At 40.4% G+C, this 144,179-nt stretch overlaps 6 protein-coding genes across 15 annotated transcripts in view; 2 read left to right on the top strand and 4 right to left on the bottom strand.

Annotated features, from left to right (window-relative positions):
• The first annotated feature begins 25,518 nt into the window (after positions 1–25,518).
• On the top strand, positions 25,519–42,994 carry LOC128624434 (midnolin-like). The gene is made up of 7 exons (XM_053652086.1): positions 25,519–26,486; positions 28,335–28,422; positions 28,540–28,602; positions 36,823–37,215; positions 37,513–37,633; positions 37,994–38,299; positions 40,716–42,994. Exons 1-7 carry the CDS (start codon positions 26,263–26,265, stop codon positions 40,976–40,978), a joined length of 1,458 nt encoding a protein of 485 aa, XP_053508061.1. The 5' UTR covers positions 25,519–26,262; the 3' UTR covers positions 40,979–42,994.
• Positions 42,995–84,401: 41,407 nt separating this feature from the next.
• cirbpa (cold inducible RNA binding protein a) lies at positions 84,402–89,722 on the top strand. 3 transcript variants are annotated; one of them, XR_008388769.1, is made up of 8 exons: positions 84,402–84,469; positions 85,076–85,185; positions 85,303–85,409; positions 85,911–86,043; positions 86,143–86,245; positions 86,372–86,427; positions 89,115–89,206; positions 89,396–89,722. XR_008388769.1 is itself a non-coding variant. In XM_053652107.1 (7 exons), the coding sequence occupies exons 2-7, from the start codon at positions 85,086–85,088 to the stop codon at positions 86,994–86,996; spliced, it is 513 nt and encodes a 170-aa protein (XP_053508082.1). In that variant the 5' UTR covers positions 84,402–84,469; positions 85,076–85,085; the 3' UTR covers positions 86,997–87,858. The 3 variants fall into 3 exon arrangements, 2 of the variants coding, with proteins under 2 accessions (XP_053508082.1, XP_053508084.1); XM_053652107.1 differs by lacking the exons at positions 89,115–89,206; positions 89,396–89,722 and adding an exon at positions 86,983–87,858; XM_053652109.1 differs by lacking the exons at positions 89,115–89,206; positions 89,396–89,722 and adding an exon at positions 86,983–87,060 and having other exon boundaries at positions 85,911–86,031.
• A 48-nt stretch (positions 89,723–89,770) lies between these two features.
• On the bottom strand, positions 89,771–97,307 carry LOC128624443 (yjeF N-terminal domain-containing 3-like). 5 transcript variants are annotated; one of them, XM_053652100.1, is made up of 7 exons: positions 97,232–97,307; positions 96,437–96,673; positions 94,402–94,510; positions 93,875–93,985; positions 91,906–92,019; positions 90,953–91,103; positions 89,771–90,046 (listed from the first exon to the last, which is right to left on the bottom strand). In XM_053652100.1, the coding sequence occupies exons 2-7, from the start codon at positions 96,493–96,495 to the stop codon at positions 89,847–89,849; spliced, it is 744 nt and encodes a 247-aa protein (XP_053508075.1). In that variant the 5' UTR covers positions 96,496–96,673; positions 97,232–97,307; the 3' UTR covers positions 89,771–89,846. The 5 variants fall into 5 exon arrangements, with proteins under 5 accessions (XP_053508075.1, XP_053508079.1, XP_053508077.1 ...); XM_053652104.1 differs by having other exon boundaries at positions 96,437–96,528; positions 97,232–97,283; XM_053652102.1 differs by having other exon boundaries at positions 96,437–96,598; positions 97,232–97,281.
• A 1,641-nt stretch (positions 97,308–98,948) lies between these two features.
• ndufa13 (NADH:ubiquinone oxidoreductase subunit A13) lies at positions 98,949–102,645 on the bottom strand. Its single transcript, XM_053652110.1, has 5 exons — positions 102,490–102,645; positions 102,003–102,081; positions 100,341–100,412; positions 99,430–99,499; positions 98,949–99,238 (listed from the first exon to the last, which is right to left on the bottom strand). The coding sequence occupies exons 1-5, from the start codon at positions 102,581–102,583 to the stop codon at positions 99,119–99,121; spliced, it is 435 nt and encodes a 144-aa protein (XP_053508085.1). The 5' UTR covers positions 102,584–102,645; the 3' UTR covers positions 98,949–99,118.
• A 531-nt stretch (positions 102,646–103,176) lies between these two features.
• Positions 103,177–133,039, bottom strand: LOC128624432 (transcriptional repressor p66-alpha). 4 transcript variants are annotated; one of them, XM_053652084.1, is made up of 11 exons: positions 132,640–133,039; positions 115,838–116,096; positions 110,844–110,970; positions 110,535–110,666; positions 110,183–110,257; positions 109,874–109,999; positions 108,714–108,908; positions 108,186–108,441; positions 107,495–107,910; positions 106,182–106,308; positions 103,177–105,136 (listed from the first exon to the last, which is right to left on the bottom strand). In XM_053652084.1, the coding sequence occupies exons 2-11, from the start codon at positions 116,086–116,088 to the stop codon at positions 105,000–105,002; spliced, it is 1,842 nt and encodes a 613-aa protein (XP_053508059.1). In that variant the 5' UTR covers positions 116,089–116,096; positions 132,640–133,039; the 3' UTR covers positions 103,177–104,999. The 4 variants fall into 4 exon arrangements, with proteins under 4 accessions (XP_053508059.1, XP_053508058.1, XP_053508055.1 ...); XM_053652083.1 differs by having other exon boundaries at positions 106,071–106,308; positions 109,874–109,996; XM_053652080.1 differs by having other exon boundaries at positions 106,071–106,308; positions 132,640–133,038.
• Positions 133,040–138,240: 5,201 nt separating this feature from the next.
• mau2 (MAU2 sister chromatid cohesion factor) overlaps positions 138,241–144,179 on the bottom strand; it is a 14,557-nt gene continuing 8,618 nt past the window's right edge. The window contains exons 12-19 of the mRNA XM_053651042.1: positions 144,025–144,090; positions 143,044–143,127; positions 142,906–142,955; positions 142,570–142,647; positions 142,272–142,383; positions 141,568–141,658; positions 141,035–141,162; positions 138,241–140,147 (exon numbers count right to left, since the gene is read on the bottom strand). Coding sequence (XP_053507017.1) covers positions 140,073–140,147; positions 141,035–141,162; positions 141,568–141,658; positions 142,272–142,383; positions 142,570–142,647; positions 142,906–142,955; positions 143,044–143,127; positions 144,025–144,090 — 684 coding nt within the window. The 3' untranslated portion in view covers positions 138,241–140,072. The remainder of the gene's footprint in view (positions 140,148–141,034; positions 141,163–141,567; positions 141,659–142,271; positions 142,384–142,569; positions 142,648–142,905; positions 142,956–143,043; positions 143,128–144,024; positions 144,091–144,179) is intronic.

Here is a 144,179-nt window from a genome sequence, read left to right as displayed (position 1 = left end):
AAAATGAATTGCAATTAGTTAAAACTAACCATGAGCTGCAGTTATTTTATGGGGGAAAACTACAGAGCTGGGCAGTTGTTGTTTTTTTTGTTTGCTTGTTGTTTTTTTGTTGTTGTTGTTGTTGTTTGTTTTTGGGTTGTTGTTTTTTTTTACAGCTGACGGCTGGGCTTTTTTCAGGGCCATAAAAATGTAATCGGGGATCTGAAATGAAGAAACTAGTCATAGCTCTTGCATGTCAACATTAGGAATTTTTAAGGTGTCTTTGAAATGAGATTTTTACAGGTGTAGAAACACTTCTACACCTATGCAAAAATATTTCAGACTGCACCTTTAAGGTAAAGTTTTTTCAGTTAAATTTCAGTAACTAGTTTATCCTGGTCAGGATCACAGCGGATATCATGGGGACAGTGTGTGAGGGAGGATGGGACAGCAGGAAACCACACACACACATATACACACACACACACTCATACCTAGAGTCACTAATCTACCTATCAGCAGATGGTGGAAGGTGGGAGGAACCCAGAGAACCCAAAGGGAGGACATGCGAAATTCCACACAAACAGTAACCTGAGCTACCTAGTCTGCTACATTATGAAGTCTTCACAGGCAAATCTTAGATTGTTTAAATGTCCAGCATATGCTGAACTGCAAAGTACACTATAAAAGATGTGTATGTGTGGAGTCATTGTTTAAGGACACACTCTCTGGCCTGTGACCCTGACATAAGCGACAGCATCTGTGACAATCCTACATAGCACAGTGCTCACCATGTTATACTGCAGTGCAGACACTAACTACGGCGGTGTACACACACAGTGAAATCATCTGCTGAGTTCATTCTGTGTAGGAGTTCGTTTAATGTGTCTGATTTTGCCACATACTCACACACACACACACACACACACACACACACACACAGAGCAAATGGAAAACAACAAAGCTCTGTACAACAAGAGCACTTCAAAGCCCACCTGTCCTGATTGCCCTCATCCTCATTTTCTCATCTATAGCAAAAACACAAATGCACTCTCTCCCCTCTCCTCTTTCTCTCTCTCTCTCTCTTTCAATCTCCTATTCTCTCCCTTCTCTCTTTCCATCCCTCCCTCTTACCATGGAGATGCTAGGCATGCTGCAGTGCTCTGAGATTTCTAATGATAAGTCTGTTGCTGGTTGGCTGGTTTCAACCATTTCTGCTAAACCAGTCATTGAGAAAATCCTGAAAGGAGAAAAGTAGCCGCGTTTTCTCAGCTGTAAACCTTTAATGGTTTTCTAGAACCTTTTTTTTAGATCTACGTACATTGAAGCTTTTCTGCTTGTGCACACCTTTGTGCTTTGCATCTCAGTCAAGGAGATCTGTCATTCAATAGAAACTATATCATGAAATATTAGGCCATAAACCCTAATTGCCAGAGCCAAAACAATTCAAAAATGTTTGCACATGATTTTTACATCACCAACAAATATGACAGATTAAAAGGGATGTATACAGTATACAAGACAATGGAAAGAAAAATGCACCAGGACAGACTTTCTTCTATCACAGCATATTTCCTACACATCATATTGTTAAGCATGATCTTAAATTGTGTAGGAATCAAACACTACTTATAAGCAGTGAAGCTCTTTTCATCTGTCATTTTTAACACAGGATTTTACAGCCGTCGTTATTCCCTGTACGCACTGTTATAGCCAACTGATTCAGCATTAGGTGCAGCAAAGTATTTCCAAAACATACAGTGGTAACATTGTAATTGTGTGCTTTTTAAGTAGCGTCTTCAAATGTCATCTCAGACATCTTTCTTTCATTCTGACTTTGTTATCAAGAAACGTAATATCACAATCTCCTCTCACACGCGAAGAGCTTTTAAGATAACGGCTGAAAAGAACGAGAGATTAACGTCTTCAGATACACAACTTAACCCACAGATGATACACAACTAAATGATAAACAAATCCCTCGGGCACAGCTTGACTCTTAAACTAAACACACATCTGACTGTTTGGCTGTGGGAACCTTATACGCATGTTACACTTCGGCCATAAAACCACTCCACCTGAATGTACCGCACACATCCAATTCATTTTCAGGCAAGACCATTAACAGGCATTAACATGTCCCCGTCCTGGCCCCCACGCATACAATCTCCATTAAGCCGGGCCGTAATGGCTCCTGAACATGAGCAATGTACGGCAGCTCCGGACTTAGAGTGGCCTGTTTCTGGCCAATGTGTATTCATGAGGAAAGGAAATCTCTACGGTGCAGTAAAGCACCTCCAGGGTCACTTTCCTCTCTCTTATACACAAACACACACATGTACACACTTCCTCGCTAATGCTCAATAAGGCCTGAGCTCATTGTTTTAGGCTCTCCAAAAGCTTGTGTGTATATATGTGTGTGTGTGTGTGTGTGTGTGTGTGTGTGTGTGTGTGTGTGTGTATGGAAGAGAGTCACCAAGGTCAGAGATTCTCAGTTCATCCCTCACAACCAACCATAGAGGTGGTGTGTTAGAAGCAGAGAAGGAGCCTTGAGTAGAACAGGGGTCCAAGCACTAGACAGTTCCCCTGAAATATTTGAGTTAAAGGAATACTCTATTGTTTTTCAACCTAATCTCTATCAACTGCATCTGTAGTGTACATGCAATACCAATAATCTTGACTTGATTCACTGTAAACAACTTGTGTTTAATGTAAAGCTGAGGGCAGCTGGTGAAGTCGTCAATAAACATTGATGCAAAACACATGAACTCAAGTAGTAACTTTTAGAACTCATTCATATATTTTTTTTGTTTGTCAATTCAGCTCGATTTCATATTTTGAGTGACGAGCCTCCTTTTTTTGTGGTTGTGTGATACCATTGTAGTTGCGTGGATCAAATTATTCAACACTGCCACAAAAACCTTTGGGAAAATCGTAAGTCACCAGAAATATTCATTTTATACTTTATTGCTCAAGGGCTTGGAAATGAATAGAACGAAAACACCTTTGGGAAGACTTTTTCCTCATGTCTGTCTCATAATACGTCTAGACGTAACAGTTGTAGTTTTGAACTTTCTTAATATAATAAGTTCATTCATTCATCTTCAGTTTATTCTGGTCAGGGTCATGGTGGATTCTGAGTCTATCCTGGGAACACTGGGCATGAAGCAGGAATACACCCTGAACGGGTGCACCATGCACACACACTCACACATAGGGGAGATTTATTGTAATCGATCCACCAACGTTTGGGAAGTGAGGAAACTGGAGAACCCAGAGGAAACCCGTGCAGACACGGGGAGAACGTGCGTAACTCCTCATAGAAACTAATCCGAGCTCAGGATTAAGCAGGGACCCTGAAGCTGTGAAGTAGCAATGCACCACCATGTCAACAATTTCCTTATATAACTGTATAAATAATAAATACGGATTGATTATAATGCTGGAATATTCCTTTAAGGTAGAGCCTGTTGGAGTTGGAGTGGGGTGGGTGGGGAGCAGCCCAGGATTTCACCCCTGGTTGGGAACTCCTCACATAAATCACACATTCTGAGCAAAACAGCATTCCCATGTACCTTTTATAGATGTTTGTTTGTTGTTTTATTTTAAAATAGAGACATATAGAGTCCTCAGGACTGGAAAAGGAAAATTTCTTAAATCCTAAACTTAGGTCTTACACACACACACACACACACACACATGCACAATAATCTTCACTTGGATGGGTCACATCACGCTCTAGCAGTGAGCTCGGACCAGCAACATGCAGAAATGTTCTTTTTGAAACATACATTGAAATGTCAGTCTGCATCGTCAATCGCGCGCGTGCGTGCGCGTGCGTGCGCGCGTGCTCCGCATTTTGGCTGCGTTAGGGGAGGATGAGGATCCCCATTCCTCACGGAGAGAAGCACTTGTGCGTCCCCAATAACAACGCAGAGGGTGAGAGACGGATTTAGAAAGCCGATATGCGATGATCTGAACCTCGAAACAGCTCCAACCTCTCACCGCCACATTCAGTCCCAGCATCATCCCGCCCCTGTTATTACAGTTTACATTACAGTGCTTGCGTTTTCCCCAACATCAGCACCGATGCAGAAATCACGCCTCGTGTAAGCAAGCGGGCCTCAGCAGCAGCAGCAGCAACAGCAGCATCACTGAAACACAGCTGCATTTGCAAACCACCTTCCAGCATCACACATCTGTCTCGCATCTCGCCACATGCGGGACTTATCCGCTATTTTCGCCGTCCATGCAGCCTATAGTAAACACTTCAAACCGTTTTTACCAGCTTTTAAACACAGCCAGGAAACGGCGAGTGAAATGTCTGACTCCAACACAGTCTGGTCTGAGAGAGAAGGAGGGAATCACTCACCTAGTTGGGATTCATGCGTCTCTTCACTGGGTGCCTTTAATTTTCCTCCTAAAGCTGAGCGTAGTTATGAATGAACCTCGGGTTCGTTAGGACACGCCCACCAGCCGGTTGTGGATGGACACCACGTGACCTGGGGAGGTGGCGCGAACAGCGGGATTCCTCCGCGCCACAGGACATGGGCTGCGTCCCAAACCGCATATCATTGTAGTTTCCTTAAATGTTCTGTTAACATGGGCTTCCTTTTAATGCAAAATCTCTTAAACGTCCAAAGGATGAACCTAATACCTGCTACAAAGGTAGTGCTGCAATAAGGATTAGATTAATCCGCAAATTAATCCGCAAAGTTTCTGATTAATCATTTGGGATTAGCTGTTATTGTCTAGCATGGTGGATTAAGGTCTAAAATAAATAATAATAAAATAACAGCAATATCGTTATTCTAGAGATTCGTGATATTGCTACATTGTTCCGAACAGCTTTTTTTTTAAATTATTACTTAAACAAAACAAACAAAACAAACAAACAAACAAACAAAAACTTAATTCTTTTTTTTCCAGTTCGTCTAATAGACCATTTCAGAAAATTAAACAACCGTAGCTTTGAGATTATTCCTTATCTGAAAAGAACTAAAAAAAAATGCAAATTAAAAAATAGTGTAGTATAAATCTAAAACCAGGTTTAAAAAATGTATAAATGCAATGCTGGTTATTTATTTATTTGTTTGTTTTTGTTGTTGTTGTTGCTGTTTTGGTGGTGCTGGTGGTTTAAAGTTTGCTGCGTCTGGATTAAATAACCTTTGTTAAATAATCTTTGATTTAATCCACGTTAAATATCATTCTTTTTGCTGCTGTTTTTAAAAGATGACTTAAAGGAAAGTACTTTTCTGCAGAGCCAGATTATACTTTAAATGAAAACTTTTATCAGTTGAATGATACAGAAAATGAACAAAGAAAACGAATGACGTAGGCTACTATTTGGAAGTAGCAGGAATTTTTTTTTTCTTTCTGTTCAACCCTTATATAATATTGCTTAAAAACCTACTGCTAGACTGTATGACCTAAAGTTGGGTTGTAACATGATTAAATTATAACTCAATAACGACCCTTAATTTGCTTCAGCTGTGATGTGTTTATATATATATATATATATATATATATATATATATATATATATATATATATATATATATATATATATAAAACACCGAGGGATGTGTTGCAGGCATGGTGGAGACTACGGAGTTAAGACTAAGGACCTGTCACAAAAGCTGAGAGAGGAGATCATTTCATTGCACTAAAAGGGCAATGGGTATAAGAAGATTCCTAGAGACACCAGTGGGAGCACTGTACGGAAGTTCAAAACTTATGGCATGGCAGCAAACCTGCCTGGCCGTGAAATTTCATCAAGTGGCCTTAGCCGTCTCTCCAAGACAATGAAGAAAAATCCCTGTATTTCTGCAAAATACGTACAGGATGACGTGATGAAGGCTGGAACTAATTTTTCAATGCCAACCATAAGAAGATCACTTAACAACCAAGGACTTCATGGCCAGACTCCACGACACACGCCACTCTTGACCAAGAAAAACAAGAATGGTCGACTGGAATATGCCAGAAGGAATTCGGATAGGCCTGCAGAGTTCTGGGACACAGTCATATGGAGTGGCGAAACAAAACTGGAACTGTTTGGCTGTATGGATCAGCAGTTTGTCTGCCACAGGAAAGATGAGGCTTATGACCAAAAGAATACTATCCCCATGGTCAAGCATGGAGGTGGGTGAGTGATGATGTGGGGATGTTTTTCTGCTGCAGGAACTGGCAATCTTGACCGTGTGACCGGCATCATGGATTCACAGAAATATCAAGCCATTTTAAGGAGGAATGTTATGCCTTCTGTAGTGAACTGTGGTGAATCTCAGGCAAGACAATGAACCCAAGCACACTTCCAAGTCAACCAAAGCTTGGTTAAGGAATCAGTCCTGAAATGTCCTGGAGTGGCCTTCTCAGTCTCCAGATTTAAATCCCATACAAAATCTTTGGTGGGATTTAAAGAAAGCAGTTGCAGCACGGAAGCCATCAAACCTCAATGAGCTGGAAGCTTTTGCACAAGAAGAATGGGTGAAGATTCCACGAGACAGCTGTCAGAAGCTTGTCAGCACTTACCGAAATCACTTATTAGACAGTCCGTCTAGGATTTTGCAAAGTTTTTTTGTGATTGTTGCGGCCAAAAATGCTTGGCACATGGCACGTCTTGGCCCAAATCTGGCCCAAATCTGCAGAAAATCTGCAGTAATTTAGAAAAATTGCAAGCTCCTCTGAATATTGTGGAGTTTGCTTGATTTTGCATTAATTTCTGTGATCGCAAAATCGCTAAATCCTGGAGGGACTAATTAGCGGTTTAGAGACAAAAGGATGCTCCACCAAGTACTGAGGTTGGGGTTGAATAATAGTGCACATGGACATTTGTCAAGAGAACAGACAATTTATATTATCAAAATTGTTTGTATGCATCAATAAATATTCTTTAATTGTTTACTGAAACGGGCGTGCGGTGGATTAATAGCTAGCATGTTCCCCTCCAGTTTTGGGGGTTCGATTACCGCCGCTGCCCCGCGTGTGTGGAGTTTGCATGTTCTCCCCGGGTTCCTCCGGGTACTCCGGTTTCCTCCCCCAGTCCAAAGACATGCATGGTAGGCTGATTGGCGTGTCCAAATTGTCTGTAGTGTATGAATGGCTGTATGAATGTGTGTGTGATTGTGCCCTGCGATGGATTGGCACCCCATCCAGGGTTGTTGTCCATTATGTCTAAATTGCCTTGGAGTAACAGACTTCTCATGATTGGCACCCTGTCCACCTTGTGCCCGAAACTTCCTGGGATAGGCTCCAGGTTCCCCGCGACCCTGAAGGATAAGCGGTATAGAAGATGGATGGATGGATGTTTACTGAGATTTATTGTTATATATTCTATAATATATTCTAATATTATATATTCTAGAATTCTATACACATCACCATAATACCTTTTAAGGTGAATTTTTTCGATTGCAAGTGTGTGTGTGTGTGTGTGTGTGTGTGTGTGTGTGTGTGTTTATATCATGCATGTTGCATGATATACATGATGCAGTTCCGAGGTCTCAGTGGTTTTAGTCGATTGATGGCTCCGGAACAACCAGGTAGGCTGCTATTTGGACAAGGTCTGCTATGTAGAACTCTAGTGTGTGGTTTGGGACACAGCCTCGATGCACGATGTGCGTCAGAGAGTGAAAGCAGAACCGCACTCGTCAAATGATGACACACACCGTCGCCTCTTTGTTCAGGCTGATTCAAAAAGGCGAATTGGACTGAATGAGAATTGCTTCCATGTAATCTAAATATAGGCTAGATTCATGAATTGCAGCGTTTTGAAGGTGATCTACTGCTATTAATCTAATATCCCCAAGAATGTAAACAGCATGATTTTCACATCCACTACACAGAACAGTGTTTACGTAAATCACGCAAATGAACATTTATAATGTGATTTGTTGCTGTAGTGAATTCGTTCCTGTGCTCCTGGATATATTTAGCCACAGTCAGTTTGAGGAATGCAGCCTGAGGATGACTCATAGTTTGGTTATTTTGAGAAGTTTTTATAGTTCTAGCCTAAGAATGTGATGCTCGTGGAATAATAATAATAATAATAATAATAATAATAATAGTAGTAGTAGTAGTAGTATAGAGCTGTGATTTGTATGCATCGTGCAGAGAGAAAACTTTACCGGAGATCTGCGGCGCTTTGCGGAGTGCGTCACCTTTTACGCACGAGGCGCGTGCGCGTGCAAAAATAAATAAATAAATAAATAATAAAAAAAAAATACACCGGACAGAAATGAGCAGTGCACTTACTTCTTCATCAGGAAGATCAAATGGAAGCGTGCACACGAAGTGTGAAAAGAGTCTAGGAAATATATTTCATCAGGATCAATTAAATAATAGATGGCAACCTGTTCATTGTTTGTTTCCGTTCTGGATTTTTTTTTTTTCCAGTCATGAAAAAAATGCAGGCTATGCACATTACGTAAGAGAAGGCACCACAAATTTAGGTAAAGGTTGCTTTGCGCCATCTTCTGGTGAAATTTTTAAAAAGCATTAGTTGGGTGTTTTTAGAGGAATCCAGGTATAAAGTTATATTGTTTTAACGTTACAAAACTTTTTTTTTGTACTTCTCAGAAATTTTCCCCCTAACCTATACTAATAAAAAGACTACTAAGACTACACAACAACAACAACAACAACAACAACAATAATAATAATAATAGTAATAATAACTATTATTATTATCCACCCACCCATCCATCCATCCATCCATCTTCTATACCGCTTATCCTTTTCAGGGTCGCGGGGAACCTGGAGCCTTTCCCAGGAAGCATCGGGTACAAGGCGGGGTACACCCTGGACAGGGTGCCAATCCATCACAGGGCACAATCACATACACATTCATGCACTCATTCATACACCATGGACAATTTGGACATGCCAATCAGTCTACCATGCATGTCTTTGGATTGGGGGAGGAAACTGGAGTACCCGGAGGAAACCCCTGCAGCATGAGGAGAACATGCAAATTCTGCACACACAGGGCGGCAGTGGGAATCAAAGACCCAACCCTGGAGGTGTGAGGCGAATGTATTAACCACTAAGCCACTGTGCGCCCTATTATTATTATTATTATTATTATTATTATTATTATTATTGTTGTTGTTGTTGTTGTAGGTTTGTATCTTTATACATCTGATTTTTTTTAGAGCTGTTCATACGAGCTACAAGAGATCTAAACGATTTTAACATGTATTTGAATCATACATACTAATAAACATTCTGTCAGAGCTATAATAAAGCCTGTAATAGAGCTCACCTTTTTCCTTTTTCCTATGTCCTTACGTACATATACGACCTATGATCCCCGCTGTAATACCTGTTATGACCAGATGGGGTCAGTGTTGTATTCGTTTTTATAATATCCACTCATTTCCCTTAAACGCGCCCGCTTGCTAGCTAACTAATTTATTAGCCAATTCGGAAATGTGGGTGGTATCTCCAAAACCACGATTATTCACGCTATTAATTTACCATGAATTAACTTCACGAAGTAAGAAGAGAAAGATGAATTCCTGAAGCGTGTATTAAGTGAAATGAATCAAGTTAATGTTAAATAAATAAATCAGCTATTGTCTTCCCAGCCTGTCTTGTTAATCAGACTTGCTCTGAAGGTCATTCCATTTCAAATGGTCCAATGCAGGTTGCTCGACCATTTTGAATTTTACAAATTTTGTGTGTGTGTGTGTGTGTGTGTGTGTGTGTGTGTGTGTGTGTGATTACCTCTATGTATTGTCATTGTAAAACCACCATTTAAAAAAAAGAAAAGAAACTTGGTTTAACTACAACAGACAAATTTTGGTTATACAGCTATTTATGGAACCCTCGATATCTCGGCCCGGGATGGTCTGAGCTCCTTGGAACAAAAACTGGTCTCTAGATCACATAAAAATTTTGAGTTTAGTATGGTATTGTTTCTCCTGTGATAAAAGCAGTAAGTAACTTCTGAACTGTAATCACTTACTGCTTTTATCACAGGGGAAGCAACACCACAGCTCTGTTTATGAGACTGTTCATTTGTAAAACACCCAACCGAATACTGTACTTCCATATTTGGCTAAAATCTATTCATGCATACCAATTGTACACCTGTACCAATATGATAGATCAAGCTGGTTCTTCAAATCTGGCCCGTGAGGTCCACTGTCCTGCAGAGTTTACCTCCAATCTTAAACTCAAAAAAAAAAATTTTCAGCAGAATGCCACTATAGAGGACTTATTCCTGTCAAAATTTCAGGTTTGTATCTTGTCCCCCACTAGAGATATTCAACCTGAAAGTGAGGGAATTTTGATCCAATTGAACTTTCACGCCCCCATAAAAAACCGAGAAGTCTTAACCCTGAAATGTTCTGCATGCACACTATACTTACCTAGGTACCCCCTAAAAAAATTAAGACTGATTGTCAAACCCTTCCCATTATGAATTGATCCTAAAAGTGGAACTATGGAGCTATGAGAATCTTGAGCATTACATTTGGACTTGTAGATCGTTGGAGATTTGTGGTGCCTCTGGGAGTAGGATGAATTTTTTTCCACTTTGAGGTTTAATATTTTGCTACACCGCTTTTTTTAGCCAGTAGACATTCAATAGAGTCCACATAGTGTCACCATTTTGTTGATGACAGATGCTAATCAGTGTGTGTTCTGTTAATCAGTCAGCCATATGATGAGTCCAGGAAATTGTCCTATCTGTTAGATTAGGCTGTTTCCTGTGAACTTCCTGTGCCAAGCAAAAAGACAGAGCACAACACACATTTTTCAAACAGGTTCCTGTGTAGCCAGTGACGTGTACAGGATTTTAGACATTAGGTGGCAAAGGGGAGGGGCAGGATGTAATTATGGACATGTAAAGGACAAGGTTGCATAATAGCTGATTTGTTTGTTGGTGCAAAAATGATGGGCCTCATAATTACTTGAAATGATTCATTATGTCTAAATTGCCTCGGAGTAACAGACTTCTCAGATAAGTGATTTTGGATGCCAGTTAATGCCACCCTGTGCCACCCATGTGTCCCTTCCCCTGACTCTAGTTCTTGTCTAATATGGGATGTTATGTCTGAGAACACAGACAGGCTTGTAATTCTTCCTATGTCTCTTTCACACATCACCCACAGACATACACATATACACGCACACACTGTACAATGAACAGATGGTTGGGTCAGAAACAAAAAAAAAAAAAACAGTACTGCAGACATCCAAGAACGTTTTGTTGTGCTCTCTCTCTCTCTCTCTCTCTCTCTCTGTCTCTCTCTCTCTCTGTTTGTTTATTTGCTTTCCTTTTTCAGCAGGATGCTAATCGGTTTCTGTGGTGCTCTGAAATCTGCCGGACTTTTACTGTCATTTCATGCAAAATTCAAGCAGGAACTGAGAAAGGTTTGCCGTTTTCATAGGTGAGAAAAAGGTCGTGAAAGTTGCTTTCTCACTGTTTGAAAAAGAAAAACCAGGTGGGCCGATGCAAAGCAAACAGACATTACAGGAATCTCAAAGGTTTCACAATATAAGCTTTATCACACATTTACTGTATTACTGGGAAAGCCATAAATACACACTGAAAACCCTACACTAATCCTTTTTTAAATCGTTACTTTAAATGCCTGGAACATAAATCGAAACACACATGGAAAGCAAATACACCTCTGTGGATGTTTCAAACAAAAAACTCCCCTGCCTTTCCCCGCCACTGCAATCAATTTGAATAACCGTTCCCTCGATTGATTTGAGTCGGTTTTAAACCTTTTTAATCTCGTCTTATTATTCAGTTATTAAAATTACAGGTTATACCACAGTGCTTTTAAATTCTCAAGTCTGATTTGTCAGAAGGTGCTGATTTATTTTCTATTACAGCAGCTCTGACTGTAGTACAGCTATAAATCACAGGTTTATATTAATATTAACTAAGCTTGTTCTAACAATGTATTTTTTTCTAAAGTAACAGTTTACACTGGGACTTGAATTGCAGATGCTCCCCATAATCAACAGCTATTAATAAACAGATTAAAAACATGTTGTTATTTAATAAAGAAAAACTTCTCATTATTATAGTATATCATAGTATATGGTGAAGCTCTCTGAAAGGAGATGTTTATTTAATATTTATGGAAGGAGTCTCCAGTTTTCCAGCACAGGAAAGTCTTGGTGAGGGAATGACTGTTTATAACTGCTGTAAGAAAAAAGATAACAAGAACTAAAATGGTTGACAGACATTACTCAACGCAGGTCCTAATGATGTCTTGATGATGTCTTAATGGTTAGCACGTTTGCCTCACCCCTCCAGGGTTGGGTGTTTGATTCCTGCCTCCGCCCTGTGTGTGCAGAGTTTGCATGTTCTCCCCATGCTTTGGGAGTTTCCTCTGGGTACACAGCAAAATCCCCACTGTTGAATTAACACCTAGAGTGTTGAATTAACTTTTACAGTGTTCATTTGTGTCCAACTGGACATGAATAAGCACTGTAGGTATTTAGTCAACACTGTGGATTTTACTGTGTATTCTGGTTTCCTTCGATAGTCCAGAGACATGTGCTGTAGGCTGAATGGCATCTCTAAAATTGGGCAGTGGTGGCTTGATGGTTAAGGCTCTGAGTTACTGATCGGAAGGTCAGGGGTTCAAGGCAGATGTTACACTGCCAAGCTGCTACTGTTGGGCCCGTGAGCAGGGCCCTTAACTCTCTCTGCTCTAGGGGCGCTGTATCATGGCTGACCCTGCATTCTGACCCCAACTTCCTAACATGCTGGGGTATGCGAAGAAAATAATTTCACTGTGCTGTAATGTCTATGTGACCAATAAAGACTCATTATTATTAAATTGTCCATAGGGTGTGTGCAATGACATGCAAAGGGTTGGCACCGCAACCAGGATGTCGTCTGCCTTGTGCCCTGGGACAACAACCTGTTAGAGTCAACTGGGATAGGCTCCAGGCTTCCCATGAACCTGTGTAGGATAAGCATTACAGAAAATGGCTGGATGGACATTCCACAACATTAAATGTAACTATAACCTACTAAAACTGACATGTCATTCTTTAATTAATAAAAAATATATATTATTGTCAAACTGCTGTGGTATAAGAGGAATAAAACACTTCAGGATGTGTTGAGGGTGAGAAAAGTAACTCCACTTGGTGTCAAACCACAATATACCATTGATATGCTGTTGATTATTTTCCTGAACACACTCCATTATGTTTGCTTAATATGCAGTAACTGCAGTGCAACTAATAATAAGAAATATACACTACCGGTCAAAAGTTTTGAGAGACTTGACTGAAATGCTTCTCATGATCTTAAAAGCCTTTTGATCTGAAGGTGATTAAATGATCAAATGATTAAATGTTTACAATCAGTTTGGTAGACAAAAAATATAATTGTGCCAATATATTAATTTCTTACCATATATACATATATATATATATATATATATATATATATATATATATATATATATACACACACACACACACACATACATCGAATATATATATATATATATATATATATATATATATATATATATATATATATATATTCGAAAAAAGTATTTGATCCCCTGCTGATTTTGTACGTTTGCCCACTGACAAAGAAATGATCATTCTATTATTTTAATGGTAGATTTATTTGAACAGTGAGAGACAGAATAACAACAAAAAAAATCCAGAAAAACGCATGTCAAAAATGTTATAAATTGATTTGCATTTTGATGAGGGAAATATGTATTTGACCCCTCTGCAAAACATGACTTAGTACTTGGTGGCAAAACCCTTGCTGGCAATCACAGAGGTCAGACATTTCTTGTAGTTGGCCACCAGGTTTGCACACATCTCAGGAGGGATTTTGTCCCACTCCTCTTTGCAGATCTTCTCCAAGTCATTAAGGTTTCAAGGCTGACGTTTGGCAACTCGAACCTTCAGCTCCCTCCACAGATTTTCTATGGGATTAAGGTCTGGAGACTGGCTAGGCCACTCCAGGACCTTAATGTGCTTCTTCTTGAGCCACTCCTTTGTTGCCTTGGCCGTGTGTTATGGGTCATTGTCGTGCTGGAATACCCATCCACGACCCATTTTCAGTGCCCTGGCTGAGGGAAGGAGGTTCTCACACAAGATTTGACGGTACATGGCCCCGTCCATCGTCCCTTTGATGCGTTGACGTTGTCCTGTCCCCTTAGCAGAAAAACACCCCCAAAGCATAATGTTTCCACCTCCATGTTTGACGGTGGGGATGGTGTTCCAGGGGTCATAGGCAGCATTCCTCCTCCTCCAAACACGGCGAGTTGAGTTGATGCCAAAGAGCTCCATTTTGGTCTCATCTGACCACAACACTTTCACCCAGTTGTCCTCTGAATCATTCAGATGTTCACTGGCAAACTTCAGACGGGCATGTATATGTGCTTTCTTGAGCAGGGGGACCTTGCGGGCGCTGCAGGATTTCAGTCCTTCACGGCGTAGTGTGTTACCAATTGTTTTCTTGGTGACTATGGTCCCAGCTGCCTTGAGATCATTGACAAGATCCTCCCGTGTAGTTCTGGGCCGATTCCTCACTGTTCTCATGATCATTGCAACTCCACGAGGTGAGATCTTGCATGGAGCCCCAGGCCGAGGGAGATTGACAGTTCTTTTGTGTTTCTTCCATTTGCGAATAATCGCACCAACTGTTGTCACCTTCTCACCAAGCTGCTTGGCAATGGTCTTGTAGCCCATTCCAGACTTGTATAGGTCTACAATCTTGTCCCTGACATCCTTGGAGAGCTCTTTGGTCTTGGCCATGGTGGAGAGTTTGGAATCTGATTGATTGATTGCTTCTGTGGACAGGTGTCTTTTATACAGGTAACAAGCTGAGATTAGGAGCACTCCCTTTAAGAGTGTGCTCCTAATCTCAGCTCGTTACCTGTATAAAAGACACCTGGGAGCCAGAAATCTTTCTGATTGAGAGGGGGTCAAATACTTATTTCCCTCATTAAAATGCAAATCAATTTATAACATTTTTGACATGCGTTTTTCTGGATTTTCTTGTTGTTATTCTGTCTCTCACTGTTCAAATAAATCTACCATTAAAGTTATAGACTGATCATTTCTTTGTCAGTGGGCAAACGTACAAAATCAGCAGGGGATCAAATACTTTTTTCCCTCACTGTATTAGTATATTAGTTTTATTTCCAAAAAAAGCATTTTTAATGGATGACTTGGAGCGAAATATTCAGAAAATCATCCGATAAGTGTCCAGTGTAGGTGTGAACTCCTTTAATATTGTTTAAAAAGGGATCTCAGGGCGATTCCTCAAGAAATCGGTTGAGAAAATGCCAAGAATACATTTCTGGAAATTCTAGGCAAAAGGGCGTCTACTGTGAAGATGCTAAAATACAAAATAATTTTGATTTATGTTGGATTTTTTTATCACAGCATAATTCCCATAGTTCCATTTGTGTTACTCCAGAGTTTTGATGGCTTTATTATTATTCTAAAATGTGTGTGAAAAAAAATATATAGAATGAGTGTGTCTAAGGGTTTTTGAATGGTTAATCATTTCAGCTTTCTACAGGCGCTCTTTTTGGAACAATTTCTCAAAGGTGCCAGATGGAACTCTTTATTTCCAAGAGTGTGTTTACGAGAGAGAAGAAAGTATGTCTGGACCAGTCATCGCTTTTTGTAAGACCAGATGTGGTAGATGTTCTTCTTGCTCCTTGTATTTGCAGAGTTTTTATATCAAGTTACACAACTCCATGAAGTGTCAATTACAGTTTGTCACATAGGCAAATGTTTTACTCTGAGTCAGAAAATTGTTCAAATCCATTGGAAGGAATCACATTGGGAACATCTTTGCATACCCCATACATACAGACACAAAGCTCAATGCATAGTTTCCATTTCAGAAAGGACCGAAACATGTGTGTGCACTGTGTCTGGACACACTATCAGCTTTGACCCTGTGCGTCATTAGTGAAACTCAGGTGTCAGACACGTCCTGGAGGTGAAATACAGCTCAGATTGGTACACAGCCCAGGCAGTGTGTGTTTTGTCAGGTGGAAGAATAACTGGTCTTTCTTTCTTTCCACACGTAGTCAGTACATAGTTTCCTGGAAACATAACAGAGATTAGGACTAATATACGGGCAGGTTTTTTTGTTTGTTTGTTCATTTTATATAGCGAGCTCTCAAAGAAGAACGTCCTACTAGATGTTCCTTCCAGATTTGTTTAAATGTTCTCTCCTAATCTAATTATACATCCTAAATGTTCTCCCCTCTTGTGTGGCTGAGAACAGGGAGTCCAAGCACGCATTTGACCCCAACTCTGCAACTGTTCATGTTAATATCCTTGACTTCCTGCCAGCTGGTCCTGTACAGTCCTCTTGAAATCCAGTGTGTGAGAATGTGTGTGTGTGTGTGTGTGTGTGTGTGTTTATCTCTTGTGCTGTTTGTCTTGGCCTGTGTTATGGTCATTTTTTGGATAGCCTGATGGTGTGTCAGACACTCCAGACTGTGTGATTCTTCTCACTCTCACTTGATGAAATTTCGAGTTTTAAGAGTACAGGCGATGGGGGGTTAGGTTCGGCGATTCACGAAGTCCGGGTGTGCGTGAGACACTCTACTAGTGAACTCATATTAAAATTATACACAAGGTCTGTCGTATCTGATTTGCCGTTCTTTTTTTCATAACCTCTTCAGCAAGACAAAGTTCCCCAGACCTCTTTATAGTAAGGCTCTCAGATTTATTCCTGGATTTATAACAAAAAATTGTTAATTTTTTAATGTCATTATCATCAGGACTACACTTTAAACAAGACTTTGGTCTCAGTAAAGCTTTCAAGTCCAATTATCTAGTAGATAATAATGTTTATACCACAGCGTTGTTGAATGTTCAAATATGATGTTGATTAATTTTCTAGAACAACAACCCTGAAAGATATTGAGCAAAGAAAATATATAATCATTGCTATGGTGAAAGTATACAGTATATTGTACTTTTGGAATGAGTCTCAGTCAGAGGTAAGGCTTTTCATTTTCACTCCACTTGTGTCTTAATTTTATCTTTCTCCCATGTCTCATGGGATGGTCTCCATAAACACTATGACAAATTTTTATTCCATTCTCTGGCACTTTAAAAGGTCAGTATTGTCTGTTTAAGGTCTTGTGATAGCTCTTTCTTGACTCTTCCCACTGACTCTTAACTTGGCAGCTTACAGCAAATTGCTTGAGAGTTTGAGCCTGTTTGAGACTTTCGTGCCTTAAATAAGACTTATAAAATAAACATCAACTGGTTAAAGTCTTTAGACTCCTTAAGGAGGAAAATTCTAATTAATTAAGTAGACCATGTCAATGGGGAGTTCATTTAATAAACATTAAATGCTAAATGATAATGGCATATCAGATATAAAGATCACACACCTAAGCAACGTTTGTTTATCATGTAGCAAACTGCTAAAAATCATAGCTAACATAACATTAGGCTAAATCTTATGAATTACACTAGGGTTACAAATTTAATATTATTCTAATGGGAGTTAATAACAAACTGAAGAAATCCAATGTTACGAATCTAATTTAATGAATATACAAGTGAACAAATATTGGTATGTACAGTGCCCTCCACTCATATTGAGAACATGCAAACTTCATGACCCATGAAACACTGTTTTACATAGTATTGGGTACTTGGAATGGTTGGTGTGTCTGAAATTGGGTTATTCATTACACAGTCCATAAAAAGCACCTACATTTTTAACATTAAATAAGTCTAGGTTTTGACTTGTGAGGCAAGAAATCTCTTTTGGTGGATGATGGATGCAAGTGAACAAAAAAAAAACCAATAAAAAAGGAATCTGCTTAGTTTATGTGATTATCTTGTCAGAAATGTATCCAAAATATTTATTTTTGGCTGACGTGATTATTGAAGTTTGTCAGTGGAAGGTTTAGAGGTTTCCTGTGCCACTGTAGCCTAGCAGGCTATTCCAGACTAAAAACAAGTCCAAAACAAGGCAGGATGTCAGTATTTTCTTGTTGTGTAATTATGTTTAATATTCCATTTAGGTCTGACTGACAGCTGGTGATTTGAAGTGTGGCAGTTCGAGCTCCTGAACATTCCCCACTGGTGAGGCACGCGGAGAGCTTAGCGGCACAGGAAGCGGGGGAGGGACAAGAAGCAGGAATGCGAGCACGTGGGGATCTAGGCGCAGAATCCGACTCGTTCTGGTTATTCTGACGTCAAAATCTGCCGAGATTCGGTTTGAGCCAGAAAGGCTGAGCTCGCGCTGGTCGAGTGCCAAGATTTTACGTGCCTCTGACATCAAAGTAGACGCATGCAGTTTTAGCAATGTGCATTAACATTTTCTGGAGGGCAAAATAGGGTCACGGCTGCAATGGAGAAATATAGGCTAATCCTGTCAGCAAAATAATGCTGGAAAAAATCTGCTGTAAGATGGAAAAGAAAAAAAAATAGAACTTGAGTCATATTTTAAGAGCTGCTTATCTCAAGAGAGGCGAGATAATTATAATACAGGACTGATTTCAAATACGTAGATAAATGTAGACTCAGTTCTTTTTGTACAGCTGTGCCCAAAAGTTTCCATACCCCTTGCAGAATCTGAATACTGTTAACAAAATAAGAGGGATCATAAAAATCCCATATTAAACTTTTGAACAGGATAATCGGTGTAAATAGTCAGTATTTTGTCTTCTGGGACACATGTAACTATCTTATTTAGGGCAGTACTAAATGATCTTTAAACAAAATAATAACAATTTACACTGATCATCCTGTTCAAAAGTTTACACCCCCCGGCTCTTAATGTATCGTGTTGCCTTCTTGAGCATCATTGAACTTTTGCACCGTTTGTAATAGTCACTTACGAGTCCCTCAGTCGTCCTCAGTGTGAAAAGATGGATCTCAACATCATATTGAGTTATATCATAACTCATATTGTGAGTTATATCAACATTGTGTATGTTATATCAACATCATATTGTGTTGGAAAGGGCTCGAATATACAGAAGATGCTGGAAAAGTAAAGAATGTGCAGAACCTAGAGGATTTTTTCTGAAGAACAGTGGGCAGTTTAACTGCTCAGGACAAACAAGGGACTCATGAACAAAACATAAAAACAGTCGTTGATCATAAAGGTAACGACACACAGTACTAAGAATCGAGGGTATGTAAACTTTAGAACGAGGTAATTTTTATACATTCAGCTATGATCTTGTCTTGTGGACTATATGTAAACATTTGTTATGTGAAATAGCATATTCAGGACAGAACTAAATAAACAACTACATGGGATTTTTATAATCAGTCTAATTTTCTTAACAGTATTAAGATTTAGCAGATTCTGCAAGGGGTATGCAAACTTTTGGGCACAACTGTATATTTTGGCTACTTAAGGCTAGATTCTCTTGAATGTACAACATTGCACACCTTTAGAAAAGAACTCAGTTAATTTCTTTACATTTTTATTTATACCAAGAAGACAATGTATAGCAATGTTCCAACTGTGAGAGTAAAACACAATATCAGTTCAAAACTTTGTCCTTCATGGCATGATATAAATTGTCTAAATCAGTGGTTTTCAAAGTGGGGGCCGTGGCCCCTTTGGGGGCCACCAGGGGGCGCCTGGGGGGCCTCAACAATTTGGTGTGCCCATCCCTCCCACTAGTATATTTTCCCTTTCTCACTCTCAGACAACCACACACACACACACACACACACACACACACACACACACACACACAATCAATTCCTAATGTAATGTAATGTAAAGATGTAAGATGTAATTATTAATAATAAAAAAGGGGGATATATTCAGAAGTCTGTATTTTTTTAATGTGTTTTAACGATATCTTGCAAAAGGGGGGCCTCGGTCAAATGTTAGCGCCATTTGGGGGGACTTGCCCTGGAAAAGTTTGGGAACCTCTGGTCTAAATAACTTGAAAAATGTCCATGTTTTCCTTTATAACTGCCTTTGTATCTTCTTTTCACTTTTGTAAAAATCTTTTTTTTTTATGTTTTCCCATGACAAAATCTCTTTCCGAACCATTTTTTTCTGTTAATTTTACTTCATATTTCGCACTGTTGTCTTGCTGCAGGGTACACTCATTTCTTGAAATTCTGTTGTTGTTGTTTTTTTTGTAGAAAAAAATTATTGTATTTTCCTTTTACACCCAATAATTCTTAAAGTACAAATTTTGTCAGTAAGGATGCAGGAAAATGTACTCTAGTGCACTACCATAGTAGAACCATAACTTTGCTCCCGAGTGGCACAACAGAACCATCTGTTGTTGGGAACCAAAGGAGCAAAACTGGCTCTGCTTACTTTGAGTGAGGACGGGATGGCATACCAATCATGCCAATCATGTGCATCTATAAGCTCATGTATGCAGAAGATGGTGGATAGCACTTTATTCCGAGTGTGAGCATCGGTTTGAAAGACATGGTTAACTGGCTTCATGTGTCTCTGTGGTAGCTGTCATACGATACGGGAGAGCTGGATGATAACAAGAACCATTTGGTGGATGATACTTTAACTAATTTTGTATAGTTTTATTAAAGAATGATTTCTCACCATAATTCAAACATATGGTAAATGATTCCTTGGTGGTTAATGGCATCACAAATAAATTATCCATCAAACATGACTATTCTTTATAGCGTTGCTCTAGAGAACCTTTTCTGTCACTTTTGCTCTTGAAAGTCTCGAGTCTGTAGTTTTCTCAGCACATTCAGCAATGTGGATTTGTCTGTGTGTGAATTAAATTCCTCTGTAAATGACTGTCTTATTCTTATGATTAAAATAAGCTCACATACTAAAATAGCCCTGCCTTAGATCACACCTCAGGCAAGGCTATTTCTGGTATTTCGCAAAATTATGATGCAGAGAGAAACGCCGAGATAAAACCTGAGAAAATGAGAGAGCACCGAGGGAGAGAGAGTAACAGTAAAATCAGTGTTAAAGATACTCCTACACAGTTAGAGTTACTCGATTTAACTCTGCAGCTCATCGTAGGAGGTAATTAGTACTGTGGGAAAAGAGAGAGAGTAGATATATGCACACACACACACACACACACACATACACAGAATGAGAGAAAAACATAGGAATAGAGAAAGCAAGAAAGAGAAAGGATGAAGATGTGGGCAGTGATGCACTGACGCAGCCTTTGGAAGGAAGAGAGGTGGAGGGGGGTTAGAGGAGGCTATTTTAAGCCTGCGACAGGGAGTAGTGGATTGCTGCTGCTATGTGTCTGCTGCTGAGTACGTCATTGCTTTGGCTAACCCCACTGAACATACAGGACATACACACAAGCACAGAGACACAAACACACACACACAACACAAGACCAATCATGACTGTCTTAATCAATATTAATATAATATTAACATATTATATATGGAGCCAAAGCAAACAGAACATTGTGCCTATATCACATAGCTATAGAATTTTGATTTAGATTTTTTTTTTTTTTACTTTTTCTCCTCAATTTGGTCACCTGCCAATTCCCACCCACCACACGCTTTTCTCGGGAACCTTTGATTCATCTTTTTGATTTTAGCAGACGAAATTGTTCTCACTGATAAAAGCTCACACTGGGCCACCACCCACCGAAAACCCAACATTCTCTGCCTTAAAGGAACACACCAGTATTTTTTAACCTGACACTCGATGATGACATTTTGGAGTCTTTTCAGCCTCTCATATAAGTCATTTGCATTAAACGATTAATTCAGATTTATTTACCAGTTTATGCAGTGTTATGCTTTGCTCGAATGTGTAGCCTGATCATTCCACTGTCTATGCTTGAGCAGTGTAAAATAGCTAATAGTCATTGCTTATTGTATTAGTATATACAGTAATATATAATAATATATAGTAGAAATATATATATATATATATATATATATATATATATATATATATATATATATATATATATATATATATACTGTATATTGGGGGGCACGGTGGCTTAGTGGTTAGAACGTTCGCCTCGCACCAGAGATTGTATGTTCTCCCTGTGCTTCGGGGTTACCTCCATACCTCCAGATACTCCGGTTTCCTCCGCCAGTTCGAAGACATGCATTGTAGGCTGATTGGCATGTCCAAAAGTGTCCGTAATGTATGAATGGGAGTGTGAATGTATGTGTGATTGCGCCCTGCAATAGACTGGCACCCCATCCAGGATGTCCCCCGCCTTGTGCCCCATTCCCCCTGGGATAGGCTCCAGGTTCCCTGTGACCCTGGATAAGTGGTACAGAAAATGGATGGATGGATATACTGTACATTAGTATATACAGAAGAATCTCAGTCTGAACCCAACCCAAACGTGCACACACTGAAATGCTGGAAATCTCCAAGCCCAAACCATGACTCGCTGAACTCACTGACTTATGTGAATCAGAAAGGACTGAATCTCATGCGTGACTGAAAGATCTGCTGATTCAAACACTGACACACTGCATAAAAGAGAAGCGATTCACTGACTTTGCACGGATCAGGTTTATGATGCACGCAGTTGTTATCACGGCTTACACAATCCATGAACAAAGTCAGTTAATTTAAATGTAGTTATTTGGCATCTACATAACATTTTTTTAAAGATTTTATCAGCAGCTGAGCTAAAAGAATGACTCACCACATGGCAGTGATGGATGCTGATTCGTTCATCTTAACTATTTGTTCAAAAATCCCAAATTGTTTGTGAACAAAACATCTGTCCTGAGAGCAATTGTAGACTTTCATTAATAAACATTTATACAAAATTAATTTTTTTTACAATGTAAAAAAGGAAGAATTTTTTGTGCGAATGATTAGCACGAAACCTGTGTATAAGTGCAAATGTCAGTGCAATTTCTTTTTCCTGTATTGGTCCAATGTTTTAAAGTCGGATAAACCTCCATACGAACATTTTTTTTTAAGTCTCTCTAATGTCATTCTCATCCTACAACTGATCTGAACAGTTGTCGTAATGATGTCTTGTTATTTTAACTGATTATTGTTAGAATTTATTGTTAGTGCCCTTGGACTGTATAAGTGACTTTTTAGCTCCATTACAAGTGAATAAACAGATTTTTCATTCTTTTCTCAGCAGGATCTTAAAATGATTGTCTATGATAATTTCACATATGATACATATAATGCTTATAGATTTTGGTTGAAAAACACTGGAGTTCTCCTTTAATACAAATGCTCCAGCTCTGGCACACTGAATCATTCAGGGCGTTTTCTAACCGCATAGTGCCCCTGTTGGCACTTGACCAGTTTTGTTCTTGAGATACTGTAAAAGGCTTAGTCATAGTTTTGATAGATGATGAGACACTTCTGATTCTATGACCTAATTTAAGATAGTGATATATACTTGTTATGCTTTAATAAATGCAATATAATGGTGCTAAATTATTACAGCTTGATAAATTCATTTCTGCTTTCATGATAGAATTGAATATCTTGGCTGTTATGGGGGTTTTTTTTGTTCTTGGGGGTTTTTTTTTTGCTCTCTTGTACCTTTCTGGTTTCAAGAATGTTTGTACCAATGTTAATCAAAGTTCTCTTTTCCCAAATCCTACCTATAAACAAGGATTATACACTGCAGACATACTCCAAAGATCAGCACTTGGCTTGTAAACAACTAATTCAAGCATTATGATGCCTATAAAGAAACCAGTCCTGTGTATGCCTAGTGAAGGGTGTGGCGGAACATATCAGCACTATAATCTATGGTATGGCGACAAAATGCAGACCTATTTCCTTGTCCCCATACCAGGGTAGATCAGACAATGTACAAAGTGAGTCAATTTACTGTAACCTGGTGATTGTTACGCCCAGTCTGAACGACAAACACGAGAAGAATGCCGTTTCATAAGGCCAGAATGTCCTGGTTGAAAGCCCCACGGGTCAGGCTGTTTTGATTACACACACATACACACAAATTCCTGCCTGGCTCACTTGGCTCCATGAGCAAGATTTTTGAAGTCCGCCTACTCTCTCCCCCCTCTCCGCCCCCCTCTCTCTCTCTCACAAACACACACAAACACAAACACACACATACACAGAGCTGGACGAGAACTGAAATGTAAATCGGACTTGGCAGGATGAGGGTGAATAACAGCTTTACAAGACAATTACAAACCAGCAGACAACGTGTGGCACTTTGTCACAAGGAAGTTGAGTCAACCAAATGGACACACCCAGTTTGGCATCACTCAGACACCATCAAAAAAATACATTAGCTAGGAGCTACAAGGTGAGTAAACAATAGGTCTCCTGGGTTCAGGACATATGACTCATTGCTCTTGATTGTATTTAAACTTCATGCTACTGCAGACAGGCCGTGCTTTGTGACTCTACTGATATGACTTTCCTGTCAACCTGTCAACACCTGTATGCATTACTCGACTGTAAACAGTGGCCTGACAGCCAGCTCGACGTCACTATTGTTAAGAAACACATAAATAATGTGTTCCCTAACAAACCTTTATGTCCACAGAACCAAAAACAGCATAGAAAAGATTGTAACCATCCCCCTCTCAACCTGTACTCTTCTTTCAGTGGTGAGATACCAGACTAGAAAAACAAAAACTTAGACATGGAGACAGTTTCTTCCCCTGAGCCATAACCCTGCTCAATAACAGACTCCCTAACTGCTGAAATACTGCACCGTGTCTTTACAGATGACGCGTCAAATTTATTGAAATTTTACTTGGCCAATAAAATTCTTCCTGATTCTCAAGTCTTTAAAATGGCTGACTGTGGGGTTTTGAGCTCCTCTTCTTGCACCTTAGATTAAAGTTTAGAACTACTTAAGGATTCATCGATTTACACCGTATATTAAATTAACATTTTTATTTTTAACATGTGCACCACTTTGCACCACTTTTAAACATGGTTTAACTCATCAGTGTTAAAACATCAACCCATATTATAGCAGAGTGCACTCTGGAAATCCTGGAATGCACAGCGTAGGGTTAGTGTCCAAAGAATAGCAACATGTTCATTCGTCTTCAGTGACTGCTTTATTGTGGTCAGGGTCACTGTGGATCCAGAGCCTATCCTGGAACACTGGGTGTGAGATGAGAATACTGCCTGGATGAGACACCATGCACACACACTTACACACTCATTCACCAGTCCACCGACTGGCATGTTTTTGGGAGGTGGGAAGAAACCAGCGAACCCAGAGGAAATCCACATGAAACCCACATGAGAACATGGAAGACTCCAAACAGACAGTAATCTGAGCTCAGGGCTGAACCTAGGACCCAGGAGCTGTGAGGAACTATAGGTATATAAAGTCCATGGATGTAGAAAGTATGATATTTTCCCTCCATCTGAAGGGAATATGAAGTTGAAGAGAGTAAGGGGTCTATTTGTTATATATATATATATATATATATATATATATATATATATATATATATATATATATATATATATATATATATATCTGCTTTCAGAATTAACCCACCTCAAACTTAACCTTAATCCCTAACTGATTATTTTAAAAAGGGTTAAAGTAATTTATATACTATAACTATATATATAACTATACTATATAACTAAAAACAATCTTTAGTTGTTTTTAACCAGCTTTTATAGTCAGGTGCAACTGGATAAACATTTAGATTTGGTTTCCAGTGTTCGCGTTTTCAGGAATGGTTGCCAGGTTACAGTCTCGAGCAAAACTGTTATGAATGATTAGAGTAGGAAGTTGAACGGACGCCGCTGATTGGCTGTAACCGTACCACCGTGGGCGGGAGAGGGGCGGGGAAAGGGCGTGACGCCCCCTACATGTGGGTGTTACGCAAACCCAGACGATTGGACAAGTTCTGACTGGAGAAGCGATAGGAACGCTGCTATTGGGCGATGGGCGGGGTTTAAGGATCGGGTATAGGAACAAATCGAGCTGGCCACGCGCGTGCGGCTCGACATTGGCTCGAACAAGGGACGGTGAAGAAAATCTTTAACGCAGTGTGTTTTTGTCTTAACGTTCGTGTTGGTTTCCTTTGAGTGCAGAGTTGTTCTGGCATTCTTTTACGCAATGTATTTTTGTATTTTCTGAAGAAAAAAAAACAACTAAATCATATCTAGGCTACATACGCTTTTAGTATATTTGAATAGATACGACGTTAATATCGACATTGCATTTAAATAGAATTGAAGTTGTACCGATTGTCGGAAATCGCATCGTCCGGACTGTTCGGATCTCACAGTTTAAAAAAACAAAAACATCTTATTTTAGGAGATTACGCGAGAGGAATATTCACGTGGACCAGACACTTTTTTTTGTGTGTGCGCGAGCTCGAATGGAGCAGCACGCAGAGGCGCGAGGCTGTACCGGTCACGGATCGCGATCCCGGTGTTCCGAGCTCCTGCACAACAACTGCATGCATTTATCCATCCAGTCGACGACGGGAACCCGCTTCGAGCTGTCTCTCCCCGCGGAGGAGACGGTGGAGGGGCTGAAGAGGAGGCTTTCACAAAAGCTCCGAGTGTCCAAAGACAGGCTCGCGCTTCTGCACAAAGACACGTGAGTCCGGCCCGGCGCTGCCCCGGAGCTTAACACTACAGTACAAACACATCCAGTGTATATTAATATTAATCCCTACATGCACGAAGCTAATGCAACACAGTGGTGGTTTCACCTTGCATTAAACTAAGCGTTTATTGCACGCAAATACTGCATGCATCAGCAATGCAATGCCACGTCCACATGCTGTAAACGACATGGTCTGAAAGGAGGTTATTATATGAAACGAGTAGTCCAACTTGAAAACAGTAAATGCATGCATGTGCATGAAAAGTCGTCTGCTAAATGGTGGCTGTATGCATTCATTCAGAATAAGCAATATTGAACTGTTTATTCGTTTAGACATGGTTAAAGTTTCTGGTTCAGAAGACACCAGATTCAAGTCTGTGCTAGCTCATTATTGAGTCATTAAAGTTATTAAAGCATATTATTCAGTAACTAGTAAAATGATGTACTTTAAGTGAGTGAGCAATAACACACTGATGAGTCCTGCGAATTTACTGGGTTCAAAAGACAGGTGCATGGATGCAGTTTACAGACACAGTAGACTGGAATGATTTTCCAGAGGTGTCTCGAGAATGTCATGTTGTATTGAAGAAAATCTCCAGTGTTGACTTAACACCTCCAGTGTTGACACAAGTCCAACTGGACCCAAGTGACTGCAGGGCGAGTTCATTCAGCACTGCAGGTGTTCAGTCAATGCTGGGGATTTCTGCTGTGTATACAGGAACAGTCTGCAACTGTCATGTCTAATCAGTAAGCACACACCTGGTTTTTTTGACATCAGGGTTGTTACAAAACGTTAAAAGAAAAAAAAAAACCCACTCGGGCTGGTCTGTGTTAAGAGCGTAGATGATGTAAAAGCTCAGCCACAGACACTTCACGCTGAGGTACAGAGGTGGGGTTATCATTAACGATCATAAACGCAGGACTGCTTTTCCAGACAGAGAGGAAGCGTAGTGCAGGATTACAGCCAAGTGCTGTTAGAAATGACATTGTTTTTGTACAAAGCCCAGGCTTAAACTTTCATAACATCGCCTGGAAAGCGTCTCTATTTACCCTGGTTTATGTCAGCGATCCAGATTTCCAGAATCTATTCAAGCATATTTTCCAGTTGAGGGATTGTTGTTCTCTTCTCCGTCTCTTGAACTCTTCCAGGAACTGTTCAGACTCTTGTAACTACATAGTTATCGAGTAATACGCAGTAGTTAATACTGAATAATAATCTCAGAGTTTAAGGGGTTGATATATTTAGTTGGAACAGTCATAAGAAATTTAGTTCTGAGAAAGCTGAGCAACAGCATTATAGAAACTGCTGAAAGTTTATTTCAGTTTCAGAATGGATAGATGTGAAAAATAAAAAGTCTGTCGTAGTGCTGCAGTGTTTAAACTCATAGTTATGGTGGTTACAATGATTTATCAATGTATTCAATTTTGGAACAAACCCCCTTTTAACATTTTATTCCTCTTTTATTCCTCTAACATTTTTTTGTTGTTTATTAAATCACAACACATCGTACTTGCAGCTTGTTATGTTCTTGAGAAAGCGCAGAATGTAAAGGTACAGCTTTAACTGTGACTGTTATGAAGCATGTCTGACACTGGAGACTCCTTCCATGAATGTTGAACAAACATGTCCTTATGTAAAATCTTAATGTTTTTAAGAATGAGCGTGTTGATATAAACCTGGGATTTGGTTGTTGCAGGCCCTACTTTCGGAGCTGCTGCTTTATATAAACGTAATCAACATCTTCCGACCAATCAGAATCAAGCATTCGATAGCACTGGGGTATAAGTAAATGCAAAACTAGTCTGTGATCATTAACGGTTGTGAATCTTGTTGTGCAGGAGGCTAAGCTCAGGGCGGCTCCAGGACTTTGGAGTTACGGACGGGAGCAAGTTGACCCTCGTACCCTCGGTGGAAGCAGGATTAATGGTAAGCCTTAACCGACACATCTGCTATTCCCTCTTCTTCATAATGCTTGTCAATGTTCTGCGAGTTGGTGACAATTAATTTTTTTGTTTGTTTTTGTTTTGTTTTCTCCCAATCCAGTCTCAGGTCTCCAAACCAGAGCAGTCCATCATGCAAGCGCTGGAGAGTCTGACAGAAACTCAGGTAAGAGATAATTTAGACAAACACATGAACGATGCTAAAACATGGCCTAGCTATCTATTGTCGTAGTCAGTGTATTGCATTTGCTGTTTAGGGAAAAAAAGAGAATTATTTATTTTTTTTATCTTTGTGTAATTATCTCAAACTTTGCTGCTTACACAAATGACACGAAGTATCACACAACTGTTGTACTTGGTTGGAACGAATTAGAGCTTTTTAATAATTAAAAATGAGAAGTTGTTTGCTAAAGCTAGCTATGTAGGGTTAGCTTGCTAGCCTAGGGTTGCAGTGACTGGACTCATTTCAGTACATTACATAAACATAAATAGCTAGCTAATACTGTTACGAATTAAAGTATTAAATAAAGCTAGCAAGCTATGAGCTACCTTGGTTGATTGGAGTTAATAGTTAACTATCATTCTGTAAAATTTGGTGTTAAAGCAAATAAAGCTAGCTTTACACAGAGAGGCTGTCGGTGAAGTAGTTAAACATGAAAGGGTGAAATGCTAGTTAGCTTGGTTGCTACCTAGTAAAAAAAGTAGTTGAACATAAATGGCTAAACAGTCAGCTAGGTTGGTAGAGAATGAAGTAAGGTATTAATAAAGTTGCAGTTTGCACTGAGAGGTGTTTCTGCAGTAACGAAACATTACCTAGAGAACTAGTTTTTATGTAAGGATAAAGTCAGAGGGACTGCATCAGGAACCACAGCTACAACTGGTTGCTAATGTTTGGAGAGGTATTGGCGTTTATGTTTGTAGCACAGGATGAGTTTCTTCTGGACACAATGACGTTGTAGACAACACAGAGCAACAGGATACGCTCATTTCAGAGGAACACACACCCACAATACACCCTTGTTAGCTGGCATTCCCCACCCTGCTAACTCTTACTGAAACACACACGCATGTACACACACACAAGCAGGAACACTCTCGCATACTCACACACACTCACACTCTCACACATACACTTACATAGATGTAGAGACTTGTCCACACAGACACACACACACACACACACATATGAATAGCATCAGGGCATCACTACAGTTTCTATTGTATATGCATTGCTTTTGTAGATTGTGCTTTTGATGAACACAGCTCTGTGTGTGTGTGTGTGTGTCAGAGTTAGTGCAGTATTTCCATGTAAGCAAATCACACAGGATGGGTGAGTCATGTTGCTGAAGGTTTGGCAGCCGGCCCATTTAAATCACTGTGTGAATTTGTGTGTGTGTGTGTGTGTGTGTGTGTGTGTGTGTGTGTGTGTGTGTGAGTGTGTGTACGAACCGTGCAAGCCCAGACGAACTCCACCCTGTGTGCAGTATGTAGAAGTGTACGTGTTTTGGTTTTATCCTGTGTAAAGTTGTCTATGCTTCATCCTTCGTGTGTGTGTGTGTGTGTGTGTGTGTGTGTGGTCAAACAGTCAAGTTGATGAGAAAAGATTTCCACGAAATTGCATCACAAAGGCTTCTTATTATACGTAGGCCACAGCTTCTTCACTCGCTTTCTTTTTACTCATCCTCTCAAAAAACAGCACACACACACACACACTCTCTCTCACTCTCACAGGCATACGTACATACTTACGTCTTGTGTACCTTGTGAGTTATTTCCCCACAGTGATATTTAGCATGATTTTTACAGTTTGTATAAAACCTGTCATTTGCATTAATATCATTTTCACACAGGAATCTTGATTATTTATGCGTCTTGAATAACAAGTGAAGTTTCCCACTTCAATGTCACATGCTAAACAGAATTAGCTTTCTGAAATGAGAGCGTTTTTCATTTCATCCCCCCCCCCCCCCCCCCACCAGTCAGGATCCCCTGGATGAACTTTAAACACTGCAAATTTGTGAATTCGATGAAAACGAAACTACAGTTATTGAGTACAGCTAATTATTCGTGGTCGCGTTAGACTTTTGCCTCGTTATTTTGTCAGTGTTGCTTACAGTTGCAAAAAAAATCTAATAAAAAAACTAGCTAGCTGTGTACATTAGCAGAAGATTCCCTCTAAACTCACAAAGCACTAGGACCACTGAGCTGTGAAGAATGCATAGATGTAAATAATATCAACATTCGAATAGTGTTAGTGTTTGTATTAAGAATCCTGATGTCTGTGTGTGTGTGGGTGTGTGTGTGTGTGTGTGTGTGTGTTAAAAGATGTGGTTAGGTGCACACAGCTGAAACGTTGTCTCTGAGGAGATGCTCCTCTACAGCAGATATTTATAACCTGGAAATCCTACCTCAGTCTGTGGGAGCTGAGAGGTGTGTGTGTGTGTGTGTTTGAAAGGATATTTGTGCAAATGTGTATTTGAAACCACTTGTGCAAACCTGAGTCTGTGAGAAAAGGTTTCTTCCTGTTTTTGCTTTTTATAGTGTGTACGTTTGTGTGTGTTGTGTTGTGTGTGTGTGTGTGTGTGTGTGTGTGTGTGTGGTGAGTGTGTGCGTGTGTGCGGGGGTGGGGAGTTCAGGAAGCACGCCTTTTTTTGTCAGTGTTTGCTGTTACCTTGTGACTGCTTTTTCCACTGAGAGAGACGAGTGGCTGAGAGCGATTCACATCGAGACTGTGATCCTCCTCTCCGCCTCACGGGGTGGGGGGTGAGGAATTGGGCGGGGAGGGGGGGTTAAAGGTGGGTGGTGAATGAGTATATGTATCTATGCTTTAAATCTGAAGTTTAGCCTATTAGCTCATTACCTCCTGAGTCATGATTACCGTAAAGGCAGAGTCACAGTAGCTTTTCGGTTAACAATGTGACAGAATACCTGTAGTGAGATTGAAAAAAAAATGTTCTCATCGATAGGTCCGTGTGTTTCAGTGTTCATGGTTGGCAAGTTAGCCAGCTTGTTAGCTACCAGCGTGGTCTGATTGAGAAATGAGACCCGATTCTCAGAATGGACGAAAGCTTGTAACGACACTTATGTTACATATTATACAGTAAATATTGTATCGCTTGGTTCTGATTGGTCAGAAATGGCTCTTGATTCATTTCCGATGACATGTTCCAGCTGGTGAAGTTTGTGAGGTTCTTTTTTTTTTGAGGCGATGTTTAGTTTATTTGTCATTTTTAGAAGCAGTCTCCAATGTCGGTTTGTCACAGACAGTCAGTGGTAAAGCTGTAACTTTAAGCTTTAACTTTCCGCCACATGAAAGTCTTCGAGAGAGAGGACTTCCTGGCTTCTAGGTTACACGACAAGCTGCAGTTTTTCACTGAGAAACGAAGATAGGCTGGCTGCATCACACAGTGTGTGTGGGGTTGATTATTAACAGCACACCCTGTTGTGTTTTATTCCTTACATATTACAAACGTTTCCTCCTTCTTTTCACACTTCTAAAAGAAAGAGCAGAATTTGTAAATAGCAGTCGGTACATATCTCTCTCTCTCTCTCTCTCTCTCTCTCTCTCTCTTCTCCATTACTTGCGCTACTAATTCAGCCAGAGAATCTCATTGATTCACAAAAGGCGAGCAGCTAAAACGAGCACAGAGGGGAGTGTGGAGAGTGTGGAGTGTCTAAAAAGATTTCCGGAAATATCGAACCAGCGCGCTCCTGATGAAATAAAGAGACGCGATGGATAATCTGCAGCCCTCAGCTCTTAGCCGGAACTGCTTGTCTTACAGGGACGGATGGTGATTGAGCTGGCGTATTGGATTTTTTTGCCCCTTCGTCAGTACTGACAGCCCCCCCCAAACACACACACACACAGCCCTTTTCACCTCGGTCTGCTCCGTGTCAGAATAGTGCTATTGTGAAAGCTTGGAGAAGTGCAAATTGGGAAAGGCATGATTTGTATTCAGGCGGCTCTTCCTTTCAGTCCATATGCAGGCACGCTCCATTCTGCTTCGATCTCTCTGTGTGTGCGTGTGCGTGTGTGTGTGTGTGTGTGAGAAAGCTTTACTCTTATTGATCACCATATGGAGGACCAGACGTAACAGAGATGCTTTTCCGAGCTGATAAGATGAACACTCTGCTTCCGAGGTGAACTAAAGAGAAGGCAAAGATAATTTGATCATTGTAGCAGAACACACACACACACACACACACACACAAGCACTCAAGCACACACCTCAGGACAAGCCGAATAGATTTTTGCTGATTACATCCTCTCCCTGATGGTTTTTGTAGATGATCTGATGAGCTTTTTGGAGCTCCAGGCTGTATAGATATTACTATGAGCTCCAATATGAACTCCAATAAGGATGTCATGCCTCTCTGAATGATGGGGTTGAAATGCTGCTTTTGAAGCCTGTTATAGCTGTGTGTACATTGTATTAATAGATGAAAAGTTTAAAGATGTTGTGGCAGATACATCAGGTATTCCGTGCTGCATTGTTGAATAGTATCAGTGTTGGGTTTGTGGATCTGAATATCAATGGTATTGGGTTTGTTGGTCTGAATATCAATGGTATTGGGTTTGTTGGTCTGAATAGCATCAGTATTGATTTTCCTGGTGGTTTATTTGTCTGAATTACATTTCTGTGTGGGGTTTTTTCTTTGTTTTTCTGAGAAGCATTTGTTCTAAATGGTACTAGTAGTGAGTGTGTGGGTCTGAACATCAATATTGTCGAATTTGTCGGGCCGAATAGCAGTGATATTGGTCTTCTTGGTCTTAACAGCCCCAGTATTGGATATTGTAAGTCTAAACAGTGTTGAATAGAATTTGTAAATAGCGTCGGTGTTGGGTGGCCATCGCTAGTACTCTTTCCTCATCGTAGCCTTCTCTAGAATTGGAAACCCTTCACGTCTGGTCTCTCAGGCACCACCCTGTTTATTACGTCTACTCCACAACTCCGGCAGTGAGTAGACTTTATCTCGTTCCTCTATTCCTCTCGCTCTCTCTCTCACTCTCTCTCACAGGGTAATCTGCAGCCCTGGTCTGCTATAATTGGAAATCATTGGCTCTTAATAGCACAGTGCAGGGAGGGAGAATCGAGGGCCATCTGTGTGGCCTCAGGATCAATGGAGAAACGACCGGGTGGAGGGTCTGACCTTTCCCACCCTGGGTGGAGCTTAATGATGCAAACTATTTACTCGCTAAATTAAAAGTAGTTTTTCTACTTCTTTCTACTTCTACACAGTGTCTTAGTGTACATTTTGTATTGTTCAATGGACAGCATATAAGCAACATATGGTTTTGTGGTCGGATCGGCACTATATATGGTCTTAAAGTGTAAGCTCGATGTATATATGTGCTTGATAATATCCCTATACAGTATTTACATATGTAGTCGCTTTTAAATATTAGCTGTGGGTGATTGGGTGTGTATAATGAGCTTGCTGTTTGAGTTCGAGACTGCCATAAATAGAAAGGGCCACTGTTTGTGTCGTGATCGCTTTCGGCTTTCATTCGCCACTTGCCTTTGTGCTTGAAGTGGTCGGCGTCGTGACTGGGCTTTTCCAAACAGAGACGGAGCGTGTGAGAGAGATACAGAGGGTGGGGAGTGAGGGGGGGTTTGAGAAATCTCTCTGTTCTCTAGCCTTTGAGCCGACTGGTGGGATCCAAGCCTCAAAATAATTACCCTGATTAAAGCCGAACCTGTTCATGAGCTCATGCTGTAGAAGCTCACGAGAAGGTCCGGATAATAATTCCGTGTGTATAGAGCCGGCTCACGTCCAGGGAGCTGCGAGAGATCCGCGCACTGACTCGGGTCAAGCCGCATTCACGAGGCTAATCAAACACTCTGCTTTGTCTACAAGACCCTCGTCTTGTGTCATAATATGACGACGAGTCACGCTCATAGGGGGTAGGGGGATTCTTGATTATGGCTCGTGTATAATTCTGTTATTCAAGGCTCCTTGAGATAAAACAACAGGAAGATGACTAGCATTAAGAGGCTCTTGAAACATCCTCATCAAACCCTAATTTGAGCTCAGTCTTTGCCGAGTGCTGCTCGTGGTGACCTTTTTTTACTTCCTACTCAGGGATCCCTTTTTTTTCTTTTCTTTTTATTTATTTTTTTTTAAACTTGCATTTGCTGTATGATTACAGGGAAGCGATCAGAGGTAGATCAGAAGTGGGACATTACTTTGAGATTTTGCGTTTGAATCACGATGTTTGATGGTCGCAACCCTTTATTTTCTGCGCCTCTCTTATCTCACATCAAACAAAGAGACTCTGCTCCATCTGCCGAGTTGAAAACCGTCAGCGCTCCAAGCTCCACCTCATCTCCGTGGTATTTTTTTATTTATTTTTTTCTCTCGACGTCTTGCCCCCACCCTTCCCCCTTTTCTTTCTTTAAAAAGCTCCCGGTGAGGGAGGGATGCCATTGCCTGCAAAAGATTTCTTTGAGCTTCAGGCTTTCTTAAAGTTACAGACGCCCCAAACCCTCCCCATCCCTTCCCCCATAGCTTTTTCTCCTTACTGCTTTCCTTCCCTCGCACGCATACGCATACACATATGCATACGCCCACGTACAGTATTTTCCTTCGTCTCCATCTGCTTCTATCATGTTGTGTGATCTGAATCCTGACGTACCTCCTTAAAGAAGCCTGCTCAACCCAGATTCCTGGCTTGCAGAGCTGACATACAGATGACTAGACATTCACTTCTCGCGGGTTGCCTGAGATGAAGCCAAATGATCCTGACAATGCTGTTCTGAGATTCACCGTACATATGGTTCCTTACGGCACCACAACCGAGTCGTACCGCCATTTCGAAGCCCGGCATACGAGAGAGTCTTTCTCGTGCAGTACAGCTGTGTAGCATTCAGGTTCATGTGGATTCTTCTGTAGTGTTGAAGATAAAGCGCATCGACGGCCGTGAAGGTTCAGAGTCCGCCTGGCGAAAAGGTTACTCTGGGTTTCTCCGTCTCCTCTGCCGTCGCGCTCCGCCCACAACCGTGATCGACGCTTAGCAAAGAGACAAGAGCCATCAATAAAACCTGAAGGCCACCTGCCCACACACGCAGCGCAAATACTAGACCCAAATACATACTCGCACACCTACACATGGGTAACCTTTACGCTTGGGGTTCCCGACAAAAATATACCCTGGCTTGATAGAAGCTTGAACTTTTAAGTGCTTTGTATTTCGGCATTTCATGTGTCTTTTTTTTTTTTTCCACTTCGTCTTTGTTTTTGGTGTGTGGCTGTGCCTGCATTTACATCTTTGAGGAAATGTAGATCCTGGCACAAATATCTTCTTCTTTTTTTTTTTTTTGCTGTTAAATTCTCACTTTTCAAATAAAACAGCTGAAATCCGGCAGATGGTGGATAGCCGGTATATATTTACACACGCATTTCCTTCATCTATAGAGAACTGTGAGTGATTAGTGTCAGCTGAACATGTTCTCATATCCATGTTTTCTAAGCGCTGAAAGCGCACGCTTCTTCTACGCGCAGGCAGATTAGCTCTCAAACATTTAAACACTGATCTGTCTGAAGTGCCTCTTTTCCATATCGCAGTCTGCTTCATTAGGCGTGCACGTGCTCTTTGTCTGTTTCTCAGCGCGTTTAGCGTGCCGTGGTCAGGCGTCAACGAGAAGCAGACCTTCTTTTTTTTCTTTCTTTCTTTTTTATGAGCGCTTACTGCCACTGACATCACCACAGTGGTTTGTGAGTCATTCACATCAGCGCTCGGCGGGTTACCCTCACCCTGTCCTCCTCGCCTGGAGGCCTCTTTGACCTGATTAAAGTAGGAGGGATGGACACGGGGTGCCCTTTCGAGAACGGGGTTTCATCTTGACAAGGCCTTGTAGTTATTAGACAAGAATGCAGAGGAGGAGATTAGGTAGAAGTGGGGGGTCTGCTTTAAGTAGCCTGACTGTCGTTTTCAGCGATAACGGTAGTCTGTGTAGCATCGTGAATTGTTTTGTGAGTTCTTTGTAATGAATAAGCAAGTACTAACTTGCTGTGGAACATCTCGACACCTTTACTGTCAATAATAATGCTAGGAGCTATAAATATGCATTAATGTGCGAATCGGAAACAGCCCCATGTTCCAACATTACCTAAATTAGCTAGCCATTTCTTTCAGATAAATGAAACTGGTATTTCAGTATCTGAACCTTTTAATTTTGAATAATTTGTTGAACAGTAGGCAAACCTGTCTAAATAATTTTACCTCAACAACCATGATTTTATTTGCCCTTACTATTATCTCAGTCTGTTTTATTTTTAAAATTTTTTAATTTTGTAGGGAAGTGAGCGCTCTGGTTTCCTAACACATGTCGCAACCGAAGAGAAGTTGCACTAATGTTCCTCTCCACTCTCTTCCTGTTCCCAGGTTGGTGACTTCCTATCAGGGCGTTCTCCGCTGACACTTGCCCTTCGTGTAGGGGATCACATGATGTTCGTGCAGCTGCAACTGGCCGCACAAAACTCGGGCGTCCAACAGTGCGCCACTAGGGCTCCTTCGAGCACAACCAGGACCACACAGCACAACACAGTGCCCTGTGGGGGCAGCAGTGAGCACCATCATACTCCAACCACTGCCCATAACAACCAGAGGGCATCAGCTGGACACCACCCCCACCATGCCCACCACCCCCACCATGCTCACCATGCTCACCTGTCACCCCCCTCCAGTCCTACACTTTCCCCAGGCTCCGTCCATTATCCTCACCTGGCCACAGGTGCCTGTAGCCCTGCCCCCAGAGCAGCCACGCCTTTCCAGCAGGTACAACACCAAGAATCGTATTGCATGTATTGCGATTGAAATGCAGTCAGATATCCGAGTATGCCTGTTTATATTTATTTACAGGTCAGTTCTTGCTACTGAGGCACTTTCATGCATGAACTCTTAGCCCTTTTGGCCTTATTATAGCAAAAACATAGCGTCTTTGTAAGATTTTTCAGAGGAGTGTCAAACCTCTCGCTAATTAGCCGAATGTATGTTTTCGTTCTCTACTTAACGGCATTGTTTTCACAGTTTGAAGATGTTCGAGTGTAACGTGTGCACGTGTGTCTTTGTTAGGGTGAGTGCGGGTCTTCGAGTGTAAGCGGAAGCACCAGTTCATGGCCAAGTAGTAAACCAGGTGCGGTGATAGAGAGCTTCGTGAACCACGCTCCTGGCGTTTTCTCTGGAACCTTCTCAGGTAGTACACTCACACTCCCTCCTGTAATCAACCCCTTCTTCTGAATCAAAATAAGCCATGCTGTTTTAAATAAAGTGCACAAGTATTAAAAAATGATTTGTTAAGCATTGTCTGAAACGTTCTGTAACTTTCTGTCACCTGACATTTTTACTGACTATCGTGCGTCGATAAAAAATCATTAGGGAGAAAAAGTAATAGCACCTTTGCGCTCATCAAACAATCCAGATTCTATGTGTATGTAACTGGAAAGAACCTATGCAGTAAAATCATTTTATAACATCACACCCATGGAAACACAACTGCCCTACAAGTGGTTTTTTTTCGTTGTATACTTAAAGATAAATCTCTCCCTCTCTTCAGGCACCCTTCACCCGAACTGTCAGGACAGCACCGGGCGTCCGCGCCGTGACATTACCACCATCCTGCAGATCCTCAATGACCTACTGAGTGCTACACGCCACTACCAGGGCACACCTCCTGCCCTGGCCCAGCTTCGCTGCCATACTCCGACACCCGCGTCTCCCCGAGCGACGACGCCCACTTCGCCATGCCCGCCTCCCTCACCCACCGTCATGGAGCTTCCATCAGCACCCGTGTCACCATTATCATCCTCACCTACCTCAGACAGACTGGCGCTGAGCCACAGCCGCATCAGCAAACCAATGGGTACGTACAAGACACACCTACACTTCTTCTGCTTGCAGACATCTGTGCCTGTCAGTCACAGCGTAGGAGGCGTGGCCTCTGTATTTGTCATTGCTATGAAAGTAGGCGTGGCTTTAAATCCTCATAGTCCTACTGAAGGAGGCGTGGCTTCTTCATCTATCAGTCCAAAGCAAGCAAGCTTGCTAAAACACTAAAGATATTGAGCAGGATTTGCATCGAAATATATGTTTCAGTAATTACATATGAAATCGTTGGCTACATCAGTGTATTCCTTGTAAAACCTGGATTGTTGGTCATAGAATCTAATGAAAGAAATACACACACTCTTCATGTACAAAAATCGTGTGTGTGCGTATTTGTATTGTAAATGGTTTCCCTCTAGGTTTCCTCCGGTTTCCACTTTTCTGCTTCAAATCTCTAACCTCATCTGTGAAGCCTGCACATAGACTCCCTGCCAGTCTGCTTTTGCCTTTATATGGAGCACACACACACACGCACGCACACACACAAACGCACGTACACACACTCGATGCTGACAGGCTGTGCATTGTGGGGGCGTCGACAGCAGAGCGGAGAGCACCATAAAGCTTCATTCCTGAAGTGTTTGGGTTGCGTTAGAGCGGCTCTGTGGTCAACGATGCATTTAGCCTTGGACTTCGTGACTGAGAAGAAGCTTTTGACTCTCTCTCTCTCTCTCACACACACACACTTGAGTTAGAGACTCACTTCTAAGTTTACATTCCTCTCATTCAGTGCACTGACTCATCATTCAGTCGTCTTCCCCTCCAACAACACCCCCCACCCCCCAAAGTCCCCCAAACACACACACACACGCATACACACACATACAGTACAGATGTGTATACAAACAGAGGCCCTCTAGAGGGGCTTTGACCCAGTATCTAGTGTGAGGTGTGTCTAATCTTACAGATGATAACCATAATGCTGGGTGAACATTAATCAGTTCCACTAACACACACACACACACACACACGTGCATGAAGTTGACGCTGTATGAGTTTCTAAGAACGAGTCTGTGTGAATTATTCAGATTCAACACATCTGTTTGCCCTGTCAGGGGTCGAGAGAAGCCTGGGTCATCTGGGTCAGAGTTCATGCGGGTGTGTTTTTGTACACTCTTGTGTGTGTGTGTGTGTGTTCAGTGGAAACATGCTGATGAAGTTTAAATGATGCATGAGCAGAGCCAAGCCGCAGGGCTGTGGAAAGAATAGACCTCTTCCTCCACCGGTGACCCAAGACTTCAGCCTCGCTTCCATGCCACGCTTACGCCAGTGCACACTTGTTTTCCCAGCATGCTCAGCGCTCACGTGTGGCTTTCTGTGCTTCGATTAGCCAAGCCTAACAGAAGACAAGTGCCACAGGCTAGCATCTATTATGAATTTGTTTTCTGTCAGCTTGGAGGCATACCAAGTTCCTGATCATGTGTGTTCGCATGAAAGAGAACATGAAAATAAAGGAGACGTACGCAGAATTATTGACACCCCCGTCGTACTTTCATGACAGACGCACCACTGACTGGTGAGAGTCTCGCTTCCGTTGCTGTGTTATGTATAGTAATGAAAGCGAAGCTGTTCCTCAAATCAAAACTAACAGCAGCCGGATGGAGAAACTTTTCTAAATGAAAGCCAAAGTTCATGTTTGATTATGAACTGTGTTGTCACGCATGTCTGAAATTCGGTTGCATAATATTTCCTCTGTGATTTCCGTCTACATCTGTGGCTGATTGCACCGTCACAAAGTATGGTATTTTGATATAAAATGCAATCTCGTTCAGGCGATTCTTCCTGCTTAGTGAACGTTCGCAATTCTTCAAGTGTTTATGTCTGGACTACACATCCTCCTGAGACCTGAGTTACGTCGTTAGTAAAGGAATATTCCAGCGTTTCTCCATCTAATCTCCATCAACTACATCTGTATCATACTGTAGTTGGGACCGCTACAGAAGAAATTCAGTATGTTTTCCTGTACTCACAAAAGAATGGGAAAAAAAAAAACCTTGAAATGTGCATATAATGGAAGTCTAAAGGCACTAGGAAACCATTTAAAATGTGATTAGATTATATACGTGTTTTTTTGTTCTTTTGTCAGGGAACTGTGTCGGTTCTTGTCCTTGGTATAAAAAAATGGCCTCTTTTACAGATGCAGCAGATAGAGAATAGGTTCATAAACACTGTATTATTCATTTCAAATGTACTTAGGGAGCATACACTGTCTATAGGGAAAGAAGCGGTCCTAACGAGCGTCAGAAATTCATTTTCTAAATTAAATCGTCCTCGTGTGAGGCTTCATAGGAATATTATGGCATGATTAGCAGCACGTGAAGTCAAATAAGCTGCTCGTTTCGACGTATGCGAAGATTAAACGTTTTCTCTCTCTCTCTCTCTCTGTACCTTAGGCGAGCCCTCCAGGCAGACGGAGAACAAGGCGACGCGCTGTAAGGTGGAGCGGTTGCAGTTGTTGCTGCAGCAGAGGAGGCTCCGCAGGCGGGCGAGGAGAGAGCCCAGGGCTCCCTATCATTGGCTGAGCGAGCGCAAAGCCACCCGAAGCCACAGCAACAGCAGCCTGAGCAGCGACGGCTCCATCGACCTCGACTACGACGAGGCGCTCTGGAAGAACGACGTCCAGACCGACATCGGCTCTGAGTTCGTCGTGGCCTGAACGAGCAACCCCCCGAAGAAAGGAGGACAGGAGAATGAGAAGATGCCACGTGGCGGAAAGAGAAAGGATTTACACTCGTCATGATGTGTAATGCTGGAATTTTTTTTAGCGATCGTTCGATTCGAAACACAAAATTGCGTTCGGAAAGAGAACTCACTTCATCCTACAGCATGAAGCGAACCAAGTGAGCGTCTCTCTGTACTCTGGATACGCGAGATGTACTAGATTCTGTGGTTCGATCATTCTGACACGTTTTCACCCGATTTGCTCACTTAACATGGTGGTGGTTTGAGTTGCTGTTGTTACGAAATGCGTCATGTAGCATTATGAAGCAAGAAATTCAGGTGTTTCTCACTGGTTTATTATATTTTGCACACTTCTTGACCTGTGAGCATTAAGGTTTCCTTTCTTTGTTTTTGATACGCAGCTCAAGTGAACTCAAATTCAAATCGACTCAAATTCAGAAAGCATTTATTACACACACATTCTTTGCTTGTTCACACTTGTATCTGTCACTGTATCTCCTGGTTAAAGTATTAAGATCATATCACAGTGCCTCTGTTTACCACTTACTGTATTGAAGCATCACATCTGGAACACATCTGGATGGTTTTTTTTTTTTTTTGCTGCTACGAAGGATGACGTGCGAAAGAGAAGAGTCTTGTCTGGTCATCTATCTCATTATAAGTAGGATCCGATTCTACAGAAATGTACAATTCTGCCTGTTTCTCGAACATACAAGGACCTATTAAGTGGGGTCATTCACTGATTGGCTCTGTAGCACCGTTTTACAAACTGATTTGAAGAGAAAATGACTTTGATGTCGTACTTTAGGTTTATGTCACCTGCTGTTCCACATCAAGGTGAAGAGTAATATCGGACGTGATATCTTTTCCACTATGGACCATTGCTGTCTCAACATGTGTATGATTGAGAAAACTGGAAATGGACATGTTAACAAACACGGATGGACCTTGTGTACAGTGGCCTTACCTATCTTTTTAATGGAAAAAAAAAAATAGCGAAAAGTGCAGGCACTGGAAACTCTGGATCCTTGATGTGTATCGTGATTTCGACACGCCATTAGAGCATTAGTGAAAGGCTCCCGTGCCTCAACAACGTGCCTGAGACAAGCGGAACAAAGACGTTTCTTTCCTCGTCTGATAAGTCACTCAGCCTTCTTGGCTGAGAAACAGAGATAAAAGAGTACTTTCTCTGTTTTTTTTTGGTTTTTTTGGTGTTTTTGTTTATTTTTATCATGATGTAATGTCTGTCCTGTGTATCTCTTGTGCATCTTTCGTCTTGTGTACATCCTGTCTTTCATTCTTGAAACCGGAATCTCCATAAATATATTGAGATATATATATATATATAATACATATAAAAAGAGGAACAGGTCCACATAAACAAATATCACTCTGTAAACGTATTCATAACGTGTCACGATGTGTACGTCTTCTGTTTCTGCACAAAGTTCCCAAAATATTGTTACCTGGATGCATGGGATATGATATAATTTATTTAAGGTTGAATTGAATATATGAGTAGTTCATAAGGAAATATACACATTTGGTTGGGATGTTGTTTTTAAAGTTGACGATGGTGGGGTTTTTTTTGTTTTTTTTGTTTTTTTTTCTGTCAACGCTGCGTTTTTCGTTGCCTGTACTGTCTTGTGATCTCACAGGTGAGGAGCCTCTGCTTGTGTAGCACATTTTTATAACTGTTTTAATTTATAAAGCCGATCTCGCAACTGTGAAGAAACGTTATCTGATGTTTTTCTCGTCACCTCTTTTTTTGTGTGTGTGTGTGTGCGTTTGTTTTTCTCGTTATTTCCGTTTTTTTTGTGTATTTTGTCAAAAAAATGAAACCTGGTATTGTAAAAGAGGGAAACAACTAAAAAAAAAAAAAAAAAAAAACACCCAACTGATTTTCTTTGTTCATAAGCAATACATTTCAGTGTGGCTTGCTGTAGACATTTTTTTTCTTTTTAGGTAATAAATTTTAATTTTAATTCAATCTTTTGGTGTCTCTTGTTCTTATTCCTTTACTTCGCAAAATGTAAGAACATCTTGTAACGATTAGAAAATACAATTGATTAGTGCATCTTGTGGTGATGAAATGAGGTGGATTTTTATTTAGGTATTAATTGTTTTACTTTTTAAAAAGAACTTCAGCTCAGACATACACACAGCTGTGGATTTTAGCCGTTGCTATCACACACATACAGGTGTGTTTGTCAGTTGTTGGTTTAACTCTCACTGCGGCTGCTTGTGGCTTTGTATAGCCATGCAGCATAAATGCTGTGCTAAAAGAGGAATGAAAACAAAGAAACGGAGTAGCAGCTTCGCATATTTACCGAGAGAAATACTTCAACAGATGAAACTCACAGCGTGTGTTCTAACACGGGAAAACACCGAGACACAGAATCAGTAATCCCATGTGCCTGGGACAAGTATATTTTGTTTTTTATTCATAGTTGCCTGGTGGACAAGTAGGTTCTACAACCACAGGGGGAAAAAAACCCTACTTCTAATTGACTTTCCTTGACTTTTAAGGTTTTCATTTAGTGTATGATTACCGTATGATGACAGATAATCTTTTCAGGATCAGGGAGATGCAGGTATGTGAAAAAATAATAATACTATAAATAAAGTGCAGCACAAAGCTGTCATAGCTTGCATATGACTTGTTAGGACATCATGCAGTCTACAAAAAATAAAGATTTTAACCAGGCCTGAACCTGAACCTTCAACATGAGGAAGAACATCATATCTCATAACTTAAAAAATTGGCCAAAACATGATTTGCTACATTAGAAACTTTCTTAGAAGAGGGTAATGTTACATGCGTTAATTTCCCCCCTGCTATAAAAAAAACAAAAAAACAATACAAACCATTACAGAAATTCTAATGGTTTCCATTCTGAACCATAAGCTAACCATTAACACCGTTACAATTACCATTATTGGTTCTTAATCGTATCCAATAGACATAACATCCTGCCAATAGAAGGCAACAAATTACCAGCAGAGACCCACAGGAACCATTACAGTTTCCATTCAAATCAATACAATTCCCATTATAACCATTTACAACCTTTACAAAGGTTTCTATTGTTTTGGGGTTTTTTTAGTCTGTATTAATGCATTTAACTAGCTAACTAACTCACCATGCTTTATTACATTACATTAGCTACCACTTTGTACCCTAGTCCATTAGGTTTCCAGGCAACCAGAACATGGGACTGGCCAGCACAAGGGAGCTTTTACTTGCCAGGTGGTCTAGCCAATATATGTCATTTATCCATCCCTAGAAGCAAAACCAAAGCTAGGAGCCAGAACTAAACAAAGCAGATTTGGAATGAAGATTCTCCATGGATGTGCATTGTTGGATCAGTTCAATCTGACTTAAATTGACCTATAAATATAGTATTATTGGTCTATCCTGGTCTGCACGTAAATGTACATATTTTATTTAGTTTGACGTCTTGTATACCTATGCTTTAAAGGAACTCCAGGGCTTGTGCAGTACAGGATCTGTGATTTTCATTTTTTTTTTCATTTCCTTATCTAAAGCTCACTCACTTAAAAACAAGCTGTTACTGGTTTGGGTTCTGTTGGTGGTAGGTCCATGAATAAAAATCTCCAGTAGCTCCAACAAATAAACATGCTAATATGCTGAATATTTAAATAGTAGTAAATTAATCTGAGCTGGGTCAAAGGGGTCAATGTTATTTTACACCGAATAGTGTCTCTAAAAAAAAAAAAAAAAAGATGACTCACTATTGTGCACAACCATAACAATTGTGTTTTTCAAAGATAAATTAAATATATTTTCCCTGGCCAAAATCTAGACGTGTTATAAACGTCTCACTGGAATATAAACACGGTTGCTACCCTACAAAGGTTGAGACAGCAAAGCAAACATACAAGTTCATAACATAATATGCATCTAGACACAAAGCCCATGAGAATGTACAAACACTGATCTCATCATGACCTGAAAACAAAACAAAAAAGAGCCAAAATGACAATTAACTGGGCTCCAGTGAGCATCCACACACAAACACACACACACACACACACACACATACACATACACATACATTGTGTAGTATGGCACTTCCCATTCAATTAAATTTCATATGAATGTCATTTTTAACAATAGACATTGTCACAAAGATGCTTTACAGAAATCTGGATGGAGATTTAAATCTCTAATGAGGAAGCCAGCGACAGACAGTGACTCCCTGAGACAACAAGAGGAAGAAACCTGGAGAGGAACCAGACTTGAATGAGATTTCATCCTCCTTTGGGTGACACTGAAGAGTGTGTAAAAAAAGAAAGTAAAAAATATAAACAGTACTAAGTGTGTTGAAATGATGTTCAGTAAGTGTACATAGTGTCCTGGAATGAGCACAGGACAGTCTTCATGATTACAGACGCAGTATCTAGGAACAAATCTACAGTACCGTTGAGATTTTTCCACATGAGACCAGTTACAACAGCAGAATGTGAGTAAGAAGTTCAGAAGTAAGGCATCAGGATGAATCAGGCAGGACTAGAGTGCCAGAGAAGCCACAGAAATAGAAGTGTGTCAGGATCTGGCACCGGCATCACGTCAAACATTTTATTACCACATACAGCACATCACATTTTATGGACTGAATACACCTGAATGTGGCTTTGGATTTTGAAAACAGGATTAGACTGAGACAACGCACCAAAATATTTTTAGGATCTGCATAGTGTAGTGTAGTGTGTGTGTGTGTGTGTGTGTGTGTGTGTGTGGTTTCAATAGGTTATAGGTTATCTGACTATAACTCCTAAAGCCAATTCCTGTCCACTGGGAAGTGCCTATGATTACCATGTTCAATATAATGCGGATTTGCGCATACTTCCTCCTTAATCATTTGCAGTCCCCAGTCGGTTCACACATTTCCCTATGGGATAACAGATCTACTGTTCAAGTCCAAGTTGCCTTTTCAAAAAAAGCCCATCTAATTAAGATGGTGATCATAAGGTGCGAAACTTGGGGGGTGGTCGGGCAAGGAGGGTGGTGTTTGCTTGGGTATCGAATGTAATTACGTGATGTGGAGATCCTCGGAGATATCTCGGTAATCGATAGCCCGAGATGCGCTTTATAATTAGACTGCATTAGGAGAGAACACTACAGGATCTCCATGCACCATCAATGGGTTTATCACTCTGCCGTGACTAAGTTGTACCCATAAACCAGTCTGCTCACTTTATCTGTAAGGACAATTCACAGTCTGGGTATAATGAAGCAATTCAGAGGTACAGCAATTTACTATTGCAATGAGCTGAGCTTTCCTTCTGTGCTGAAGTAACCACTTTTATGGACCTGATCAGCCAATGTTAATGACAAAGGCTGACCCTATTGAAGTGTTCTCTGAGTCTGGTATATAATTACTTTTTTGTTCTACCTCGAAAATGTGTTTACATAGACATAAGTGAAATCATTAGAGCATTCTGAAGTGGTCATAAACCATTCCACTCGAGCCCCAATGATTGCTTTGGCTGTAATGACTTGAGCTTGGTGTTGCTTCGGGTGCTTGTAAAAACGTGGTACATCAGTGGTGTCCATCTCTTTCTCTAACCTGTCTCATATTGACCCCTAACCAACCAAAACGGGAGGGCACTGCAAACAAAGCATGCCCCCGCTGATCAATATGGGTCACATCATCACTGGACTGATATTACATATTGATGTGTGTGTGTGTGTGTGTGTGTGTGTGTACTTCTCTCTGATGAGCTCCGGAGTGAGCAGGCTAACCTGCGTTCTGTTATTGCCTTCATCATCATTCTCAGCCCAAAAGGGCTGACCTCATCACCAATACTGAAAGAACATCATTTCCATCTGGATAAACGCTGGACACTGATTACAGCTCTCAGGTGTCTCGGCTTGTAAGGGGACTGTGGAGTATTTATCATAGCATGCAAACAGCAGCAATCAAATCAACTGGCTCGGCTAAAATCTTCTTTTAAGCTAGTTCTGCTAAATCTTAGCACCCTGTGACAGTGCGTTAAATTTCAGAAATATTGGCACCCTTTAACAGAATGAGCAAAAACTAAATAAACCAAAGGTCACTGTTTCAAAATAATCTGTTAGGGGTCATCGACACTGTTGGAAAAGAAAAAATAAACCCTTCCTGGGAGCAAAGCAGTGGATGAACATCACAAATATCATTAAAACCACTACTGGAATACATTTTTACACCATAAGAGAGTCTTCAAAAGAGAGGACTCGTGCTTTGCTGTTTTTCTGTAACATGACAAACTGTGTTATTTTTGGCTTATTAAGTTTCAAGAGAGAAAAAATAGAGAGGCTGATGAGGAAACTGCTAAAACATAAGTTATAACCGTAACTAATTTGTTTCATGGATGTTCCACAACATTCAATGTAATTATAAATGGATAAAAAGTATGATGTGTCATTCATTAGTAAATCAGAAAAAAATTGAAAAAAAAAGTGTTAGTTGTAGTTGTAGTGTAACTGTGGTATAAAAATAATAAAACACTATGGGATGTGCTGTCATAGGAAACAAATCAACTGTGGAGTGGTAATGGCATCACATCGCCATGTCATGAACATTTTCATTTATATTTTAATTTAATTATTATTTCTTTTCAAAGGTGCCAGTAATTCTGAAATTGTGTATGTGAGAAAGAGAGAGAGAACTATTGACGCTATACTTCAATCCGCAATCAAATTAAACATCTGCATCATTTAAATATTTGACTAATTTCAAAAATCCATGTTAATGCTATCAGCCTATATGCAAATCAATAAGGTGTTAAAACTCTACAAGACACACCACACACTTCCTCTCTGAACCGAGGCTGAAAACAGAGTGCTCAGGAAGTGAATACTGCTGCCGTCACGAAACAGGAAATGATGCTTTTGGCCTACGTCGTGCAGGCTGATTACACTCATTCAGTGACCCAAAGAGAAGCAAATGCAGCCCCTGTCTTAGCCAACTTCCTATGCTGATGTTCTGCATAATAGGCTCAAACTGGGGGATTAGGGGGACAGGAAGTGCCTATTTCGCCAGTGATGCAGCAGATCTTTTCTTGCTGACAAGCAGGTTCTTCTCAATTAGCATAAAAGGGCTGTTCTCAACACTTGAAGAAAAGTACAATATGAAGAAATCTTGATGGCATCACTGAGGCTTTTAAAAAAAAAACACACACAGTGAAGCAACATCTACGGATTTTAGTATGAAACAGTCAAACATTTTTTTACAGTTAATTCTTTTCTTTTTTAAAATAAATTATCAAATATTTTCCTTTGTTTCACACAGAAACCACTTGTGCACTAAACTGTAAATGTATGTAATTATGTAAGTAATTGTAACACATTTCAGGTACATCAACCCAAGGAATATAATCCCTAAATCTAATATTTAGGATGTAGGCCAGGACAAGTTGACTTCCAGATGAGTCATAAGGATCAAGTAGATATCTTGTGAATAATGTGAATAATATGAGATGCATAAAAGAATGTTTCATTAGAACTTCCCAAAAAGGACAGAATCTCTGTGGTAGTTTCTCTGGAAATCTGTTACACCATCTCTTTTACGAAAAGGCATGCCAGTTAAGTTATTGGGAATCTATGAAGAGTATTTTCCTGTGTGTTATAATAAGTGTAACATGAATGTTTTGAGGCATCAAATTACGGCGTATACTGTATACGTATATTAGGGGTGCAACATAATGCCACTATCTCTATCTGCTTCAGGTTTTTTTTTTTTTTTCATTTCTAAGCACATGTCTAAGTTTAACCAGATGACTCAGGAACCTTTCCAAATAGCGCATCTCCTGTTCGTGTCTGTATTTATAACTGTTTAGAACACATTATCTGTTCAGTCTGAATAATGTATTTGTATACGGTTACATCGCAAATATATATCTACAACATGTCATTGTACATTTCAAAGCAAGAAAATGACGTGCACACACACACACACACACACACACACACACACACACACACACACACACACATACACACACTTCATACAGCATGTGTTGACCCTCTTCATGCCATCTCTTCCCCCAACTGTTATTCATCAGACTGGGGAAGGCACCAGCCAGGGTTAGGGGGTTGACCTTTGACCTTGGTTCCATAATGTGTTGTCCCACCGGTGCTGTATATTACTTGTGAATTATTTATATACCTTTTCAAGTTTGTGCTCATGTGAGGATGTGGAGAAGACAAGATGATAAAACAAAATTTAGGGTGTGCAGTGTGCAGTGCGTGTGTGCGTGCATGCGTGCGTGTGTGTGTGTGTGGATGGAGTGACTGCTCCGGTTAGAGCTCTTGACACAATCACGTTCTCTGAAGACTATGGACATCACTTGAAGTTGCTTAGCAACTCATCTGAAATAGCTTTTTAAGAGCCAGGGGAAAAACACTCCACACAGACACTTTTTTTCGACCCTTTGTTAGCTGGCCTATTTTAAACTTCCCACTAGTTGTTGTCTTTTGTCCTTTCCCAATGGTTACTGTATTTTTAGAGATCGCTGCTATGTGGTTTCTTTTTCATTTTGTTCTGTCTCTCTGTCTCTCTCTCTCTCATTCAGTCTCTGTCAATTTTTCACTCTCCATGCATCTTATCAGGAGGCCTATGTGGGTGTTTCATTAGTCAAGGAGCTGCCTATAGACACGAGAATGTTCACTCTTCATTCAGTTTTAGTGAATGTGCTCCGTACACCCTCTTCACTGGCTGTAATCACAAAATGTCATTTCAGAAATCAAACAATATTTTAAATCGTTTCACAAATGCTGTGTTTGATAATATCCGATTGGTTAGTTTTTAAAAAAGTAGGTATGTCATACAAAAACAGAGGATTAAGTTAAAATATAGATGGTTTCTTTTTTTAAAGAAAAAAGTATGTATCTAATATACAGTAAATATACAATCTATAATATTTAAAATCCTGGTATTATAGAAATATGGCGAAAAGTTTGTGGACTACTGACCAACACACCCATATGTGGTCCTTCCCCCAAATAGTTGGAAGCACACAACTGTGTGCATTGTCTTTGTATGTTGTAGCAATACAATTTCCTCACCAATGCTCTTGTGGCTGAATGAACACAAATCCCCACAGCCACGCTCCAGAATCTAGTAGAAAGCCTTCCTAGAACAGTGGAGGGGGGATTATGACAGCAAAGGGGGAATAAATCTGGAATTGGATGTTCAAAATGGACATATGGGAGCTGGAGCTTTTTTCGATTAAAGAAGAAGAAAACTCACGTGTTACCCCATAGTATATGAGGATGTGCACAGTATACCACAGTTACACTACAACTACAACTAACACTTACATTTTTTTCTAATTTATTAATGAATGATACATCATCATTTTTATCCATTTATAATTACATGTAATGTTGTGGAATGTCTATGAAGAAACTCTGCAGAGGTTATGGTCAGGTTATATCACCCCAAGGTTGATTATTTTCCAATAACAGCACATCAAAAAAAAAAATTCCCCCTTATACCACAGCAATTTGAAAACAATTACAATTATTTTATTTATTTATTTATTAAAGAACAACACATCATACTTTTTATCCATTTATTGTTACATGTAATGTTGTGGAAGGTCAGAGAAAACCTGTTAGTTCCTGTTATCACTTATTTTCCCTCACCAGCCTCTCTGTTTTCTTTTGCAAGTTAATTTGATTTTATTTATTTTATTTTTTTTAATTAATATTGTGTTACAGAGGGGAAAAAAACCTGCAAACTTCTCTGTCCTGAAGACTTTCCTGTGTTGGGAAAATGAAATGGGGGTTTCCTCCGGGTACTCCGGCTTCCTCCCCCAGTCCAAAGACATGCATGGTAGGCTGATTGGCATGTCCAAAGTGTCCGTAGTGTATGAATGGGTGTGTGAGTGTGTGTGTGATTGTGCCTTGCGATGGATTGGCACCCTGTCCAGGGTGTACCCCGCCTTGTGCCCCATTCCCCCTGGGATAGGCTCCAGGTTCCCTGTGACCCTGGATAAGTGGTACAGAAAATGGATGGATGGATATACTGTACATTAATATATACAGAAGAATCTCAGTCTGAACCCAACCCAAACGTGCACACACTGGGATAGAGTCCTGGGATAGACTCCAGGTTCCCTGTGACCCTGACAAGGATAAGAGGTATAGAAGATGGATGGATGGATCTTCCATACAAGTCCTGTGCAAGTTGTTACTAAAGAACTGATAACAAATTAGACTGAACGCACTAATAAAAGCCTGTATAATAATGCGGCCGGCACTATTGTCAGAGCTGCTGTTATAAAAAGTTAATCAACACCTTCTGAATTCAGAATTCAGTAGAGTTCAGTGTATGATGGCACTTCTTCAGAACAATTCACCTGTTACTGCTGTTAATATTACATTAAACTTAGCAGTGCATGGCATGAACACTGGCTTTACTGCAAATCTGAAAATGAGTTTTAATTTCAGCCCCAGTGATGCACCTTGAATATTCCATCCCTTTTTTTTGGAAGTCGAGCTTCGTCATGCCACAATGGCTTTTGCAGGTTACAAAACACCACAAGATATAATTATAATATTTATGAAGCTTTCTGAGGATTTTCATGTCACAGCCTGCACATTATTTCTTCAGTGAATTCAGACTGTAGCCCAGCCCTTATTTTCTTTTTTGACCTGCAGCCTGTTCTGAAGCAAACTAATTTCCTGTTGAGCACACACATACACACCCCCACAAACACACAGAGACAAAAAGCATCTGATTCTTGACCGCGTGTGGGTGGTGTGTGCGTAGGCCCAAGTGGGCAGTTGCCTTAGCAACGTATTTCGAGCCTGAGCGGGCTGTGTATGTCAGAGAGTGTATGTGTATGTGTTATTTTGCTTGTCAGGGCAATTCTCACTTTTTAAAAAAATATATAATAATAATAATAATAATAATAATAATAATAATAATAACAACCTGTTGCAACTCTGATTTATATGGGACAGATAAAACATAACATTTTCACATTATGTAACACATAATTCAGCTAGGATGTGAGTCAAAATATATTTTTTAAATGACCTCAACTGTAACTCTATACATCGATAAACAAAGATGATGGATGAAAACTGATTTATCAGCAGGACCATTTTGTCAAATTAATGTCTCAGACTGGAGCTCAATAATTAGCACATCTCTAGTTTTACAAGAAATAAAGTCCATCTCTCTGATTCCAAGAAATAAGAAAAGAAAAAAGAAGCACTTCTGCAAATTTCTGTTCTACTAATCCTTTTTTTTTTTTTTTGCGTCAGGCCAAGCCAGTGTTTTATCCCTTATCACTGAGAAATTATTCAATTATTCTTGAACAGAAGAATTAATAATGTGTCAGAATCTTCCTCAATTAGATGTAGATGCATCCAGCCAAAAATCTACTCAAGTAAAACATACCCAAGTATGCAAAAGTAAAAAAATATATATATATTTATAATGTTTTTTTTAACTTGATGAAACTATTTCATAGCAAATCATGATTTGAACCATCGATTCTTGATCGTTTTTTCCTACAGTGATGAATCTGATTGGACGGTCTAAACTGAAACGTGAATAAAAATGGAAGTAGGAAATCAAATCAGTATGCATTATGTACTGTTCATGTATAGCGGGCAGTCAATGGCTGGATGAGGGGGAAAAGGGACTTTTGAGATTTGTATCAAGAAGTTTGAAGGTCTAAATAAAAATATAAGGAGTAAAAGTATGTTTTTTTTTTCTTAGAAATAGAATTGAGTACACAAAGTATTCCAATTTTAATAATACTCGGGTAAAGTATGCCAATATAATAATAAAGTGACGTAGTAGTAACAAAGAGCAATTACTCATGTAGCTTCCACCCCTGATAACTACTATGAATAAGTCTGGACCTGCCGACCGTTCCTGGATGTATACAGGGTTAAAAAGAGTTGCAGGAATGAAAGGTGGGACTGATAAATACAGTTAAAGGGTGCAACCGTGACTAAAGCATAAATGAGGAGATTTTGTGTACCTATTGTTACAGATCCTACATTTATAGTTCCAGTTTTTGGTCAGGTTTGTGTGTTTGTGTGTGTGAGAGAGAGAGAGAGAGAGAGAGAGAGAGACAGACAGACAGAGTTGTCAGCCTTGGCCTGAATCACCAAGCCAAAACTCTCTCTCTCTCCCAAGTGAACCACAAGCAGTGGTGCAGTCTACAGCAGTGTTTGGTCCTGGTCCTAGAATACCCCCATCCTGCACTTTTTATGTCTTTCCCTCCTCCAACTCAGTCAGCTCCCTCTAGTTCAGTCTGGTTAAGTAGTTGATAAATCGAATCATGTGCATTGGGAGCAGGAAAAAATATCAAACATGCATGGCAGGGGTATTCCAGAACCAGGATTGAGACAGATATATATTGTACAGATGTGTATGAATGTGTGTACATGTACTGATCTTAACCAGAATTAGCAATTCTTAGAAATCTTTTGTTTCCTCCCCCAGAGATAAGTATGTAGACGTAGGTGAGATAATGGCTTCGGGCAGGTAATGACTAACATGTCACGCCTGAGTGCTTTTGTTTATATTCTCTCTCTCTCTCTCTCTCTCTCTCTCTCTCTCTGCCTGTGTGTGCGTGTGTGTGGCCTTGAGCCAAACAAAGCAGAAAATGACCTGGAAATTGGCAAAAAATGTTTGTTTAGAAAAAAAAGTTTTACTTTACTGACATGACTACTAGTCCTAATAAAGCTCATGTGTGCTCTCATTCTGTGTACGCTGCGTGAAAACAGCTCCAGGCAATATGATGATGTTGTTGTTGTTGTTGTTGTTATTATTATTATTATTATTATTATTATTAGGGGCCAAGCACCAAAAGGTGCATAGGCACCTACTGTATCCATTAGTTTTCTTATTATACTGCTTCTTCCCCACTGGGAGTCTATGGCAACCCTATGAACTGTAAGTAGGAAAATGATGAAATTTGGCACACTCATAGATCTGACCATGAATAGTATCTGGACCAATTATGGCCTCTCTAGGTCCAACTCTATAGCGCCACCCCTAGTTCGAAAATTCACTATTCAAATGGTTATAATTGTTAACAACACTTTATCCTAGAGAAAAGAAGTAGTTCATCAGATTACTCTCCTCATGATGATCACAATCCATATCTTACATTAAGACTCCACCCATTACAGTAGTCACCATTTTGAAATGTACAGTATTCAGTTTTTTCGCTACTTTTCATTCAAATTTTGTCCTATTCTCACCAAACTTGACTCAGATGATCAGTGGACAAAGCCGCACAAAAATAACTGAACAGAATTTCAGATATAAATTTCTTATCTGTTCGAAGGTTATGATGTCACAAATTTAACGATGTTGACCCAATATTGGATCAGAGGCCGTATCTCGGAAAGATACAATCATAACGAAACTTGGTAGACTTCATCACCAGCATGATCCGAGGGTCCATGCCGAATTTGAGAAATGCGCCACCTACAGGTCATGAGATTTGAAAAATAAATATTTTTGCTTATAACCTTTGAATTCTTTAACAGAAAATTATGATATTGGTGTCTATGGATTAATTGGGTCATGGTGAATCCATGGATATGAATTTTGCCAGGATCAGACAAACTGGCTTTCCACCATTTTGAAATATGTCATATATTGTAATATCTTTTGAAATATTTGACATATCGGCACAAAACTTCGTAGGGGTCATTCGTAGCATGTCCTCTAGGTACCTAAAAAAAATTTAACACAGCGCCACCTAGTGTTCTAGAGATACATGTTTTTTTTTTGTAAAAACATAACTTTTGAAAACATTGTCCAAAATTATATTTGTGTGTGTGTGTGTGTGTGTCATTACATGTGTGGCACACTATGATAAACAGCAATCATTAATTCTAAAGGTCCTGAGCTTTGATTCCTGTGTGGTGCAAGTTCTTAAAAGTTTGTGTAATGTTTTGTCTTTCGGTTCCTTTCTTTTGTGGCTCAGCATTGCAGTAACCTTTCAATCTCTTGGCATACAAATAAATGCCTCTGTTCTGTTCATTTCCTGTTCAATCTTATTCTCAGCTGTGCTTCTGAACCTATCTTTTATTCATTCATGTACATTCTATTTCTCCTCTTCGTGTTCTTCAGGCTCCTCATTGCACTTGCTGCGTCTTTGGTGCTTGGCCCCTTTAAATGCTGCTTGCAGATTAAATTTTTATTATTATTATCTACCTTGTATAACTATAATATTATGTATTAGAAAGGAAAGATTTGTTTCAGCAAGTGAAAAACAAATTGCAGAAGAAAAAAAAAAGTTCCACTATATTGCACTTTAAGTGAATAACAATTATATTAGTTAAAGTGAATAACATTGATTGTCTTGTTACAATGTCATCTGTTAAAGGGTGGGATATATTAGGCAGCAAGTGAACAGGCAGTTCTCAAAGTTGATGTGTTGTAAGCAGGAAAAATGAGCAAACTCATAAGGAGCTGAGCAAATTTGACATGGGCCAAATTATAATGGCAAGACAACTAGGTCAGAGCATCTCCAAAATGGAACGTCTTGTGGGGTGTTCCTGGGATGCAGTAGTTATTACCTACCAAAGTGGTCCAAGGAAGGACAACTATCGACAGGGTTCATGGACACCCAATACTCACTGATGCATATAAGGAGCGAAGGCTAGTCTGTCTGATCGGATCCCACAGAAGAGCTACTGTAGCACAAACTGCTGAAAAAGTTAACGCTGGCTATGATAGAAAGGTCAAAGGCTTTAGACATTGTTCCAGATTAGTTACATTTCCAAATTTGTTCGCAGTTTATTTGTAATAGGTTGTTCTAAGAACATGAATAATGAAAAAACAAACTACAAGTGACACGTACAAGTACCAGTAAACTAAAAGTAAACTTCATAGTGTATAACTAGGATTCATTGTTACTTCTCTAAAACATGAAAAACACCTCTACCCTATCCTCCCCCAATACCCCCCCAGCAACACACACACACACACACACACACACACACACACACACACACACACACACACACACACACACACACACACACTAGGCACTAGTTTAGTGAAGCAGTGATATATATGCAGGCTGTATCTCCAAGGTTATAGGAGTCATAAAGAGTTAAAAACTTAAAAGAAAGGTCAAATCTGTTTCTAATATAGCTCCCTTTAAATGTATTTAATCCATAGCCAGGTTCAGTTAAAGTCCAGCTCAAAGACTTCAGAATACCAAATGCTTCAGCATACCTAATAAGCTGGTAGAAGTTTAGCATTTACTACAGCTCATTCCAGGCATGCATTCCAAGCAAATTTATGTTACAATGATTGTCGTACTAAAAAAAAAAAAAAAAAAAAAAAAAGCACTGTTCAGTTCCAGATGATTTCTTTGACTATAAAAAGCAGCACAAAACATTACCTAAACAGTTCTGGATTATGCAAATGTATGTTGTTTCATTGATTTTTTCCCCTGTTGTTTTTAGATAGATTAAAACGTGTTTTTCTAGGGTTAGGGTTAAACATAAGTCAGGGTTAGGGTTCATGTTATTGAACAAAGAATTTTTATTAAAACCACTTCCCCAACAACTCATTTACCAAATCATCCTACCTTGTCAAAGTATTTTATGAGGACATATAACTTCAGGAAACGCTCCAGTAGGCTCTCTTTAAAAACAACCTAATTTCCTGTGGCATTACATGCCATGTCAATCTGAGTTACTCTGTGGCCCTGATTTACTAAAGGTTTGTGTAAAAACATGCAAACTTGAGAAAAGCCTTAAATATACAGTAAAATACAGGGCAGTGTCTATGTAGACATATGAATTTAGTACCTTTATTTAGTGTTATTCATCACAGGCTGAAAGCGATTCCAAGATCATGATTGTGTGGGCAAATTTATACCACCAACGGGCAGGTACAGAATTTGTGGAAGCCCATCTTCACCATTTAAAATAAAAAATGTAACAATTTACAAAGTTAATAATGAAACTGTTGCTTAAAATTAAAATTAAATTTTTTTAAATTATGGCATATTACAACAGTGAAGTTGATTTTATATTCAATATAATCAAGCAAATGCAATCAAAGAGAGCTCATGAAAATGTTCATTGATATATACCATATCATACCATCATCACATATCAGTGATATCTTGTGTTTTGCAGTCATATCGTCTTTAATTGGAATTTAATACTCGTCTATAGTTATTTTGTAGACATATGTAGAAATATTGCACTAACAACATACAAGCTATTTGGCTGCACTAGTAAATAGTTCTCTCTTTTTTTGAGTTTCAGTAGTTTTTGTAGTTCTAGAAACTACAATACTTTCTCACATAATCTCCTGAGAACCCAGAGAAAACCCACAGCAAATCAGAAAGAACATAAAGACTCTGGACCAAACCCTTACTTCTGGATCTATGAGGCACCATCACTACCACAGTACCACTGTATATTTAACCAGATTAACAGCACAGCACCTACACACTGGGGCTCCATGTGAGGAGCAGCATCTACAATGGGTTCTGTGTGTTAAAATCCCTTCCTGTTCCTGCGTCTTGGTTTCAGCAGAGAACATTTAGAACAAAGATGATGGAGTTGATTTTCAATCAATTTCACACGAAATTTCTTTTTAAGAAAAGGTAGAAAGTAATCCCAGACCTAACCCTAACCATAATGATTGCATTTTTTTAAATGACTTGAGTCATGCCAATTGTTACAATGTTTTAATGCAAGGGTGAGATAATGTTGTTTGTATATGAATGTATTTGTCAAAGACCTGCGAGCATAATCTTATAATTACTGCAATGGCAAAGTCAGTCATGTGAGAAACATTTGCCAAAATCCAGCAGTGAACAAATACCTTAAGGATGGTAATTATTACCTAGTTTCTAAATCATAGTCATTAGTTATTTAATCTTGATGTAACTCATTGGAGTTAATGTAGCATGCCTATTCTTGCACATTTACAGCATGAGTAAAAATCGCCATGTGTGATGCATGTAAGTATAATATTTTACACACTCACAACACCCAAAAAAACACACTTATACTTCCCGGAGATTATTGGTGTGCACGTTCCAGTCTAAATCTTACAATCTTCCTCATTCCTCTCCCTTACGTTTCCCCGTCTGACTGGGGCCATCCAAGACATGTTCAAACATTTTCCATTTCCTGTTCCTCTGTTCCCTAGACACCTCAGAAATAGCTCACATTATCTGCTGAACATTTTCAAAATAGCATTTTGAAATGTCAGGGACAGAGAAGTTCCAGGATGTATCCTGAAATAGTCTGATGAGAATTCATGGTATTTTAGAGGTGATTTCTGTTCTTGCTCCATCCCCGATCCAAATATCTTTCATAATGCTATTATTAAATAGCTTTAAAGCTACTGGAAAGCAATGGAAACATTGATGCTGTAATGGAAATGTCATCAAGGATCCTGTGCCAGCAGGGATGGCAAAGAGGTGGTACCACCTAATTAGGACAACGTTGCACTGGCTGGAATACTTCATTTGTTTCTTGTTTAAAATAACTGTTCAATGACATTATTGTGGCAATATACTATAACTACACTAACTTGTTTTGAAATGTAATCATTAATGTTTAATTTTGCATTACTGTGTGAATCTAGTTAACAACAGCTTGAAACATCCTTTTCCATGAGTCGTTCCATTATAGGTTATGAAAATGATATTTTATTTGTGATCCACCACAACAATCGCTTAACCATGTTTACCCGAACACATTCATCCCTATGAAAAAGAAATGTTTTCTTTGTTTTCAATTATATTGTGATATTGACTGCAAGGTAACTTTGAAATTGCAATGCTGTTACAAAAATGATTGACTGAAACTAAATTTTTCAAAAATTAATTTTAAGTAAATAATTAGAAAGTCCATAGTATCTTCGGTGGATACCAATTAGGATGGATAGTAGTTAACACTTTTTGTGTATTTGTAATTCTGGGCTAAAAAAAAAAAAAAACACATTTAATAACAACACACAGCCATTAATAAAAAAAAATATATAATTTTTGCTTGAAATGGGTTGCCATATTTTTGAATGGTTAAATGCATGTTTTCTTAGATTCAATGCTGAAATAGTATAATAATAATAATAATAATAATAATATTAATAATAATAATAATAATAATGATAATGTTTTAAGTGTTTTTAATTTTTTAAGATTGGTAAATGGCACTGCATTTATTGAATCTCCCATTATTACTGAAAACATATGGTCAAAATACATACAATGTTGAGGTCAGGGCTGGCAGTTGGAGTGGCATGGCGTATTTCAAGGTAATTTCAAGGTTATTTCAAAGCTGCCACCGTTTATCCACATATAATCAAATCCATGTATGACTAAAACTGGTCCAGAAATTTGATTTCTTGAAATCTCTGACTCAGTTTCTGTCTTTAATGTCATTGAGTTGAGGTTGGGTGATATGGTGTTGGAGCAGGCAGTGTTGCACAACTCTAGGGAACTGTATTTGATCCTGAGCCCAAGTTACTATCTGTGTGGAGTTTCCAATGCTCTCCATGTGTCCATGTGGGTTCCATCTGGGTTCTCCAGCTTCCCATACCTCCTAAACCATGCCAGGTGGTGGACTGGCTGTGCTAAATTACCCCTAGATGTGAATGTTTGTGCATGGTGCTCTGGAATATACTGGCATTCAAGCCAATGTGTATTCCCACTTCACGCCCAGCGTTCCTGGGATTGACTCCGGCTCTACTAGGACCCTGACCAGGATAAAGGAGGAAGATGAATGACTGAATGATTTGAGGTTATTGACAATGCTTCAATATAGATAAAGCAATGAAACTTTCTCTCTTTCTCTGTTTTCCGAGTTGAGGTTGATGCTGTGCCCTGATGCTCTCAGTCATTTTGAGACAGAGGATAGAGCCTCTGGAGTGGGAGGACAGGAATGCAAAAGTACATCAAAGAGGAAAGGAGTACATGAAAAAGAAAGGAGTGTAGGAGTAGTGAAAGATAAAGAAGGGGTACAGAGAAAGAGAGTAGGATGGTGAGGGTGGGAAAATGTGAAGAGCAGGGGACAGGCACTTTGAATACAGATTCAAGAACAAGAACAAGGAGATAAAAGAAAAATAAGAGGAGAACATAGACAGGAGAGAGACATGCAGCTTACTCATTAGTGCTGCCAGATTGGCCATTTTATTGCCTAATTTGACTAGTGTAACGAAAAAGGGCTGATATATCTTAGCTTAGAAATTTTTTATTACCGTTTAGTTTTACTTCATTTTTATCCATGAATGGGACTGAAAATGCTTGTTTCAATCTGGCAGTTTGCCATTCAGTCAGTTACTCGGTCAGTTAGGACCTGAGAGCTCACACGCTTCTGAAGGACACTCAAATATAGCCTCACACACATTATTTATAATTACGGCAAGTGGATACTTGATGGACCATAGCTGTGAAGTTCAATAGAATTAATCAGAAATTGTTGATCTTGAACCCTGGGCTTTCACCCCTACATGCACATGCACCACTTTTGATTGCAGCAGGTCAGGAGCCTATCCCTGGAACACTGGGCGTGAGGCGGAAATACACCCTGGAGGGGATGCCATTGCAGGACACACAAACCTTCACATACTCATTCGCACTTAGAAATTTTGTGTAGCCAGTTGCCATCTACTGGTATGTGGGAAGTGGGAGGAAACTGGAGAACCTAAAGGAAACTCCCATGGACACAGGGAGAACATGTGAAACTCAACACAGGCAGTAACTTGAACTGTGCTATAGTGCCAGTTAGATATAATGCAGATATCTCCATACACAGTCTCACAGTGCAGGGAATTTCTAGTGTGTGTCAGCATTTGGCCAACTGATTGTTTGTTGTTTATTTTTGCCTCATGCTTTCTCCAAGATTGGGGTTTTTGTTGTTTCATGAAGAGGTGGTGAAGATTGAGGGCTTACTGTAAGTACTTGCTGACATCATTACTACAGTCTATGCACAACCGTTTCCTCCTTTTCATGGGAACTCCACAGCATACACATTGGGTTTTGCATAACCCAGGGACGGCAGAGTGAAATGTTTATGGTTTTTGTCTTTCAGCCACAGACTGAGAGAGAGGTTCCCAAAACTTCTGCACAGTTTACGATAAAGACCAACTACTTCTATACCTTCCAACTTGATTTAACATTACTGTTAGTAAGAGGGGGGGAAAATAACCACACCTTGCTAAATTTGGGGGGAAATTCTTCCTTTCACACTGAATTACGATTGCTGGATTGCAAAATTCCGGACTTAGTTACTCCTACTTTCAGTTGCATTGTTCACTCATGCTCACGTTCAGTAAACGCTTGAGCCTCTATTAAATATTTAACATACTTTTAACTCCTTAAACCCTCCAGGACTCTCTGATGTGTCCACACTTACATTCCTTACTTTCAGCACCACATGGTTGTTGTTTTTTTTTTAGCATCACTGTAGTTACTGAATATTTTATAGTAAATACTGTATAATATGCTTAAAGGTAAACAACTGAATAATGAGAAAGAGAAAAGAAAGTAATAAAATAATAATAATTTCAGCTCTCCACTCATACCCACAGTGTGAGGTTCAAGAAGAGTAACCCTCACAGTGTGCACCCAATTGAACTTGATCCAATCACACATTGTGGAGCATACTAGAGCTTAAACTCTCACCTGTGCCCAGATTAACAGCACTCCAGTTAACTGTGAGGGAGAAAAAAAATCTAAACTACAGTGTCCGTTGGATAAAAAAAACTCTCTACTGAAAGAGTTTAGTGTCAGTTTTGCTAGTTGATCACCAAAAAATTTGAAAAAAATACTAATTGCTCCATGGGGTGTATATTAGTCACGCCACATTGTGGCACATTTTACCACAGCGCTGCTAAATTCCCAGATTCTGACTGGTAAGAAGCTACCTGAACCTCTATTCATTTTTAATGTCTAACAAGGTTGGAAAGAGATTTGTAGAGGGATCTTTGGCCAATATAAGACCGTTAGCACAATACCGTTAGCTTGCTTCAGCTCATTTTAGTATTTACACACAGTGGTTAGCATAACGTTAGCTTGCTTCAGCTAATTTTATTATTTACCCACAACGGTTAGCATAATGTTAGCTTGCTTCATCTAATGTTAGTATTTACACACAGTGGTTAGCATAACGTTAGCTTGCTTCAGCTAATTTTATTATTTACCCACAGCGGTTAGCGTAACATTAGCTAGCTTACTAGCAAACAGGAAATCTTTAAAGATTAAGGTAAAGAATTTAGGTTAAATGAAGTGTCACTAACCTTGTGTCGTTTTAGTGAAAATATTATGGACTGCTGCACATACAACATTACTTACGGTACTACCGTATTGACGATACTAGAGGTTAAAAAATACAGTGGCATGGGCGATATTTTGAAGCTTTGCGATACTACCGTAGTACCAATTTACCATGCAAACCTAGTAGGTAATGGTGGCACAAGAGGTACCATCGCTGCCTCACAGTTCCAAGCATCCTGGTTCGATCTTGAGCTTGATTAACTGTCTGTGTGGTTGTATGGTTTATTCCCATCTCCCGAAAGCATGGTTATAAGTGGATTGGTGTCTGTCAATTGGTTCTGGATGAATGTATGTGCACTGGTGTCCCACCCAGAATGTGTTCTAAGTATAGGCTCCATTTCCACCGTGAACCTGACCAGAATAAAGAGCTTACTAAAGATAATAAAACATCTCTTATCCTTGTGTAAATTTTGTATCAGATAAGCTGGACAAACAATGCAAATGTGTGTGTCTGTGTGTGGGTATGGGTGTGTGGTCTCAAACACATGACTCAGAGCTAGGTTGCCAGAGGTGGTACCAGCTGTGCTGACTCTGTCCTTAGCTCGCAGTCGTGAGTATATGACAGTATGTGTGGTTTTTCCCAGGCTTATCTGCCATTATTAATCAGCGGATGATTGATATGATCTACCCAGGCTGCAAATAGGCATATGGCACTTAGTCATCAACAAACTCTCTCTCTCTCTCTCTCTCTCTCTCTCTCTCTCTCTCTCTCTTTGTCTCTTTCTCTCTCTCTTTCTCACACACACCCATAAACCCACACATCCACATAAACACCCACACAGTCTTCTCAGGGACACTGTGGAGTTCATTTCCTCTATCCTACTTCCTTTTCCAACTGCACCAGTGTTTCATCAGACATTTATAACTCTCTATCTGACAGTTTTGACATTTTCTATTCCATTTTGAAAGAATACTTGGAAACTGACAAAGCCCTCTGCTTGACAACACTAAGAGAAGATTTCGACAGCCCACTCGTAACAATGTAAACTAGAAAAGACAACAGTGTCAGCATTGTGTCTTTTAATATAAAGTTTGCCATCACAAATCATGATCACTAAGCAAAAATGCAAAGCACAAAGCCACAGAAGGGTTTTTTTTTTCCTTTATTCGGACTGTTTTCCATATTTTATATAATAATGCTGAATCCATGACACCAAAACTATGAAATAATAAATATTATGCAGTGATCAGAATCAAAACGGCTTTATGTCTGAGATTTTTCTTTATTTCTGCACACAGCTGACATTTCCCAGCCAGTTAAAAGTATTAAATATGAGTTCTTTAAGATTTATGGGAGATTTTCAAAATTATTGGTATCCATCAAATAAGTTGGGAAATTATAAACATTTGTTGAATGTTATCATTCAAAATTTCCAAACAATTTTAGAAACTACTCACCTCTAACAAATATAACTTGTACACGAACGACTTTTTCAAATAATTTGTATTTTTTTCTCAAAACCATATGTGAATTATTGGCATCCTAAAGAAACAATATTATTTCTTAAGCAAGGAAAATAAAGATGAGCCCAAAGATAACTATTTCTGTTTAGTTGATACTTGTGTTTTGTTTTGTTTTTAATCAAATTTTAGGCACCAGATCTATGCCAACTAGTTGTTTGGAACTGCATGAAGAAACCTCTTCGAGAAACAAACCACAAGAGATGGTAGTTTTTTTTTCCTTAAGCAGATATTTTACTGCCGGGTGTTAGAATGTGAGGAAAACTTCAACAAGTATAATAAAAATTTTAATAAAGCTTAGCAGTCCTTCCAGGTTTTCGTGATCGCCGAAATGAACGCAAAATCAAACCAACTCCGCAGTATTCAGAGGAGCTTGCGATTTTTCAAAATTACCGCAGATTTTCTGCATATTTGGGCCAAGACACGTCGTGTGATGTCATCACGATGCGCATTCATCCAAAGCCATCTTTGCTTCACGTGCGTCGAAAATGAGTACAGCTAAAAGGTCTCATTTACTAACAAACATCACTGCAAAAAAAGTGCAAAACGATTGTGTGCAATTACAATTTCGCAAATTCAAGTAGTTTTCCGCAAAAAAGCACAAAACTCTCTGCAAGCTGCATCGCAAATTTTGAAGAAAAAAAGAGAAAAAAACAGCAGCAAAATCAAGCGTTTTTAGCTGCATCAATCCCCCCAAAAAACTCAGCAAAATCCTGTACGGATTGGTTTAGTAAGGCCTATCATACTCTATCCAAGTGGTTTCATATTGTGGAGGGTGCCAGTACTTTTGAAACTTTTTTGCGGATTGGAATGCACTATTTAGGAAAACTTCATGAAACAATATTGAGGTAAAATAAAGCTATACAATATTACCACATGCTTAAGTTGAAAATATAATTTACGTGCCATTTAATTTATGTAATATATAGTTAATAAATATATAATATAAATATAGTAAATATAATAATCAATTTGCTTCAGAAAGGGTGCCAATCTATCTATCTATCTATCTATCTATCCATCTATCTATCTATCCATCTATCTATCTATCCATCTATCTGTCTATCTATCTATATATCTATCTATCTATCTGTCTGTCTATCTATCTATCTATCTATCCATCTGTCTATCTATCTATCTATCTATCTATCTATCTATCTATCTATCTATCTATCTGTCTGTCTGTCTGTCTATAACACACACACAGTATCTCTTTTTTACTTTCTTTATGTTCTGTCTTTTTATATCCCTCTTCTTTTTTCCCCTCTGTGTTCTATATGCTATACCCCCCACTAAATTTCTCTCTCTTGTTTCTGTATTTTAAGCTCTCTCTCTCTCTCTCTCTCTCTCTCTCTCTCTCTCTCTCTCAGTCAGAGGTTAACACTTCCTTACAGTATGGCTTTATTCTTCTTCCTTTGCATGAAGCAGGCTGGCTTCATGCAAATGTTTTCTGAGAAAACAGGACATTGGCACACTGGCATTTTGAGAAGTGGGCCTGTCACTTTCTCTCTACTTTCTCAACACACTGCCATGTATGTAGACAAACATATGTGCACATGCACATGCAAGCAAAATCTTCCTCAACTGTCACGGACAAAAGCCTTTCACTCGCTCACACACCTCACCCCTTTTCTTCGTGCATACAGTCAGACCTAAAAAACGTGTTTGTGCACATGCGTGTGTGTGAGTGTGTGTGTGCCCATCCCTCCATGCATCATAATGACACACAATGCGTGATGGGGCAAGGAAACACTTCCTCCCCCTTTCTGACTCTTTCTTCTGGACATCCCACGTTTAGGCAAAAAACACACGGCTCATCTTATCAGGAGCACACACACAATTACTCACATTACCCACACATATACATTAAACAGCTTGCATTCACACATTCCTACTCTTTTTTTTTTAATGTCTGCACTAACTGCCCTTGAGTGGTGTGGCTTGAGGAGGCAGATGTGTTATCTGGTTCACACTTGCCGTTATCACGCCTCATTTTAGCACAAATCGTTCTCAGAAATTCATCAACTGACATTTACCTATAACTCTGCTGAGTGTGAATGCAGCACGGTTTACATGCTCCCCAAAAACATGCTGCTTTGGGATAATGTCCGGTGTTAAAAGCGCTATACAAATAAAACTGAACTGAGTTGAATTGACGTAGGTTTGTTAGGTCAGGATATGCAAATAACATAACTGAATAGCAGCAACAGTTACCTTTTAATACCTAACCATTAGTGGTTAGTTCATGGCTATAAATAAGATACGTCATTATAAAGTGATTAGGTTTTGTTTCACACTGGTGTGTAATTTTACCAATTTGTGACTCTGAGCAGATAAGATACATCAGGTTTGAACTTGATGTGAAGATTAAATGCATACTTCTCTGTATAATGTCTGTTTTTATTGTAAATAAGCCATTTTGTAAGGGTAAATGGAATAAAAAAAAATCTATTTAAAAAAAACTCCCCTTTCCTGAAGAGCTGCCTTTTACATCAATTCATATGACTGGAGATGAGTGACTGAAGCTGTGATGGTTCATGTTTTAAAAACTAGACTTGTTGAATTATGTTTATACATTGATCAGTTCTTCTAAGGCACGTAAGTGTTTAATTCGACCTATTAAAATTCTTTGCTGGGTCCACATCTGGACTGCGGTCAACCGGTTTATGATTGAAGAGCTTCACTTAAGGGCCTAACACTGGGATTTCTGATAGGATTTGAACTAACAGCTTTCCAGAAAATACAATGCACTTTCATGATCTAATTGATATACTAGACTAAAAAAATTCAATGTGGACGATGACCACTTGAGGGGGCGGGGGCGGTGGATTAGTGGTTAGCGCATTTCCTGTAGCCGCCCGCATCAAATTCAAGGCCTTGATGCTCACCTACGAGACCTTGTCTGGAACAGCACCCTCCTACCTCAAATCTCTCCTGAAGGCTAACGTTCCCTCACACAATCTGCAATCAATCAACGACCGACGCTTAGCAGTTCCTACTCAGCGTGGCTCAAGGTCCCTTTCAAGAACCTTCAAACGAACTGTTTCTCAGTGGTGGAATGAACTTCCAACCTCAATCCGGACCACAGAACCTCTCACCATCTTCAAAAAACAGCTAAAGACCCACCTCTTCCGTGAACACCTAACCAACTCATAAAAAAAAAAAAATTTGCACGTACACCTCTACTCTGCACACTTTGCTTCTTCTGGAACTCAATTAATGGATCTTGTATGGTAGCACTACTTGTATTGTTCTCTGCTTGATATATCGATTTGATTGTATTTCCTCATTTGTAAGTCGCTTTGGATAAAAGTGTCTGCTAAATGAATAAATGTAAATGTAAATGTAAATTTGCCTCGCACCTCCGGGGCTGGGGGTTCGAGTCCCGTCTCTGCCCCGCGTGCATGGAGTCTGCATGTTCTCCCAGTGCTTCGGGAGTTTCCTCCACGTACTCCAGTTTCCTCCCCCAAGTCCAAAGACATGCATTGTAGGCTGACTGGCATCTCTAAATTGTCCATAGTGTGTGAATGGGTGTGCGAGTGTGTGTGTGTGTGTGATTGTGCCATGTGACAGGTTGGCACCTTGTCCAGGGTGTCCCCCAAGTTCCTGGGATAGGCTCCAGGCTTCCCGCAGTACAGAAAATTAATTGATGGACTATACACTATATTGTACTATATTCTTACACTACAATATTTATGTATTTGAATATGTGTAGTCTCTGGAATATTGTAATTGTCTCAAATTGAACGCTAACATTATTTTCTCATAAAAGAGAGATATACAGATTTCCTTACGGTACCACACCCTGCTTGAAAGTCCCGTCCAAAAGTATTGGAATAGCAAGGCCAGTTGTTTGTGCTAGTGTATACACTGAAGACATTTGGGTTTGAGATCGAAAGATTTGATGAAAATGAGACGATAGTTCTGAATTTCAGCCTTCATTTCCTGATATTTACATCTAGATGTGTTAAACAACTTAGAACATGGCAGCTTTGGTGGCAGACCAGCCACTTTTTATGTGAGCAAAAGTATTGGAACAGTAAATAACACTTAATATTTGGATCTATATCCACTTGCTTGCAATAACTGCATCAAGCTGGCTACTCACTGACATCAACAAACTATTGGTTTCTTCTTTTGTGATACTTTTCCCACGCTTGTATTTTAGCTTCTTTCAGTTGTAGTTTGTTTTGGAGGAGTTTCTTAGAAAAAAAACCTTTGTTTTCAATCTGGATCAGTACAGATCCTTTTGGCCTAAAAGTATAAAATACTGCTGTGTTCCTGATTTACCAGCGTCCATGTGAGTACCATCATGCTGAACACCAGTTGTCTTAATGGATAGCATGTGATAGGCCTGAATGTTTGTTAAAGGGGTTGTCAGCAAATTCTCAGAATCCCGTCTCTGTGGAACCAGGGTTCTATTAACAGAACAAAAAAAAATAATTATGTCTACCCCGAGTGTCCAAATAATCAGGTCATTAAAGGTGTCCTTTCTCATTGATCTCACTTTCTCGTTGATCATGTCTGTCAGTTCAGAAACGTCTCGTTCTTGCACTGGAATTCTATCCTCGTTTTTGAGGCGTGGCTTTGAAGGGACCAGAGAAGAAAGGGGACATATTTGTTTGGGGTTTGTTTTCAAGACAGCTAGCTTCAGCTAAATTCTGCCAAAATCACTTACTGCACCTTTAATTTCACTACAATGATCGACTAAACAATAAAGTTGAATTTATTGACTGAATGAGGACAATCTCTGTGTTGTGAAATGATGTGCTTGACTGTGTATAATCACAAGCTCACATTTGTCGCAAGTGTTTGTTCGCTAGTGTGTATGCGTGGGTGTGCTCGTTTCGGTGAACACCGTATACAACTTACGTGTGTGTGTGATCATGAACACACAAGTGCGGTGAGTAGTACTCAGGTATGTGAAAGTGTCGGCATGAATTTTTAAAGCGTGTGTAAGTTTCTGTAAGCTTAAGATTTGTATACCAGATGTGTGTTTGTGTGATTATCTCCATGTCTGCAGTCAAGAACTCATATGTGTTGTAAGCGACAGTGTTCACATGGGCACGTGTGATGTACACTACTTGTCCAGTGAAGTGTATATGTGTGTGTGTGTGTGTGCAGGTGTTGGTTTTTTTTGTATGCAAGGTGTCAAGTGCGTAGGTGTGTTTATGTATAAACAGGAACTTTGCGTGTTTGGCTGTGTGTGTCTTTTTTTTAAAGTGACAGTACCAGTTTAAAGTGTGTGTGTGCTTAAGTTAGAAAGCAAGTGTGACCTACTTGAACTGTAAAGTTTGTGTGTGTGTGTGTGTATGTGTGTGCGTGTGTGTGTGTATAGACAACAAGCAATATATAAAGCTGAAGTGTCCTTGCATTAGTGTTCCCCGTGACGCATTTTGAACTGTCAACTATAAAGCAGTCACGTTTGTGTCCTGAAGGTACGCCGTGCTCATAACACACAAACTAGCCGTTGTCAGCACACCTGATCGACACCATGCAATTGCGTTGTGTAAGTATCTACAATGCAAGCAGGATGCTGGGATATGAGTAATTACAGGCTGCTGCGTCTAATAATATGTGTGTGACTCATATTTATGTCACTGTTTGTTATGGAACGTGTAAATTACGGTGTTGCCGTTCAGCCATTTGAGACACTTTATGTCAAAGTATTTTAATAAATGCCAAAATTATAAACAAGCCCTATATATATGGCATTAAGAAATAAATTATTTATTTTTATATTGAAATTTAAAATAATTAAGGAAGAGAGAGTGAGTATATAGGCACATGCTGAACATCTATCTCTTTGTGTGTGTGTGTGTGTGTGTGTGTGTGTGTGTGTGTTTACCTCTGTGCTAAATCCTCTCTCTCTCTCTCCCTCTCTCTCTCTGTCTCTCTCTATCTATCTATCTATCTACCTACCTTTCATTCTCTCTCTCTCTCTCTTTCGTTTTCTTTCTCTCTATCTATCTATCTTTCACTCTCTCTCTTTCTTTCTCTCTCTCTTTCATTTTCTCTCTCTCTCTCTCTCTCTCTCTCTATCTATCTATCTCTTTCATTCTCTCTCTGTCTCTCTCTCTATCTATCTACCTATCTTTCATTCTCTCTCTCTTTCATTTTCTCTCTATCTATCTATCTATCTATCTATCTATCTATCTTTCACTCTCTCTCTCTCTCTCTCTTTCTCTCTCTCTCTCTTTCATTTTCTCTCTCTCTCTATCTATCTATCTATCTCTTTCATTCTCTCTCTCTATCTATCTATCTATCTATCTATCTTTCACTCTCTCTCTCTCTTTCTCTCTCTCTCTATCTATCTCTTTCATTCTCTCTCTCTCTCTCTCTCTCTCTCTCTCTCTCTCAGTTCCTTTCTGGATATTTCATGAATGGGGAGCAACAGGTGCAAATGCTCATGTTACTCAGCACACATTTCCAGTTAAAGGCCTACAGTATACACACCTACACCACCACACACATAATAACTGCGCACATTATTTGCATTTTCCATTTACATTTTAACTAGAACAGACTATATTTAAAATATAAAATCTTCTTAGATTAAAAAAAATAAAAACTGTGGATATAAAAAAACTTATATCCATATAACTTATATCCACTTATAAAACATTAAAAAAAAATTAAATTTTATTTCTAAGCTTAATTTTTTTTGTCTGTGGATCAACATGCAGCTAACAATTTTAGCTAGCAGAACTTTTCATACACTCGGTTCTTAGCTCGTTAAAGGTATCAGGTTTTGAGAACTCCCGTCCCCCCCCCCCCCCCTTTTGTTTTTTAACGTAGCATTACGTAACATTCTAGGTCCTTATAATGTTGTTCCAAAAATCAAAGAATGTTTTACATAATGTTATTTTGGGTCTAAGTGGGAATGTTGTGTGATCGGTGTTCAGTAAATCTAATCCTGTCTCACTGTATATACGGATTTTCTTTGTTATATATTGCATTTAGAAATTCAGGCTCATTTGTGGGATAAAACAAACTATACGAAAACATCACGTCACATTTGTAACTTCACGTGACATCTGTTCCCAAACCTGTTCCATCACCTCAGCCTGCTCCTCTTACATGCCATAACACACGCGCCTGTAAACAAGTACCTACATACACACACAAACACATAAGAACATAAGTACACGTATAAGGAAACAAGACAAAAGCACAGACTGAAGAACAAATCCAAACATCATAATAACAGACAACAAGCTGAAATGCTTTTAAAGAAGCCTCAAGGAATTCATTGACGATCCTGACCTAACTCAGGGCCTCGAAGTCGAGTGGCTTGTTTTAGCAAGCACCAAGCTGCATTCAAATCACAAACATATGGAGATAAAAAAAATTAATGTTAAAATCATGGTAAATCATGTCAGAGCCCCAGAGAAATGGATCTATCGTTCTTTGCTCTGTTTTGACCTTCGGCAGTCATTTCCAGCAATGTTGAATAAAAGCAGATGATGCATTGTATCTGCCACATTATCTTCCTTTTACCTGAGCCAAAGACACAGTAAAAACATGTGATAGATTTCATCTAAAGCAACACTGTGCTACAAACTTGAAGTAATACAACCAAGTTCGGTGTTACTGCTGAGTGGAAAAGTTTGCAACTTCCAAAGTTTCTGGTTGGAAAATCCATCTATTCTCCATACCGTTTATCCTACACAGGGTCATGGGGAGCCTGGAGCCTATCCCAGGGAACTTGGGGCACAAAGGGTGCCAACCTATCACAGGGAACAATCACACACATTCACACACTACAGACAATTTAGAGATGTCAACCAGCCTACTACGCATGTCTTTGGACTGGGGGACGAAACCGGAGTATACAGAGGAAACCCCTGAAGCACAGAGAGAACATGCAAACTCCACACACACACAGGGAGGAGGCAGGAATCAAACCCCCAACCCTGGAGGTAGGCGCGACGCTAACATGCTAACCACTAAACCACCGTCCCCCCCAGGTGGGAAAATGAAAATGAGCGAACAAAAATTTAAAAATGAAAATGTACGTCTTACAATTTATCTACAAAAGCACAGAATTTCATGAAGATAAATATAAATTGTGGGTGTGCTTTGCATTAAGATAACAATCCGAAAAGTCTGTCGCGAGAGAGTAAACAAATCGATACAATTAATAAACACAATCAAGAGAAACGGGTCTATATCTTATCATTTATCTACAGAAAAACTGAATTTCATAGACATAAATTAAAATGTGGATGTATCCTGCCACGGTTCAAAACCAAAGGCTATATCAAGAGGAAAAACAATGACACAGTGTCATGACACAACAGAAGACTCAAAAGTTACTAAAGAATATTTATATGACCTTTGGAATGGGATACCATTTAGATTTTTCACTATGAACATCTTAGCATGGACTATCTGAGCATTTTTGTTGCATGCGATAATGAAGGAACATCTGTGAGAAACAGACACACTAACAATGAAAGAAAAACTGCTATAAAGTAAATTTCATTTAGTCTTAAACGTTGTGCTCAGCTGTGTGTTGCTGGTGGAGGGAGATAACACACAGTACAACTGCAGCTACACAACTAGAGTTCTGCTTTTTTGTGTCATGTATCACATTAATATCTATTTTTTGCTGCATTTTGCTATATACAGACAACAGCTATTCACAGTGCTACAATAGAACTGTGAAGTCACTGAGTCAGCTGTGTTACCGGTGGTGTGTGTGTGTGTGTGTGTGTGTGTGTGAGAGAGAGAGAGAGAGAGAGAGAGAGAGAGCGCTGAGTGGGAGGCTGATGGATGGGGGACCCCTGCTGGTGAAACACAGCCACTGCGGACAGAACACAATGCATAATAATAAATATAAATACATGACAGATTTGTAATAGAGCAGTCAGAAATATGATTTGAGGTCAGTTTTGGGGCCCCTGGCATTCACCAGCACTGTTTTGCAACCCCATGTCTGAAAACCTAAAACCACTCCACTGAGATTAACTATCTGAGCACATATTCAATACGTACGAGCGTGTGAGCTTTCTTTCTCTTTTACCTGGAGGGGTAGAACTGAAAGAAAGAGAAAAGCTGTTTTTTTCCTGAAAAAATGGTTGGACAAAAAATATATGTTCTGCACTACAATGAAAGGGATGGAAAGGCTGAAACCGTTATTATAAAAGCTTATACGCTTAGAAAAGGGAGAACTTCAGTAGCTGGGATCGTGACCCATATAGCGTTTGTGTCTAAAACACACACACACACTGTTTCTCTTTCCATTTGTGGTCGAAGAGCATGTGATCTATGTACTGCACTCTCTTCCCACTGGCCAGACAGCCTAATTTCACAAACATCTGCTCCAGATTTGTTCATTACTCCATTTCATGCTTCTACATGGGCACTGTTTTTTTACGCAGTGGTTCCCATGTACACAGTTGATTTGCACCAAAAAAAAAGGTTACATCAGAGTAAGAATCACACAAAGCTGCATACACAGATGTCTTATGACAGGAACTAAGAAGCACTAACTTAGCTGTTTGTATGCCGCCGGTGTAAAGCAGTTGATCCAGTTGACCTTTGTTAAATAGTGTTGTGGTGGGACTCAGCAGAGCCACATAAGGAGGAAGTGGTGGGTGGCCCAACTGAATACATTTCCCCCTCCTGGCAGTTCTCTTATTATCATACATGTTAAAATATAACCAAAATGATCTCTGTTCACATGCAGGTCCTTTATCTTACGTGAAACCTGCACATCCAGGCGCACCAGCCATCCAGACAATCTATAGTTCTAATATGCTGCTTAGTTTCTCTAACCAAAAGGCTTAAAGAAATACTCCAGCATATTTCATTGTCTATATTCTGTAACCATAAAGTGTGTGTGTGTGTGATTACCACAAACAGGAATTTTAACACAGAAAATAATTTTTGTACTCAGAACTCACTTATAGTGGAAAACTAAGGACAGCTGTTAAATCCATTCATTCATTTATTCAGTAAACACTTTATCCTGGTCCAGCTAACGGCGGATCTGGAGTCAATCCCAGGAACACTGGCCACAAGGCATGAGAACACCATGGATGGGGCACCATGCACACACATCTTCCCACTTATGGGTAATTTAGAATAATAAATCCACTCCCTGGCATGTTTTTGGGAGGTATAATACATGGGCAAAAGTTTGTGGACACCTGCCCATTACATTCATACCTGAGCTTTTCCAAAACTATCGCCACAAAGTTGGAAGCACATAAATGTCTTCGTATGCTGTAACAAACAATTTCCCTTCACTGGAACTAAGAGGGCTGGACCTGTTCCAGCATGACAATGCCCCAGTACAGAACGCGAGCTCCATGAAGATATGGTTTGCCTAGGTTGGAGTGAAAGAACTCGAGTGTACTGCACAGAGCCCTGACCTCAACCCCACTGAACACCTTTGGGATGAACTGGAACACTAACCGTACCCCAGTCCTTCTCGTCCAACATCAGTGCCTGATCTCACCAATGCTCTTGCTTTTGAAGGATCACAAATCCCCACAGCCACGCTCCAAAATCTAGTGGAAAGCCTTCACATAAGAGTGGAGGTTATTATAACAGCAAAGGGGAATAAAACTAGAATGGGATGTTCAAAAAGGACAATGTGTGTGATGGACAGGTGTCCACAAATATTTGGACATATAGTCTAGGAGGAAACTAGAGAACGCAGGGAAAACCTAAAAAGATACAGGGAGCATATTGGCAATTTCATAAACACAGTAAAAGTAAGCTCAGGATTAAACCACAAAAACTTCAAAAGTAACTTTTATCTCTTTTGCTATAGCATTGGACAGTTGGCTCTCTCAGCATTTGGTCAGCCACTTCTTTGAAGGTTCACTACAGTGCTGAGTTTTTTTCCATTTGGAGATAACGGCTCTCGCTGTGGTTCTTTGGAGTCCCAGAGCCTTTGAAATAGCTTTGTAACCTTTCCCAGACTGATGTATTTCAATCACATTTTTTCCTCATCATTTCTGGAATTTCTTTCAACTTTGGAAAAGTGTGTTACTGGGTAAGACCTTTTAACCGAAAAAGTTCTATTTAAGTGTTGATGTGATTGAACAGGGTTCACCGTAATCAGACCTGGTTGTGTCTAATCCAGCTGAACCCCATTATGAATGCAGTTTCATAGATTTGGGGAATTAGTAACTATGGGTGCAAATACATTTTCACACAACCCCAGTTGGAATTGGATAACTTGTTTTGCTTCAATAAATAACATTATCATTTAGAAACTGTATTTAAAATCAGGTTGCCTTTGTTTTATCTTAGATTTTGTTTTAATTTCTGAAACAATTGAGTACCGAACAGAACAAATCAGAAATACTTTTTCACAGCACTGTATAAATGTGGTAGACATTGGGTTGAAAAACTCTGGAGTTATGACTTTAAAAGTTTACCAGGTCTTTTTATGACTGGCACTTTTAAATTGAATCCATGTTGTTGTTGTTTTTTTTCCGGGCTGTAGGTCTTATGAGCCAGCATACGTTCTGTATTGTTTCGTTTGTGTGTATTGTTCTCTGTGTTTTATTCTGTATCATGCTTGTTATGTAATTATTTTGTGTGCCAGTGCATAGTCATGTCTTTTTTTTTTAACTGTCTACTGTTATGTATTTTATGTATCCTTTCTTTGTTTTTGTTTATTGCTGTTTTAAATATAGCTTATGAATAATATTCACTTGTCTCAACCAACTCCACCTGCCTCATCATGAAGCTATGCATTACACAGCTGTATTCCTCTCTCACGCTCTCTTTCACTCTCACACACGCGCACACACACACACACACACACACACACACACACACACACACACACACTCAGTGACCAAACCAAACTGCTAAGCCTGGTTTCTAATGTGGCCTGACAAGGCCCACTCATCTCCACTTTCAGTTTAATCACAAAAACTGTAAAACACCCACTCCTCACCCTGCTACTCTCACAAGGTTTTGTGTGGTGCTCTCACACCCCTCCACATAGCCTGGCCAGCAAAGAGCGAGGCACAGACTGGCATTAAATACAGTGAGTCACCAGTGTCCCTATTGTAGCTAAACACATTCAACCACAGGCCTATTTTTACCCTCTTCAGCACTGTGGGTGCCAATCACCACTGTTTAATCATCACCACACACCAGTTCAGTTCAATCCATCTGGGCTTCCAGAATTGTCTAAAATGTTGTCTAAAACAATTATATAACATCTAGTCTATAACATGTAGCTGGATACATAAACATGGATGAGAAAAATATTATACAAGTGGATATGAGGGTCAAGTCTTGGAGACATCATGTGCTGTCTAATAAATACAAAGCAGAGGCAGTGATGAGTATAACAGGCATCAGAATCGAATCAGTTGAGTTCAAAAGTTTGCCTCCCCCATGGGTTCTGGATGATATAAAGAAACCTTGAAGTTAAAAGTTAAACATGAAATGTAAGCATATTCTGAAATAAGTCAGCAACTCACAAGATAAGACAAAACAGTTTGAAAATAGAGTTAGAACAGAAATGTTAAGAAGAATGAGGAAGATGGTTTAGATGCAGGGGCAAATAGGAAAAGATACAACAAGGATTTAACATGACCATTGCACTTGTGATTATGAGGGAATATATGTGACACCCAACACACTAACCTGTCTGTCTGGCTATACATTTATTTGTCTTTTTCATTTTGTCTTAAAGTTATGTCATTTTTCCAACTCAAATGTACGGGGATTTTTTCAGTGTATCTCTTACTATATGTGCATAAGGACACTATATTATACATGCATAATGTAGCAGCCTGTGCAAACCGATCAGATGTCAGTGTGGCAGAATTCTAGAAAACAGCCAAAAATGATTAGCCAAAAAATTTAGTTTTTCTACCAGCAACATGCTTCGATACCTCAAATTTTATTTAATTTAACACATTACCTAGGCTATCTGCAAAGATCATACTGTATAAGGAGCCAGTTTGACACAGTGAATGTCAGGTTTTTATCAAGTGGATAGCCATGTGCTGTAGTGAAACAGACATAAACCTTATCAATTCGTTTTGTAAATGGATATCAACTGTCAGATTGTCCATCATTCTCCTGTGTGTCACATTGTAATAGGGATTAGTAAACAGTTTAAATAGCACAAATGACATATACCACAGGTTAAATTTTACAATTCTTCCAGAGAATGTAATATGTTGTAACATATCATTTGTATATCTTTATTTATTGCATATTACATTTAATGCAAATCCGTAACTACATATAAGCAAATCTGTTTAATTTCCATCTAGTAATGCACTGATGTTTTATAACAGCTGATTATTTACAGTGTTTTTATAAAGTATGCCCAAAGTGGACTTTAGGCCTATATATATATATATATATATATATATATATATATATATATATAAAATATATATAAGAATTTCCTTATTAATAAGAAGTAGTGATGTTAGATTCAATCATTCTGTCTCGGCAATATCCGAACAAGTTCAGAGTAGTTACTTTTGGTTGTGTGGTAAACCATGCATGTCACTCACAGGACAGAATGAGGGAGTGAGAACCAAACAGAAAAGGAGACTGAGTGCGAGATGTGTCGGAGAAAGGACACTTTCCCAGAATGTGTAAACTGGTAGGCAGCACCACAGTGAATGAGAGTAGGAGTTGACAAAAAAAGGACAGCGCTGACATTGTTGTGTACCAGATAAGTCCATTGAATATAGATGCCCATGAGTGTAATGTGTACAGCGTCAAATTTCTGTACTGAATGTACCAAAGTCTTCAGTTGAACGCTACAAAATGTATTAATATCGGACACAGCAGCACAGTTAATACACTTCACATTCGGGTAAATTGTAAGTGAAACTGATTGGATGATTTATTTAGTTTTTCAGTTAATCAGTTATGTAGGTGGTGGTGGTGGTGTTGTTTTTTTTCTCCATAGATGTCAAGCAAGCTTTCTCTGAGCGTTGACTTCAAACTTTTTGCACTCAACTGTAAATAATTTATATTCATATAAAATTATGTTAAAGAAAGACCATATTTATCCTTTGAATTATGGGACGTGTATTAAGTACCTTATACTGTATCTGTCTATAATGTTGTGTGTAAGACTCATTTAAAGAATAAACATACAAGGAAAGCATTCAATAATGGTGAGAATAAATACAACAGCTTGGTTCTGGTCAAAATGTTCTTTTATGGAAGTGAATTTAATTAAGTGAATAATTTTTTTTTCTCACTGAAAGCATTAAAAAAGAGAATCCTAAAGTATCTTTTGCTTTGAACACATGGGGCAGAGAGGTTACATTTATATTGACTAGGCTGTCTGAAATTATTATTTTTTTTAAAAAAAAGGTGTTTTATTTATTCCGGAGCTTTTCACAAGCAATGTTATTAGACCTGTGAGGCTTTAAGGCTATTTGATTTAAAGTTTTAAGAAAGGCATAAAACACTACAGGGTGTGCTGTTAGCGGAAAAAATAACCAGTGACCCGGTATTACTGTCACCATCCCAGTGTGGATCGACTGATGGTTATACCACATCAATTTGCCAATGATTCGGTTTTTAGACACGTATTAATAAATCATTAATAATGTTGTGGAAAGTCCACAAGACACGTCAGTTCCTCTTGTCACATACGTTATAGCAGCTATAAACAGTCGCTCCCTTACCAGACACTCTTGTTTCTCCCTCCTAAAACCCACAGCTTGTCATTAGTGGAAAACCCTACAGATTATTTCAGTTGTCTGACCAGAGGCTTTAGTAATAATCTTCTCAAACAGCTTTAGCATGCAGCTGTGTAGATGCAGTGATTTCTGCTCGAAAACACTCACAGACTCCTTTCATATCCTGACAAAAGGCAGCTCTAAAATGGGCATTGAGTTGGCAGAGATATAAAAATAGTGTCATTGGGTGGGTGAGTGTGAGAGACACACAAACACACACACACACACGTACACTTGAGGGAGTGCGTTTGTGTGTGCGTTTTTTTGTGTGTGTGCTAGAACAGAATGCAGCCTCGGAGAGTCGTGCACCAGGACATCTGCGCTGTAGAAAGCGTTCTGCATGAACAAAGTGCTGTGTATACAAGGGGAACACACAAGACTGGGGAGGGAAGTGTTTCTCACATGGCTAGGGGAAAAAAAGAGAACAAAGGAGGACAGAAATGGTGATTTAGTCATCAGTTTCCTCACCCATGCATGTGCTCATTCGTCCGTTTATGTCTGTCTCTATACCTTTTCCTCTTTTCCTCCCAGTAACCAGAGAAGCCTCACTTGACTCTCTTGATTCGTTTTGATTGTGTTAGATTATATAAAGACAAATCATTTAAAGTCTGATTTTCCAGAATACACTTCCCTCCTGACACGTTAGCAAAGGGGTCAAATTCAATCCAGTTAATGCTCTCTGATATTGGTTGTAGATAGCTTTTTAGCTTTGGAGTGGACATAAAAACTGAGACAAGTAGACATTACTGATCCAGCTCGCACTAGAGTTGGGGTCGATTTCAAGATTTCAAGAGATAAAATCTGTAAATAATGTGAATAACTTTCTAATCTGTCAAAAAAAAACAAAAAAAAATATTTAATGAATTGATAAATAATAAGAAATATGTAATATCTCAAATTATTTCATTTGCCAACCCATTAATGACTCGCATTTGCTTTTTTAAGTTACTTGCCCCTTCATGATAATCCTCAAGAGTTATATTTATTTAGCTTTATATCTTTCTAGTTAGAGGAGCAGTATGTAATATTTAGCTACCTCTGCTGCAAACTACAATTACAAAAAAAAGCCTTTTATTTTACCTCCAAATAACCCCACCACCCCTATTACTACATGTTCCTCATCCCTATAAGTAAATAAACTGTTTTGCTGCAATAGTGGGCAGACTTTTGGACTCAACTGTATCTGCTTTTCCCCCTCTTAATCTTATCTCTCATCCTCCATCTCCCTTCCTCCTGTATCATCTCCTCTTATCTCTCACTCTGCGCCTGCTCTGGCGTCGTGAGCGTGTTGCCATGGTTACGGCAGGGTTATTTTTTGCCCGGCGATGGTACAGGAGTGGGCGCTGTCGGTGTTATTAGACTCGGAGACAGGCTGGTGGGCCGAGGTGGACAGGCGGGGGTGGATCTGAACCCACTCGCTTTGTCTGGAACAAAATGTCTTCTGCACTCGCCGCACAAGTCCTCTCCATGTCTGTCTCCCTCGCTTTTCTCTCTGTCTCTCTCCCTCTGTTTTGTGCCTGTGTGTCTGGATTGTGACTCTGAGCTATTTGGGCTGACAGAGGGGGAGGAAAGATGTTACGCTACTGATACAGAGTGAGAAAAGGACACTCACAGAAGACAGACATGATACACACATGCTCTGTACACTTATACACACTAGTATGGCAGACCATTCTGTCCCACATGTCCCATGTACTGCTGTAAGTATGTAAGTAACTTGTAGCAAATATGTAACTGAGTTTGAAATGGTCAGACCAGACAGTTTCCGAACTGCCCAAAGGCTAAGAGCTATCTAGTGATCGAGTACACATAGTTGAGAGCACTGATCCAGAAGCACTGTTTGAATTTTGTCTGTGAATATCAACAACACTAAACATTTAGGTTGTGATCTGACAAAGAACATCTAAGGCAGATAATAGGCTATTCATTTCATCAGATCCATGTGTAGAAATTTGTTCCAGACCTTTTATTTCTAATAGTTGCTGAGAAACATGCTCTCAGATCCAAAATCATGTAACCATGTAAAATGATAATGATAAAATGAATCACCTTTAACAGTATTCAAAGCTTATGTAAACAAACGTGGCTGTAAAAAGCCATGTTTGTCATTTCTGAAAGAAAAACACTGACCCCTAGTGGCTACTGGGTAACATTGCAATAAAATATGATCACGTTCATTATTCGTTTTTGAAATTCTGTAGTATATTTCCTCTATATAAATCATCCATCCATTCATTTTCTATACCCCTTATCCTTTAGGGTCGCGGGGAATCTGGAGCCTATCCCAGGGAGCATTGGGCACAAGGCGGGGTACACCCTGGACGGGGTACCAATCCATCACGGCACAATCACATACACATTCACACACCCATTCATACACTACGGATACTTTGGACATGCCAACCAGCCTACCTGGGGGTAGCCTACTGGGGGATAAAACTGGAGTACCCAGAGGAAACCCCAGCAGCACGGGGAGAACATGCAAACTCCGCACACATGGGGCTGTGTCGGGAATCAAACCTCTAACCCTGGAGGTGTGAATATATTATATATATATATATATATATATATATATATATATATATATATATATATATATATATATATATATATATCACAGATATTATAATGCATATATAAAAAGATTGTTACTCCCTGTCACTTAAAACAATTAAACTCAAGTTCCCCTTCAACATAAATGTAAAGTCATGTGTACTTTGTGTATTCTTGGCCTATTTTGTTTTCTTACTTCCCCCCATATTCATTGCTTAATAGCAGTAGATAATCTAACATTACATGTTATATATAGCAAAGTTTTTTGAAAATGAACTCTTTTAGTTTGAGACCCCAAATCATCACTAACCGTGATCTATGTTTATTTATGTACAGGTTCATAGCGGCAATCTTTAAAACTCCTCATTTACTCCTCACAAACACCATCCAGTTTAAATTCTGTAGAAATACCAAGTACCTCTTTTGATTGAGCAAAAGTGATTTTATTAGAATGTTGCAATTTGACAAATATAAGCCACTGATTTCCTCGTCTTTCTATATGTTGCATAGTTAGCTTCTATAGCACATGTCAAACACAAGGCCTCGTTTCATTTGGCCCGCATGAGCTTGGACACAATAACAGTGAAATGGTCTAAAGTACACTACTGCTCAACTCTGTCACACTATCCAGAATTCATAGCAGATCTGTAGTGTAGCGACCGCCATTGTACAGCACACATGAGCTCACAGCTCACACTGCTTAACCAAAACCAACAAGGTGGCAGCCTTTTCCCCCCATCGGAAGGGTAGTTACTGTACTGCACTCCGGTTTCTACCATGGCTGGCTTGACTGTGGCCTGAAATGCAAGTTAAATCAACACCAGTGTGCTGCACTTGATGTAAGACACATGTGTATCTAAAAATCGACTCCCAACAGTCAAGTTCAGGGGTGTCCAATCTTATCTGAAAAGGCCTGAAGTGGGTGCAGGGAAGTGCTTCTTCTTCTTCTTCTTCTTCTTCTTCTTCTTCTGGTGTTTTATGGTGGTTGGCAATCCAACTTAAATGGTGCATTCCCACCACCTACTGGATTGGAGTGTGGAGTGCTAAATGGTTGGGAAGATGGGAAAACACACACACACACACACACACACACACACACACACACACACAACATAACTTATATTCTATTGATCAATCTTGAATCTTTTAAGTAATTTATTAATTCTTGATAAATTCTTGATTGCTTTGGGTCATTTCTTAACAAACCCTGAAGTGACACATTATTTATTCCCAGAGATCTTAAAGCTTGATTTAGATGAAATCTTGTCTTTCATATGCCTCACGTGTTATAATGACATGGTCTACTGATTCTTCTTGACCACATTTGTCACATTTACCATTCTCATGTTTCCCTATTCTGTACAAACACTTATTTAATGTCCAATACGCATTCTGGGAATTAAAACATCCTCTTTCCTGTTTCCACATTTTTTTCTTGAATGTGATGCAAGTGTCTACCTTTAGTTCCACTAATCCCACTCTTTCTGCCATATCTTTCTAATTTCATTCGCTATTGATCCTTTTACTTCTGTTTTACTTAAAGACACTTTTATGTCAATTTGTGAATGTTTCAAAGCCTGCCTCCTCATTTCTTTTTACACCCATATGTGATGGTACCCACAAAAAAGTTTACTATAAGTCCAGATGGTCTTATTCTAAATAGATTCTGCATCACTTCATATATCAAATCTTGTCTTGCTACAGATATTCCACTTGACACACTATTGATAGCTGAAAGCGAGTCTGTACATATCACTGAGCTTGTAGGTTGTACTTCTTCTAACCATTGAAGTGCTAGGAATATTGCCATTACTTCTGTAGTAAATACAGAAATATGATCAGAGATTCTTTTTGAAATTTTAACTTTAAAATAGGGTATGAAATCTGCTGCTGTTGTAATACCAGAATCTGGATGCTTTGGTCCATTAGCATATATTTGCACTGCGCTATAGTATATTCGATCAATATATTGTTGTACTGCTAAACTGTCTAACATATTCCTTTCCTTGTTATGCTTTTCTTCATATAACTGAATATCCACTAGAGGCATAGGGGAAAACCAAGGAGGTATTGCTGACATAGCCACAGAAGGGGCAATGTTGAGATCACTTATTCCTATATTCTGTACCTCCTTTGGTGCAGGGAAGTGGTTAACTTCCTTGATGTGGTCTGATTGGTCCTGTGAGGTCGCGCGCTGATAGAGAAACGCTCCCATTGGCTGCAGCCTGTAGGTGTTCTGGCCAATCACAAAAGTCAACATTGCAGAGTGCTGCAGGGATGACGCTTTTTCCACCCGTAGGCCAACCCGGAAGTTAGCATCTTCCCTCGACATTTTTTTTAAATTAGCTATTAGATTATTGCAGAAAATAAGCTCTGAGCCCAACAAAAGTTTATGATTCTTAAACGTTTTTTTTTCATTAAGATATTCTTCACATAGCTTTTATGAAATTTTAAGCCTTATACAATCGCCAGAAGTAAAAAGCTAATATTAGGCTATAAACGAACTACACCACGGTCGCATGACTTCAACGTCACCACCACTAAGCTTCCGACAACTCTTTCAATCTTTCTGTAAATGCCCTACAATTGGAAGATACTATAAATTGATAAATCTACAAGTTTGAGTTGGAATAGTTTACAAGAGCGCGAGTATAAACACAACGAGGATGTAGTAGAGGAGTTTTCCTGTTCGGCGTGATGACGTTTAATGTCCCCGACAACCTCTAGTACCATTTAGCCACGTGTTATCAACTGTATTTTTCAAAACACGTAAAACCTTTTTAAAAAATCCTGAGTGGGGTATTACTGGTGTATTTTATGTCGGAGAATAAAACATGAAAATATCCTGAGCTTGTGTTAACTACAGACCTTATTTCATGCATTCAACCAAAAACCCATTTTTAAAAAAACGACTGACTTCAAGACGATAGAACCGGAAATGCTAACTCATTTCCGGGTATTAGGACTCATTCCCCGCTACGCTTATGTGCGAAACTCGCTTTCGCAGGTTTAAACTGGAACGCCCTCCCCCATTTCCAGCCCTGATTATATTATTTTTCGCGGTATCTCAGTTCTCTGTAATGTCTTGTCCCAATCTGCAAGGTTGTAAAGGTAAAAAACAAAATAAATATAAAATAAATAAATATGGCTACCCAGAATATTTCAGTTATGTTCATATAGTTATATTTGAATATACAGCGATTCAAAAATGAACCATGGTTTGATGTATAGTTTCTTGGTTTAATTCGCAAAACAAATCAATAATAAAAAAAAATTACGTTTATTTCTTATCTCGAATACTGCCATGTTTATAAGGGTTGGTGAATATGCAAATATTCAAATAGTTTGTGTCGTAGCCCCGCCCCTCCTAGTATAAAACAGACCCACCCTCTTCTCGCCGCCATATTGAGCACAGCGCACCAGAGGAGGTTGAAGCGAAAGTAAGTTACGGCGTTGTACGCCTTTGCAAGTAGAAAAAAAAATGTATGTCTTTTAATTTTAATTAAATCTCTCTAGCACGACCAGTTCTTGTTTTTAGCCATATCTGTGAATATTTAGAAAACAATTTGCTAGGATATAGTTTCTTTGTCTTCTGCTTGCTTCTTCACGTGGGACAAAATGGCGCTAGTTAGCTTAGCTACGGAGCTGTTGCGTTCATTAGCGCCGTCATTGTTTAGCCGTCTAATTCCCACATAACTGCTATTATGCTAGAAAAACTTATTTTAAATAAGTAGTTTATAATCTATTTGGCTAAAAGGCGTCGTGTTAAACTATCTAGCGGACGGTTTTCTTTTGATGGGGGATGGGTGGCATTGGTTTCCACCGCTTTTCTGAAACGACCACGCTGCCTTTGCGGTATTTGCATTGACGTATCTGGCGCGGTTTGTGCCGGAAAAGCGGTGGTGTTAAAATGGGCTTGATGCGAGGCCTATTGTGTGACCTACATTTGAGGCTTAATGGCTTAATTTGGCGATTGTTATAAGAATAATGTTGAGGTTTCATGGCAAATTAATACGTTTTCATTAACTGCTTATTTTTCCTCATAGAAACGACATCATGTCTGACGAAGGAAAGCTTTTTATCGGAGGTCTGAGCTTCGACACCACGGAGCAGTCCCTGGAGGATGCCTTTTCCAAATATGGCGTTATCACCAATGGTTAGTGTCGTGTTTTGCATATGCAATTCATTTTCTGTGGGGAAAACTTTTTTTTTTTTTTTTGATGTTGCAATATAGTGTACCAATTGCCATTTAATAACTGCTTATCCTTTACAGTGCATGTGGCCAGAAACAGAGAAACGAACAGATCGAGGGGCTTTGGCTTCGTCACATTCGAGAACCCTGAAGATGCAAAAGACGCCATGGAGGGAATGAATGGAAAAGTATGACTTGTAATGCAAAGATTAAAGTTTCACCATGCACAAGATTTGAATCCATACAATGCAGTTTGATGCCCCAAAAACAAGCCTTGCCTAAATGTTTGTTTTCAGCTGATTAAAAAATTTATCATGATAAAGATATATTAATTGAATCTTTAGCCAAAGCTCGAATGGAAGGCATGCTTACTTGTAATGGGATAGAATATAATGGAACAAAAGCAGTGTTTGAATTACACAATTAAATTTGGCTGATTACATAACAGGAAAATCTACTCTTTATATTTATAAGTAAACAATAAGAGGCATTATGATGAATGACTGGCTTTATTACAGCCTTTTGTATCTATTCAGTACCTAGTTGTCAAATTGGGCCTTGATTAATAAATGATGCACAGGGTCATTACAGTGGTATGCAGTTTTAAAGGTGGGAACATACCAAGGTTTGTGTTGAGTGGCCAAGTGTTACTAAATGAGGTTAAACACAATTTCCCTTCTCCTTTCCAGTCTGTGGATGGCAGGGCGATCCGTGTGGATGAGGCTGGGAAGGGAGGCGGTGGCCGCTCTGGAGGTGGTGGATACAGAGGTGGCAGTGGAGGAGGAAGAGGGGGCGGATACTTCCGTGGAGGTAGAGGAAGAGGTGGGCCAAAAATACGTAGTGGGAGTGCTGACTGAAAACTAGACTGACTGAATAGTTTGACTAATGTTTTGGGTGTTTTTCCCCTTTCACGTCCCCCAGGTGGCGGCAGTTATGGAAGCGGTGACCGTAGTTATGGCGACGGTGATCGTGGCTACCGTGGTGGCTACAAGAGTGGCGGTAGTGGAGGGTACAATAGAGACAGGTAAGAATCTAGTCCCCTTTTTCATAATCCATGCCTTTTCCACTTTTGTTAACCAGTATCTCATACTAGTCTGATTCAGACTATTGGAAAAATCATGCTTTTCCTGTTTCTCTTGCTCTCTTTCAGGAGTTCCAGCTATGGTGATCGTGGAAGCTCCTACAGAGACAACTACGATGGATATGGTGCGTATTAGCACTTTTTGCAGAACCCCCGGAACCTCTTTTAGGATCCCTGTTAATTGTACACCAGTTGCGACGTCCTTATTTTTTATTTTTATTTTTTTTTTATATTTGAGCATTCCTATTCAACTTGTTAATGTAGCTTTTTTTTTAATTTTATAAATATTTGCAGTTATGAAGACCTGATGCCCTGAAATGTTTAAAATGTTATTAGCTAGCTAGTTATCTTTATAGGTGTAACTGGTACAGGTTAAGATCATGGGTTTACTGAGACATAAGTGGGTAACTTTCCTGCATTGCTTTGTCCACACCCTGACTTTGAGGAGCAGACCCTGATTCAAAACGGGGCTCCATGCTCAGTCGTTTATGCTCTCTTGATGCCTAAATCGGACGCAGCCAATAAACATGTGTCTTCCCTCCGGCCTATCAGTTGGGTAGCCACACGTTTTGTGGCGCCTCATCTTGTTCAGATTGCTATCTAAGAGGGGTGTTTTCTATCAAACAAAAATGTGTTCAGATGCTTTAGTGTCCTCTCACGTGTGCCTGCTTCTTCCTCAGCTGCACACGAATAAGGCCCAAGATCCAACTCTTCACTGGCTGTGTATTCTAAAGACGTGCTCCTCAAGGATCTGTTCATTCATGTAGTAGCTTTCTTTGTTTAAAAAAAAAAAAAAAAAAAATCCAGGGGAAATGTGGGGCAGGGAGTTGTTTATATTGGCTGTGAAATGTTTCTCTGCTACCACATTGGTTATACTTTTTTGTTTTTGTTTTTTACTTTACTGAATTATGAGTCTCATGTGAATCTTATTCCTCTTGGTCTGTTCTGACCAGATGCCACAGTATTGCTAACGAGTTGCAAATTTTCCATTTTAATGGAGGTCCTTTATTATTTTATATTTTGGGGTGTCCTATGTTTTAGTGAACATCTACCTCTTAAAGGACCTTTTAAGCAGCTGTGGAATTTTCTTAAAGGCTTAAAAATTGTAGCAATTCTCAAATTGATTACTTTATTTCAATCTTTCAATTTAAAATAAACAGCTAATTTGATTTAAAAAAAAAAAGTAGGAAAGCCTTTGTCCATGTCAAGTATCCAAAGAGTCAATTCCTTGCAGACTTGTGAACACTGCTCGAGTGAGCTGGCCAGCACTGGCGCTGTTGAAGTGCAGCTTGCCATGTTCACTCTCGCTCTTCCAGAGGTATCTCTGCCCTGCTTGACTTTTGCATTTTTAAAAACACGTGCTGTAAAGATGGACCGACACTCCTAAACTGTATAGTAATCTATATGGAAGATGAGTTAATGTTGAGATCTGTTACTACTATTACTACCCCAAATCTTTGGGGATTATGTGCTCTGTTCTTTGTACTGGCATTGGATCTATTATTTGTGTCCTTGGCTTCATGGAGCCTATTAAATGAAACCGTTTGAAAATCTAATTTTGTTTGTGCTTTAAAAAAAAAAAAAAACTATGCTGGCTGAAGAGGAATATTTATTGTTTTTTTACTTAAAATTTAGCTTAGCTTTATTTTTGGCAGGGTTTTGAGACAGTTCAGTGTAAGGTGTAGCCAGCCAGCATTTTTTCAGATTAAAGCAGTCAGTAACCCTAGGGTAAAAGCTAGATTCTCACTAGGCAACAAAATGGTGCTTAAGTCTAGGATAAATGGGGCAAGAAATTAAAAGTAGGTTTTACTTGGTGTAACTGTACATGGGTGAAGAGCAGCTTAATTTGGGTTGCATAGCTACTAATCCACTTTAGGTTGGATTTTTAGAGGGGGTGGTTTTGTTTTCAAAATTGGTGCTTTTAAAAGCTCATGTTTGGCCATTAAAACAATGTCCTCATGAGGACTGTAAACAGGTTTTATTTTGTTTTATTTTAAAGCTAGTTAATGGTATCAAGAATAAACATTGTAAAGAAAGTGTGCTTTGCCTGGTAGTTAGCCACTGATGGAAAGTTGTACCAGTTAACACTTTTGCTTTTGGCTCTGGTATAAAAGCAAAATGCTTTACTGAATCCACAAGCTCTACTTCAGTAAAGAGGGGAGCAAAAATCCTCACTCGTGCCTATGGAGAACGAAGTTTTGCGCCTACCGAAGTGATTCCCTCCTGTCAATGGAACAGGAGAAAGCTGCTACTCTCTTGGGCTAGTTGATGTTTGGAGAAACAGTAGGCCTGTGTACATGAGGTAACCTTCCTTTGCTCACCTGTTCACAACCTTCAGAAACTTAAGTTCATGTTTTATTGTGCTATGAGAAATGTTTCGGTGTTTTAGAAGTTTCCTCCCCACCATGCGACAATCTCAGTCATGCTTCCTTTAAGGTTTCTGCATGGTGTCCTGAGTACCCGTTTATCGCTTGTTGCCCCAGAAATCTGATCATTTTGGCTTCAAATTCATGCGAGGAGTGTCAAATGCTGCAATCAACCCTCCTCTCAAGTCCACTTTTTTATTCGTCATGCCTTATCAATGTTCCCGGAACCATTTGTGAAATTTTGCAAAATGTGGGTCACCTGAGCACTAATATGAGCCCTGTAGCACTTTTTTTTTTTTTTTTGGTGACCTGTACAATCGGATCAAACACCTGCCAAACATTTGGAAGTATAGAAAAACCGTAATCCAACCGTGTACTAGTTCTGTAACATTTTGTTTTTGTTCATGTTTAGCGAGTACCTGTGTTTGTTTTGTTTTTTTTACTAGGTTGAAAAATGTCCTCTGGGTCATGAGGTTGTTCATTCATCAAGTCCCCTGTGTGTAACAGTGATCATCATCTTTTAAATCTGACGGTTAAGGTGAGTCTCATTTGAGGTGCATTCTCTTACCACTTCAGTATTTTTAATTTAGTTTTAATCATGGTTCATGGTCTTTTTAGAAATGTGCATAACTTGAGTAGTTCTCTGAACTTGGGTTACCACTTAGTTTTAATTCTAATGTAATAGTTATTTTGTATTTTGGAGTAATGTATTTCCCTCCTTTAACAGGAATTGCACATGGAAGAAATGTGTGAGTACTAAAAGAGGAAAAGGAGTGGAGAAGCCATGAGATTCTACTATGGTACCAGTTGATGTGACCCATGAGATCTTTCATAGACCTTGGCTGAATTTTATTAGTCAACTGATGGTTTGAAAGAAATTCTTGAACAATGTTTACATGATGTGTGAAATATAATTACCAGTTTGTAGACAGTAGATTGGCCATAAAGCAATTCTTTTACACTGTAAACAGGAAGCACTTTTTGTTTTTGTTTTTTTTGTACCACAAGTCTCACCATAAAAAATCAATAAAAATGCATCCTCCATCTTAAATGACTTCTTTCTCCTTCTCCTTTTATTAAAAAAAAATTGGGGGGGGGGGGGGTAGATCAGTGATTTTTTTCACAAGCTACAAGATGTGACTGTGAAAGAGGTTTATTGAAAGTCATATACAGACTTGTTAATGGAGCTGGGTAATACAGGCTGTACTGGGGAACTTGGGTAGGTTAAGCGCATATTTTTTCTGGATGTCGTAGGGCAGTAAACGTCCAGCGAGTAAATGTTTCCCAGAGAAACTGCGTGCACATCTCTTTGGTGCCATCAGAGAGATGAGGACATTGGGATTAATCCCGTTGACGTTGGCTTCATCAGGATCCCAACCTGTAATGATAGCGTTCCTTACCTGGTCAGGACTTCATGATAAATTTGAGTGATTAGAATTCTTATGAACAAGTGTCGCTCATGTTTTTTTTTTTTTTTTATATATATATATATATATATATATATTTATTAGATATTTCCTTCTAAGCAGGTAAAATAAAAGCAGAATAAATATTTGACTAAACCATGTACATTATCAGTGAATCGTGGCTCATTGTTTTCTAATGAACAAAACAGACAAGACTTTACTGGTAATGTAATGGTAAGGTAACGTAACCTATTCTTTTCACAGTGGTTTACGTTCAGCTTCAGAATTCTCAGCATCCTTGCTAACCCGTGGGTAAAAACAACATATGAATTTCTTAGAAGAAAATAAAATCCATGTTACAATGAACAGTGCCTCTGCCTGTGTGTATTCTCCAATCTTCCCTTTTAAATGAATAGCCAAGGGAATTATGTCCTCAAGTCATGTCCCTTATACCCCCCTCAATGAAACAGGAAGTAATAGATGCTGAAATGGGAGAGTTCCTCTTGTGTGAACTTTAAAAAGTAAAATTTAAATGGGTTTAAAGATGTCGCTTATTTTTTGTTCACCGGAATCTACAGGGGTGCTAATAATAGTGGAACAATATTAGTTTTTTCTCTTGATATTTTTACAAGGGTATTTTATTTTACCATAGCTAAATAATAGATTAATATAATGGTAAGCCATATAGTAAGTCTATATGTAGTAATATAACTATATAATTATTTTTAAAAATTTACTAAAATGGAAGGTTAGATTGGTCATATTTTCAGTGTGAGAGTAAGCTAACTTTTCTCCATAACCTTTTTTAAACTCGCCTTTACCAATAGTACCAATAGTTCTGGAGCTGACTAAGTAAAAAAATAATAATAAAATCAGACCTGAAGGGATGTCGAGGCTGGCGATGGGGATTTTAACCCCTCTGAGTGTAAGCATGATGCTGGTGAAGGGTTCTTCTGCTGCTCCCAGTTCTGTCTCTGGACCCAGCAGTGCATCTACCACCAGGTTATATGCATCGTTTATAAGCTGCACCTATAAATGAAGATTGTAACACAGCGACAGGGAAGTTCAGGTTAAAGACATTGCATTTTCCCCTCACTACATATTCAAAAATGCGAACTAATAAACAAAAGCCAGTAGAACCAATAGTGTGACTCTTTTATACTTGTATTCCATTAACAGTAATAACAATTATGCTCAAACGAAATAACGGCACTGGGTGAAAAGGTTGCAACTGTTAACAAAACAAGTAAGGGGCATGACCTCATCTTTCTCAAATTATGATGCGTTAGCATTCATATACAGATCAGACGGGTCCAGAATCTTATTTAGCACTGCATACAACCAAAGTGGTGCGCTCTCACCTTACATCCTGACACGGGTGCCCACCTTCGGTACTGACTTTGTATTACAGTTCTTGTAAAGTGAGTACACAAAGATGATATCCCAGTTATGACACCGTTTTATGAATCATGCATTATGAGTGAAAGAATTATTTAGATATAGTTTATCTTTCGTCGGTGGAAAGAGTCGTTAAGCATTTTCCCGCTTGGTTTTTGTCAGCAGAATTAAATACTGCAGTGCACCTTTTCATCATGTCACCGTACAATACGGGGAAGGTGCAGCGGCTCTATTTTCAGCATTTTAAACAAAAGAATCCACAGCTAAGCGTGCTGCTTGCACCACTGCTGAGTACAACACGATGGGAACTTTTGGCACTGGACCAATAATAAAAAAAAAAAACACAGATCCAGTTTGCTTGGTTTTTGTCGTTTGTGCAGTGGAAATAAAAGACCCTTAGTGATGTGAATTTATGACTGGAAGCTTTTCTCACCTCTGTGGGCAGGTAGGACAGGAAAGGGATGTCCATTTTCTCACACTGTACAGTGAAGTCCAGGTGAGGGGTTTGTGAGGAGCGTTTTGGGTAGAAGACAGTGGGCATGTATTCCTGAAATGAAGATAAGAGGGGACAGTCAGGATCATTTATACAGTGCTGTGGAAAAGTATTTGCCCGATTTCTTCGGTAACAACATAAAACAAAGGCAACCGAGTAAACACACGATACAGTTTTTATTTTTTTTATTGAAGCAAAAAAGTTACATCTATCAACCATGTGAAAAACTAATTGTCTCCTTAAACTTAAAATCTGGTTGTGCCAACTTTAGCAGCAATAACTGCAACCAAACACTTTCAATAACTGGAGATCAGTCTTTCACAGCGCTGTGGTGGAATTTTGGCCCGCTCTTTTTTTTTTTTTTTTGCATTTAAGGTCCTGCCACAGCATCTCTAGACCACTCTAAAATTTTAATTTAGCTTTTTTTGAGCCATTCAGAGGTGGACTTGGATAATTGTCTTGCTGCATAATCCATTTGCACTTAAATTTCAATTTACGGCCTGAAGACCGGAAATTCTCCTTTAGGATATTTCTGGTACAGATCAGAATTCATGTTTACCTCAATTATTGTAAGTCACCCAGGCCTTGAAGCAGCAAAGCATCCCCACACCATCACACTGTCTTTCTGATAGTGAACAGTGACCTTTATTGATGCAAGAGAGGCCTGTAGATCCTTTGATGTTGTCCTTCACTCTTTTGTCACTTCCTGGATGAGTAGTTGCTGTGCTCTTGGAGGAAGTTTGGAAGGTCGGCCACTTCTGGGAAGGTTCACTACAGTGCTGAGTTTTTCCATTAGGAGATAACGGCTCTCGCTGTGGTTCTTTGGAGTCCCAGAGCCTTTGAAATAGCTTTGTAACCCTTCCCAGAGTGATGTATTTCAATCACCTTCTTCCTCATCATTTCTGGAATTTCTTTCAACTTTGGCATAGTGTGTTACTGGGTAAGATCTTTTAACCAACGTCATGCTGTTGAAAAAGTTCTATTTAAGTGTTGATGTGATTGAACAGGGTTTGCAGTAATCAGACCTGGTTTTGTCTAGTCCAGCTGAACCCCGTTATGAATGCAATTTCATAGATTTGGGGAATTAATTACTATGGGATGGGGGGGGGGGGGGTCACACAGGCCCAGTTGGTATTGGATAACTTTTTTTTGCTTCAATAAATAACATCATCATTTAAAACTGTATTTTTGTTTACTCTGGTTGCCTTTGTTTTATCACAGATTTTGTTTTAATTTCTAGAACAATTTAGGATTTTTTCTGTCAAAAACAGCAGAAATCACTGTGATCAAAGATGCAAAGCTGTTATGTTGTCGATTTGGGTTCCTGCTACTGGATAGTGGTTAGCACATTCACCTGCTAGTGGTTCGCACGTTCACCTCACACCTCCAGGGTCGGGGGTTCGATTCCCACCGTGGCCCTGTGTGTGCGGAGTTTGTTGCATGTTGCTCCGGGTACTCCGGTTTCCTCCCCCAGTCCAAAGACATGCATGGTAGGCTGATTGGCATGTCTAAAGTGTCCGTAGTGTATGAATGTGTATGTGATTGTGCCCTGCGATGGATTGGCGCCCTGTCCAGGGTGTACCCCGCTTTGTGCCCTATGCTCCCTGAGATAGGCTCCAGGTTTCCCTGTGACCCTGAAGAAGGATAAGCGGTATAGAAGATGGATGAATGGATGGACTCAGTAGCCAATTCCTTAGAGTACATGATAAAATTCATTCATTCTTCTTCAGCAAATACTTTATCCTGGTCAGGATTGTGGTAGATCCAAAGCATATCCCGGGAACACTGGGCTGGGAATACAAGCTGGATGGGATGCCAGTCCTTCGCAGGTCACCATGCACACGCACATTTACATACTCACTCACACCTAGAGGCGATTTAGTGCAACCACCTGTTGCATAATACTTACAAATAATCTCAGATAGCGTGCACATGTCAGGCCGATGCAGCCGTTCTGATGCGGCCCACACACCACTAGGACAGTGGGCTGCCTTTTACCCAGAGTGCTCAGCGGGTACGTCTGTGAGGGCAGAGGAATAAGAACAGCCCCTGCTTAAGATGTGAATTCATTGACTGATGACCTACAATACATCCAGATCATCTGATCTCTCAGTAAGCTGTAATATACAGTTATAACGATATAGTGTTTATGATCCGTCTTTATTGTGTACGTTTGGTAGTACACTGTGATAGCGGCGACAGAAAGTAAGAACAGTAACCTCGGTAGTTATTTAAGGACGACCAATATTATCATTTCCACGTGGAAAACATACACCAGAACGATATATCCAAGAGGTGAATAAACTGAACACTTTATAAACAGCAGGAATAAAAGCAGTTGTTGGCTTTAACGTGATATCACTCACTGGAATATGATTTTCATGATGTTTCTGACTGAATAAGGAATGTTTGAACGGGTGTAGTTGAAACGCAGACCTTTGTGATGGCAACAGCACAGGCATGGCCTAAAATTTCTGACAGCTGATGCAGATCAAAGTGATAGTCCCTCAGCAACTCCATCTCCATGGCAACAGCCTCCTTTTTACTGTAAAGAAATCGCAAAGGAATATATATTATCGTCAGATGTTATGTACGAATATTTAACAGATCGAGCCTAAGCATGAACTGACTTAGTGCGTCTACTAGTAGACAGCCGTCTTGGTCTCTAGCGCTGACCTTATACAGTCCGTGGGTCTATTTGAGCTCAGCTCCTCAGTTCCTGAGCCCTAACTGGGTATTGATCAGGCAGCAGACGGCTCCACACCAAGGGGAGCATCAACCTTCAAGTGTAAACTTCAGGAACATATGTCAGCACTTCAGTGCCTCACAAAGCCAACAGGTTTCATCAATATTTCAGCATTATTCATGTGTTGCACTATGGGTAATCATGCCATGCTTATAATTCTGAATGTAGTTACGTAGTGAAGCACGATGTTCACATTTGTCTTTAAAAGACATATTGCGCAATGCAACATGTTTAGGAAGGTTTTTGTTTTGGTTTTTTTCCCCCACAGCTTTAAGTGATAGTCTAAATTTCTAAACTGTAGAACGTAGAAGTCTAGCTTCAGTGTTTCTCACAGTAGTAGGCCACTAATGCTCCTCAGCTTGTAGCATTTCCCGAAGTGCCATAACCTTAAGTGGTGCCATCTGAAGCTGAGACGCCCCTACCGAAGAACTGCAGGTGCTCAGCTTCTGCCACAGATTGCTCGCTCCTTCCTGCGCCTCCTAACCAGCTGGGGCCAGGTTGAGTAAAGAGACGCTACAGGATGTAGTTATGTCACTTATAAAATATAAAGGGAAGTCTTAATAATTAGGACGTAGAAAATCTGCTGAATGACACGGATCAGTAATGGTTTATGATATCAGATTGTGATTAATGCCGGTAATTTGCGTAACTATATGTTCAGGAGAGAACGGAAAATTTACAGCATGCCTCAGGTTAAACATTAATATTATACTATAAATGACTGATAAGGGATTACATTCTCACACCGTGTCCTCCTTCTCTTTGTATTTAAAGTCCAGGTTATTACTCGTTTATTTGTATCATTCGGTCAGTAATGTAAGTTCGAGTTGAAACATTGAAACTATTTTTTTTTTTTTTTTTTAATAAAATGTTCTTTTTCATCACATAATTATTGCTAAGTGCATTTCCACTGCTTCTCAGGTGGCATACATCGGTATATAAACTGAATAAAATAGATTTTATTTTACAACAGAGTTGTAAATATTGTTAACTTTAAGCTAAGAATTATTGGCACCCTTTACGAGAATGGGCAAAGATTATTATATTAAATGAACATTATACATAATGATCCAAATTTCCCATGAAACAAATGGAGATGATTGTTATCTCGAACAAAAATCACTACAACACCCCCCCCCCCCCAAAAAAAAACTTTCCATTCAAAACATGTATGTCAAATAAGCAATTAAAGGTACTGTAAAAAAAAATAAAAATAAATAAAAAATGCCAAAAAGCACAACCATGGGCAAAGATCTCGTTCTAAGGATCTCCAATATTGACATTATAGAAGGAGGCTCTGTACTGAGGCGTTATTACATGTCATGTTGATTACCTCTTCTTTTTTTTTTTTTTTTTTTTACCTCTTTATGCTTTATATTTAGAAGAAAAAAAAATGTGTTAAAAAACACAAAGTCTCCATATGTTTAAACTCCAAATATTACTACCTGACAGGTTGTTAATTCAATATTTTAGCTTTCCTCTTTTCCATGAAATGTGCCAATACTTTTGAAGTTACTGTATATTTGTTAGATTTGATGTCACATTGTTCCTGACAGCAGCAGTAATCATTGTCAATCTGTCGATTTAGATATCACAGGATTATAACAGATGATTTGGTGTTGAAATGATTCGATAATCACGTGATATGATTAAAAGCAGACGCATTAACCTAATCACAGAGTCTATTACAGGTGGTATGTTGGGAATGCAGTGGATGCAGCTTACCTGAGGTAGTGCAGCATCTGTGTGGACTCACAGTCCCGATCAGCACTGCTGTGGTTCATCTCGGAGCTTTACGATGTGCTGCTTCTGCAAATCTCGAACCAGATTTCCAGAACACAAACGTCTAAATGTACTTTCTGTAGCACTCCTCTGACTTTAACGGTCCTTAACCAGGTAGACGAGAGGAAAATAGCGAGGCTGTTGATTGGCTGAGAGAACAAAGGGGGCAGAACCTGCATGCTGACGGACACCAGAGGAGATGTAGTGTATACAGTATGAAGCGTTTGAGGAGGAGTAGATTATTCCTGATACGCTCTATTAATCAGCAGTAAAGTGTCGAGAGAGAAGTACGAGAAGATCATTTGTGTCCCACTGATATTAACAAATACGTATGTAAAGGAAGTCAATTTAAACAAGTAATAAAACCTTCAAATCAAAAGGTTTACCTTGGAATAGTCATTCAAACATGAATTACTTTTGCATTAATGTGTGAATCCATTGACGATCCCTTTCCATGAGTCATCCATTATAGATGAAGAAAAATGTCCATTTAAGTCTTGCAACATTCAGTCACCCTGTTATCTAAACACGCTTCACCCCTACGAAATATTTGGACTAAATCACATGTTCAGCAGGACTCATGGGAAAAAGAAAAGTTCTGTCATTCTTTTTTTTTTTTTCCAGTGATATTTAAAACTGGAACTGGAAGTGAATTGCTCGTTTTAAAGATAAAATATTACTAGTAAATCATTAGAATGTCCTTAATGTCCTCATAGCATTAGCATGGATTGTAGTTACCTGGTTACACTGTATTCATGGAGTCCTGTAGTCAGGAACAGAGGGCAGCTAGCTCATGAGCTCACTAGAAAGAGGAACGTTTTCGGTTGTACATTAACAGGGTAGAGGGAAGAGTACACACTCTCCTGTTTGAATGTGTACCAACACTGGATGAGATCCTGACTGTAGTGAATTAGCCAAAATGTAAAATTTTTCTTTGCATTAAAGCCATGAGGATAGCGAATGATGCTAACAAATAATTGAAACTTACAGCTACCAGTTTAACATCATGCCTTGGTCGGCTCAGTGATCTGTATGTAAACATCCATCCATCCATCTTCTACCGCTTACTCCTTTTCAGGGGAACCTGGAGCGTCGGGCACAAGGCGGGGTACACCCTGGACAGTGGGTCCAAACCATCGCAGGGCACAATCACATACACACTCACATACCCAGTCATACACTACGGACACTTTGGACATGCCAATCAGCCTACCATGCATGTCTTCGGACTGGGGGAGGAAACCGGAACACCCGGAGGAAACCCCCGCAGCACGGGGAGAACATGCAAACTCCGCACACACAGGGCCGGTGGGAATCAAACCCCGGACGCTGGAGGTGTGAGGCGAACGTGCTACCCACTAATCCACCGTCCGCCCTGTACGTAAACAGTTTCCTAAAATAGCAGATGTTTAGAAACACCTATCAAATTAGAACTATAACTTCTTCAAACTAGAACTCTTCGTCGCTACGTATTTGTTTTAGCTCTTTCTTTTAGATAAGCATACTGTACAGAGTGAGACCACGGGAGATGTTTGGAATCCTGATCAACTCACCACAGGAGAGTGTGATGAGTTAGATATGATGGTAAAGTGGAGGCTAGTTGTCTAGGCTTTCCTTGCTACTTAATGATGCGTCACTTCTGAAGAGCTGAGTTTGTTTTTGTTTTTTAATATTGGACACTGGTATTTGTCAATATTATAATTAGTACGTCATGTAAACGCAGAAATCTGATTGCCCGATTCAGATTAACCCAATATTCTGATTCCCACGCCTGGAATACGCCCGCTTTAATCGGAAATGTGCTGCACGTAAACACCTTATTCAGATAATCCACTGAAAGGAGATGCTCAGTTCACAAGGAATTGTGGGTGCTAACAGATGCTTACCTGTAGGCTAGGTATTTAGGAACAGCCACTCGGGCATATTTACAACAATCGTGTGTATACAAGATTATTCCGATTGCCTGTACGCATATAAACATCGTATTCGGAATATGACTGCAACCCGAATATAGACCTTAAACGGAATTTGACGTGCATGTAAACGTAGTTGGTTTAAACATTCGACAGGTGTATTCCAGACTGGATTGGGGAAATAATGGCACCGGGTCAAAGACCCTGTAAGTAGGTCTCTATATGGTGAGCATGACTATTGTGTACATTTCATTTTATTCCCACTGATGGGATGGGAATAAAATCTTATGGAGCATTTTACCGGGTGAAGATTATACGCAATAATCTCTATTTCATTGCACAAAAGGGAATACAGGGTCCTTTAGATGAAAAGTGACTATTTGTATGCATTTTTTTTCCCTACACACATCCAATAACATGATATGAAAAATTGTAGTTAGAGATCATTCCGGTTGTTATTCAGTAAACATTGCTAAATCTGATAGAAATAAACAGATATGTCTGTAATAAATCAGCAGCACAAAGATGTACAAACTGCACCATTTGGGAAGCAAAGAAAACGTATTTAATATTTGAAACATTTACAGTCTGAACATTAACACATTGCGCCTCTCTCTCTCTCTCTCGCTCGCTCTCTCTCACACACAAACAGAGCAGATTAGACGCAGGTGGATGATTTTCTATCCTCAGATCCTCCAGGCCGAGCTGCAGCTTACATATACCACAGGAAGCCAAACCTCTTGTGTAGAAGCTCCTCCTGAGGTCGAAGGTTAAAGAGCTCATCGTTAGTCGGAGTGACCCAGCGGTCTGTGTGGAAAACATTCTCACCCACCTACACAAACAGGTTCACAGCAAGATTACAGACCAAACATAAAAGCTGGAAAGGTGTGTGTATGTGATAAATGCACGTCTACAGATGCAGAGTCTGAGAAACGCTGGAACTTTCCGTTACACGGCAAGCATTTCGTTTGCTTTCAAGGAAAACACGGCAACAGCCTTCAAAGGAAAAGCAAGCTGAAATACCTTCCAGCCTGGCACATCCTTCATGATGATGGCTTCCTCCTCCAGGTTCTCCCGGAGCATCCGTAACGTCCTACAGAGAACAGAGCGAGGAAAGCAAAAACAAGCAGGTGATTATGTAAGGAATAACAACAGACCGTTCTGGTATATGTATGTATATAGTGCATTCATTTTGGCATTTAAAGGGAGAAAATATGCTTTTTTTTTTTTTAAAAGCCTATAACAACATGTCAAACATTAAAAATGTGAGGCATTTTATGCAGAAGTCATTTCCAAAAATAAGAAAAATAACACCAATTAGTGCCACTTAAAAACCATGAAGACAGCTTTAGGACTGCAGATTTCCAGGAACAGATCTGCACTCAAGCGAACTTCATGTGAAAACTGAAACGAGTTTCCTAGTTACACAGCTGCACTTTTTGACCATGTAGTACACAGTTATAGAAGGGAATCATTTATAATTACACTATCCGGTGTCACCCAGATGTGGACGTGTTCCCCTTTTGAGTCTGGTTCCTCTCAAGATTTCGTCCTCATAGCGTCTCGGGGAGTTTTTCTTCGTCAACGCCGCCTCTGGCTTGCTCGTTAGGGATAAACTTATCAATTTAAAATGTATATCCTGAATTTATATATTTCTGTAAAGCGGCTTTGTGACAACGTCTGTTCTTAAAAGCACTAATCGAATAAAACAGGACAGAATTGAATTAGGGGATTAGACGACTTTGGATTTTGTTTCCTTTTGACTTTGTAATGGATTTTTCACCACCGGCTTGTGTCTTGTGCGTTTCGCGGTTTTAATACTGTAAAACCATGACGACTCTACTAACAGCATAATCATTTGGTCTGCACGTGCAGCCTGGTTGCTGTAACAGCTTGAAAAAGGGGAGAAACAACGAAAAAGTCAAACTGCTCACCTTCGGTCATGTTCAGCCTGTAGGAGAGGCAGGAGAGCGATCCGAGCCTCCAGGTCCTCAATGTGCAAACGCCTGGGACACACACACACACACACACACACGTTTCATTCACACATGATTGTAAAAATCTAACATAAACAGCATATTTTAGCATTTTATGCACGGAACTAAACATTCTCTGGAAGTCGTGACTCCTAATAGGCACAAAATTTACAAACTGCGTTTTATTTATTTATTTATTTTTATGTTGCCCTACATATACAGTACTGTGCAAAAGTCTTAGGCACATGCAAGGAAATGCTCTAGAGCGAAGATTCCTTCAAAAATAAGGAAATTAAATGTTTCTACATTTAAAAAAAAAAAAAATACTATAAAAGACAGGACACAGGAATAATTTCTTTTTAAGTCAATATTTGGTGTGAAGACCCTTTGCTTTATATAAAAAAAAACAGTAATAAAATAGTAGTCCCAAGTAAAATGTATATTATATATTAAATAAATGAGCTGCAAGTTTTAGTGAGCATCTTACAGAACCAGCCACGGTTCTTCCGTCGCACTCGCTTCTTATTCTTGCAGCAAAATCCAGCAGCCTTCATCATGGTTTTTGTCTGTAACGTGTTTCTTACCGCTTAATACGCTGCTTTGTTTACTGACATACTGACGTTTTTCAGTAACATTTAATGTTGCGCTGGAAAACTAATGTTTAGGAATCTAAAATGTTTTTGTACTGACTCGATAATGTAGAAATCATAAAATAAAAGTTTGTACTAAAAAAAAAACCGGTGGGTTTGGGGTGTTAGAGGGGTGTTGCATAAGGATTTTTGCACAGAACTGTATATACTGTTGAAGTGATTTGGCCTGAAGATGACTTTTACAGCATTATTGTTGGAAGGTAAATAAAAACTAATCTGGAACATTAATTCCACACACACATAATAATAACAATAACAACAACAATAATATAACTGCTTTGTTCTGTCAGGTAGAAAAAATATATATATGTTTTAGGCGAGTAGCGTTTTTAAAGACGGCAGCTCTCCGGACTCAAGTGACAATTCCATGATGATTGCGTTTGACAAGACGCAGCATGTAACACAACTCTCCACCTCATAGCACCAGGTTTCCCGGTTCGACCCTGAGCTCAGCTTACAGTCTGCGGGTTTCACTTGTTCTGTGTGGGCTTCCTCTGGGTTCTCGCCACTGTCCAAAAACATGCAAGCGGATTGGCTACTCTAAATTGCCCCTATGTGTAAATCTGTGTGTGTGTGTGTGTGTGTGTGAATAGTGCTTTGTGATGGACTGGTGTCCAATCCAGGGTTTTCCTGGACAGACTCCACAAGCAGGAAAAAGCAGTACGTTAAGATAAATGAATTGTGTTTGACCAATCCGTGGGCAGCTTGACATCTAGCTCCACCCAGATGTCCTTGTTTGGTTCTCATTGTACCTGAGTGGAAAAGGTAAACAAATTGGGTACGGATACTGTAGGGGTACCGTATGAGGCACCTGACGATGGAAAAGATGACGAAAATAGGGATCGTGGACTTCTTATTGTACCGCACAGTCTGGAGTACGAGAAAGTTATCGCATCGGTATCGTTCGATACACAGATAGATATCGGTATCGAATCAATCGCAGAAGATTAATTACGACACACGATCTCACCGCCTCTCTCTGTTCCACTTAAAAAGCCTCCAGTAGCCGAACAGCATCACTCCAATCCCAATGCCGAACATACTGTAACCTGGGGATTAAAGAAAAAGAAATACTTATCAACAAAAACATCCAACACACTGGGACTGTTACTGCCTGGAAAAGAAAACCCAATCTCAACAATATCTACTTCTTTGCTTAATAAAGACACAGTGCATTGTAGTGGCAATATCCCACAGAGGGTGAGCTCTGTATTTATTTAGGAAAATAAATAAAACAGTCCTGCTTTAGACACACAGTTAAACTGCACAGCTATTAGCCGAATATAAACTGTGTAAACTGAATGCACTGTCAGAGAAACCCAGAGCTAGCCGAGTTAGCCACCTAGCTCGCTGTACTAATCCCGAACACCAACCCACCAACCCTCCAACCCTCCATTTAAACCAACAGAAACAACTCTACATTCGATACTACAGAAACTGAACCTCAGTGTACTGACCAGAAAGCCCCCTTTTAGGTAGGTTTCTCTTGTAATCAATGGGAGCATAACCTCCCGGAGGAGGCATGTCCTGCTTCACCTTGGACGCCGCCATCTTCCTCCTACCAACACAAACACCGTCGGTTGTATTCCCACCCGTATTCTGATTAACCACGCCCCCGAAGCGAAGCTTCGCTAGTACTACTGTGCGCGTTGTCCAATCAGAAAGCTGCTTTGGTGTCTACCCAATCCCAGCCTAGGAGGATGGATTGTGGCTGTAATAGTTGCTCTATGTCGCCCTCTGCTGCGGACTACAGGTATTACAGTTGAGGATGTATACTAGGTGTGACATTAAAACCACTGACAGATCCCCATCCAGAATTACAGTCTCAAGATCATTCTATGGGATCAGTTTATCCCAAAGTCACAAATTAAATGGCCATCAAAAACCTATAAAACTTAAGGGTGCCGTTAAAAAGTGTTTATAAACTATACTAAAATCAGAGATAACTTGAGTTCTTTACAGAATTGCAGTTACAATTTTCTGGCCTGAAAATTAGCTCCACCCCCAAACAGAACAGTGCTACATCCACAACGCATGAATAGTTTTAATGTGGGAGAGCTAGAAAAAAAGCTCTAAAATATAAATAAATAAATAAATAAATAAATAACAGACACAAAAGTACAAGAATAAAAAAAAACTAAATATGGAAGGGTTAAAATTCTTTTATTATTACTTCTCAAACTGGGAAACAAAAGTAAACCTAACCAATCGTAACATGAGTTTGTACAGTGTGGCGGAACCGGAGGAAGCTAGCACTGCTATTAAAGCCCTGAAACATAGTGGCGTGACATCATCAAGCAGAGACGCTGAGGACGCCTCTGTCTCCTATCAGCTGAACGGTACAGCATCCACACCAAGGACGAAATGCATCTGTGGGGTCAGGGAGCCGAACAAATGGCAAACACGATGACTATATATAAAGTGTAATATGAGACTTCAATGATTTAAAACACAAAGAGAAACAGGATGAGATGACAGTAGAACAGTCATATTTATAAAAAAAAAACAAACAAAAAAAAAACAAAACAAACAAACAAGAAAGTCATATGTGCTAACAGAAACGTCTCAAATCCATTTGCTCTCTGATGTTTGTGAGGAAAGCTTTATTTTACTAATAAATACAGGCCAGCTTCACAATCTGTGATAATTAAGGGTTTTGGAAAACTGGTAAAATTATGAAGCGTTGTTCCTTAAACTGCTGGAAACCACTGTGAAGATCAAATGGGGCGGGGGACTGGAATTCAAACGGAAATTGTGGACATGGAAATCAAGTGGACTGGAATTAAACACCCACGCACAAACACAATCAAGTCTCCAATCCATCATGCACAGGTTTCTGTAAAGGACTGTTCAGTTAGAATAATGGATTTTTCTTCTCGTCTTTCGATTTTGTGAACCGTAAAACGTTTTAACAGAAGTTATGTGAGGAACATTTGAAATAAAATAAGATAAAATGAAAAACCCCTCAGACTTGTTTAGGAGAAGAAAAAAGGGGACTGCATGTTGCATCAGTGAAATCATTAAGCATGTGTTTAGGGCCATCGTGTGTTACTGAGACGGAAACACGCCTCGCAATGAGCAAACTGTGACTCAGACCTAAAGAAACTAAATGCAAGGGGAAAAAGAAAAAGAAAAAAAAAAAAGACAAAACAGTTTTTTGAAGCACAAAGTCTTTAAAGAGACGAGTCCAGTCAAGCTCGGACTCGATTAGCTGTATAACTTACAATCAAAAAAACTGCCTTTAGACAAAAAGGGCTCTTCATGTAGCACTGCTGGCTTTTAGTTTGTAACTTAAGATTTATTCATCTTTATTTTTTTTTCAGTCTTTTTATTTTTTTATTTTAAGGAAAACCTATTGAACTGTTTTTTTTTTTTTTTCTTCCAAAGAAATGAAAGTTCCGTGATCCATACGGAGAACAGACACTGTCTCTCGCTTTGTGTCTCGAATCCAAATGATTCGCAGCACGTCATCTCCATGAGTACGGAGTACTCGAGTAACGCAGTCATGTTCAGGCTTACAAACACGAGTCTCTACTGACATTTACAACCTGGCAGCAAAGCACAAGTGGAAGCCCTTTAACCATTTTTCCCCATTCATCTTCAGTAACTGGTCAGGATGACGGTGGATCCGGAGCCTATTGCTTTAATAATATACATCACTGTTCTTGCGCAATGGTCAAACTTTATTCTTTTTTTCTAAAGACACACATGAAAAAGGGGGAGAGAAAAAAATAAAAGAAATCAGAAGCCAGGTGATTGAGGAAAATCTGCTGTAATAGAAGCCGAAAGCTTTTCTTCAGAATACGTTCCACGATTGAAAGCGAGACTCCGGAGCCTCTAGAGCGCTTCCATAATCCCACACGAATCTCAGAGGGTCTCGAGCCGTTCCTAGAGCTGTTCCAGGACTCCAGGTGAGGAGAGTTTGTGATGGTGAGGAAAGCTCGTCTGAAGGGGACGCGTGGCCGGGTTATTTCCACGTGTTTGCAGTCTGGGAGATGGATCTCGAGGGGATCATGTCTAACAGGTACTCTCTCTGACGCTCCACCGCCGACGATGTGGACTTGTGCACGGGCAGGCTGGGGTTTACGTAGGCCATAGTCACACCTGCAAACAAATGACAGGCAGAGAGAGAGAGAGAGAGAGAGAGAGAGAGAGAGAGAGAGAGAGAGGGAGAGGGAGAGGGGGAGAGAGGGGGAGAGAGAGAGAGAGAGAGAGAGAGGGAGGGAGAGACAGAACACACTCATTCATGCACACAGGCATAATAACACTAGAACATAAAAACTTGGCAAATTAAATCAATTGGATTTTTTTAAATTAAAGTACCCCTGAACGAGTTCACCTAAACTAGTAGTTAATTAGACAGAAAGAAAGAAAAAGAAAGAAAGAGAAAAGTAGAAATAAAGACAAAAGAAAGAGAAAGAAAAAAGAAAGAAACAGAGAAAGGCTGAAAGACAAAAGAAAGAAAGAAAGAAAAAGAAAGAAAGAAGGAGACAGAAACAAAAACAATCATCAAAGAGAAGCTACAACATTCAAAATCTTGCTTTAGAGTTCATGGGTACTTTAACACTGCTGTTACACCATCCGACACACACCCACACCCACACACACACACGGTTCTACAGAGTTGAGGGGAAACACCAACACTTAAACCCCACCCCAGAGGAATGAGAGAAACGGACAGAGGATTACGCCGGAGTGTTTGTCAGGATAACAAGTGCTTTAATCGATCTTCACTCAAACCCAGATTATCATGGACGTCACAGAATTGGGGTCGAATCCATTTCATGTTGAGAAACATGACTCTACACACAACACCCTGCTTTTCTATCATCTATTTACATGAGAAAGTCAAATGTGCAGAGCTGCCCTCAGGCTGGACGTGACGAGCGACTGCGGCAGAAAGCCGCTGTGGTCAGCAGGAGTGAGTGAGAGACAGAGGAATGGGACAGAGACGGGGAGAGGAGGTCGAGGAAGCCGGAGAGGAGAGGTGCTTTCGGGGGTTTTTGCGGTCGGACCCACACGGGGGCTCAGAATCTACCTGGTGTTGCGTTGTTCCGCTTCCTCCAGGTGGAGGAGTTCACTGTCTTAGAGGTCCTGCTGCTGGCACTGCTGCTGCTGACCTTTGACCCCTGAAGCACAGCATGCTTACCTGGCCTGCTGACCAGCGCGGCAGCTGCCACAGCGTTCTGGAGCTGAGAGGCCGGAGAGAAGGAGTGAGAAACACCGCGCAGGGCCGCTGCTGTCTGCTGAACACTGCGGGACAGCTGAGCAGAACTCTGAGGGGGAAAACACACACACACACACACACACACACACACACACACACACACACACACACACACACACAATACTTTTCTTTATTTTAGTTTTTACATTTCTCAGTACTGTTATTCACACTACTCATCTAGATTTCATAATTTAGTTTAAAGGAATAGATTTCAATCAGTATTAAGACATCAACGCTAGTGTCCAGCTGTTTTACAGTCAGTATTGGCATGCAACGCCAACCGCCTCGCTATAAAACAGCTGTTTTATTGTCAGTGTCTGCATGTTCCCTTAACTAGTGTCCAACCTTCTTACAGCAACAGTTGCTCAGCATTTGCATTTACATTTACTTCCATCAGTATTGTCCAGCTGTTTTACAGTATCTGCACGTTCCCCTTTCATTACTGTCCAACTGTTTTACAGTCAGTATCAATACAACCTCTTCCTTATCGTCCAGCTGTTGTATAATCAGTACTGGCACTCCTATGTTATTTATCCAGCTGTTGTATTGTCGATATTGACACATCCCCTTGAGGATATTCAGCTGTTGTATAGTCAGTGTTGTTCACATTGCTATTGTCCAGCTGTTTTACAGTCAGTATCAATATATCCCCATTATAGTCCAGCTGTTGTATAGTCAGTGTTGTCCACATTGCTATTGTCCAGCTGTTTTACAGTCAGTATCAATATATCCCCTCATTATAGACCAGCTGTTGTATAGTCAGTGTTGTCCACATTGCTATTGTCCAGCTGTTTTACAGTCAGTATCAATATATCCCCTTCATTATAGTCCAGCTGTTGTATAGTCAGTGTTGTCCCCTGGCTATTATCCAGCTGTTTTACCGTCAGTATTGGCATGCTCTCTTTATTATTGTCCAGCTGTCTCACAGACAATTTTAGCATGCTGCAATCGCTACTGTCCCCAAGGTCCACTCTCAGCATGTCCCATTCGGTATCGACTAGCCGTTTCAGTCTGAATAGACACACCGCCTTCGTTACTGTCCAGCTGTTTTACTATCACTATCGGCATGTCCACTGCTATTATCCAGCTGTTTCCCAGTTATCCAGCTGTTTCATTCTCCAGCTGCATCCTGCAATCCCTTGACTTTTGTTCAGCAATTACACAGTCAGTCACAGCGTGTGCTCTGCAGTGTTGTCCCACTGCTTTATAGTTGGTATGTAGTGCAGCGGGCTCACCTGTGTTACAGTGGAATGGTGGCGGTTGATTGGCTGGCTAGATCGACTGTGGTGCTGGAGCGAGGAAGAAGAGCGCTGCTTGATCTGATGAGTGACAATCACCTGCTGCTCCGCCTTCACCACGTGGCTCGAGGACGAGGAGGAAGATGAGGAAGGCGGATGCGAGACGGGAGAGGAGGCCTGCTGGAGGATCCTCTGCTCGATCTCCTGCTCCTGCTGCAGGGCCTTGACGAAGGCTGCCTTCAGTCGATTGGTGTGCTCGGCCTTCAGGGCCTTCTTCTGATTGGTGGACATGCACTGCTCGCACATGATGGCACCGCTCTTCTCCTTACGCCAGCGGCAGGTGAAGTCGGTCTTGCACTGAGTGCATGTGAACGGCTCCGTGGAAACAGAAGCCTGAGAACCTCCCTGTTTAACTGAGAGACGGAGAGGGGACAACACAGGGTGAAAGAAAGAAACGAAGACAATGGTCAGTTATTAGAAGTGCTGCTTGATGAATATGCTAGTGCGTTTTCACGGTAATGTCCAGCAATGACTATCTACACCAGTTCATGTCTCTGGTGCTAAATGTTCATTCTGCAGACAAACAGCACATCGAAATCTACGATCTGCCTTTCAGGCCTTGCTGAACTACAAGGGAATGGAATAGCTGATCTCAGATGATGTTTTATTGACACAGCTGATTGGATACCTCTCCCCAGGGCGTCCAGCAGGCACTGCACAACCTCCTCCAGGCCCACTAGGTAGATGAACTCATTATTGGCTGCCGAAGGCAGGAAGTTGAATTCAGGGGTGGGGGGTTTGGGAGGAGGAATCTCCAGCAGAGTCTTCTCCAGTTGCTTCCGCAGCGCCAGCTTAGCTGCCGCCTGCCGGCTAGCGGGGGACTCACTGGCACTTGCCGCGGTGCTCTGAGAGCCCCCGGAGGATGTCTTCAGGTTGGTGGTGGACTGGAGGGCACGGAAGACACGAAAGTGAGTGGAGGAAGAAGAAAGGTAATTACAATAGGTCTGGGTTAGGTGCAGCATCAGGGATCCGAAAATGTATTAATTTATTCCGTTCAGTGATTAGAGTTACAAGAAAAGCATGATGCACACCGACTGTGAAGTGGAAAATAAAGTACAGTGATTGCTAAAGGTCCATTAGCTTTGGAAGTGTTTAAAAAAAAAAAAAATCAAAATCGAGAGAAAATGGATGTGTTTATGTATGGATAGTAACTCACCGGACTGATGTTAACGAGCAGATTGGCATTAGACACACTGGCCACGCGAATGAGGCTGGGCTGGATGACTTTCTGACCCTGAACAGTGGGCACAGAGGCTCTAGGGGCCAGCAGCAGGGGTGGAGGGCCTGAGCTGGAGTACTGCTGCTGCTGCTGCCGCAGAGTCGCTATCTGCTGTGGTGTCACTGAGATTGGCTATAGAGACACAGAGAGCGAGCGAGCGAGCGAGAGAGAGAGAGAGAGAGAGAGAGAGAGAGAGAGAGAGTGTGAGAGAGTGAGACAGAGAGGCAGAGAAAGAGAGGTAGAAACAGAGGAGAGAGAAAGAGAGGCAGAAACAGAGACAGAGAGAGAAATACACACAGAGAGAGAGAGAGAGAGACAGAGAGGCAGAGAAAGAGAGGCAGAAACACAGGAGAGAGAAAGAGAGAGAGAGAGGCAGAGAAAGAAGCAGAAACAGAAATACACAGAGAAAGAGAGAGAGAGAGAGAGAGGCACAGAGAAAGAGGCAGAAACAGAGACAGAGAGAGAAATACACAGAGAGAGAGAGAGAGAGAGAGAGAGAGAGAGCGAGCGAGAGAGAGAGAGACATACTGAAGTTATACTCGGTTTTCATGTATTTTCCTAAACTGTGAGAACAAATAACATCTGACATGAAGGACTGGAAGAAAAAAAAAAGCAAAAAAAAAAAAAAGCTTATGCTTGTCATGATCATGAATAACTAAACCCTTTTCTCTGAAAAGGTGATGCTGCTGAATCTGGTACTCTTCTGCACTTCTCCACCACAAAGGAGCTTTAGCTCTAATGGCAAACACTGCTGACCTGGATCTTCGAACTGGCACCAAGAACGCTTGCTGAGGTGACGTCAATTTGTTGCCATGACAGCAAGAAGTTATTTATCAGAGTGCCATTAACACAAAGGATAAAAAAAAAAACCTTATTTGAACAGTTATACGCTGCAGAAGGATTTGGATATTGAACTTATAAAACCCGACTCAGACTCACTATCCTCCATTTGTTTTCATTTTGTCGCTCGAAGCTCTCATGAGCCATTACGGTGGTATACTGGTTCTCTGAAGGAGCACCGGCTCCAGCACTGGCACCATGTCATTAGTTGAGAAACGTGTGTGTTCTGGAAGTTGCGGCACAGACGGGAGGCTCACCTGAGCTCCTCTGACCAGTGGCGGCATGATGATCTGGGAGTTTTGCGAGCCGTGTTTGGACACCTGGCCACCGCGCACCAGAGGAGGAGGGATGACCCCCGCTGAGCTCCGGCTGGGCAGAACCTGCTGAGGAGCACAACATTACGTGTGGTGGAGACGACAGCAACTCAAACCGTATTGGAGTATAAGTAAAGTGATTCGTCCAGGGCTTGGGAAAAGCGGTCTGAATTAATAAGGGATTAGTAAAAATGTGTGTGTGCGTGGTAAGATGGACACTGGTGTGGAGTGTGCGGTGACTTGGACACTTACAGGCTGAGTTCCTTTGTTGGTCACCGAGCCTCTCACCAGAGGAGGGGGCGTGACCACAGAGCCCGAACCTAAGGGCTGAGAAGAAAAGCAAAAAATAAATCAAACAAATTGATTTTTTTTTTTTTTTTTTTAAATTAATAAACTTACATTTTTATAGGTTATATTTTGTCCATTGGAAAAGTTCTGGTACTTTGTGCAGTGAAGAAAGCCCTAAAGAGCGCTGATATTGTGGACATTTTTTACAGTACACATTTTTTGCTATGTGTTTCAGAAGAAGGGCATAGTATGGTATAGAATGTATGTGTGTGTGTGTGTGTGTGTGTGTGTGTGTGTGTGTGTGTGTTTGTGCTACCTTCTGTACATTGGTTTCCTTGTGTATTTGGCTCTGTCGGAGTTTCTTCAGCAATACCAGTCTGGCCTCTTCTAGCCTCAGCTCCTCCTTCAGTTGCTTTATAATACGAACTCTTTCTTCAGGACTGCTCCTCTGCACGCACACACACACACACACACACACACACACACACACACACAGGGATATTCTTGTCAGGTCTGTGCATCAAAGTGACCCGAAAAACTAGACGCATCATCACTCCAAACAGACTTGTGTACCATCAGCTCATCTAATAAATAATCCTATAGTATAATATAAAATGGTTCTGACCATGAGCAGGTCCATGTCGAGGTCTTTGAAGTGGCTCACGCCGTTCATCTGTGGGCTGGACGGCTCGTTATCGGACAGAACGATGACGTCGTCCGGTGACGGAGGCCGCTTCTCTTTCTTAACGTCGCTACAGGAAGAAGCAAAATTGTAAGACGGCAGGAAAAAAAAAAAAAAAAAAAAAAAAAAAAAAACCCAAAACAAAACCAACACACTTGCACAACATGCTCAAACCGTTTCCCTTAAAAAAATGAGCTCGGAACTTAAATCCTACTGCACTACGATTGATGCTCGAGAGAGTTCCGACAATGATCATTCCCACCTGTATAACGCTACACATCACACAGGTGCGTACTAAACCTGAATTCAACTCTTCTGTGCATCTTCATGAACTTTCTCCTCTAGAGGGAGACACACACACACACACACACACACACACACACACACACACACTTCGAAATCCTCCTCCTCAGATATTTTGGAAACTTGACCGAAATCATGTTTTGCATGGTTAAACTTACTAGCGGGTGTTACTCAGACATATTAGTCGGTTTTTACGATCATTTTCATGCAGTGTGAAATGAGGTGTTGAACATGAATGAAACGATGATTCAGCCAGACAGGTCTGCAAGAGAATTAACATGTTGTTGTTGTTTTTGAATATCAACATCAACAACAACAATTCAATTTTATTTGCATGGCGCTTTTTACAACGGACACTGTCTCAAAGCAGCTTTACAGAAACATATAAACACAGGATGCAGATTTTAAGTGTGTGAATTTATCCCTATTGAGCGAGACGGTGGTGAGGAAAAAACTCCCTAAGATGATATGAGGAAGAAACCTTGAGAGGAACCAGACTCAGAAGGGAACCCGTCCTCATCTGGGTAACGCCGGATAGTGTGAAAGTAAAAAAGTTCATTATTTTTTTATACGAAGTCTGTTTGTTGAACTAGTCCACCTGTATATATATATAATAATAATAAAATAATATATTCACCTGTACACACTCCATTACAAAGACGCACTCGACGATCAAGACTCGTACCAGCGACTGTGACCCAACGATATTTAAGCGTGATATGAGCTACAACTTGGCAAGAGGAAGCACACAGCATCTGTGGGATTCTGTGGATTATAACATAAATGTAGGCCACAGACACACAACACGCTGCTTCACTGAACAGCTCGTTCTTTAATAGGTAACTGTGATCACGCATGTCGTGCTCGTGGTTGCATTTCCTGCATAGGCCGCACACGTTCGTGCTCTCGGGAGAGGCACAGAGGTGCCTGCATATTTATGACCAGGCACCTGGGAAAAACTTGAAGAAAAAAAAAAAGAAAAAAAAAAAAAAGGTGTTCAATAAAAGTTTTTCACGTGCACACCGAGAGCTGTGGCGCGCTCTGGTCACGTTTAGGAGGGGTGGGGAGGGGTACGGCACTGGCGCCGGTCTTAAAAACCATCGTTCTTGTTCTTTGCCTCAGAGATGCTCCTCTTCCTACAGGCACCCACTTCCTGTACATTAATCACTCTACTAAACAAGTCATGTGACCGACAGCAGTTTGCCTCGTTGCGTCATGTGACCCTCCCCCTCCTCCCGCCCTGCTCCTTCCAAAGTGGAAACCATGGCAACCAGCCGGCTGGAACCGGTTTGTGACACATGGCCTTCATTTTGTGAAGTGCAGTAGGGTTCAGGTGCCGGAGAAAATGGAGCTGCTGCCTCGCAAACTTCTGCCACACACACACACGCGCACACGCGCACACGCGCGCTCTCTCACTCTCTCTCACACACACACTTCCTGTGTCAAACTATCACTTTGCTCACTCTCCAGAAGTATTAATAGATCACACCTAACATAGACATTGTAGATTAGGGGATAAAGAAATATTAGTAGGCTAACGACTCAATGTCTAATCTAAAAAGTCTTGCACTGCTAGAGGGCTTTCTTTAAAAGGGCCGTCCAGATTCAGGCAGCGTTTTTACCAAGGACACGAAGACAGTGAAACAAAGCTAAATATCTCTGGGTAATATCCCTCTACACTCAACACACACAAACACACACTCAGCCAATGGCCCTGAAAACAAAACCGTCAAAAAAATCTGCTCATGTCTCTTCATATATTAATAAAAAAAAAAACAAAACAATGAAAGCTAACTGCAATGAATGTCAACAAGTTGTTATTTGAAGAGTATAGAGAAGAAAATTACAGTAAACAAACATACAACATATATATTTATATATCATGCACATAACACATACAACAAATGTTATGCGCACAAAATGTAAGAGTTTCTCCCTAAATAAATAAATAAATAAATAAATAAACAAACAAACAAACAAACCCTCCTGATTGTTCCTCATACCGAAACGCAGAAAACTAGAGCGAGACTTTACGGCGAGCCACACCTCAGCACTGCTGAATGCTCGAAGAAAAACCTGGAACCGTTGCCACGGTGACGTTTTCTCCGAGGAGACGTTTAACATTTACGGAAGGAGTCTCCAGTGTCAGGCTGAAGAGCGAATGAGTGTCTATCGCTGCTGTAAAGTGAGCGAGAACAGGAACCATCGTGTATCACGGACGGCGGGCGACATTAAATAAACCGTAAACAGATTTTTTAAAATAAATAAATTAATTAATTAATTAATTAAATAAAGATGCGCCATTCGTTAATAAATAAAACGTATACGGTTGCTGGTAAATCACTGCGGTACAGGAGGAATAAGACACTAGTTGGGATGTGCGGTTAACGGAAAATATTCGCGTGGTGACTGTAACTCCGTTTCTAGTTGGGCTGCATCGCACCGCGACACTGTTGATTGTTTTCCTAGAGCGGCATACCCTCCACATGTTTTATGTGCACTGTGATGATGTCACATGACACCTCTTGACATAAAACTGTGGAAAATCTGCCGTAATTTTTATTTTTATTTCACGCTCGTCCGAATATTTGCTTGATTTTGCATTAATTTCTGCGATGGCAAAATTCTGGAGGGACTGCTTCATTGATGGAGCAGTAACTGAGCATGAATGAGTGAATAAATTCCCCTTTCACACATGCACTCTTACTCTGGAATTCATTAGCAAATAGACAGGGAGGGGTTAAGTGTGAACACAACCCCTTTTTCCAAGGAAATTCGTCATAAAATGAGTGGCACAGTAGGGGGAATGAGGGGATTTATCAGTGAATCACCAGGAGACTCACAGGTACACAGACGAAGCGTGTGATAAACAAACTCAAGTGAGTCCTGAAGTCCTGTATAATGGGAATTATGGTTAATGTGGTAGGATGAACCAGGGCCCAAACGCATAATGCTAATGCTAATGAGTCTTTATTAAATCACATATACATACGCACAGTGAAATGCTTTTCTTCACATACCCCAGCATGTCAGGAAACTGGGGTCAGAGCGCAGGATCAGCCATGATACGGCGCCCCTGGAGCAGAGAGGGTTAAGGGCCTTGCTCAAGGGCCCAACAATGGCAGCTTGGCAGTGCTGATGCTTGAATCCCCGACCTTCCGATCGGTAACCCAGAGCCTTAACCGCCAAGCCACCACTACCCCATATTACAATATTGCTAAATATTACTGTTAAAGCTGAGCTGATCAGATTTTGATTGAGAAAACAGCTTAAGAGTAGTAAGCAACTCTGTAAATATTTTCCTCTTTTTGCAACTTCTGCCAAAACTATTGGAACGGCGAGGCCAATTCATTTGCCTGTGCTGTACACCAAACACGACTGGGTTTGAGATCAAAAGATGGATATGAGACGAGAGCTTAGAGATTTCAGCTTTTATTCCCTGGTACCCAATTTTTAGGTGAGCAAAAGTATAGGAACGGACAAGTCTTGAAGTAAATGGCTTTTCTCCCATAGACAGCTCTCTGAGCTTCATGTTGGCTTATCCTATTTAACAACAAACGCAGTCTTCGCAATACAATATAATCCACATCAGCCACAAAAAAACCCCACTAGTTTTTAGTTTCAGCTCCTTCTGTGTGCAAACATAATACATTCAAACTGTAAAGACGTGCGATAACGCGATGTCCTCACAGGCACAGAGCAACACAATCACGATATGACAGTGTTATTTATTTTTGGAGGGCTTTAAAAGATACGGTCATGAACTGATAGCTGACCTGAACTATGTTAAAGAGAGCTCAACCAATCACAGAGAGCAGCGGTTTTAAACTTACAGATTAAAGCGAAAAACCTGATTGGATCCCGTTATACTGGGGTCCCCCCCCCTTTCATTTTCTTAAACAACAAAGTAACAACACTTCTAAATCCTGGTGTACTGTGTCTCTCCAAACTTATCAAACCTAAAAAAAAAAAAAAAAAAAAAAAAAAAAACATAGTAAAAATATCTTATTGTGATATTATATATGCCATATTTAACTAATTAATCCCATAATTTCATGGAACTTAAGCTGGCTAGAATAGGTTGTGTAGCTCTGGGGGTTCTCATAGTTTTTGCAGCTAGGGACATCTTAATTGTGCGGTCAATTCCACTGAGCTCCTCAGGGCAGATTTATTTTAATGAACATAATCCTAATCCATAAACTATTCAAATATCAGGCTCATTATGTTAATCTGTCTAATAATGATAACAATAATTTATTGCCTATTTATTGGTGCCATAGAGTTTTTTATTCCTGAACTTTCCACTGGCGGTCCAAGTCGACATTATGTATAGGCTACTAGTTTTATGGATATAAAAACTAGTAGGCTTAAACCTACTGAACGTAAGTGACCAGTAAAACAGGATAATAACTGCAAGAACTCAAAAATAAATAAAATATAATAGCTGACAGTGATAGATGTGGGTTATGATGATGATTTCATCACTTGTAATATATTTAAATCCCTCTGGTGTAGCTCTGTTGAACCCACACTCTGGGTTCTGTATTGTACTAGGAGTGGACTAGCGAGTGGGTTATGAGCCAGGAAGTAGCACAAGAGCTATGAATTCAGCGCTCAGCTGGTCTTGCGCTCACCCTTTAGCGGTGCTCATATCCACAGGCTCGTCTCTAGTCTGCAGCTCCACTTTAATGGTGGCCTTCACCTCGCCGGCGCTCAGGATATTGGAGCTGCGCGCCGAGGCCTCGGGTCTGGGACGCAGCACGGGCCGATCATCCCTGTCTCCACCCTCCAGCTTCACCTTCTTCACATCCAAGTCCACGGGCAGAGCCTCCCGCTCTAAAGCCCGCTTCTGACTGCGCGTCTGACGCACCGCCTCGTCACACATGGCCGCACCTGGACAGAGGGAGAGCGAGACAAAGAAAGGAAACAAGAATGAGAGAGAGAGAGAGAGAGACAGAGATGGGAAATCAATAATCGAGTCTATTAGGGTGAATCGAATGAGGAAACCATGCGAATGCAATGACATCACTGCAACCTATGACCCAGTGCAGGAGCAATAACGCGCCATAATGTGGTCTAATGGGCTGCGTTGATAAAGTGCAGACGTCTCGATTGCAACGTTCATGCAGAAAGGCCAAAGACTGTCGTCTACAGGAAATGTGGCATCAGCACCTCTACAGCAAGCCTGAGTGATGCAGACGCTGCTGGTAGATCGAAAGATGGACGGGTTAATGGAGCTGGCAATTAAGAAGGCAAATGCAGCTTATTTGTTCATAAATCCAAATTAAATGTGACTCAGCCATTAGTCATAAAAAAAAAAAAACTACGCTGCTTGCTTCATTTTCCTAGAACGTGATTCGGGTGAGCTTAAGAAAATTTAGCGAACTGCTCAACACTAAAATATATATTTTATATACATTTCCTTAAATCGATGCTGCCGCATTTCAAGATCCGCATTACTTTTTAAGCTCCTGATTACACTCTGTGGTGGTACGGGTATTCACATTGTTTAGTTTTAGCATTTTAAAATTACTCATTTGCAAAAAAAAAAAAAAGAAAAAAAAAAAAAAAAAGAAAAAATGAAGTGTAACAGTTTTTATTGTCTTCCAAAAGGTATCCAAAGAAATATAGTTTTGTAATATGAAAAAAGGCTAGATTTTGGCAGTAAAACAGGGTTCAAAGGTTTGTTTACATACAACTAGCCCTGATAATTAACAGCAACTACACCATTTCATGCGAGGTCCATATACAAGGCCATGGCAGAGCTGAACAAAATGAGGATTTGACCTATTTTTATAAGGCTGAATAGCTAACAGTGGAAGTTCAATTCTGGAATCTGAAAGCGTCGGGTAGTTTCCTATAACAGCAGCTCTGACAGCAGCTCCAAATCAATTCCCAGGTTTACATCAATGCGTTCGTTCGAATTCATTATCGCACTCGACGGATTTACAGGGACTTGTTTGGTGGACGCGCCACGTAATCCTAGTTTTAATAGGAGACATTACAATTGCTGGGCACAATCTCACACACACACACTATGGACAATTTGGAAATGCCAATCAGCCCACAACGCATATCTTTGGACTTGTGGAGGACACTGGAGTATCCGGAGGAATCCCCCGAAGCACGGCGAGAACGTGCAAGCTCGGAGGCAGGATTCGAATCCCAAACCCTGGCGCCACCGTGCCCCCCACCCCCCTTACAACTGTGTATAAATATTATCAAGTGAATGATGACCGGAACTAATTTCCAGGAACTGCTCCCCGACACACCTGATCCACCTGGGTCAGGTAAACCCATTCCTCAAGGTTTTGTTCCTTAAAGAATTCGGATGGTGCGAGGTTTATCCACTACAGGTCAAGTAACATCGAGATACGACGCAATCCATCAAACGGTAGAGAATAAATAAGCGTGTACACCAGAACCACTTGTATAAAGAATTATGCAAACAATTATGCAATGCAAACGTGTCAGACTGGCGAAGCGCACACTTCACAAGCCTTTTGTTACTTTTAGAACATAAGTTTATGTATTTTTATTATGGACTTGTTATGATCGGATGACGCTAGGCGTTGTCGCCTCAAAGCTCCAGGGTCTGCCTGGGCTTCCTCTGGTTTTCCCCTACCTTCCCAAAAAAAACATGCTAGTAGGTGGACTAGCAATGACTATAACTGCCCCAAGGTGTGAGTGAATGTGCGCGCTAAAACGTTTACTGAAGAAGAAGACTGAATTAATCTCATTTGAGATCAGATCAGGAAAATAAAAAAATAAAAAAGGGCTACAATGCCGATAATTTAGCGTTTAGAAAGGAGAAAGTTCCGAAGTTGCAGAACAAAAGACGAGCCTGTGGACATGACCGCCAAATAGAGGTCGACTGAAGTAAAAGAACAATCGACGTCACCTATTAAACGATGGCCGATGTTTACAGTTGATGAGTACACAAACTTTGGCAACACCGAGACCACATGCAAATCGACACAGAAGGTGACTTTGAGTTCTCTACGGAGGGAAAACCCTGATTTCAAAGCTTTTGCTCCACAGGGTGATCCTACTACGCTACACTAGCCGGGTACGTCCGTTCCGTTTTTCTCGTCCTAAGGCGGACGGCAGGGCTGTGTGACTGGGATCATGGACACGAGGCAGAGCTCGTCTGAGATGCTGTCTCCTCTCGGTGAGGGTGAGAGGTAGAGAGTAATGGAGCCGGAAATACAGAGCCTCATCTACTCGCTGGTGCATAACAGGAAGCGTTAGCTCAGACATGAAGGGCTAAACATAATGTTAACCCTTTCGCTGGTGTACACACACACACACACACACACACACATCTATATCTCTATATCTATCCATCAACTCTTTGCTAGAGAAAGAGTTTCTGGTAAATAAATAAATAAATGAATGAATGAATGAATAAATAAATAAATAAATAAATAAATTTCAATTTCCAGGTAAAGTTTCACACACACACACACACACACACTTTCAGCTGATAAAGGAAAGCTGACTTAAGTTCCCTCTGTGAGATCGGTGAGTCACACATGACCCTTCCCAGGATTCAGTGGGCCACACAAAGCACTTTCCTGAGAACCGGTTTAAACCAGTAAGTGTGTGTGCGCGCGTGCATGTGTGTGCACGTATGAGTGAGTGAGTGAGTGAGTGAGTGAGACTGAGGCAGGTTTTAACCCTTTGTCAGCAACAGCACGCAGCCACATAACACAAAGACGCACAGTCTCACACACACACACACACACACACACACACACACACACACACATCCACAAATGGATGGTTACACCCCGAAAGAGACGCCACATGGCATTCCAAAACACAAGTCCTCTAAAGAAACGAGGGGTGGAGGTAAGGGGTGGGGGGGTGAGGAAGAGTTGAAGAAGACTGTTACTGTTGGCTCAACCGTATAGTGATTCTTAAAGCGACAGCACATTATTTAAGATGCTGTTATTACGATGCTTTAATTCAGCCTGAAGGTAACGCTATCTGCTTACGAGAGTGGTTAAATGGGGTCAGACGAAGGGAATGTACGTTTTGAGAGACACGGCGTTCTCGCTCTCTCTCGCACACCGAGTGTGTGAGAGAATCATATACAAGCAATAAATGAGATTCTGACAACTAGCCTGTTATGGTGTTGAAGTCTGATTTATGACCTCAGCATGCTTCAAATGATTTCAACACAACTGCAATGGAGAAGTGTTTGAGGGATTTTATTTCATAAGAAAGAAATGTGCCGTCGTCCTCTAGTACACATACAGCATCATTTCAGCAGGCAAAGCTGAGAACACACAATGTAAAGGCATGTCCTGAATTTAAAAAATAATAATAATAATAACAACCCAACACAATTCCCACTGTGTAGCCCACAGCATGGACATTAATCAGTTCAGAGGTCAGAGATTCTGGTAAAGGGGAAGAGGAAGAAAAAGATTCTAGTTGATTATTTATTATTATAGTTGGCTTTTTTTTTGTTGTTTTTTTTTTTTGCAAAAGATAATTTGCTGAAATCAAAAATTACGCAGAAGAAATGCATATATATTGTTCAAATTTCTGGCTTGAAAGCAATCCCATTTGAAATGATCGGCAAACATCATTTCCCTGCTTCCTCTTCAAGTGCCTTACAATAGACGTGTTGTTTCTGCCTCGGATCTGCTTATACAGCGTGTAGCTTAGGTCAGCGCTCCCCGAGTCCCGGCGGATGTGTGCGTTCGGCTCATATGGACTTCATCAGGCGGGCAAAATTGCTCCAACATGCCCATTAATACTGTAAGGGCTGTGAGGGACAGCTGACCCGTTCAGTAGCTCTTTTAGGGCTGTTAATGCTCATAGCCATATCGATGCTGGGCTCATAAAGCTCACGACCTGAGAAGAACTCTAATCAGCGAATTAACTCAAAACACCTGTAAAGGTTTCCTGAGGCTTTAATCTCTCGGTCTGGGTCAGTATACACGACTACAATCACGGGGAAGATGAAAGTCAATGTTGCGTTTCATTTGGAAATCAAGGTTCCAGAGTCTGGAGGAAGTGCGGAGAGGAACAGAATTCAAGTAGCTTGAAGTTCAGTGTGAAGTTTCCACAGTCAGTGATGAGTTGGTGTTTTCTCAAGTCGAGAGTCGATGCAGCGTCTACCAGGAGATTTTAGAACACTTCATGCTTCCATCTGCTGACGAGTTTTATGGAGATACTGATTTCCTTTTCCAGCAGGACTCGGCACCTGCCCACAGTGCCAAAACTACTAGTAACTGGTTTTCTGACCGTGGTATTACTGTGCTTGACTGGCCAGCCGACTCGCCTGACCCGAACCCCATAGAGAATCTACGAGAGACACCAGATCAAACAATACAGACGAGCTGAAGGCCGCTATCAAAGCAACCTGTGCTTCCATAACAAACACCTCAGCAGTGCCACAGGCTGATCGCCTCCATGCCACGCCGCATTCACGCAGTAATTCATGCAAAAGGATTAAAGCCCAGACCGAGTATCAGCGCATAAATTAACACACTTTTCATCAGGTCGACATTTCTGTATTATAAATTCTTTATTCTGATATTTTGAGATGCGGGATTTTTAAGCAGTAAATCATCAAGATTAAAACAAAAAAAAAAAGCCATGAAATGTTTTACTTAATGTGTAATGAATCTAGAATATATGAAAAGTTCCACTGTTTGAATTAAATTACGGGGAAGAATTTTTACTTTTCCACAATATTCAAATTTTTTGAGATGCACCTGTATACGTACAATTGAGATGGAACGGAACACAAATATGTTTCTCAGACACCGTGTCCAACACAAATACAAATAGTAAGTACACAGGTCATTCTTTTAACAGAGAGACTACACATCAGGATTCGATCCCGAGAGAGAGAGAGAAAAATATATTTTAAAAACCACGACCAATCAAATTGGGACTGGAGTGATGTAGCTACGGTTGAGGAACTGTCAGAGCCAGAACTTATACCCCAAGCTGGAACTGCTGCCATTTTCTACTTCTGTTTTTTGTTTTTCCCCAGGGGCATAATAGTAGGGTTCATATTTAGTCTACAAAAACTTCAGGTTTAGGCCACACCCACTTCAGGTTTCAAATCTGAAGAGAGACATGACCTTCCCATAAGCACTGACAGTTAACTGCTTAAAAATAAATTTCTCTGCTTTGCTAAGCAACCTTAGCTTGCATGATACAGGCGAACGTCTTTATATCAGACACGTGCACGGTTAAACGAGGTCATGAAAGGTCATGACATATTTACCTTTAAAACTTTCTTCTATAAAAGGAGCATGGTTGCTTGAAATGGACAGAGACCTGTGTTATGACCCATAAGTGTGACTGTTCTAAATTTACAAGCTTTCAATATTTGGACACAGCAAAGTGATAGTCTTAACGCGACACTCGCGTCACGCACGTCTCCTTGGATGCCACCAAGCCTTCTGGTTTAGCATTTGGATAATAGGACTTTAAATAATCTGGACTTTGAACTTGAAATCTTGTAATAAATGGTGCAAAGGCAAAGCCCTGGCGAGTTGCTCCACGAAACCACAAAAAGCAAGTGAACCCAAATATTTCATTTACGCCGTTAACGACTGGCACTTTCACTTCGGACACAACAATCGGACTACAGTGCAGCCCCTTGAGCAAAGGACGGTCGAGAAGAACAAAAGCACACGGCCCGTTCGTTCTCTGTAGGCTACTGTTCCTTTGCAGAACTCGCCTCGGCATTCCTTTCTGGGGACAAGGAAATGGTAAACAAGTGAGTCATCGTCCCGCACAAAGCCATAACAGACAGCTGAAGGGATCGGGCTGTTCTCAGATCCGATCGTAGAGGTCGAGGGCTACGGCACGAGAATCACGTTTGGTTTAGATCGGCTGACCTCGGCCCAGCGGTTACAGCCGGCTGTATGAAGAGCCAAAAGTGCAGGAGTCACATGGCGGACAGAGGAACGAGTCCACATGTTGCAGTGAACGTCTAGAGTGTCAGTTAAGGCTAAAATGGCAGTGGCGGATCAGGTTTCACGTCCCCCTGGGGCAGCATACATATATGTAGCTTCTCAAACAAGGCACGTCCTTCCGTACACACTCAGAAGAGAAGAAGCGTGTCCATATAAAGATCGGTAAGGAGAAGAAAAAAACAAACAAAAAAAAAAAAGGTGATCATTCTAAACATGAAGATCAATCAACTGTAATCTGGCAATCAACCAACAACCGCTAATACAAACAAAAGTGGCTACATAGTCGCAAAACATTGAATGTCTGATTTACTTTGGTTGCTATTTGAAAAGATAAAAACACACAAAAAAAACCCCACAAAAACCATTAAGCATTTGTCTCATTGGCTGCCCACGAGCCTCTAAAATATAAACCGGCCAATGAGAGCAGAGTAGTCCCCATGATGTCAAGACGGAACTACAATCTCCATGCCGTGCTCCGCAGTTTCTCCATCGTGATGGCATGCAGGAACACATTTCGGCGCTTTATACACCCAATTAGGTCGACAGCACTCGAGTATACAGTGGCGTAAAACATTCATGAGCGCTAGCAAATCCAGACTAATTGCTTTGGCAGTTATGCAGCCAAACAGAACCATGATGAAAAGGAAAAGCCGAGTTGACGCTTGCACTTGAGGAGAAAAAAAAAACCCATAAACCTAGAAAGCGCAAGTAAAATCCATCACAAATCTCCTCTTACAGACCCTGAAACACATTTTTATTCAAGGCAGTGATGCCCTCTGGTGCTAACATTGCTAGTCTGCTACTAAACAGTGCTGTTATATTGATTCTTTCAGGAACATACAGGGGTCTGCGTGAACAGCAGAGCTGCGCAGTAATAAGCACGATACGGTTTTGTTTTGTGAACTTTCCTCTGCTGTGTTTTTAAAAAGAGACACACCCTCGTATTCCTTGTATGCAAATTCGAGATGTAACCAGATGTTCTCCATAATGAACAGGTACAGTCTTAAGTAAATACGGATATGAACAGGAATTGGACTAGTTATTGTTAGACAGCAGGCAGATATGAAACTCGCGGGACGTCTTCGAAGATCGTTTCCTAAGGTGAACGCGAGTTACTGTGCCGTGTTTTACCAGCATTCGTTCATCCTTAGTAACCGCCTGGTCAGGACCGCGGTGGTTTGAATTAGGCTACGAGCTTGTTTATTTACTTTTCTGCGATCACAAACAAAAATAAATGACTGTGCAAATGGGAAATCGTTTCGAATTCTACATAAAATACAGAACATCTCTCCATTCAGAGTAAAATGTGCGTTTTATTCGCTAGCGCATGCTTAAACCCATGCGAATCGTCTGCTTAAATGAATCTTAATTCGATATTTCCATAAAGTACTACAATGGGTGTAAAAAAACATAAAAGCTGATGATGGCTCCATGAGTGTGTAGAACGTCAGAGAAACGTATGACTTGTTCTGCAAGGCTACTGACAAAGTTTACAGTTATGCAAATCTATACTTCCTTTAATAAAAAAAAGAAAAAAAAGAAAAAAGAACTCTGGTGGTTAAAAAAAAAGCCTTTGTGAGAACCAATAAGAAGCGTCCACCAATGCACGCAATTTGCTGCACTTGAAAAATGGTTGAAAAGCAATGTCACAACTCAAACTCAGACTTTGGACTGGTCCTGGAGCCATGAACACTGTTCTTCCAAATGATATTCCTTTCATTGGTGTTTTGGTGGTGGAGGAGGAGGAGGAGGAGGAGGAGGAGGAGGAGTGATTTATCGTCTTGCCCATCGTGCCAAAATCTCCCATTAATGTTTAACTGGATTGAGCTCTGGCGAGTGCGAAGGGCGAAGGATATTCTTTACATCATTTTCATTGACCCTCATGCCCTGTGGATAAGGGCGGGGTCATCCTGGAAGAGACCGCAACCACTGGGATAGAAATAAGGATAAAGGGGATCAGTCAGAAGAACTGCACTACTGATTTGCAGTGACTCTTCAGTTCCAGTGGAGCCAAAAAAACACAATTATTATTTTTTAAATATAAGTAAATAAATGCCCCCCCTACAGGATAGTTCGATTTCAGAAGTTCCGATCCTTAAAGAAGGACCGCGAGATATAGTTTGGCTCCTTTGAGTGGATTGCAAACATTCAGAAACACTAGTCTTTCACAATGTGGGGATTTTGATGCTGTAATAGGTGATTAATGCTGGGCTTTGTGAACCATGAAAGATAGCAGCTCAGCTTAGTGTCAAGCAGGTGATCGACACTGCCTTCCAAAAATCAAGGCGCATTTAGATTATCAGACCCGACACATAACGTGAAAATAGGAAAAAAAAAAACTCTGAAATTTTTATTTATTTATTTATCTATTTATTTATTTAAATGGCCGTGGAGTTTCAGGAAAGTTTTTGATGCGAGTCGCCACACAAATATCGCACATTTCTTCTAGCAGACGAAAAATACAACACAAAGTTAATAAGGACTCTGGCCTGCGTGCTAACTTTATCGAGCAGGTTATAAGAGAAGAAATACACACCCCGATATTATCCGATGCACTCCGATTGAATTACCGCTCCGCTGTTTGTGTAGACTTAACCGACTTCCTGCACTGTACTCCAACTGTAATACATGTCGATGTATTACAGATGATTTAATACATCAGGGACGAAAATGTCTTCAAGTCCCCATGAAACCAAAAACAATAGTTGTTTTGGCTTGTAGTATGAACACATCAGCCTTAAGGTTATCTAGAAGCAAGTGCGCTCCAAAACAAAGACAAAAGTCACATTTAGAAGACACATGCCTTCAAAATTTACACTCTCTCTCTACCAACGATACGGATCAACGATTATGATGACCTCGTTCTGCGCTTCAGAGTCTCATCATGTTTTCTGTCCAATCAAATGCTCTCTAGAGTCTGAAGTGTCCCGCCCACAACATAAAATTAATTAAATAAATAAATAAATAAATGGTTGGGGTTTTTTTTATTATTCACCTTGCCTAAAAGCTATTGGCTATTTAAAAAGGGCGAGGAGCCACTCGATATACCCCCTCCCCCATCGTCCTGTTTCAGTGAAAATGACGTCAACACATCGAATCAAGCTGCGCATTTCAAGGCACTTCACGGGGACTTTAAATTTATTGGCTAGTCCACTGGACACCTCAACAATCCACTGTCCGATGCTTCAGCTACGAGATGTGATGTTCCGTCCTCGTATCTCGTGTAAAAGTTATTATCGGAGTCTTACTATCGCCTTTTTTTTTTTTTCCCCTTCGACGTGTTTAACCAACTTGTCCAATAACCCGGACAAAGAATCTGCTTGTCACAGGGTACGGATATGTCCACCCTTGTACCTACAATTAACTTGACTTATTGGGGTTTCACCTTAAATTTCAAGTAAACGATATTATAAAAATGGCATCACATACCTAACAGAACATGGCTACAATACTACTCACATAAAAATAAAAAAAATACAGCCTTCAAAGAAATGTAAAGTCAGAACGTGTCAGAAATCTCCAAATCCAAAAATTATAGAAAAGGGACCTGGCAGTATTACAAAAACCTAAACGTGCACCAAATGTGCTCTCCATAGTCCGAGAGAGCTTCAGATAAGTTTACAGTATGTATACTCGTGTACAGTAAGGCCGGTGGCATAGGTTCAGCTGACAGAGAGCCAGGTGGTTGGGGTGCTTGTCTGGCAGAGCCTGATTCTGGTACACACACACACACACACACACACACACTTCTACTGCCTACCAAACGAGGCGGATTCTTCTCACACGTTGGCATGGATTATGAAAGAGCTGCAGGTTGTTTTATAACAGCTTTGAGTAAAGTAGGCAGACACCAAACACCTAATACGTGTGGATGAATTTAGCAGGATACGGTTACGATTGTGATTTCTTCTGAAATGCATCATTCTCAACCACAACATATTTATCACGCAAACCACATTCCTCTTCTTTAACGCAGCTCCTTCTCAAGCATACCTGACTCGGTTCAGCAGGTTCAGTAGATGTGTTCGACCGATCCCTGCTGGACTCCAGCCCTCCGAGATCCGGACGTCAGCCACGGTGTACCGTGTTATTCGCTGTATAGCTATATAGCTGTAGTACCCTATTCCTCTTTCAGGCTTGGGACAGAAATCACAAATTTTGTATACTTGTATAATCAGGTTTATTTCCACCAACGCGTCGTCACTACACGAATCGCTCAAAACACAGGACGTACCTAACAAAGCGTTCCTGAGCTGTGACCCTTCCCCAAAGATTACGATTCGGACGAAAGCTAGCGCGGTCGAGACGATTAAAAAAAAATGCAAAACAACTGCGGCTTCGTTACAATTCCACGACAACGGTAAGCAAGCTTCTCCACAATTATCGAAAGGCCACTCATCTCGGACTTCCTTTAACGAGTTATCAGCACTAGTCTGTTTCACTGGTTAGGTCATAAGAAGTATGGATAAGCAATGAGTTTAACTAGCTAAGCGGTCTCAGTATTGTCCTGCCACACGGTTAGATTAGATTAGATTAGATTAGATAACAAGGAACAAAAATCACTTCCCTCCCTGCCTAATATTGAAAGCAAAGCGGTCTCACTTTGGATTTTTAAAACATCATCAAACGGGGAAATCTTGCACCAGAGAAATTTACTGGTAGACTGGTGGCTATAGCGCTCGGTAAAAATAAATAAATAACCTCAATCTCGAACACGTACACAGAAATCTTGCCTCACAGGCCTATCTTTTCTCTCTCCTCTAGTGCACATGCCCCTGCCAGGCCAGAGAAAGGCTTTTCCACGTCGGTTATTTTTAGCCAGTGATGTAATGACCTCTCCTGCAGGGTTTTAACTTGCAGATGCACGCATACGTGTTTGTGTTGCGGAATTTAAGGCGGGCAAGAAAAAAAAAAAGAAAAAAAAAAAAAACACATTATATATATTATATTTATATTATATATATATATATATATATATATATATATATATATATATATATATATATATATATATATATATATATATATATATATATTACACACACACACACACACACACACACACACACCCTTCTCTTCTTCCAGTCTATGACGGCATGTTATGAGGCAGATCGCTCTTAAGCTAATGTTTTGTCACTGACTGGACCCCAGAGGCGCACAGTAAAGCCATGCTTCGTTTTTCAGCGTGAAGGTTGTGTGGCTCGTAGCAGACAGAAAGACCACGCTTCCACACACAATGCGAGGAAAAAGGTTTTCAGACGATACGAGGACACGCTGCTGTTGTTGGATTCTTGGTATTTGTGTTTATTTCCATGTACTTGATGCCCTGGGCAGTGTGCTCAGGAAGGACGCTCCACCTCGAAGATCCAATCAAACCAACTGTTCAGGACCTGACAAAGCTCTAGCAATAGATTTTTTTTTAAAAATCCATATCATAATAAATCAGATGTGATGCATCTCAAGATGTTTCACTACTAGAAAAGCACATTTATTTGATCTTTTCGGTGTGTGTGTTAGAACGGCAAAAACACAACAATATAACCTGAAGGCTGAACTTTTTCCATTGTGTAATGCCATTTACGCCTAAATGTTATTACACCAACTATTCATTCCAAATCTCTAAACAACAACAACAACATCAAAGTAATGACACAGAAATATGACGGTGTCGTGTGACTGTGAAAGAAACTAAGACAAAATGGTTTGTTGACATGTAAACAATAATCACCATTTAAGACATCATCATTAAATCTTTCCTACATGACCCTAGAGTTTAGACTGGAATATCAGACACCTCATCCATTTAAAAAGATTACAAAAAACATTTATAATGGAATGAAAAGCGTCTCTTAAATGATCCCAGCGTATATTAATAAAGAGGCAAAGCAAGCGGAACAGCATGTAAAAATGACAACTGAGTAATGTACACACACCAAAAAAAAAAAAACCAAACAAACAAACAAACAAAAAAAAACCACAACGTTACACAACAGACGTCAGCCGTTACTTCATCTCGCCGCTTTATTCTCCTGACCATTAGCAAATCTCTTAAATGCTTCAAATATAAAATGGCAAACACTGATAGACCACAGCGATCATGTTCGAATCCAGATTTAGCTCCATCTTTAGGACAAGTGCTCGGTATGGACTCGCTAAAAAGGTCTCACTTACCAACAAGCATCACTGCGGAAGACAAAACTATTTCGTGCAACTGCGAGTCCGCAGATGCAAGTAGTTTTACGCATAAAAAAAAATTTAATAAAAAAAAAATAATAAAAAGAAATTTGAGAAACACCGCAGCAAAATCAAGCATTATTGGCTGCAACAATCAGCAATAAATAAATAAATAAATAAAAACCATAGACGAAAGCTTGTACGGTGGAAACTTGCTAAGCGTGGGTCTGGAGCTCATGTATGTGGAAGAGGGCTGATGGTAACACTCTTAGGAGGGCGCTTGGACCCGAGACGAAGCATGACCAGCAGTTCTAAAGGTCACTGCTGGAGGAGTTCACATGTCTAAGAGGAAGCGCATGTTAGTCTTCGACCTCCCCGGTCGGTAGCAGTCATATGATAGAGTAGTGCTGGGGGGGGGGGGGATTGTGAGCTACAACCAGTCACATTTCAGATTGTATTTTATATAAAGATGGTGCTGGGACTCAACAATCTTCAATCTTGAACTGTTCCCTGCAAGTACACCCGTGGGCTTCATCTCTGACACCAAGAAAAACCTCAGTGATTAATCCTGAAAGACACACACCTACAGATCGTGCACGCTCAAGACCGTCGCTTAGTGCCAAAAGTGTTTGCTATATGCACCCTGACGTTACCATGGAATCAGCAAACCAAAAGCGCTCTCCATATAATGAGCCATCTGCAATATTTCTTTGTTTCACAATCTTTTTTTTTTTTGTAGGAAACAAGAGTTTAGGTGGAATTCTCCGTGATGGAGAAACGCGTCCAGGGTTTGAACCACATCGGCCTCAGAAGAAAGACGAGGACACGGGAAGATGCCGCCCTGTTTGACACGGCTCCGTTATCCGAGGCTGCTTAGCAACACCCAGGCATCGTGACTCCTTAACTACAAACAACAAATAGGCCTAACTCCGTCATACCCAATTCCCATCTGCTTCTGCCTGAACTTTATGGTCAGACGCCCAGGATCTCAGGTGGATCAAAAACATGCACTGAGAAATAGGTCCTGGAGATCCATCAGGCGTTTCTTCTGAGGATTACACTGTAAAATTCAGAGGAGAATTTTATTCCGAGAGCACCCCAAGTACCGTGGACCAAATAAACTTGGGAGAACTGTATAAGAGTAAAGTCTTAAGACTGGGTTTAGTACGGTGAAGAACCATGCACTAGGTCTCTATATTAGAAAATCTGCATTACTGAAAAGCATGACCCTGAGGTCTTTGTTCACTACGGAGTCCCTTTTGACACCACCTGATGACGGACTATGAGCATCAAGCGTTGAGACACAGGAACAGATCAGACTGAAAAGACGTGCCACTGAGGGGTATTCCCCCCTCCCCCAACAGGCACTTTTCAGACACCTATGAGGTCCTAATAGATGGACCCCCTGAAGTTAACATCTCATCAAAGCAACCATGTGACATAATGGCTTACAAAAGAAGTACAAGTATACATGGCCAAAATCCACACGTTTTTACAAAAAGCCTATCAATATAACTGGCCAAACATCGTCTTGTTGACTTCATATAAAAAGTTCCAACATGGCTCATGTGTTCAATGGGACACCAGATAACACAAACATGTGACGCCACGATGGGGCTGCTTAATGGTTCTCTTCTGTCTGAAGTCAGGTGACGATCAAGAGGACTATTGAGCACTGAGTAAAGAGACAATCGCCGTCTTCATCAAAAGGAACACCTATTAAACATATTTATACAAGTATGACTCAGGAAAACATTTGATACACCTACAGGCACCGAAATCACTCGGATGGTCGAGTCACAAAGTTAAGAAAATAGAGTAATGCGGAATGACAAAGATAGTGTCCCTTGAATTTATGTTGACACGTTAACTCCGCCTCAAGTCATATGACCACAAGTGGACAGCTGATATTTACTGCTGTATTTCTAGTGACCATTTGTAATTGGAAGAGATTAGACATACAGACAGCTTAGGAAAGCGACACAACTTTCATGTTCTGCATAGTGAAGTGCACAAGAAAAGAGAAGAGGAAAAGGGAAAAAAAAAAAAAAAAAAGGTCATGTGACCTTGCCTCAGCAAACCATGTGATTGGATAATTGGCTGAGAAAAGTAAAAATGGCAGCGCGGGATGAGTCAGTTTCCCCAGGAAAGACGATTTTGTTCTCTTGAACACGCGGAATGGAAACGGCGCTTCATTCGCAAATGTTTTATACGATATTCCAATTTTGTGCATAAGTTCAATTCGCAACTTGGATAGAAAGCGATTAAAAACTGCTGTGAATAACGATACGCACAACAATGGATAAACACTCTGCATTTTGAGAGAGAGAGAGGCGAGAGAGACCCCCAGAACACAAGGAAAAAAGCCCTGCTATATGCAAAACATTCAACATTGCCATAAAATACGCCTGCAATACAAGATAAGTTCCTTTTGTCACTTATGTTATAGCAGCAATAAACAATTGCTCCCTCAACAGCCTCTTTCTTTCTCTCTCAGACTTAAGACATGATAAATAATGCAGCTTGTTGTAAAAAAAAAAAAAAAAAAAGTTTGCTGTGGTGGAAAACTTAACATTTAGCCGAAGTGTATCAGATTCGAATCTGAATCGAGTCGAATCGGCTCAGTAGTGAACTGAAGCGAATCGAATCACTTTCGTTTCATTGTAACGTCTCGTCTGAAAGAGCAGCTGAACGCAGTCTGTGACGTCAAGAAGTTTCAAACTTACTTCATTCAAGTGAAAACGAACAGAAATCTGAATAGTTTCATCAATAAGTAAGGAATTCAATCAGTAAGAACGTTAATAAACTAACGCACGCGCGCGCACATATCTACAGTATAAACTGTGTGTTGCAGTAGCGGCGCGTGCGCCGCTCTAATCTGCACGTGTAGCTTTAAGAGGATGAAGAGGATGCGGATGAAGAGGAGGAAGATTACAGCCAGGGGACTTTTATTGTGATAACAGTGGAAAAAAAAACCCAAAAAACTGGCAGGCTTGTCGGGTTAAGTGCCACGACTGGGGACACTAAAAAAAAAAAAAAAAAACACCACTAAGATACACCGTCCACCATTATCACCCCCTTTTATTCACATTAAATACTAAATATAAATACAAACCTTTCAAAATAACACCGCGTGTTTATCCATACACCGGCAAAAAGAAGTGTGTCGGAAATGTTACACAAAAATAAGACAAATCCTGACAACAAGCCTGGTCATAATGACAATGTATTATTACCAACAACAATAAAAAAGAAATGAAAAATAATTTTTAAAAAAAAGAAGCTACCACCTTACCTGATGAATTAAGCGTACATATTACAAACTATGACAAATAACATTTTCCCGTTAGGTTAGAACAGAAATAATGTACATACCCAACACATCACATTCACAACTTCAGTTCATTTACATACAGATAAAAACTTTTCCGTTCTTTTCTAAAAAAACAAAACAAAACAAACAAACAAAAAAAACAGATAAACAACAACAATAACAACAACAGAAAGCTGTCTCTCGCCATCACGGTTCAAGCCAATCAAGCGCTGAAACGTTAGCAGGCTAAACTTGCTAGCGTTACCTACCTCGCGTTTCGGAGAGGGGGGGAAAGCAGCGCAAAATTTAAACTTTCAAGACTTGGACGAGCAAAATATCCTCCATTTCCAGGATAAGCACTTCCTCCTGAGGGCTATCAGGGCGCCCGGTTGACTCGTGAGCCACTGTGTGAGTGGTCTGTACCGCCAACTGACCGAAAGGGGTGAACAACAACACACAGAAAAAAAAATGTCCAACTCGGACAGATAACTAGTCGTTTATCCGCCCAGACTCGGAGCTTCAGAGCGTCGAGATGGCGAAACCACACACACAGAGTGGAAGAAAAAATAAAAGAAAATAATAAATAAGAATAATAATAATAAAATTATAATAAAATAATGATGATGATAAAAATAACAACAATAATAATGCTGCCCGAGTGGCACCAGAACTTCAGTAAATCCCTGTGAGATGTTATATTAGTTCTCGGGGTGATGTAGGAACCTCTTGTTGTCACTCGGTGTTCGTTTAATCGACGCTGCGGAAATAAAAGTGCACCGTCTACTTTGTAACGGCGGCGGAGGAGGAGGAGAAAGAGGAAGAGGAAGAAGAGGAGGAAGAAGAGGAGGAGGAAGAGGAGGAAGATGAGGAGGAAGATGAGGAGGAGGAGGAAGAGGAGCTTTCGATAAGTCCGAATAAAACGGATTCTCTCCGATGCACCCCTCTCACCTCCCCCCTCTTCCCCAAAAACTTCCCACACCGCTTTTATCTCACTTACCGGCTCCGAGAGGTGTTTATCCGTTCACCAGAACTCCTTCCTTCAGCTTCTGAGTGACAATTAACTCCAATAATTCAGCGTGGAAAGAAAAAACCAACAAGAATCGCGGGGATACCCTGAACTCAACCCTCCCCGCTCCACTCCGCTCCGCCGCCTCGGCTGCCAAATAATGCGCCTTATACACACTCATACACACTCACTCACTCACTCACTCGCGCGCGCACACACACTCTCTATCTCTATCTCTCTCACACACACACATATACACACACACATATGCACGAACCGCGGCGTGACCGCAGTGCGCATGCGTGCTCGTGCACGCCAGGAGCAACCACACACAAGTACACACAAGACCATTATCCCAGACACTGACCAAAAAGATTATAACAAACTCCCCCCCACCCCACCCCACCCCAATCAACTCCCACTATACCCCGTCACACACACACACACACACACACATATGCAGGTGAGATCCCCAGTACCCTATACACATGCAATATCATTCATTCATCATGATTCCTGTTCAGGGTCGCAGTGGCCACTTCTGAGAACACACCCATCCCATGCGACCATCCCATCCCATCCCATCACAGGGCACCACACACACTCACACGCTCATTCACATCTAGTGGCATCCATCCATCCATTTTCCATACCGCTTATCCTGAACGGGGTCGCGATGGCGCTTGGAGCCTATCATGTCCCAGGAAACTTGTGGACACACTGGACATGCGCTTGCAGGACACTTGGAACTTGGAAATGCCAATCGATCAGCCTACAGCGCATGTCTTTGGATTAAGGGAGGAAACTGGAGTACACAGAGGAAGAACCCAGAGGAAACTCTGCTCACACAAGGCGGCGGCGGCAGCGAGATTCGAACCCCCAGCCCTGGATGTGCGAGGCAACAGTACTGACCACTAATCCAGCATGCCTCACTAGGAGTAGTTTCCACATACTGGCATGTTTCTGGGAGGTTGGAGGAAACTAGGCAACGCAGAAGAAACCCACATGGACATGAAGAGAACATCCAGAGAAACTCTACACGGACTGGATAGAACGTAGGAGCCTGGCGCTGTGAAGTGGCAACGCTACCAGCTGTCATTTTATTTTATGTGTGCATTCTAATGTATAATATATTACAACAACTACAACACGGTGGCTTAGTGCTTAGCACTGTTGTCTCGCACATCCAGGGTTGGGGGTTCGAATCCTGCCTCTGCCCCCGGGTTCGCGGAACACACCTTACATGTTCTCCCTGTGCTTCGGGGGTTTCCTCCCCAGTCCAAAGACATACATCGTAGGCTTATTGGCATTTCCAAATAGTCCGGCGTGTGTGATGGGTTGGCACCCCGTCCAGGGTCTCCCTCACCTTCGGTTCCTTTCTAATAATAACACACGCATTATAGTATAATGTAAGGATCTTCCACTTTTTATTTGATGTACAGTGTATTTTAGTGTTCTATAATAATACAGCATGTGTGTGTGCACTTGTCTTAAACTTCAACATAATATTCTAGTTATCAGAGCATTAGACAAAACAATCAAATGAACTGGTGTTATTCCTACATAAAGGGCTGCAGATGCTAATTTATGCCAGCGAGAAGAATAATAAGTGCTATGCTACGAAATGGTTGTGTGTGTGTGTGTGTGTCAGTGCTAAATGGAAGGATAGGTGGGGGTGGGTGGATTGGTGTGGATACTGTAATCCTCCTGTGACTTAGACCCGATAAACACAAATACACCCACACAGACGTGTATATACATTGTTGATCCCATCATCATTGTTTTTTTTAATTATTTGTATTTTAAGCAATCTTTTCTTGATGGGTGTGTGCGCTGATGCAGAGTTCAACGTTGCCAGATATAAACCAAAGGTTGTCAGATATTGTCGGTTTTACATATTAAACCATACTGTAGAGTGTACATTCCACCTCTGATTAAATAAATACGATTTAAAAAAAAAAAATCCCAGGACGCAGAATACACACCATGTCAAAGAATACAAGATCGGACGTCCTCGTGCGGGGGGACAAAGAAACGAGCACAGAATCACATTCAGTGCAATGGATTTATTGATTAACTAAGACAAAGTGGCACCCTCCTGTCACTTGGGATAACAGATACTGACCTATTAAGGTTATATAAGATGTGCTTAGTACTGCAATAGTAGGTTTCATTAGATTAAAAAAGAAATAAATAAATCTACAGGGTGCTGTTTGGGTCATTATGGCTGAAATGTTGCTTCAGCACTATTCTCATTAAATCATAAATAAGAATCAAAGAATCAGAGGAGTATCATACAAAGCTCTTATCATACAAAGCTCTTGTCTTTAGATCAAACATAAAGTTTATAATACATTTAAAAGAAAAAAAAAAAAAAAAAGTACATGGAAACAGAAACCAAAACACAAAGTGGCATGGCAAGGTCAAGACACAGGAACACATTCACTTTGTCTTTCAGCTCTACAGGAAACAGCAATGGCCGCCACTATCAACATGACAGTCTTGACTTTAATCCCCGTATAACTACAGTAACAATACAGGAAGTGGCCTCCCAGTAACCATAAGCCCGGATCACTATTTGGCAGGAAGTCACGACTCTCAGCTCTGCTCTGCTCTGACACCTACTACCTAATAAGCATCACTTAGTTAGCGTCAGGATTCCCCCTCCAGTAACGACTATGTAGAGGACGAGTTCATATTTCAGCTGAAATCTGCCATTTTTTGAGGCCCAGGATGTGTTCCTCTGGACTTCACGTCTTATCACAGGAATGTCAAAGGCACTGCTGGGGCAGATTAGAAAATAAAGACAGTCATGTGACCAGGCCTGCAAGCTGACCTCAGAGTTGGCATGGTTCCCTGCAGAAACACGCGCACACACACAGCTCCACCATTACTGGAGATCAGGACTTTTATGCATTCCTCATGGGCAGGGCACAGAAGCACACACAAATATGCAGTCACACCCTCACGTTTGTATACGATACACATCACCTCAACATATCTGTCTGTACATATGGATACGATATTCATATAGATGAAGGGCTCATCTTATAAATATAATAATTATAATGCGATTTTATCACCGATGCACGACAAACCTATTTATACACACGTGTCGACGTTATTAGAAACACCTACACCCCTGTTCGTTCATGCAATCAATTAATCAATCAGCCAATCGAGAAGATACAGATCAAGAGCTTCGGTTCATGTTCACATCAAACATGAGAATGGGGGGGGGGGGGGTAGGAGGGGGGCGGTCATCTCATTGACTTGGACTACGGCAAACTCCTGGGATTTTAATGCAAACAGTTTCTGAAGTTTATACAAAAACGGTGAAAAAAAATGATTAATGAATCAATCCAGTTCCGCACGTGGAACTTCCTTGACGATGAGAGAGCTCAGAGAAGAACAGCTAGCCTGGTTCGAGCGAACAGGAAGGCTACAGTAACTCAAAATAATTACTCTTTACAACCACGGTGAGCGGAAAAGCATCTCTGGACGTACGACATGCCGAGGCGGATGGACCACGATAGCAGACCACATCAGGTTCCACTCCTGAGAGCCAAGAACAGGAATCCGAGGCTACAGCGGGCACAGGTTCACCCCTACCTACAGTGGACAGTCGAAGACTGGGGAAAAAAAGACCAGGTGATATCCTACAGCAGTGGTCACCAACCCTGTTCCTGGAGATCTACAGTACCTTCCTGGAGACTTTAGCTCCAACCATAATCGTGCCCACCTGACCTGATTTCCATTGCCTTAAGAAGTTCTTGATCAAGTAAAACAGGTGTGTTTGACTTTGGGTTGGAGATGAAACCTGCAGGAAGGTAGATTTCAAAGAAGAGGAGTGGTGTCCACCTGCCTATAATATATGAATCCCAGGAAAACTACCGCTGTGTGTTAATTAACGACACAGTCGAGTAGAGCAAAAGTAGAGTACGTACACTTAGGACAAACCGAAGACAAAAAAACGACAACCCATAATTAATAATGTGTTAAGGTTTCATAGGTGGTTTACTGTGCCTTGTTAGGTTTTATGACTGTTATTGTTACAGGTAAGAAAAAGGTTCAAATAATTACTTGGAGGAAGGAAAAAAAAACAAAACAAAAAAACACCTTTAAAATGACCACGCGTTCAAACTGATGTTGCTTTTCCTCCTTCAAATCAAGAAGGTCAACTTTTCAAACAAATGATTAGGTTTTTTTTTTTTTTGTCATTTTGCTTCATAGAGCAGCAGGTTGGTGCAACGGGGTCACTCCAGGGTCCGCGGTTCGATCCTGACTGGCATTTCAATAATTGTCCTTAGTGTGCGATTGTGCCCTGCGATGGATTGCCACCCCGTCCAAGGTGTCTCCCGAGTTCCCTGGGATAGCTTCCAGGCTCCCCGTGACCCTGTGTAGGATAAGCGGTACAGAAAATGGAAGGATGGATGGACATTAAACCTGCATATTCCTTCCTTCCACCTGGAAACTCCGCAGGTCACAAACTTTTTCACTCGACTGTACGTCATTAAAATTAGAAGCGCTCGCATGTTCTGACTGTTCACACATTTTTAAGAGAATCTCATCACAGTGCTGTCTGTCACAATCTGTTCCACACGTAATAGTCTGCAAAGTTCAATGCTAAGATAACCGAACAATCCGTTTTCGAGTGGAAACTAATACGGGGTAGGACGTTACCGTTTGTGTTCGTGGGAATTGCTGTGCTTTTAATCTTTCAGAGTAGCTTGAACTGAGCAGTTAATGTTCCTTGACAGTGACCAGAAGATGGAGAGCTCAAATCCCAAGATTGCCAGAGAGCCACTGTTGGATCCTGAACCCTAATTATAATACAGTAGGTATTAGTGTAAGCGACAATATTTTAAAATTCAAAATGACATCTAGAAACGTCATTATTCATACTAGTATAGCTTAACGTTAAAACAATTTTCACAGTATTTCCATGTCCCAAGTGCTGATTCCTGGGACATTATAACAGTAGCCATGGTTTGGTTTATAATATATTTTAAAGTTACATTCACATCCACAGAACTTTTCAAACAAGCCCTTATTGATTTCTCTCAATAAATATGCTTCTCAAGAAGTATATTTGAAGTATATAGAGTAGTTCAAAAAAATGTGAATTTATTTGAATGATGTCCTATTTGAAACCCATTCAATTAAGCAGTTAAGACAAGTATTTAATATTAATAAATACACTTAAACAGCTAAATGCAATTCAGTCACTTTGTTCTAAAACAATAAGATACATTTTAGTGACATCAAATGTTTGCTAAACATCCATTCATTAGTCTGTAGTCTTAACTAGGTGTGAATCGAGAGTTTTTCAAAAAGCACGAGACAAAAAAAAATAATAATAATAAAAAGACGCATCTGCTTTTTTTGGTAACATTTATGCAAAGGGTTTTTGAAATCTGATGAAAATAATGACAAGGATAATAATATGGATAAATGCGGCATATAAATATTCAAACTTTACAAAATTTAATAAATGGATTTATTTCTTAAAACTACAGAAAAGGGGGTAAATACCTTAAAAAAAAAAAAAAAAGCTGTCTCAGTAGGGTTTGTACAGTGGATAAGAGGAAAGGGAAAAAGAAAAGCACTGTGACATGTCAGTATAAAAGACATCGTGTCTCGCAAAGGAAAATCCGGGGTCTCATTTAATATTTACTAGAATATTACAAAAAAAAAAAAAGGTCTTCAGTTTCACCAGCCTTGAGTTGTGTAAAGATGGAAGGAATGCTGATCTGGAATCAGTTTGCTACAGGGAGAAGGATCCAGATAAACAACCATCTTTAACTTAAGAGAGGGTTCATTTATGACTATGGGCTGAGGATCGATGTGAACGGAGAACAGGTAGTCGCATCTCTAGCGCCCTCTCTTGCTTATACTTTTATACACATCTCAAATAAAACCCCAATACAAACGAAGGGAACATACCAAGATGCGAGCTAAAAGTGTCCAACAATAAATATCAGTGAAACGTAAACCGAACGTAAAGATCAACGATCTATGACTGTATGCTGGTGCTTTTTTTTTTTTTGGCCAATACTTTGCAGACAAAAAAAAAAAGAAATAAAAATTCATCTTTGTTTCTGGACCTAGCACAGTATTCCCCTAAACAGCTTCGCCAAAATGTTCCTTACTAACGAACTGCCACTGGTAATAAAAATATGATACTGCTAAAATATCTGCAGTGCTCAAAATAGAGAAAATCTATACATACTTTCTGAAATACCCCACACAAGACATAAATTGCAAAAAGAAACGATACGATTACTATGCATTTAGTTACATGTTTTAGGTGTAGTTAAAAAAATAAACAATGAAATAGGACAAGAATCTCTCGATGATGTGGAAACGGCACTTTGAGACGTGGCTTAGCATTGAAAGACACTGACTCCGGGTACCAGGTGACGGATTTCGTTGTTAGTTGATTATTCCTTACATCATGTCCTTCGAAGCTCTTAGCTGCCTGTACAAGCTCGGGTTCGATGTTAAAATGAGCCTTTTGTTATGACAAGTCTTTCTGAATTAGGTCTACTCTCATATCAACCCCTGAAAAATGAGAAGAGCGTGCTACTCGGGCTGAATCGGTTTGATCGGATCTGCGCCAGAAGTCTTCGATCGTACGCGCGAGTCGGTTTTGTCACGGCTGCGGGTTTCTGTTCCAGACCCGTTTCATCAGCAGCCACAAATTAAAGTTGTTTAAAGTCAGGTGGGATGAGATGTGGCTCCTAATCGGTTGGTATGAAAACCTGCAGTCGCAACACGTCTTCATGGATAAGATCGAAAACAAAACAAATCATCAAACCAGGTAGTGCGCGAACAAATGAATCGTGCTGAACACACAGTTTCAATGCAAATCCGACACACACTCCAGTTTGTTTCATTCACTGGTTAAGGTCACGGATGATGTATTGGGAGTTAATTTAGTTCAAAGGTTAATAATTGTGAAAAACAGTGAAGTCTGTGTCTTCCAATCAAGCATACACACCAAGGAACTTGATTTAAACTGAACAGAAATGGCTTGACTGATACCTTCCATCTTCTGTTCGATGTTAGTCAAACGTAGTGAATATAATTTCGAAATTATAAGATTGTAAACCTCCAAACTCGTGCCAAGTCGAGCGTTTCTCTGGGGGTTTTTTTTTGCCATGTGTGGACATTCATGAGGACTGAAATAATTAATTATCGCACCCATTGTGACTCGTATCCCAACCGTTCCCAAGATCTCAGTGACGTCTCATTGCCCCGACATCATACAAGTTCAATAAGAATAAGTTAAAAATCTGAAGAATACAAGATAAAATCTGCAGGACAAAGTGTGAGGGCTCAGAGGCTGACCTGTGTGTATAATTTGTGTGCTCACAGTGAGTGAGAAGGTGTGTGTGTGTGTGTTTATCAGTGTTGTATATTCAAAGCAGGCTGGCCAGGCTGGTTGTGGGTCCATTCTGAGCTTGGATCTGCACTGGTGGAGTTCCATCTGTCCACTGAAATACATTTGTGTACACACACACACACACACACACACACACACACACAAACACAAATAAACAACTTTAAAAAAGGAACCAAGACAACAAACAGTCTACAAAACTCTGCATTGAAGTCTAAACGATATTTGCGTGCACCCAGACACAACAAACCTGGCCATGAACTGAATTACTTGTAAATGAACAATTCTTTAAACCGAGGTTAGAAATGTAAAAGGTAGATAAGGGAGATTCCAGTGGAACGGAAATGAAATTTAAACCGTTTTCACTTTCACTATTTAGGTTAATACTTGAGCTTTACTCGTGGCTTTGATACATGCAACAGAAACACATTTCAGTTCAGGAAAACTTGTAATATAGCAAAATTTGACTATGTGAAGTATTTTCCCAGGCCACCGCACACTAGAATGCAAAATAATGTCAAAATGGAAATAATTTATTCCCCTGGCTAACTCAAACATCAGTAGCTCTCCAAGAAAAGAAAGAAAAAAAAAATGCGCAGATAATGACCGATTTAAAGAAACATGTTCGGGAAATAATCAAATTTACACAAATGCTATATCTTAGTTACATCATATGCAGTCAAAACAACACACAAAACATGTTTGGTTTCTAAACTGCTTAAGATTTGCAGTAGCTCTACAGATATAATAGCTAATAAGTGACGGAAGCTCATGACCAGACCACCAAAAGTTTCTCACTTCATGGTGCATTGAGTAACTTCAAACAGATCCCCATTTTGTCTTTTCGAACACTACAACACATTAGTGTTTGTAGAAATAAATAAAAAGTTGAATCACTTTGTAAATTTGACCCCCCCCCCCCAACCACTTGAAGTGTTCCGACATCACTGCCGAGCGTTGTTGGTGAGACGGAGCACTTACACTGATGAGGTTGTGTTCGGGCAGGCTGCAGGCAGCTATGTGGTCCTGTAGGAGCTGCTGGGAGAAGTTCTGGTGCATTTGTGCTGCTTCGTGAGCATCTATCGTGTTCCCACAAGCCTTGTTCAGATCTGAGCACAGAGAAAACAGGGATGGCGTCAGCTTTCGAAACATAATCAAAACGTTTGGGACACAGATCATATTTGTGGGATGGTTCATTTGGCAAGGAAATGTTTGCTTGTTGTGGATGGCTGTGGTTCAGGTGGTAGAGCGGGTTGTCCACTAATCGAAGGGTTGGCGGTTCGATTCACGGCCCACGTGACTCCACATACCGAAGTGTCCTTGGGCAAGACGCTGAACCCCGAGTTGCTCCCGATGGCAAGTTAGCACGTTGCATGGCAGCTCTGCTACCGTTGGTGTGCGAGTGTGTGTGTGAATGACACACAGTGTAAAGCACTTTGGATAAAAGCACTAGGTAAGTGCAGATCATTTACCATTCGAGCTAAGGAAAAAAAAAGAAAAGAAAAAATGTTCACCTTTAAGCAGCGCAGAAGACCACAGCTGAACAGACATGTCAGGAATCTTGCTGGCCAACTGCATGGCTGGAACCACCATGTTGTTGCTTTCCTGGAGAAGGTCAACATGAAAACCTTTTAGATTTTATAGCTCAAACAAAACAGACCACACATATTCCCCACACACACTTATTTCACAGGCTGTACAGGACTTCGGAGACTTTTTTATGACTGATATGGCCAAAAACGCTAGATTTTGCTACGGCTTTTTCTTCTTCAAAATTTGCGACGCGATTTGCAGACTTTTTGCAAATTAAAACTACTTGAACTGGCAACACTGCGATCGCACGAAATTGTTTCGTACGGACTTTCGCAATGATGCTTGTTGGTAAATGAGACCTTTTAGCTGTACACGTCAATCGAAGAGGGCTTTGACCGAACGCGTGTCGTCATGACGTCACATGATGCGTCCTGACCCGAACCTGCGGTAATTCTGAAAAATTGAAAGCGCCTCTGAATACTGCGCCGTTTCCTCGATTTTTGCGTTCGTTTCCGTGATCGCGAATCCTGGAGGGACCGATTTCCAGTAACATGCGATTAGACCTTGTACAGTCATTTTTCTCTTTATCCCAGGAAGGGAAAAACCAATATGTATTCTCATAAAACAATGGTAAACATGAATAATTCATTTCCGCGACGGAGAAGGCTACAAGAGCACCACTTACCCTGTGGTTTCCCAGAACGTAGAATATGTGTCCGAGAAGGACGAGCGAGCACGCGGTCAGCCGATTCAGATCCTCGGCGTTGGACATCTTTAGAGTCTCGCGCAGGAAACGCCTGCACATGCACAGACACGATTAAGTGCACAAGTCTCAAATCGCAGCTCTTGTACATAAACAAATCGCAAAGCATTGTTTAGAAGGAAAACTATAAATAAAAAAATTAATAAAAAACACCGTATTTCTATACACAAATAAATGTAAAACAGCTCCCTGGACAAGACGAGCGTAGTAGCGGACTCACTTGGCCTCGTTGTAGCGTCCCTGGAAGAAGGAGAGAAGTCCGCGGATATAAAAAGCCGCAGCTCGCAGACAGTGAGAACTGCAATAGGGAGAAAACGGGTTCAAATATGTTTGCACCAAGAAAACAACTATTTTTAACTAAGTTCTAAACGCCACCGTTTATATTATTGGCTGTTTGTTGCCAAAACCTGCCCTGTTCTAAAACTCCTATATCTCAAATCCATTTATAAGAAGGACTCATGTTAAACAGGTGATCATGGTTCGGTATAAAAACAGTATAAATGACCATTTCACATAATTCAGCAACACATAGTCAGTGCAACATGAATCCTTGTACCTGACAGGGAAGTTGTGGTCAGGGTTTATCCTCTCTAGTAGGCTATAAAGCTGTTGAGAGACATGAAAACATGGTTATCCTTCATCAGTACACCTGGTAGAAATATGGAACACCGATATATGAGGTGAGGTGACTCACCTCTTGGTGTCGGTTGCCCTCTCGAATGTACACGCTGGCCAGGTTGGTCACGATGAAAGTCCACAGCTCCTGGTGTGTAGTAAGCTGAGGAAGGAGCGATTGAGAAACGTTGAACTGGCGGAACACTTCTAGCGACAAAAGCGATGCATTTGATTGGTACGCAAAACGCAGCACCAAACTATACATCTAATACAACTAATACATCACTTAGTGGTCATCGTTTCAACCCATAGCATACATGCTACTGGCATGACAGCATGCTTTATTGTTGTTATTATTATTGATCTAATAACCAACTGTAAAACAAAGTTAGCTGGTTAGCGTTCTCGTTTAGCAAACGACATGCAGCTCATATTTGCTTCTGGATTTAAATGGCTCGGATTGATGACGAGCAAGAATTTCGCGACAATGCCGCTTGTGTGCTCCAGATCCTGAAGTTCTCTGGGCCATCTTTATTCATCACTGCAGCAATCCAAGCATTTCTCAGTGCTTTGTCTTTTAACTTTTGAAATCTCTGAAAACAAGTTCGTTCCTTGCCTGAGAGAACAATCAAACAATAAGCTCCTTAGTTTAAATTTGGACACCCTGTCATTAAAGCTGCTAGTAACAGTCAAAGAAGCGCACTGTTTATTGAATGATGTTTACTGTCAACCGGATATGTTCTAGGAACAGCGAAGTCACTCCCTGTTGCTCACGAATATTTGTTTGAAACGTTCGATAGATACTAGGTGTGTTTTGGGCTTCCTTTCTGTCTCTGACTTTTTCTGTGACCAAAAGTGAACAAACACACTAACACACACACACACACACACACACACAGAGGCATGTTCTGACATTCGCTTGAACACAATAGAACTGAGGACATCATGCACCTAAAGAGGCAAAAACATGCAGCATGTGCAGTTTCTTCAGAACAAGTAATACGATGATTCAGCTTGTCTTCTTGTAGCTGCAGCAATAAATGAAAAACAGAGCGCTCACCCGCAAGGCTGTAGTGAACTGAGCCTCTGCGTTGTCCATACAGTTCACGGAAATACAGTAGAGCCCCTGACGAGACAGACATTCCATTAAACACACTTAGAAAAACACACTCGGAAAATGTAGGCGCCCCTGCTTCCTACTGATGGCACAACGCC

The sequence above is a fragment of the Ictalurus furcatus genome, chromosome 20 (genome assembly GCF_023375685.1).
Source record: "Ictalurus furcatus strain D&B chromosome 20, Billie_1.0, whole genome shotgun sequence".
Taxonomy (NCBI): domain Eukaryota; kingdom Metazoa; phylum Chordata; class Actinopteri; order Siluriformes; family Ictaluridae; genus Ictalurus; species Ictalurus furcatus.
This window is presented reverse-complemented; position numbering and strand designations above follow the sequence as displayed.

Coding starts and splice junctions, on each gene's coding strand:
- ndufa13 (XM_053652110.1), bottom strand. CDS start 102,583: ATGGCGGCGTCCAAGGTGAAGCAGGACATGCCTCCTCCGGGAGGTTAT. Junction 100,413..102,002: donor AAGTGGAACAGAGAGAGGCG/GTGAGATCGTGT, acceptor TGTGTGTCCCAG/GCGTTTGCACATTGAGGACC. Junction 99,500..100,340: donor CAGGCTGAACATGACCGAAG/GTGAGCAGTTTG, acceptor TGTTCTCTGTAG/GACGTTACGGATGCTCCGGG.
- LOC128624432 (XM_053652080.1), bottom strand. CDS start 116,088: ATGTGTGACGAGGCGGTGCGTCAGACGCGCAGTCAGAAGCGGGCTTTA. Junction 108,909..109,873: donor CACTGGTCAGAGGAGCTCAG/GTGAGCCTCCCG, acceptor GTGTCTCTATAG/CCAATCTCAGTGACACCACA. Junction 105,137..106,070: donor GCGGAACAACGCAACACCAG/GTAGATTCTGAG, acceptor ATTTGTTTGCAG/GTGTGACTATGGCCTACGTA.
- cirbpa (XM_053652107.1), top strand. CDS start 85,086: ATGTCTGACGAAGGAAAGCTTTTTATCGGAGGTCTGAGCTTCGACACC. Junction 85,410..85,910: donor TGGAGGGAATGAATGGAAAA/GTATGACTTGTA, acceptor TCTCCTTTCCAG/TCTGTGGATGGCAGGGCGAT. Junction 86,044..86,142: donor CCGTGGAGGTAGAGGAAGAG/GTGGGCCAAAAA, acceptor CACGTCCCCCAG/GTGGCGGCAGTTATGGAAGC.
- LOC128624443 (XM_053652100.1), bottom strand. CDS start 96,495: ATGAACCACAGCAGTGCTGATCGGGACTGTGAGTCCACACAGATGCTG. Junction 93,986..94,401: donor GTGCTGTTGCCATCACAAAG/GTCTGCGTTTCA, acceptor CTGCCCTCACAG/ACGTACCCGCTGAGCACTCT. Junction 92,020..93,874: donor CACGCTATCTGAGATTATTT/GTAAGTATTATG, acceptor TCTTCATTTCAG/GAATACATGCCCACTGTCTT.
- LOC128624434 (XM_053652086.1), top strand. CDS start 26,263: ATGGAGCAGCACGCAGAGGCGCGAGGCTGTACCGGTCACGGATCGCGA. Junction 28,423..28,539: donor CGGTGGAAGCAGGATTAATG/GTAAGCCTTAAC, acceptor CTCCCAATCCAG/TCTCAGGTCTCCAAACCAGA. Junction 37,216..37,512: donor CAGCCACGCCTTTCCAGCAG/GTACAACACCAA, acceptor TGTCTTTGTTAG/GGTGAGTGCGGGTCTTCGAG.